The sequence below is a fragment of the Pelobates fuscus genome, chromosome 1 (genome assembly GCF_036172605.1).
Source record: "Pelobates fuscus isolate aPelFus1 chromosome 1, aPelFus1.pri, whole genome shotgun sequence".
In the NCBI taxonomy this organism is placed as follows: Eukaryota; Metazoa; Chordata; class Amphibia; order Anura; family Pelobatidae; genus Pelobates; species Pelobates fuscus.
In genome coordinates, this window is record NC_086317.1 from 148,854,208 (window position 1) to 148,998,386 (window position 144,179).

The 144,179-nt window shown below is 41.0% G+C and overlaps 3 protein-coding genes across 5 annotated transcripts in view; 1 reads left to right on the forward strand and 2 right to left on the reverse strand.

Annotated features, from left to right (window-relative positions):
* The first annotated feature begins 32,546 nt into the window (after nt 1-32,546).
* Nucleotides 32,547-36,311, forward strand: C1H1orf74 (chromosome 1 C1orf74 homolog). Its single transcript, XM_063444338.1, has 2 exons — nt 32,547-32,597; nt 35,386-36,311. The coding sequence occupies exon 2, from the start codon at nt 35,450-35,452 to the stop codon at nt 36,245-36,247; it is 798 nt and encodes a 265-aa protein (XP_063300408.1). The 5' UTR covers nt 32,547-32,597; nt 35,386-35,449; the 3' UTR covers nt 36,248-36,311.
* A 5,052-nt stretch (nt 36,312-41,363) lies between these two features.
* TRAF3IP3 (TRAF3 interacting protein 3) lies at nt 41,364-109,476 on the reverse strand. 3 transcript variants are annotated; one of them, XM_063450880.1, is made up of 15 exons: nt 109,353-109,476; nt 84,406-84,821; nt 83,558-83,696; nt 80,749-80,812; nt 79,967-79,991; nt 76,000-76,029; nt 74,190-74,285; nt 70,543-70,614; nt 69,077-69,217; nt 67,088-67,225; nt 64,524-64,668; nt 64,079-64,141; nt 61,211-61,356; nt 44,794-44,907; nt 41,364-41,586 (listed from the first exon to the last, which is right to left on the reverse strand). In XM_063450880.1, the coding sequence occupies exons 2-15, from the start codon at nt 84,748-84,750 to the stop codon at nt 41,491-41,493; spliced, it is 1,614 nt and encodes a 537-aa protein (XP_063306950.1). In that variant the 5' UTR covers nt 84,751-84,821; nt 109,353-109,476; the 3' UTR covers nt 41,364-41,490. The 3 variants fall into 3 exon arrangements, with proteins under 3 accessions (XP_063306950.1, XP_063306954.1, XP_063306961.1); XM_063450884.1 differs by lacking the exon at nt 109,353-109,476 and adding an exon at nt 90,725-90,778; XM_063450891.1 differs by lacking the exon at nt 109,353-109,476 and adding an exon at nt 87,018-87,086.
* Nucleotides 109,477-131,804: 22,328 nt separating this feature from the next.
* HSD11B1 (hydroxysteroid 11-beta dehydrogenase 1) overlaps nt 131,805-144,179 on the reverse strand; it is a 19,679-nt gene continuing 7,304 nt past the window's right edge. The window contains exons 3-6 of the mRNA XM_063450902.1: nt 142,765-142,876; nt 135,138-135,323; nt 134,428-134,571; nt 131,805-132,830 (exon numbers count right to left, since the gene is read on the reverse strand). Coding sequence (XP_063306972.1) covers nt 132,607-132,830; nt 134,428-134,571; nt 135,138-135,323; nt 142,765-142,876 — 666 coding nt within the window. The 3' untranslated portion in view covers nt 131,805-132,606. The remainder of the gene's footprint in view (nt 132,831-134,427; nt 134,572-135,137; nt 135,324-142,764; nt 142,877-144,179) is intronic.

Sequence of the window (144,179 nt, forward strand, 5' to 3'; positions counted from 1 at the left end):
CACCAAGTATATTGTGGCAAATCAGTATAACTACATAATTTAGAATTGCTCAGTCATCCCCTATAATTCCTGCTCAAAATATAATGGGATTATTAAATATGCTAAAAGTTGTGGTGAATTGATATATAAAGCTTATTATATGCTGCCCTGTTGAAGACAGAGGAGCAACGTCTGTTTTGCTGAAGATGTATGGTAAGGACACAAAGGCCACCGTGGTAAAAAGAAAGTACACCCTCTTTGATTTCCATGGTTTTACATATCCACGTATAATAAAAATCATCTGTTCCTTAGCAGGTCTTCAGGTATATACAACCTAAGATGAACAACAACACATGACATACTGCACCGTGTCCAGTGGCGTACATACCAGGGTCGCAGGGGTCGCGGCTGCGACCGGGCCCGGCCCACCAGGGGGCCCGGCCGCCCCTGCGACCCGGTATGTACGCTCTGGGCCAGCCTCTTCTCCTGGGGGGCCCAGGAGCCGGCCACCTCCGGGCCCCCCGAGGCTGGCCCTGCTTACACCCGGCGGCCGGCTGGTGCGCGAGGGAGCACTCTCCCCTGAGTGCTTCCTCTTCAGCTCCCTCGCGCACCGCACTGATACCGGAGCCGGAAGATGACGTCATCTTCCGGCGCCGGTATCAGTACGCGGCGTGCGAGGGAGCTGAAGAGGAAGCACTCAGGGGAGAGTGCTCCCTCGCGCGCCCGCAGGACCAGCCAGCCCGCCGGGTGACCGGCCCCCCCAGGAGCCCAGCAGCACCACTGGACCCCAGGGAATCCCCTCAGCACTCCAAAAGGTAAGGAGGCTGGGGGGATTAAATAAAAAAAAAAGTGTGTGTGTGTGTGAGTGTAAGTGTGTGTGTGAGTGTAAGTGTGTGTGTGAGTGTAAGTGTGTGTGTGAGAGTGTGTGTGTGTGAGAGTGTGTGTGTGTGAGAGTGTGTGTGTGTGAGTGTGAGTGAGTCTGTTTGATGTCTGTTAGTGAGTGTGTGTTTGTCAGTGAGAGTGTATGTTTTGTAAGTGAGTGTGTATGTATGTCTGTTAGTGAGTGTGTCTTTATCAGTAAATGTGTGTATGCATTTGTTCGTGAGAGTGTGTGTGTGTGTCTTCAGCACTTACCTTTCTCCAGCGCCGGACTCCCATGGCGCTGGGGATCCCTCTGCCTCTCAGCTCCGAATGCGCATGCACGGCAAGAGCCGCGCACGCATTCAAACCGCCCATAGGAAAGCATTACTCAATGCTTTCCTATGGACGTTCAGTGTCTTAAAATGGCGGAAGCGCCTCTAGCGGCTGTCAGTGAGACAGCCACTAGAGGCTGGATTAACCCTCAGTGAAACATAACAGTTTCTCTGAAACTGCTATGCTTTCAGCTGCAGGGTTAAAACTAGAGGGACCTGACACCCAGACCACTTCATTGAGCTGATGTGATCTGGGTGTCTGTAGTGGTCCTTTAAGTGTGTGTGCGCATCTGCATGCAGTGGCGTACATACCGCGGTCGCAACCCCTGCGACCAGGTGCCCGCCGCCATGTGTTGCTGCCCCGGCCCGCGCAGAGTAAGCGCGAGGGGGGGGGGGCCCACGGATCAATTTTCGCACCGGGGCCCCATGGGACATGTGTACGCCACTGACCGTGTCATGATTTATTTAACAAAAATGAAGTCATGTGTTGCACACCTTTTATGTCACTAGCCATTTTCTTCCCCATATCACTTATCTACTCCTTCCCAATGTCACTTGGTTACTAGTTGTCATTGTCCCTAGTCTGACTTTTTTTTTTCTTTTTCTTTTTTTCAATTATGCGAATTTACAAGTTTGCCAATATTTGCCAGCAGGAAATGCTTCAAAGGCTCTAGTGGAGTAGGGGACAGCATCAAGAACATTGTATTTTATTTACACAGACTGATCTCTAAACACATTTATTGTAGGTTCAAGATACATCACTGTGAGCAGGGCCGGTCTTAGGGGTGTGCGAGCTGTGCGGCCGCACAGCTCACACATGGCCGGGATTAAAAATAAATAAATTTGCGGCGGGGGCGGGGCTTAGCGTGTGGCGGGGCGGAGCTAAAATGCCGTCTAACTGCTGCACGGGAAGCAGGAAGGAGTCCCTGCTTCCCCCAACAACCAGAATCCAGGAGCTGCACTGCCTGTCTGCCTGCACAAGGAACAGAGGTAACTATGTGATTGTCTGCTTGTGTGTTTGTGTGTGTGTGACTGTCTGTGTGTGTGTGTGTGTGTGACTGTCTGCCTGTGTGTGTGTGTGTGTGTGTGTGTGTGTGTGACTGTCTGCCTGTGTGTGTGTGTGTGTGTGTGTGTGTGTGTGTGACTGTCTGCCTGTGTGTGTGTGTGTGTGTGTGTGTGTGTGACTGTCTGCCTGTGTGTGTGTGACTGCCTGTGTGTGTGTGTGACTGTCTGTGTGTATGTGTGTCTGTCTGCATGTGTGTGTGACTCTCTGCCTGTGTGTGTGTGACTGTGTGTGTGTGGCTGTCTGCCTGTGTTTGTGTGTGGCTGTCTGCCTGTGTGTGTGACTGCCTATGTGTGACTGACTGGGCAAACCAGATGGGCCGAATGGTTCTTATCTGCCGCCACATTCTATGTCTATGTTAATGTTAGGGTTCAAATTAGGGTTAGGATTAGGGACTTGTTCATATTTACTGATATTTCACATTAGGGGAATATCACTAAATAGTGATTTCTGACACTCTATTTTAACCCTTACCACAAGGGTTAGGGTAAGAATAGAGAGTGAGAGAGGTTAGAAGCACTTACCTAACCTTAATTTCAACCCTAACATTAACCCTAAATGTCCCATGTCCTAAGCTTAGTGAATGCACTAACTATAATGAAAGTGTAAAACTAGTTTTACTTACCTTCCAGGACCTGGCTGTGGAGGAGTAGCAAGAGTGCTAGCACGCATGTGGAGCACAGGATCCAGCTGATTCCCTTCCCCGGAAGTGACGAGGGTATAGAAATCTGACAGGGTATAGCAGAATGATAGAACACAGGCAGTCTCCCCACACCGGGAACAACGCCGATCGCCGCCGGGGGAACGACGGCGATCGGCTAAGTACAGATTATCGTTAGGACGGTTCAGGAACCGTCCTAAGTCCTGAAGAAGTTAATTTAGTAAGCAGATCAGCATTTTTTTTCTTAATCTCACCAATTAATCTTATGCAGTTAATGATTATTATTTTTCCTAATCTCTCTGATGCTGCTCAGAGATAAGGCTGACCTGCTGAGGAAAACGTGCCACAGAGCAGTGACGTGATGTCTGATGTCACCATGCTCCTTAGCAGTACCCAAACCCACACAAGAGCTTAACCTCCAATCGGAGGAGAACAAGCTCTGCATTCGGTCTGCAGACAAGCAGATACAGTCATGGGAAAAATAAAGCACACCCCCTCCCCCCTCCCTCTACCCTGACCCTCTCCCCCCTGACCGTGGGCCCCCCCTGACATATACATACAGACACACACACCCCCTGACAGACACATACACACACACCCCGACAGACACATACACACACACCCCGACAGACACATACATACACACACACAGACACATACATACAGAGACACAGACACACACACAGTGACACACACACACACATACATACACACATACAGAGACACAGACACATACAGAGACACAGACACACACATACACAGACACATACATATAGATACACACACATACATACACAAAATGTTTTCTACCTTTTGTGACTTTCCCTGGGGTCCAGTGGTGGCTCAGCCTGATGGGAGTCAGAGTTCCCACTCTGACTCCCTCCTCCTTCCTGCTTCCTCCCGCGCGGGCTCTCTGTATGCTGGGAGGAGTGACCTGACAGCATGGGCCACCCGATGGACACCTTAACATGTGGCCCCGGCGGTTTGCCGCGCGGTCGCAGCTGCGACCCCTGCGACCGCGGTATGTATGCCACTGAGATATGCCTAGTTTTTCACACATGGCTTCTCCATTTTGCTTTATTTTTGTTAAATAAATCATGGCACCGTGTAATATGTTATGTGTTCATCTAAAGGATGTATTTACCTAATTTTAAGACTTGCCAATGAACAGGTGATTGTTATTATGTCCAGATCTGTAAAACCATAGAATTGAAATAGGGTTCACTCTCTTTTTCCCAAGACTGTAAATGTTTGCTGCGGACCAGTTAATGTGTACTCGGGCGGGTGGGCATCAATTTGCTTAACCTCCAGTCAGAGGAGGAAGAGCTCTACAGATAAAGACTTGCTGTGGACAGGGCTGTTATCAGACATTTTGGAGTCCTCTTCACAGCTCAAGGCCTGGGCTTCCGCCCACAAGGCCACTCCTGAGTCCTTGCACGAAAATAAGTAAAGTCGATGCACTGTGTGTTTATAGTGTGTGTGTGTATGTGTACAGTGGACGCAGAGTGTGTGTGTGTGTGTGCGTATGTCTATAGTGGATGCAGAGTGTGTAATTATTGCAGTGTCTGTGTTTGTGATGTTAATGCTGGAGCATTGCATTGGCAACTAGCAAGAGGCGAGGGTCTGCTGCTGGAGGTGGAAGTTGAGACTCTGGGGTCCCTTCTTCATTGCACAAGCCATCAGGGGTCCGCAACTGTATATATATATATATATATATATATACACACACACACACACACTGCTCAAAAAAATAAAGGGAACACTTAAACAACACAATGTAACTCCAAGTCAATCACACTTCTGTGAATCACACTTCTGTCCACTTAGGAAGCAACACTGAGTGACAATCAATTTCACATGCTGATAAGAACAAAGATAGAGGAGTGCAAGTAAAAATGAAAATAATATACTCATTCACATTCGGGCATCTTATTGATTTCACCTACATAAAAGAGTGAAAACATAGCATAATACTGTTTTACAAAGTGATATACAGTGCAGAGGTATAGTTTACACTCACACTTTGCAGAGCCACGTATAGTAGGCTCTGACTATTCAGGTTCTTAAGAAATCCCTTTCTTTTTGCTCCTCTGCTCTTCCGGATCACTCCACTGGTACCGGGAACAACAGTAGATAAAAATAATTTCCAGAAGAGTAAAAATATTTTAAAGAATTTAATGTTTTACAAATAAAACAGGGATAAAAAAACGATTAGCAGCACTGACGCGTTTCGACTCTTTAAAGTCTTTCTCAAAGTGCATAAAGTATAAGTCCCACTTCTCCGTATACAGGGGCGGACTGAGAACCCTCAGGGCCCCCGGGCAAAATAAATCAAGGGCCCCCTTACAGGCCCCACCCATACTCCGCAGCAAGCGCCACCCATGTCCCGCCTCCATGCACCTCCTCCAGCCACACCCTACACAATCTTTAGACACAAGGAACAAAAGTGCAATAATCCCTTCAAGGCCCCAGTAGAGACTACAATTGAGGGCTAATGGGCCATGGAGGGGGGTCTTTCTAGCAGAGGCTATCTCAGTGTCCTTTAGAGAGTGTGTTAGAAAGAATCCCCTCCAGGCCCTATTAGAGACTACAATGGAGTCTAACAGGCTTGGAAGGGGGTCTTTCTAACAGAGGCCATCTCAGTGTCCCTGCTGGAAACAGTCGCCTCCAGGCCCCAGTAGAGACTACAATTGAGGGCTAATGGGCCATGGAGGGGGGGAGCATTCTAGCAGAGGCTATCTCAGTGTCCTTTAGAGAGTGTGTTAGAAAGAATTTCCTCCAGGTCCCATTAGAGACTACAATGGAGTCTAATGGGGCCTGGCGGGGGGTCTCTCCAACACTCTGGTTCCTATTCACAATATAGCAACACAACATAGCTGATACCTAGGCCAAGTTGGCTCCTCTTACCTTAATTACTGTTGCTGGCTGGCAGTCTGTGGGCTTGCTGGAAGGCTGTGGGCTTACTGGCTGCGGCTGGCAGGCTGTGGGCTTGCTGGCAGGCTGTGGGCTTGCTGGCTACTGCCGGCAGGCTGTGGGCTTGCTGGCTGCAGCTGGCAGGCTGTGGGCTTGCTGGAAGGCTGTGGGCTTACTGGCTGCGGCTGGCAGGCTGTGGGCTTGCTGGCAGGCTGTGGGCTTACTGGCTACTGCCGGCAGGCTGTGGGCTTGCTGGCTGCGGCTGGCAGGCTGTGGGCTTGCTGGCTGCGGCTGGCAGGCTGTGGCTTGCTGGCTGGCAGGCTGTGGCTTGCTGGCTGCGGTTGGCAGGCTGTTGGGTTGCTGGCTTTAAGCCTAACTGGTGGCCTGTAGGCTGGCTGGCTGTCTACTGGCCAGCCTGTGGGCTGGCTGGCCTGTGGGTTGGCTGGCTTGCTGGCTACTGGGGCACTCGTAGATTATTTAAAGAAATAATCCATGCACAATAACCACTACTACTCTGTGTAGTCGTTATGGTGCCAGGAGGGCCGGGCCCCCCTCCCAGGGTAAGTAGTCAAACCGTTTAAGAACAGTTTGACAACTTACCTGGGGTCTGCTGGGATATGAGGCTGTAGTAGGGTATAGGAGCAGTGGTGCAATGTGTAAGGGGTGCAGTCTGTGTGAAAGGTTCAGTGTGTGTGAGGGGGTGTAGTGTGTGACTGTGTAGGGTGTGTGGGGCAATGTGTGTACGAGGGGGCTGTGTATGTGTGTGGCAATGTTAGTATGGGGGGCTGTGTGTGTATGGGTGGGCAGTGTATGTGTGTGTGAGTGAGGCAATGTGTGTAAATGTGTATGGTGTGTGTGGGGGCAGTGTGTGTGTATGGGGGCAGTGTGTGAATGTGTATGGTGTGGGGGCAGTGTGTTTATGGGGCTAAAGTTCACTCTCACCACTGCGACCACCAGGAATACCTGGTGGTCACAGTGTTGAGAGTGAACTCTAGCCCGTAGCTCCAGGGCTAGAGTTTACTCTTGCAAGAGCGTAACGTTGCCGTGGTAACCGCGGCAACGATCTGTGCTCGCGCAAGAAGGACCCAGAGGAGCTGCAGGCTGAGCTCCCGGGTCCTCTCTTCCTCCCTCCCCTGCCGGCTGCCCGCACGGTGCCTGCGGACAGGGGAGGGGGCAATTGCCCTCCTCTTACTCCCCCCTCCCCCTCTTCTTACCCCCCTCCCCCTCTTCTTACCCCCTTCTTACTCCCACTCTCTTCTTACCCCCATTCTTACTCTCCCCTCTTCTTACTCCCCCCTCCCCCTCTCCTTACTCCCCCTTCTTACTCTCCTCATCTTCTTACTCCCCCTCCCCCTCTTCTTACTCCCACCTCTTCTTACTCCTCCCTCTTCTTACTCCTCCCTCTTCTTACTCCCCCCTCTTCTTACCCCCTCCCCGCTCTTCTTACCCCCCTCCCCCCTCTTCTTACTCCCCCTTCCTCTTTTTACTCCCCCCTCCCCTCTTCTTACCCCCTTTACTCCCCTCCTCTCTTCTTAACCCCTTAAGGACACATGACATGTGTGACATGTCATTATTCCCTTTTATTCCAGAGGTTTGGTCCTTAAGGGGTTAATCTCCCCTCTTCTTACCCCCTCCCCCCTCTTCTTACTCTCCCCTCCCCCTCTTCTTACTCCCCCCTTCCTCTTTAACTCCCCCTCCCCCTCTTCTTACCCCCTCTCTCTCTTCTTACCCCCCCTCCCTCTTCTTACCCCCCCTCCCTCTTCTTACCCCCCTCCCTCTTCTTACCCCCTCTCTTCTTACCCCCTCCTCCCTCTTCTTACCCCCCTCCCTCTCTCTTTTTACCCCCCTACTCCCCTCTCTCTTTTTACCCCCTCCCTCTCTCTTTTTACCCCCCTCTCTCTTTTTACCCCCCCTCCCTCTCTCTTTTAACCCCCCCTCTCTCTTTTAACCTCCCCTCTCTCTTTTAACCTCCCCTCCCTCTCTCTTTTAACCCCTCCTCTCTCTTTTAACCCCCCCTCCCTCTTGTAACCCCCCGCCCTCTCTCTTTTAACCCCCCTCCCTCTTTTAAACCCCCCTCCCTCTCTCTTTTAACCCATCTCTTTTAACAACCCCCCCTCCCTTTTAACCCCCCTCTCTCTTTTTACCCCCCTCCCTCTCTCTTTTAACCCCCCCTCCCTCTCTCTTTTAACCCCCCCTCCCTCTCTCTTTTAACCCCCCTCCCTCTCTCTTTTTACCCCCCCCCTCTCTCTTTTTACCCCCCTCCCTCTCTCTTTTAACCCCCCCTCCCTCTCTATTTTAACCCCCCCTCCCTCTCTCTTTTAACCCCCCCTCCCTCTCTCTTTTAACCCCCCCCTCTCTCTTTTAACTCCACCCCTCTCTCTTTTAACTCCCCCCCTCCCACTCCCCTCCCCTCCCTCCCCTCCCACTCCCCTCCCCTCCCTCCCTCTCTCTTTTTACCCCCTCCCCGTAGCGTGGCCGAGAGGCTCTGCGTCCGCGATGCCGACCGGATTGATAGGAAGGTGCACACACACTGAGTGTGCACCTTCCTGTCAGTCCGGCCGGGTACAGGAAACAGAAACTCCTGTTCCGCGCGGAACAGGAGTTTCTGTTTCCTGTACCCGGCCGGACTGAAAGGAAGGTGCACACTCAGTGTGTGTGCACCTTCCTATAACTCCGGCCGGCACCGCGGACGCAGAGCAGCTCGGCCACGCTACGGGGAGGGGCGGTGAGAAGCTGCAGCCGCCTGAGCGCTCTTAAAAGAGAGCGCTCAGGCGGCTGCAGCATTTAAAGGAGCGGCCGGGCCCCCTGATGGCGGGCCCCCCTCCCGGCCGGGCCCTCGGACCATGTCCGAAGTGCCCGACCGGTCAGTCCGCCCCTGTCCGTATATATACCAGACAAATCTTCAAATTTGGCGCTCAATTCTTCTTACTTTCCGGTCTTTTCGGGCTTTCACTTCCTGTTTCTGGTTTCCGCTTGACGGCATTTTTCTCCGCCCATTTTTGCGTCCGTTTGCGTATGACGTCGGGCTTACTCTTCCGATACCGGAAATAGTATGTCAGCTATTCCCGAAGCAGAAATCGCCATATTAAAAAGTCTTTATTTACATATACCCTGTGGGACTATCCTGGCAAATTTCAATATATGATTAATACCATTTATATTAATCAACTATACATTTTAACATGTAAATTGTATAAAACATTTCTAAAATAAACATTTAAATCTCTAAGCTATATCTTTAGCCTTTAGTCTAAAATATGTCCTGAAAAAAACCTTGACAGAAATAGGAGAGAAAAAGGGAGAGAGAGTGTAAAAAAAGGGGGGTAGAGGGGACCATTAATAAAATTTTATAAAATCTTATAAAAAACTTTATATATATTTTAGTGGAACCAGTTTATAAAAGTTTAGTAAGACTAGATAAAATACAGATAAAAAATGCATCAATTCTCAAATTAGCACATTCATCTCGAAATCCATATTCAGACCTCTGGGGGATAGTGTATCCAGATTAAAGATCCACCCCATTTCACATTTACTTAAGGCTAAATTCAGATCGCCTCCTCTCCAGTGTTTGGTTACATTCTGTATCCCATAAAACTTGATCCCACTGGGATCCTGGTTATGGTACTCCAAAAAATGCAGAGAGACATTATGTGCTTTGAACCCTCTCTTTATGTTATACATGTGTTCGCGTACCCTCGTGGCCATACATCTAGATGTTTTTCCCACATATTGCAGGCCACAGGGGCATTCCAACACATATATAACATTTTTGGTTTTACATGTAATGAATTTCTCTATTTTATATTCTTTAAAATTGGCATTTGAATGAAAGGAAACAATCTTTTTCTCTCTCGTTTTTGATGTTCGGCACCCCATGCAGTTCCCACAGTAATTAAAACCTTTAAGTTTACTTTTTTGGCTACTTAAAAAATTCTTATCTGTTTTTTCAATAAAACTTGATGTTAAAATTTGCTTAAGATTTTGGGCTCCTCTATAGATAATTTTAGGTTTCTCTCCTACATAAGGTGCAATGTCTTCATCTTGTTTCAATAAATGCCAATTATTATTGAGAATACGTTTTAACTGGGAGTGATTCTTATTAAAATTAAAAATTAACGGGATGACACCTTTATCATCCTCTTCCTTCTTTTGTTTGTATTTCAATAGGTCTTCTCTATTTAGTTCACCAATTTCCTGAATTGTATCATTGAGGGCTCCTTCCTCGTAGCCCTTTTGTACAAATTGTTCCTTAAGTGAGGTAGCTTGGAAATTATATTTGTCTATTTCTGAACAGTTCCTTCTCAACCTTAAGAACTGACCCCTTGGTATATTGTCCAACCAGGGACGGAAATGGCAGCTTTCTTTTTCAATGAAACTATTTACATCGACCTGTTTGAAGAATGTGCATGTCTCAATTTTATCTTTTTTTATATAAATATTTAAATCTAAAAAGTCAATTGATTTATTGTTAATCATATGGGTAAGTTTAATATTCCACTGGTTAGTATTAAGATAATTTAAAAAATCTAAAACTGATGATTGGTCCCCTTTCCAAATAAAAAAGATATCATCAATATATCTTCTATAGAGGACCAGGTTCGCAACCCAGTCATGTTGGGAAAAGACAAACGTCTTCTCCCAGTATGCCATAAATAAATTAGCATAACTGGGAGCGAACCTGGTCCCCATAGCTGTTCCCCTACACTGTAGATAAAATTCACCTTCAAACCAGAAAAAGTTATTGTTTAAAATCAGTTGAATGGATTCAAGGATAAAATCTATTTGTTCTCTATGATATTTTTCCGAGGTCTGCAGGAAATACTTCACTGCCTCACAGCCCTTAGCATGCTCAATGCATGTATAAAGACTTGCTACATCACATGTGACCTTGTAAAAGGCTCATAGAATCTTTACGAAAGGAGGGGCATGTTTTTACAATTGGTTGTAAAAACGTATCTACATATTTAGACAGAGGTGATAAGAGGGACCCTATCCCTGATACTATGGGTCTACCAGGTGGATTTTGTATATCTTTGTGCAATTTGGGTAGGACATATATAACGGGTATTCTTGGGAATTCCGTATGTAAGAATTTATATTCTCTAGAAGTCAGGATCCCTTCTACAAGGCCTCTATCCAACATGTGTATATACTTTTTTTTTAATCTCAATAGACGGGTCACCTTTTAATTTTTTATAGGTTTCCTGATCATCCAATTGTCGTTTTATTTCCGCTAAATATGTTTCTTTGTTTAAAACTACAACTCCTCCCCCCTTATCCGCAGGTTTTATGACTATGTTGCTATCTTTTTTTAAGTCTATCATAGCTTTCTTTTCTTTTATAGTCAAATTATTTTGGTATTTATTATTTTTAATTTGTATCTCTTTTATCTCTTTCATACATGCTTTTTCGAATACCTTCATTTCCTTAGATTTGAGGTGAATTGGATAGAATTTAGAGGGAGGCTTTAACTCGGTATGCTGAAACTCATTGGTTTCATTATCCTGATGTGTTATCACATTTGTGTCTTTCTCTTTAAAAAAAAATTTTAAACATAGTTTTCTTGTAAATCTATTCAAATCTGTGTATGTTTCGAATTTATTAATTGAACAGCTCGGGACAAATTTGAAACCCTTTCTTAACACTTTAATATGATTTTCATCTAGACATTTATCTGATAAATTAAAAATCTTTATTTGCGCCTCATTTTCCCCTCTGGTCTCCTCATTTCTCTTACTTCCGACTCTTCTCCTATTTCTCCCTCCTCGTATTCTCTGTATCTTCTTTTTTGTGGGAAATAGTTGATCTGGCGTCTGTCTCTTTGGCCTCTCCCTAAAAAAAGATCTGAATTTGCTTCCTCATTTCTCTCTAATGGTTCATATCTGTTATATGTTGTAATGGGTCTCCTTTGTGGTAATGGGGTTCTATAATGGTCTCTTTCTTTCTCATTTCTTTTATATCCTCTATTATCACTTTTTTGGGGAGTCCTTTTACTTTTCCTTTTTACTTCCACCCACTCATTGGTCGTAGTTCTGTCTGGATATTGTTTTTGCTCGTTTCTGGGTATCTCTTCCCTATTCCTTGTTTGGATTGTTCTGTTTTCATACTTTCTCTCAAACTTCTTATTAACTCTGGGTTTTTTTCTGACATTATTTGTGGCATAATCATTTAAATCTCTTTGAAATTTCCGTTTTTTATTTGAGATTAATGATATTTCCAATTTTTCTAATTTTAAACTAATTTGATTGGTTAGTGATATAAAGTCTTCGGTCCCTATAAATGGTTCCCGTTTTTTTTGGATAATTTTTATTTTAGTATCTATTTCTTCCAGATTAATGTTTCTTTGGTCAATAATAATTTGCATCATAGTCTTTGAAAAGGACTCTAAGGCTCCCTCCCAAATACCCATAAATCTCATATCACCTTGATCAAATGTTGGGTATTTGGTGAACCTTAGTTCCCGAGGTGAAATCTCCTCTGTCAGATATTTTCCTATAGTGTATACCTCCCATTTAATTTTTACCTCTCTAATGAGTAATTTTTCAAGTAGGTTACACATTTCATCAAGATTATCACTTAGACTGAATTCATCTTGTGATATATCAATCTGGCTTTCAAATTTTTCATTCACCATATGGTGCCAATTTGCTCTATTTTCAAATATAGCCATAATGTCTGACCACCACCACCTTTAAGTGGTTAACAAACAAATACAAGAAAAGATTATTTGCACAGTAAAGTGCAAATTACACAAGGTGTCAAAGTGGTGTCAGAAATATAAGTGCAACTCCCCAGTGTTTTAAAACCACTTAAAAAACACTAATACAAATACAGATAAGAACAAAGATAGAGGCGTGCAAGTAAAAATGAAAATAATATACTTATTCACATTCGGGCATCTTATTGATTTCACCTACATAAAAGAGTGAAAACATAGCATAATACTGTTTTACAAAGCGATATACAGTGCAGAGGTATAGTTTACACTCACACTTTGCAGAGCCACGTATAGTAGGCTCTGACTATTCAGGTTCTTAAGAAATCCCTTTCTTTTTGCTCCTCTGCTCTTCCGGATCACTCCACTGGTACCAGGAACAACAGTAGATAAAAATAATTTCCAGAAGAGTAAAAATATTTTAAAGAATTTAATGTTTTACAAATAAAACAGGGATAAAAAAACGATTCGCAGCACTGACGCGTTTCGACTCTTTAAAGTCTTTCTCAAAGTGCATAAAGTATAAGTCCCACTTCTCCGTATATATACCAGACAAATCTTCAAATTTGGCGCTCAATTCTTCTTACTTTCCGGTCTTTTCGGGCTTTCACTTCCTGTTTCCGGTTTCCGCTTGACGGCATTTTTCTCCGCCCATTTTTGCGTCCGTTTGCGTATGACGTCGGGCTTACTCTTCCGATACCGGAAATAGTATGTCAGCTATTCCCGAAGCAGAAATCGCCATATTAAAAAGTCTTTATTTACATATACCCTGTGGGACTATCCTGGCAAATTTCAATATATGATTAATACCATTTATATTAATCAACTATACATTTTAACATATAAATCGTATAAAACATTTCTAAAATAAACATTTAAATCTCTAAGCTATATCTTTAGCCTTTAGTCTAAAATATGTCCTGAAAAAAACCTTGACAGAAATTGTCACGTCTAAACATTTGTTATGAAGGAACACAACTGCAGATTTCTTATAGTTTGAATATTTATTATAAAAAGTAAAAGGTATTGACTTTAATTCCAATTTACAGGTACTGTAGCTTTAAGTAATAAACGATAACTGAAGTCCACAATTATATGCACTGTAGCTTTAAGTAGTTAACGATGACTGAATCAGAAAGAGTCCTTTAGTAGTATTAATTAATTAGGTGATAAGAAGTTACAATAGCTGTTCCATAGACTTTAACTGAAGCAAGACAGATGCAGCTAACTGAGACAAAGTATGAGTTGAAGTTAGCTGTAACGGGTTTGTTTTAACGAAGGACTTTGAAGACAGGAAATAACAGCTTTGAGATGCAACGCTTATCACAGAGGTTTTACTTAGCTTCCGGCACATAGAACACTGGTTCCCGAGATCTCCTCAGAGGCGGTTTATCCTGAATGGTGAGAGTTCAGCTTTAGTCGTGGATGAGGAAAGGTGAAGGGAACTTGAAGTCTTCCAGTCCGGTCCAGTAACAGAGGGCTTTCACAACGATGTTGCAGCCGGTTCGTGAGTACGGAACGTAGTTCAATAATCCAGCGTCGATCAGCTGGTGCGGTCGGATTAAATAGGGAGACCGTGTCATAAAGAGGTGTGGCTAAGCTCCGTGGAACCAGGAAGTAAGAGGATATCATAATTAAGGCATGACAGTATCCCCTCCTTAATGAGCAACCTCTGGGTGCTATTGACTTGGCTTAGAAGGGTAACGTTTGTGAAATTTGGAAATTAATTTGTCAGCATGAACGACAGAGGAGTTTTCCCATGTATCTTCATCAATTCCATATCCTTTCCATCTGATGAGGTATTGTAAGGAGCCACGATGGATCCTTGAATCCAGTATACTTTGAATTTCGTATTCTTCTTCACCCTGGACCAATATGGGATCAGGAGAAGTAGTGACATTTCTTTGGAAAGGGTCAGGATGATGAGGCTTCAACAAGGACACATGAAAAACAGGATGTAGCTTTAAAGTTGGTGGAAGTTTCAATTTAACAACATTACGGTTGATAACCGATATTATTGGAAAAGGACCAAGAAAAAGAGAACTTAACTTCTTTGATGGACGATTTGTAGAGATGTTCTTTGAGGAAAGCCAGACAAGATCACCGATTTTATAAGAAGGTGAAGGTTGTCTTTTTGTATCAAAAAACTTCTTTTGATTGGAGGAGGCCAATTCTAGATTCTCATGCAATTTCTTGAATAAAGAGGACATGTGAGAGATTTGATTCGAATCGGAGAGATTAGATGAAGAAACAGTCTGAGCAGGAAATGAGGAAGGATGAAATCCATAATTGGATAGAAATGGAGTCATTTTACTGCTGGTATGAAAAGAGTTATTATATGCGAATTCTGCCATAGGTAACCAAGTTATCAAATCGTCTTGTAAGTGAGAGCAATAACATCGTAGATATTGTTCTAAGCATTGGTTGACTCTTTCAGTTTGTCCATCTGTTTGAGGATGATATGCAGATGATAGTTTACGTTGGATATGAAGAGTGGCACATAATGCATTCCAAAATTTGGAGGTAAACTGAGTTCCTCGGTCTGAAATTATTTCGTCTGGCAGTCCGTGAAGTTTGACTATGTTATCAAGAAATATTTTCGAAAGTTCAGAGGATGTGGGTAACTTCTTTAAAGGAATGAAATGAGACATTTTCGTGAAGCGGTCTACCACCACTAAAATGGTGGTATGATGATGAGAAGGAGGTAATTCTACCAGAAAATCCATAGAAATGGATTGCCAAGGTCGTTCAGGAATTGGTAAATTCAATAATTGACCAAATGGTTGATGATGGACATGTTTTGATCTTTGGCATACAGAACAAGATTTGACATAAGATTCAATAGTTTGGTCTTGACGAGGCCACCAATAGTATCTTTTAGACAATTCAAGGGTCTTTTTTATACCTGGATGACCTGCCAGAGGAGAATCATGAATAAATTCGAGTACTTTAATTCTGAAAGAGGGAGGTACGTAAATCCGGTCTTTGAAGTAGTAGAGACCGTTTTTCTTGGATAATTTAATTGATTTAGGAAGTTCGAGAGCATCTTCACTGAGATCTTTAATGTCATCAATAAGAGAAGATAAGATTCCAATGACTTTAGGCGAAGGAGGTTCAATTTTAGTGTCTTTATGGATCCTGGAAAGGGCATCAGCCTTTTTGTTTCTAGACCCAGGTCTAAAGACGATTTGGAAGTTGAACCGGGAAAAAAAGAGATTCCATCTTACTTGTCGAGCAGACAGTGTTTTATTGGAGTGAAGATATTCGAGATTTTTATGGTCAGTATAAATGATTAAAGAGTTCTGAGCGCCTTCAAGAAGGTGTCTCCAGGTTTCTAAAGCCACTTTGATACTTAATAATTCTTTTTCTCCTGTAGGATAATTCTTTTCGGCAGGAGATAATGATCGTGAGAAGAAGGCGACAGGATGAAGAGGTTCTTGAGGAGTTTTGTGTTGAGAAAGGACAGCTCCAATTGCAATTTCCGAAGCATCCGTTTCAAGGACATAAAGATATGAAGGATTTGGAAGTTGAAGAATAGGAGCTGTTGTAAACTTCCTCTTTAATTCAGTGAAGGCAGTTTGAGCCTTCTCGTTCCAATTGAAGGGATGTTTTTTACTGATAAGTTGATTGAGTGGGTGAGCTATCTCAGAGTAGTTTTTAATAAATTTTCTGTAGAAGTTGGCGAACCCTAGAAATCGCTGTAATTCTTTCACTGTAGAGGGAACAGGCCAGTTGATGATACAATCGACTTTTGAATTATCCATACCTATTGAATGAGGGGAGATAACATAACCTAAGAAGGTTATTTCTTTGACGTGAAAAATACATTTTTCGGGTTTAGCGAATAATTTGTGGGTTCTGAGTCTGGATAACACCCATCTGACATGTTTTCTATGTTCCTCAGGAGTGTTGGAGTATATGAGAATATCATCTAAATAAATGATGACACAGACGTCCAATAGGTCTCTAAAGATATCATTTATGAAATGTTGAAAAGTTGCAGGGGCGTTGCAGAGGCCAAAAGGCATCACCAGATATTCGAAGAGGCCATATCTTGTTCGGAAAGCAGTTTTCCATTCATCATTAGCCTTTATCCTGATGAGATTATATGCCCCGCGAAGGTCAAGCTTAGTGTAGATGGTAGCAGTTTTCAATCGTTCAACCAGTTCATTGATGAGGGGAAGAGGATAACGATTTTTAACTGTTATTTTGTTTAAGGCTCTGTAATCAATGATAGGACGTATAGTCTGGTCTTTGTTTCTTACGAAAAACATACTTGAGGCAGCAGGTGAACTAGAGGGTCTAATGAACCCTTTCCGTAGGTTTTCATCTAGATATTCTTTGAGAATTTGTAATTCAGCCTCAGAGAGAGGGTAGATGTGCCCAAAAGGTACTGGGGCACCAGGTATGAGGTCTATAGGACAATCGTAGGAACGATGAGGCGGGAGCGTTTCAGCTTCTTTTTTACTGAAGACATCTGAAAAGTCTGAATAACAAGAAGGTATGGTTGGTTCTTTGGAGATTTGAAGAATAGGAATTTGCTGTAAACATGTTTCTTTACAATAATGTGAGTTAAAGGTGATAGAGAAAGGAGACCATGAAATTTGAGGGTTGTGGTTCCTTAACCAATTGATCCCTATTATAACGGGATAGAGAGGTGATGGAATAACATCAAATACTAGAAATTCAGTATGAATATGATTGGTGGTTACCTTTAGAGGGATGGTTTCATGAAGAATCGGTCCCGAGGAGATAAAGGAGCCGTCAATCACTTTAATAGGAACAGAAATGGCTTTTTGAACACAAGGAATTTTATTCTTTGTTACAAAGGTTGAATCGATGAATACTCCATGTGCACCAGAATCGATGAGAGCTTCAGTCACAATTCTCACCTTATCCCACTGTATTACAAGGGATATAGGTGTGAACGGAGTGGTCGGTGTTGAGGGGAGTGCACTGAAGATCGCAGAGGTATAGGCTTGTCTACCGGCCCTTGTCCGTTTTAATAAGGGACAATCAGAAACCAGATGATCTTGAGAGGCACAATACATGCATAGGTTTAATTGACGTCTTCGGTTCTTCTCTGCAGGAGTGAGAGGACTTCTTATTACCCCTATTTCCATAGGTTCACTTGGTAAGGAAGTCTTTTCTGGAGCTTTTGAGGGAGTAAAAGGTTTTCGGTCTTTAGAATGAAAAAGGGCTTTTTCTGCCTTTCTTTCTCTTAATCTTCTGTCAATGCTGATTGATAAGTGAATTAGAGCGTTCAACGTAGTAGGGAGTTCTGTTCTAGACAGTTCATCTTTTACAGCTTCAGATAACCCAATACGAAATTGGTTGCGCAATGTGATGTCGTTCCATTGCGTTTCTACAGCCCATCTTTTAAATTCAGCAATGTAATCTTCAACGGGTCTATTTCTTTGTTGTAGAGTTCTGATTGTTAAGTCAGCTGTAGCTTGTTTGTTAGGATCTTCATAGAGAAGAGACATGGCTTCAAAAAATTCATCCAGTGAGTCTAAGATGGGGTCATCATTTTCCAGAAAGGAATGGGCCCATGACATAGGTTCACCTCTTAGAAAGGAAATAACCGAACAAACTTTAGTTCTTTCTGTAGGATAAGATCGAGGTTTCAAAGCAATTAATAATTTGCAGGGGTTGAGGAACTCCCTGTATTTTGAACGATCTCCAGAGAACTTTTCAGGGTTACATACAGCAGGATCACTAGCCGAGTGCAGAATAGTATGAGGAGTATGAGTTTGTAGATCTCTGACATAAGTGAGAATTCTTTCGTTAGTAACTTGCAGGTCTTGCACACCTTGGGCTAGTGTATCAACTCTTTGATTCAGCGTAGTTATAGTAGAATCGAAATCTGCTGGATCCATTACAAGGGCTGGATTATTCTGTCACGTCTAAACATTTGTTATGAAGGAACACAACTGCAGATTTCTTATAGTTTGAATATTTATTATAAAAAGTAAAAGGTATTGACTTTAATTCCAATTTACAGGTACTGTAGCTTTAAGTAATAAACGATAACTGAAGTCCACAATTATATGCACTGTAGCTTTAAGTAGTTAACGATGACTGAATCAGAAAGAGTCCTTTAGTAGTATTAATTAATTAGGTGATAAGAAGTTACAATAGCTGTTCCATAGACTTTAACTGAAGCAAGACAGATGCAGCTAACTGAGACAAAGTATGAGTTGAAGTTAGCTGTAATGGGTTTGTTTTAACGAAGGACTTTGAAGACAGGAAATAACAGCTTTGAGATGCAACGCTTATCACAGAGGTTTTACTTAGCTTCCGGCACATAGAACACTGGTTCCCGAGATCTCCTCAGAGGCGGTTTATCCTGAATGGTGAGAGTTCAGCTTTAGTCGTGGATGAGGAAAGGTGAAGGGAACTTGAAGTCTTCCAGTCCGGTCCGGTAACAGAGGGCTTTCACAACGATGTTGCAGCCGGTTCGTGAGTACGGAACGTAGTTCAATAATCCAGCGTCGATCAGCTGGTGCGGTCGGATTAAATAGGGAGACCGTGTCATAAAGAGGTGTGGCTAAGCTCCGTGGAACCAGGAAGTAAGAGGATATCATAATTAAGGCATGACAGAAATAGGAGAGAAAAGGGGAGAGAGAGTGTAAAAAAAAGGGGGGTAGAGGGGACCATTAATAAAATTTTATAAAATCTTATAAAAAACTTTATATATATTTTAGTGGAACCAGTTTATAAAAGTTTAGTAAGACTAGATAAAATACAGATAAAAAATGCATCAATTCTCAAATTAGCACATTCATCTCGAAATCCATATTCAGACCTCTGGGGGATAGTGTATCCAGATTAAAGATCCACCCCATTTCCCATTTACTTAAGGCTAAATTCAGATCGCCTCCTCTCCAGTGTTTGGTTACATTCTGTATCCCATAAAACTTGATCCCACTGGGATCCTGGTTATGGTACTCCAAAAAATGCAGAGAGACATTATGTGCTTTGAACCCTCTCTTTATGTTATACATGTGTTCGCGTACCCTCGTGGCCATACATCTAGATGTTAAATTAAATGGGAGGTATACACTATAGGAAAATATCTGACAGAGGAGATTTCACCTCGGGGACTAAGGTTCACCAAATACCCAACATTTGATCAAGGTGATATGAGATTTATGGGTATTTGGGAGGGAGCCTTAGAGTCCTTTTCAAAGACTATGATGCAAATTATTATTGACCAAAGAAACATTAATCTGGAAGAAATAGATACTAAAATAAAAATTATCCAAAAAAAACTGGAACCATTTATAGGGACCGAAGACTTTATATCACTAACCAATCAAATTAGTTTAAAATTAGAAAAATTGGAAATATCATTAATCTCAAATAAAAAACGGAAATTTCAAAGAGATTTAAATGATTATGCCACAAATAATGTCAGAAAAAAACCCAGAGTTAATAAGAAGTTTGAGAGAAAGTATGAAAACAGAACAATCCAAACAAGGAATAGGGAAGAGATACCCAGAAACGAGCAAAAACAATATCCAGACAGAACTACGACCAATGAGTGGGTGGAAGTAAAAAGGAAAAGTAAAAGGACTCCCCAAAAAAGTGATAATAGAGGATATAAAAGAAATGAGAAAGAAAGAGACCATTATAGAACCCCATTACCACAAAGGAGACCCATTACAACATATAACAGATATGAACCATTAGAGAGAAATGAGGAAGCAAATTCAGATCTTTTTTTAGGGAGAGGCCAAAGAGACAGACGCCAGATCAACTATTTCCCACAAAAAAGAAGATACAGAGAATACGAGGAGGGAGAAATAGGAGAAGAGTCGGAAGTAAGAGAAATGAGGAGACCAGAGGGGAAAATGAGGCGCAAATAAAGATTTTTAATTTATCAGATAAATGTCTAGATGAAAATCATATTAAAGTGTTAAGAAAGGGTTTCAAATTTGTCCCGAGCTGTTCAATTAATAAATTCGAAACATACACAGATTTGAATAGATTTACAAGAAAACTATGTTTAAAATTTTTTTTTAAAGAGAAAGACACAAATGTGATAACACATCAGGATAATGAAACCAATGAGTTTCAGCATACCGAGTTAAAGCCTCCCTCTAAATTCTATCCAATTCACCTCAAATCTAAGGAAATGAAGGTATTCGAAAAAGCATGTATGAAAGAGATAAAAGAGATACAAATTAAAAATAATAAATACCAAAATAATTTGACTATAAAAGAAAAGAAAGCTATGATAGACTTAAAAAAAGATAGCAACATAGTCATAAAACCTGCGGATAAGGGGGGAGGAGTTGTAGTTTTAAACAAAGAAACATATTTAGCGGAAATAAAACGACAATTGGATGATCAGGAAACCTATAAAAAATTAAAAGGTGACCCGTCTATTGAGATTAAAAAAAAAGTATATACACATGTTGGATAGAGGCCTTGTAGAAGGGATCCTGACTTCTAGAGAATATAAATTCTTACATACGGAATTCCCAAGAATACCCGTTATATATGTCCTACCCAAATTGCACAAAGATATACAAAATCCACCTGGTAGACCCATAGTATCAGGGATAGGGTCCCTCTTATCACCTCTGTCTAAATATGTAGATACGTTTTTACAACCAATTGTAAAAACATGCCCCTCCTTTCGTAAAGATTCTATGAGCCTTTTACAAGTTTTAAGAAATGTTGAATGGAAGGATGATTTTTTATTGGTCACATGTGATGTAGCAAGTCTTTATACATGCATTGAGCATGCTAAGGGCTGTGAGGCAGTGAAGTATTTCCTGCAGACCTCGGAAAAATCTCATAGAGAACAAATAGATTTTATCCTTGAATCCATTCAACTGATTTTAAACAATAACTTTTTCTGGTTTGAAGGTGAATTTTATCTACAGTGTAGGGGAACAGCTATGGGGACCAGGTTCGCTCCCAGTTATGCTAATTTATTTATGGCATACTGGGAGAAGACGTTTGTCTTTTCCCAACATGACTGGGTTGCGAACCTGGTCCTCTATAGAAGATATATTGATGATATCTTTTTTATTTGGAAAGGGGACCAATCATCAGTTTTAGATTTTTTAAATTATCTTAATACTAACCAGTGGAATATTAAACTTACCCATATGATTAACAATAAATCAATTGACTTTTTAGATTTAAATATTTATATAAAAAAAGATAAAATTGAGACATGCACATTCTTCAAACAGGTCGATGTAAATAGTTTCATTGAAAAAGAAAGCTGCCATTTCCGTCCCTGGTTGGACAATATACCAAGGGGTCAGTTCTTAAGGTTGAGAAGGAACTGTTCAGAAATAGACAAATATAATTTCCAAGCTACCTCACTTAAGGAACAATTTGTACAAAAGGGCTACGAGGAAGGAGCCCTCAATGATACAATTCAGGAAATTGGTGAACTAAATAGAGAAGACCTATTGAAATACAAACAAAAGAAGGAAGAGGATGATAAAGGTGTCATCCCGTTAATTTTTAATTTTAATAAGAATCACTCCCAGTTAAAACGTATTCTCAATAATAATTGGCATTTATTGAAACAAGATGAAGACATTGCACCTTATGTAGGAGAGAAACCTAAAATTATCTATAGAGGAGCCCAAAATCTTAAGCAAATTTTAACATCAAGTTTTATTGAAAAAACAGATAAGAATTTTTTAAGTAGCCAAAAAAGTAAACTTAAAGGTTTTAATTACTGTGGGAACTGCATGGGGTGCCGAACATCAAAAACGAGAGAGAAAAAGATTGTTTCCTTTCATTCAAATGCCAATTTTAAAGAATATAAAATAGAGAAATTCATTACATGTAAAACCAAAAATGTTATATATGTGTTGGAATGCCCCTGTGGCCTGCAATATGTGGGAAAAACATCTAGATGTATGGCCACGAGGGTACGCGAACACATGTATAACATAAAGAGAGGGTTCAAAGCACATAATGTCTCTCTGCATTTTTTGGAGTACCATAACCAGGATCCCAGTGGGATCAAGTTTTATGGGATACAGAATGTAACCAAACACTGGAGAGGAGGCGATCTGAATTTAGCCTTAAGTAAATGTGAAATGGGGTGGATCTTTAATCTGGATACACTATCCCCCAGAGGTCTGAATGTGGATTTCGAGATGAATGTGCTAATTTGAGAATTGATGCATTTTTTATCTGTATTTTATCTAGTCTTACTAAACTTTTATAAACTGGTTCCACTAAAATATATATAAAGTTTTTTATAAGATTTTATAAAATTTTATTAATGGTCCCCTCTACCCCCCTTTTTTTACACTCTCTCTCCCTTTTTCTCTCCTATTTCTGTCAAGGTTTTTTTCAGGACATATTTTAGACTAAAGGCTAAAGATATAGCTTAGAGATTTAAATGTTTATTTTAGAAATGTTTTATACGATTTACATGTTAAAATGTATAGTTGATTAATATAAATGGTATTAATCATATATTGAAATTTGCCAAGATAGTCCCACAGGGTATATGTAAATAAAGACTTTTTAATATGGCGATTTCTGCTTCGGGAATAGCTGACATACTATTTCCGGTATCGGAAGAGTAAGCCCGACGTCATACGCAAACGGACGCAAAAATGGGCGGAGAAAAATGCCGTCAAGCGGAAACCGGAAACAGGAAGTGAAAGACCGGAAAAGACCGGAAAGTAAGAAGAATTGAGCGCCAAATTTGAAGATTTGTCTGGTATATGTACGGAGAAGTGGGACTTTACTTTATGCACGTTGAGAAAGACTTTAAAGAGTCGAAACGCGTCAGTGCTGCTAATCGTTTTTTTATCCCTGTTTTATTTGTAAAACATTAAATTCTTTAGAATATTTTTACTCTTCTGGAAATTATTTTTATCTACTGTTGTTCCCGGTACCAGTGGAGTGATCCGGAAGAGCAGAGGAGCAAAAAGAAATGGATTTCTTAAGAACCTGAATAGTCAGAGCCTACTATACGTGGCTCTGCAAAGTGTGAGTGTAAACTATACCTCTGCACTGTATATCGCTTTGTAAAACAGTATTATGCTATGTTTTCACTCTTTTATGTAGGTGAAATCAATAAGATGCCCGAATGTGAATAAGTATATTATTTTCATTTTTACTTGCACTCCTCTATCTTTGTTCTTATCTGTATTTGTATTAGTGTTTTTTAAGTGGTTTTAAAACACTGGGGGGCACTTATATTTCTGACACCACTTTGACACCTTGTGTAATTTGCACTTTACTGTGCAAATAATCTTTTCTTGAATTTCACATGCTGTTGTGCAAATGGGATAGACAACAGGTGGAAATTATAGGCAATTAGCAAGACACCCCCAATAAAGGAGTGGTTCTGCAGGTGGTGACCACAGACCACTTCTCAGTTCCTATGCTTCCTGGCTGATGTTTTGGTCACTTTTGAATGCTGGCGGTGCTTTCACTCTAGTGGTAGCATGGAGAGCCAGAGGTAGTGTCCAGAGCATGGAGGCGCTACCAGGAGACAGGCCAGTACATCAAGAGACGTGGAGGAGGCCATAGGAGGGCAACAACCCAGCAGCAGGACCGCTACCTCCGCCTTCGTGCAAGGAGGAATAGGAGGAGCACTGCCAGAGCCCTGCAAAATGACCTCCAGCTGGCCACAAATGTGCATGTGTCTGCTCAAACGGTCAGAAACAGACTCCATGAGGGTGGTATGAGGGCCCGACGTCCACAGGTGGGGGTTGTGCTTACAGCCCAACAACGTGCAGGACGTTTGGCATTTGCCAGAGAACACCAAGATTGACAAATTCGCCACTGGCGACCTGTGCTCTTCACAGATGAAAGCAGGTTCACACTGAGCACAGGTGACAGACGTGACAGCGTCTGGAGACGACGTGGAGAACATTCTGCTGCCTGCAACATCCTCCAGCATGACCGGTTTGGCAGTGGGTCAGTAATGGTGTGGGGTGGCATTTCTTTGGGGGGCTGCACAGCCCTCCATGTGCTCGCCAGAGGTAGCCTGACTGCCATTAGGTACCGAGATGAGATCCTCAGACCCCTTGTGAGACCATATGCTGGTGTGGTTGGCCCTGGGTTCCTCCTAATGCAAGACAATGCTAGACCTCATGTGGCTGGTGTGTGTCAGCAGTTCCTGCAAGACGAATGCTATGGAATGGCCCGTAGTTCCCCAGACCTGAATCTAATTGTGCACATCTGGGACATCATGTCTCGCTCCATCCACCAACGTCATGTTGCATCACAGACTGTCCAGGAGTTGGCAGATGCTTTAATCCAGGTCTGGGAGGAGTTCCCTCAGGAGACCATCCGCCACCTCATCAGGAGCATGCACAGGCATTGTAGGGAGGTCATACAGGCACGTGGAGGCCACACACACTACTGAGCCTCATTTTGACTTGTTTTAAGGACATTACATCAAAGTTGGATCAGCCTGTAGTGTGTTTTTCCACTTTAATTTTGAGTGTGACTCCAAATCCAGTCCTCCATGGGTTGAAAAATGTGATTTCCATTTTTTGTGTGATTTTGTTGTCAGCACATTCAACTATGTAAAGAACAAAGTATTTCAGAAGAATATTTAATTAATTCAGATCTAGGATCGGTTATTTTTGTGTTCCCTTTATTTTTTTGAGCAGTATGTATATATATATATATATATATATATATATATATGTACAGCAGACTAGTAAACATGTACAGGGGATGCAAAATGCTGCCTGGGGCCGTGGCCCTGTTGGAACCCATGCATGGGCTGGCCCTGAATCCAGCGCATCCTCTACTGGACCACCAAGAAAAGCAAGCAGAAAAGGGGGAAGGCATAGAAACACACAACCACACTCAGACTGCCCTACACGCACACACAAAATTCAGCCACCACACACAACATTTATCCAGCACAGACACACTCAGCCTCTCCTATACTACTCTCACCCTCCTCCACACACAACAAACAGCTACTCTCACCAAGGCCAGCCTCTGGAAAACAAATTGGCATTTTTTTACAGCAGCACGGGCGAGTGTAAAGTGAGGTGAAGTGCTGTCATCATCAATGAAAACCACAGCCCTAAAGATGAGCATGTTGGTTCAATGCTCTTCCAGGGCAACATGAGAAGAGCATGAGGAAAAGGCCCTGTGTTTGTTATGCACAACGCAAGCTTTTTAACCCCTTAAGGATGGCAGGCGTTCTATGGTGTCCTTTTTTGGGCGGTCCTAAACGCCGAAGTGCGGCATAGAACGTCCTCGCCGTCCAGGGGACTTACTGGGTCCCGCTGATTACCTCCAGGACCATGTGATCACGGGGTCCTTGTGTAACGGCTTACCTTCGTTGTCTGTAGCGCAGATATATGCTCACCCTTGCAATTAAACACAGGCCAAGGTGGTCAGGTAAGAACTCACCTGGCCTGTGAGTCTGTGCATGGGGGCTGTGCAGGTTAATGCTCCAAGTCGCAGTACAGATAGGACATAAACAGGAGAATAGTCGTGGGTAAGCCAGAGGTCAGTGGGTGCCAGAATTTAGGATAAACGAAAATAACAAGCCAAGGCCAGAAATCAACAGAAGAACACTGGAACACAAAACAGCAATACGGGAACCAGAGTCAATGAACTGACACTGCCCTCAGGAAGAGGCAGTGTCTTATACCTGGCTGATTGGGCCACCAGCTTCAGGTGTGCTGAGAATATTGGAGCAGCCACAGATAATGTCCAGCCCCCAGTGCTGGATAGGCTTGTGCATGGGGAAAATTTTCGGTTCGGTTCGGCATTCTGAAATTCGGGACTTTCGCAATTCGGGACTTCGGCAATTCGCACTTCAACACTTCGGAATTGCGGAACTTCGGCATTTCGGAATTTCGGGACTTCGGCACTTTACTAGTATTAGTGCATTTTGCTCCTACTCGCTATACCGCGAGTAGGGGCATGTCTATTAAACAGTGAGCAGAAAAATAATAAAATAGGGTCCCCCCTCCCTAAAGTAAAATGATGGGGGGGGGGGGACCTATTGTCCTCCCCCCCGGCAACCCACCCCTGAGCGGTGGGTGGGGGCCCTAAATTCTAATAAGGGGGGACCTAATGTCCTCCCCCCTGGCCCCCACCCTTGAGCGTGGGTGAGGGCCCTAAATTGGAATAAGGGGGGTGACCTAATGTCCTCCCCCTTGGCCCCCACCCCTTAGCGGCAGATGGGGGCCCTAAAAAAAATGTCGTCCCCCCAGGTGACTAGGGGTCCTCAAACCCCTAGTCACCCCCTTCCCCTCCCCAAAAAAATATTTACCTACCTACCCCCCTCACCCTAAAAATAATGAGGGGGTAATCAAAAATAAAACTTACCATTCAATGTTTTCTTTCTTCTAACATCTTTTTTTCAGCCCCAAAAAAGGCCAAATAAAAAACCATAATAACCGACGCACCTAAAAAAAAACAAAAAAAGAGCGCAATAAAAGATAATCCATCTTCACCCGGCGAGGGCTCTGCGCACATTGAGCTCTGCAGGGCGGGGGAAGGCTTATAAATTTGACTCAGAACACTCTGATTGGTTACTTAATCCACCAATCAGAGTGTTATGAGTCAAATTACACAGCGTGGGAAAATTCCAAAGAACTTTTCCACGCTGTGTGAAATGACACAGAGCACTCTGATTGGTGGATTTCAAGCCAACCAATCAGAGTGCTGTGACAGGTAAATGTAGAGACTTAAACCCACCAATGGCTTAAACCCACCAATCAGAGTGCTCTGAGCCTGATTGCAGGGCGGGGCAAGGCTTTGTAAGCCTTCCCCCGCCCTGCAGAGCTCAGTCTGCGCAGAGCCCTCGCCGTCTGAAGATGTATAATTTTTTTTATGCACTCGTTTTTTTTTTGTTTGTTTTTTAAATTGCGTCGGTTATTATGGATTTTGTATTTGGCCTTTTTTGGGGCTGAAAAAAGAAGATTTTAGAAGAAAAGGGTGAGGGGGGAAGGTAGGGATGGGGTATGGTCCAGTCTTTTTTAGTAGCTACTTAGTCACAAACACTGGCCAAAATCAGTGTTCAAGTCAGTTTTTTGCATTTTTTACACACATACAAATTAGAATGCTAACTTTGGCCAGTGTTTGTGACTAAGTGGCTACTAAAAAGACAGGACATACCCCATTTGTAATACCTTGGGTTGTAATTATATATAATAAGTGTGGGTGCACATAATATGAAAGAGGTGAATTACGCCTGAACTGACATTTAGCGAAAATTCAAGGTTTTGTTTACGTTTCGTTTTGATCACAACTTGTACAACTGGCTCAGTCCTTAAGGGGTTAATACCATGCTTGCGCTGTGTTTGCTTGTGACTTGTCTCTGGTGTCTGCAAAAGTGGGATACCAGAGGACAAAAGGGCCAAGAAAGAGCCTTGTGCATGCCCACCACTGAGTCCCCCCACAAAGATAAGTAAAGTTGATGCAGTGTGTGTTTATAATGGATGCAGTGTGTGTGTTTTTTATAGTGGATGCAAGGTGTGTATGTGTATAGTGGATGCAGTGTGTCTAATGATTGCAGTGTCTGTGGTTGTCTAGTGAATAAAGTGTGTATTGTATGCAGTGTGTGCATACAATGCTGCTTGTGTGATTGCATGTGTTTGTGGCAGCAAATACAGAATACACACACACAGAACTGTGGTTTAACCCCTTAACCCCTTAACGACGAGTGACGGACGAGGTCCGTCACTCAGGGGATTGCCTTAACGACGAGTGACGGACCTCGTCCGTTACCCGTTAAAATTAACCCCAGATCGCCGCAATCGCGGCGATCGTGTGGTTAATGGTGCTCCGGTCTGCCTCTGCATTAGAGGCAGACCTGGAGCACCGGATCCGGCTGCCCAAGTACATGTGCCCGCTCTGACAGCATGCTAGAGCGGGCACATGTGCTCTCTATACTCACCTCCGCCTCCCTGCACTTCCGGGTTCCGTGTGAAGTGCAGGGAGACGGATCAGTGTTGATCCTGCCCCCTGGTGTTAAAAAAATAAAGTTTAATTAAAATCCCACCCCCCTTTACCCATTTTAATATAAAATTAACCCCTTCCCTGCCAATTGATCACGGACTACAGTGATCAATTGGCAGGGATTACATTTTACTATGATCTGATTTTTTTTTTTAACCCCTGAGGGTTAATTATTATTTTTTTTAACCCTCAGGGGTTAAATTTATTTTATTAATTAATTTAAATATTTTAAAGTTATAAATTTAGCTAGCTGGGGAGGGTGGAAGTTAGTGGGGAATTGGGGGATTTAGTATTAGGCTAACTAGGGGTTAACGTTAAAAAAAGTTTAAAAATAAGCTTTAAAAAGTTAAAAAATTAAGTTAAAAAAAAGTTTTAATAACGTTTAAGTAAAAAATGTAAAAAAAATAAACCCTTTACCCAGTCCAAATAAAAATTAACCCCTTCCCTGCCAGTCGATCACTGCCTACAGTGATCAAAATACAGATCACAGTATTATACTGTGATCTAATTTTTTTAACCCCTGACAATTAACTTTTATTTATTTTTTAACCCTCAGGGGTTAAATTTATTTAATTAACTAATTTAAATATTGTATAATTAAATATTTTGCTAGCTGGGGTGGGTGGGAGTTATGGGAAAATGGGGAATTTACTGTTAGTGCTGCTTACTGCTAGTTATGGGTTAACGTAAAAAAAAAGCTTAGAAAAATGTTAAATCTGTAAAAAAAAGTTTTACGAAAGTTTAGGAAACTTTAAAAAAATTAATAAGCAAAACAAAAGTTAAAAAAATAGTTTTAAAAAGTAAAAAAAGTTTTAAAAAGTAAAAAAATACATTTAATAACGCTCATTACCACTAAACCTGGTACAAGCTAGCGGAAAAATGATCCCACGCTAAGGTTCAAAATATGCCTTTTAAAATACCCTGGGATGTCTTCTTTAAGAAATGGTATGGCTTTATGGGGTATTTGGTTTATATAGCCTGGTAAAATACTCTAAAATGGGACATGGGCACAGCGTAAAAATTGAAAGTTTGAAAAAAAATGGAATGGCTGTGTCCCAAATGTGCCCCTCCGATGTCCACATATACCTGGCAAAGGTACATACGGGGGTATTTTTGTACTCAGCAGACATAGCTGAGCAACATATGAAGTATTATACAGTGGTAGTACACATAAGGTTTGCAAAATATACTGTGCAAACTCACTTTGTGTGTCAAAAAGGCAGAAAAAATGCTTATTACCACTACACCTGGTACAAGCTAGCGGAAAAATGATCCCACGCTAAGGTTCAAAATATGCCTTTTGAAATACCCTGGGATGTCTTCTTTAAGAAATGGTATGGCTTTATGGGGTATTTGGATTATATAGCCTGGTAAAATACTCTAAAATGGGACATGGGCACAGCGTAAAAATTGAAAGTTGGAAAAAAAAATGGAATGGCTGTGTCCCAAATGTGCCCCTCCGATGTCCACATATACCTGGCAAAGGTACATACGGGGGTATTTTTGTACTCAGCAGACATAGCTGAGCAACATATGAAGTATTATACAGTGGTAGTACACATATGGTTTGCAAAATATACTGTGCAAACTCACTTTGTGTGTCAAAAAGGCAGAAAAAAACGCTTATTACCACTACACCTGGTACACGCTAGCGGAAAAATGATCCCACGCTAAGGTTCAAAATATGCCTTTTGAAATACCCTGGGGTGTCTACTTTAAGAAATGGTAGGCCTTTGTGGGGTAGTTTAAATTTAAAACCTGCGAAGATGCTTGGAAATTGCACTTAGGCCCGGCGTCAAAATTCAAAGTTCGGTAAAAACTGATATGGCTTGGTCTCCTATATGGCACTGTAGCTTCACGAAATAGTGCCATAGACATACAATGGGGGTGTCCTTTTACTCAGAAGACTTAGCTGAGCATAATTTGGGGGGTTTGAACTTAGTGGCACATATGAAATATACAAAATGCCCAGCAAAAATGCAATCCGTATGTAAAAAATGCACAAAATTATTTTTTACCACATACTTTGGCATGTAATGGTAAAAAAATGGGGGCATGTTAAGGCACAATATGCACCTTATGAGATACCCTGGGGTGTCTACTTTTACAAATGGTAGGCCTTTGTGGGGTTTTTTGAACAGTCAAACTGTTATAATACCCCAAATGGAAGCATAGGCTCATTAAACCCGTCTCTCAAAATTCTACTGTGAATACTGAAAAGGACAGGTCTCCTATATGGCACTGTAGCTTCACGAAATAGTGCCAAAGACATACAATGGGGGTACCGTTGTACTCAGCAGAAGTAACTGAACACACAATAAAACTTTGTACAGGAATAGCAAACACCAACTTTACAAAATACACATGAGAAGTTCTTTGTTATAAGTTTGTGTGCGATAACCCCCGAAAAACACAATTTTACTCCAATATTTAGCAGAGGTTGGCGGTAAAATGGCTACGTAGAAAGTGTCAAAACAACCTTAGGTAAATAGCCTGTGGTGTCTACTTTATATAAATATATATTTTTGTGTGGCAATTTTGTTTTCTTTTATGGCTATAAAGCTTACAAGACAAACATACCAAATTCTATAATCACTTCACGGAAAAGTTTATTTTACTCCTTGTGCTTTGTGACTGGTAACTACCAAAAAAAACTGAAAATCCCAGACACATTATATATTCTGTAAATCAGAACAACTAAATGAATTTATTTTTAATTACTTTCCTTAACCTGCACTAATTAGGCACACATTATTATTGCAAAAACTGTAAAAAAAATCAAAATTTTTCATTTTTTTTGCATTTTTCTGTATTTGTTTTATAATAAATAAGCATGTATATATATATATATATGTTACATCAAATGAAAGCCCTTTCTGTCCTTTAAAAAACGGTATATAATATGCGTCGGTGCAATAAATTAGTCAAATGCAAATTGCAGTTGAACGCAAACAGCAAAAAATGCAAAAAATGCCGTTGTCACAAAGTGAAAGACAAGCTTCCGAAGCTCTGTCCTTAAAGGGACACTCCAGGCACCCAGACCACTTCTGCTCATTGGAGTGGTCTGGGTGCCAACTCCCACTACCCTTAACCCTGCAACTGTAATTATTGCAGTTTTTCATAAACTGCAATATTTAAATTGCAGGGTTAACTCCACCTCTAGTGGCTGTCTATTAGACAGCCACTAGAGGTCACTTCCTGGGTTCTAGCACAGGTTTCCTGTGCTAGAGCGTCGCTGGACGTCCTCACGCTGTGTGAGGACCTCCAGCGTCGCTCAAAACCCCATAGGAAAGCATTGAAATGATTTTTCAATGCTTTCCTATGGGGAGACGTAATGCGCATGCGCGGAATTTCCGCGCATGCGCATTAGGTCTCCTCGGCCGGTGAGCGAGATTAGTCTCGCCCACCGGCCGACGTAATCACTAGGAGGAGCGTCGCGGAGGCGGAGACAGCGGCGAGGGACATCGCCGCTGTCCCAGGTAAGTCACTGAAGGGGTTTTCACCCCTTCAGTAACCGGGGATTGGTGGGTGGGAGGGAGAGGGACCCTCCAGTGCCAGAAAAACGGATCGTTTTTCTGGCACTGGAGTTTCCCTTTAAGGGGTTAAGGGCACAAGGCAAAAATTGTCCATCATGATTCCCTTTTATTTCTGAAGCTGTGTCCTTAAGGGGCTAATAAAGTGACATGTGAACATTGCACTGTTATAACTGGTATACTTTCCCCAATAAAACACTTTTATACTCAATCTCCTACCTATTCCATATGGTAACATGACAGTATTGGACTCACCCAGCAAATAATGAAAACTGTAAATGCAAATAAGAGCAAACAGTAGAAGATGTGTATATACTATTGCTTTTTTTTTTTTTGGTCCTTTTAAAAGCTGTCTTCTTTCATTAAAAAGCACCCCATCTTTTTATCACACACAGTATATCAGATACATATTGTATATTTTAGGCCAGCATTGACTGTGGGAAGTTATAGAGATAACTGATACAATAACTGTATGGGATAGGCTTCTGTGCTGGCCACTCCCGAAACTGTCCTTTTAACAGGGAGTGACTAGGCAGGTCATGTGATCAGGAACCAGGAAGTAGATGAAAGCGTGTTGATTCTTAATGTCTGAGTAAGTTGAATAAGCCTTATGCTGAATGTACATTCATATGTCTTTATTGCACACTCGATTTCACAGCCTGTCTGAAATGTGTCATAATGTACTTGTATGCTGCTCACATCTGTTTCATCTTTATAAAGGTTTCTGCAATGATAAACTCACAGCACATCTTGCATATTAATTTCATTCTATATTTAGGGTTGGCTTATTATTATTATTATTTTATTATTTATATAGCGCCATCACATTCTGTAGTGCTGTACATTGGCTTATATACATAGATCAGCTGCTGCAGAACTTCGTGTCCCATGACAGCTTGCAGATGCTATCAAAGCTCCATCAAAGTATTATTCTACAGCAGGTGGCTGTAGGTATGACCAACCATATTACAGATAGGCGTAAACTAACCAATCTCAATATCTTGTAATATTTTTTTTTTTTTATTGTACTATCAGAATTTTGGAACGGCAGACTTTCAGGAAGGATTCTCACTTTCAACTCCATATTACTGGTAGATACCCAGCATGAAATATCATACCACAGTTGGAAAAATCGTACTACTCTATGAGAGCAGGGGTCCTCAAACTCCGGCCCCCCAGATGTTGCTGAACTACAACTCCCATGATTCTTTGAATTACATAGATAGCCAGAGAATCATGGGAGTTGTAGTTCAGCAACAACTGGGGGGCCGGAGTTTGAGGACCCCTGTATTAGAGGAACATACCAGCACCATAACAATTAAATAAATGGCAGAGGATTGAGCAGTGAGGCTGCAGGGCATGTTCTATACACCAAAACTGCTTCATTAAGCTAAAGTTGTTCAGGTGACTATAGTGTCCCTTTAATTGAAATTAGGTTATGGTGGAAGAAGCACTCTTTCCCGTAGGGGTTAAACCCCTATGTTGGCTCTCTAGTGCTGTTCTTCCCTGTGACCGTCCACATAGGTGTTCTCTCATTCTTATCCAGGAAGCACTTCCTGCTGCGGGGCAGGGGTGTCACTGATTGACTTGGGATGTCAGCTGACCAATCAGGATCTCCCCTGGATACCAACTAGAGAATGCACATGAGGATGGTTACAGTAAAAAACTAAATGTTCACTGTAACCAGACCACTTAATTGAGATGAAAAGGTCTGGGTGTCTATAGTGATCCTTTTAAGGGATACGCCACTGCCCAAATAAAAAATAAAATGCTGTTTAGTAGATATACCTCCCCACCCCCCCCCCCCCCAAAAAAAAAATAATAATAAAAAAAAAAACATGCATTCAATTATACTTTTTTTTTTTAAATTAGGGCTATATCTAAAAACAGCTTGGAAAAGCTGAAGATTTCTTGTCTGCTACCTTTGCAAACCCTCCCCTTCTAACCACTCCCATACTTTCTGTGGCTGTCCAATCACAGTCTTCCCCATACAGCTCAATGAGAAGTCTTTACAAGACAGGTGCTCTGGGCAATTGCTGCCTCAATTGAGCTAAACAACCAGACAAAAATAGGACGGTTGACCTTATTGACAGCCAGGGGTGTAACAAGGTTGATTTAGAAAATAGTAAATTTCTATTTAAATCTGCACTTTTTGTAAAATTTAAAAAAAAAACACTCTTCACACATAGAAAGATTTTCAGCAAGTTGAACTGCTCTAGGGGTCTTGAGTGTCCACACACTGAAGTTCCAACAGGAGCTTGCAACTCACGCCTTCATTTGCATTAGCAATGCCAAATTTGGACTATACTGAATGGAAACAGACTGTAGTGTTTATGTTTTTTTTTGAGTGGCCCTTGAAGGGTGAATTAAAAAAATAAAATAAAATCTGCCATTGAAAGTTATAAAAACATTCTGTCCTGTCATATAAAATATGGTCAAGTACTTTTACCCACATGCTTGTTAATCCCAAGAGAATATGCATTTAATCCTCTATTATTGCAAATTTTATGGTGTACATAGTATCCACTGTCAATGACTGTAGCTTATACATGCAGCCTGCTACATACAGCCTGGCTCACAAAACTGTGAACTGTAATATGTACAAACTGATAGCAGCCGTGGTTGCTATTAGTTGATGCAGTTCAACTGATATTATGTCAACTACTTAATCTCATAAACCATTCATGGAGAGGAAGGGATCAACTGACACTTGTGGTGCAAGAGCGGTAGCATCAGGTTCCTTAAAAAGTTTTGTTCTAACCACCACAACCACTTCTGCTTTTAGAAGTGATCATGGTGATAGGAGTCTGTATAAACGTTGCACATACTATAGATATTTGCACTTGTGTGACTCGGCACACATGATCCTGGTAGCCCAGAACTCCGTGCCGGACTGCTAAATGTAAATTCTGTGCCAAAACTACATCAGTCGTCAGAGCACACTGGCAGTGAACATAATTATCTTCTCCTTTGCAGTCAGATCAGAGCCTCTCCTTTTTCAGTAAAGCCCAGAGCACAAGCGCTCTGAGCCCAATTAAAGGTCCAATCAAAGGCTTCTCTTGGAGAGAATAAGGCCTAAAGGACTGCAAAAAAGGCTTGGAGTAACCCTTTATTGGCATCGTACATACATATGCATAAATATATACAGGTATATTTCAATGTATTAAAACGTGGAGGGTCAGTTTTGGACAACTTTTTCATATTAACTTTGCAGAACTGCTTCACTTTTTACTACAGCACATTGTTTTTTTTGTTTTTTTTAGAGAAGAGGTGGTGGGTTTAATTTATCAGTAACCCTTTTGTAAGATTTAAGATGATTGACATGTCATAACTAGCTGCCTCTAACAACTGATAGCTAACAAGTGGTTGTTTTGTTTCAGGTTAAACATCAAAAGATGCATTTGACTTGGCACTGAAGTACATCCAGCCTTTTACATCGGAGTCATGAATCTGTCAATTCAGGCAGAACTCCATTTAGCTTCCAAACGTCACCTTAAAGAGCGTAAAAAGAGGTCATGGTCAACTACATCCTCTTTGAGCCTGGCTGCTGAACTCCTGTCTGTCGACTGTGGGCTGAAGCCATGTTTTCTGTATGATTATAGTGGTGTGCGTGTTCACCAAATTCAGAGCTACCTCCAAGAACTACAGCGTATTGGCTTTATAAAGGGGCACATGCATACCCTCAACATTGCTGATAATATTCTCATTATTAATGTACCCAAAACCATGTTATATTTGGATTCATTACTCCACAGTGAAGATTTACATGTAATGGATGTTTCTGCCTCCCTTGATCAACCAGCAATGCTCAGCTGCAATCATGTCTCAGTTATTCGTACTCAAGTCACCCAGCTCTTGGACCATCTAACACCTTACCAAAACGAACAACCAGCTACTGTATCTTTGAGTGACATTGAGTCTCCGCAGTGGAACCTCTGCACTATATTTGGATTTATTTTACATTTCCCTGCAGTTTATTGGTTTGACACATCAAGTGGCTTTGAAAATTGCTTGTCCATGATGCCGCTGAGACATTTTACTGTCCAAGCCAGTTGCTCTACCATAGGCCTCACCAAAGCCCAGATCTATTCGTTCAGTATTCCTGATTCTGTGTATGATTGTCTGCAGAAGCACTTACAGGAATGGATTGATACGCTGAAACAGAAATTTCTTGGACAAAGTGATTTCACAGACCTTAAAATTGCTGTCAATACTGTGACTCTTAAAGCTGTTACACTTTGAAGACATTTCTGAACTATATTATTGTATTATTTTATGTAAAATGTAATTACATCCTCCCATAAAAAAATCTGTGACTTTGTTAAATATGAGGTGTCTCTCTTCTAATTGTTCTTGTGTTCACCTGTAATCTTTTGATCCAGCATTCTTTGGGGCAGCCATTTTATTTCTCTGCTGGATTTAAAACCATTACACTATGGCTGGTTTATTGGCTGAGAGTGTCAGCTGAGCGCTCTCCTACACTTAGCTCCTCCCTGCAGGGCCGCCATCAGGGGGATACAGGCAGTACCCTTGTAAGGGGCCCGGACCAGCTCAGGGCCCTGTAGCACTTAGCGGTTGGGCAGATAAATATATCGCTGTCCAGCTGTGTTAGTATTCAGATCAGATGGGAGCCGGTGTTCTATCAAATTTCCCTACCCGTGAAAATCCCCTACCCTCGTCACTTCCGGTGAGGGAATCAGCTGGATCCCGTGCTGGCACTCCTGCTACTCATCCACAGCGAGGTCCTGGAAGGTAAGTAAAACTAGTTTTACTCTTTCATTATAGTTAGTGCATTCACTAAGCTTAGGACATGGGACATTTAGGGTTAATGTTAGGGTTAGGATTAGGGACTTGTTTATATTTAGTGATATTTCACAGTAGGGAAAAATCTATAAATAGTTATTTTTCACACTTTATTTTAACCCTTACCCCAAGGGTTATGGTAAGAATAGAGTGTGAGAGAGGTTAAAATAACTTACCTAACCCTAATTTGAACCCTCACTTAACCCTAAATGTCCTGTGTGCCTAAGCTTAGTGAATGCACTTACTATAATGAAAGTGTAAAACTAGCTTTACTTACCTTCCAGGACCTTGCTGTGGAGGAGTAGTAGGAGTGCTAGCACCCATGGGATCCAGCTGATTCCCATCACCGGAAGTGAAGAGGGTAGGGGATTTTCACAAGGTAGGGGAATTTGATAAAACACCTGCACAGCTACCTCATGGGTGTCCGCCACTTCCTCTCAGCATTACTATGTAGCTCCTGTAACACTAGCAGCTGAGGGCTCAGACACTAGACATTGTGTGGGGAAATGGCATATCATCATATTGCCACCCTCTGGCTCCCACACTGCGCCTCCACACATTGGATTGCAAGGTATGGTAGGACTGCATAATACAAGGTTGGAGTAGAGGATAGGGGAAAGAGCTATATTTGCTGCTTACTTTTGAAGGAAGAGTTTTGAGATCTATGTGTGTGCATGTATGACTGTGTGTGTGTCTCACATTGTTCATGTGTGTCTGATAGTGGGAATCTATGCATGTTTGTCTGTGCATCTCAGGGCACCTAGATTCCTGCACCAAAGGATGTGGCCGGCACCCCGTGGACCACAGGTAAATTGTCAAATTGTTTTCAATTGGTTTGAAAACTTACCCTGGGAAGGAGCCAGGGCACTCCTTGCACCTTAACCACACAAGCGCAATGCAGTGGTTATAGTGCTTGGAGGTTTTGTGTTTGTGTTTTTTAAGATGAAAGCTGATATATGTCTTGCAATGAAATGGGTTCTCAATAATATTTTTTGCTAAGGAATTTGGTGGAAAGTCTCCAGTTAGAGAATTTTGAAATCCAGATGCAGACATGACTAAATTCCTGTAGACAGTGTAAAACTTCTAGACTAGTGTTTCCTAAACCAGTCCTCATGACCCACAAACAATCCAGATTTTGTCAGTATCTCTATTGGAATAAAAAAATGGAAATACATAAATCCTGGATTGTTGGAGGGCCATGAGGATGGAGGGAAGAGGGTGATTTAAAGCTGCTTATACATCAAACAGGGAAATACTATTCGGCAAAACTATTTATAGAAAGTGAATTAAAATTCAAACTGTTTACTACCCTGTTGTAGTATATCTCTTACTTCAAACAGAATACACCTCATTTTAGGGGTGGGTGGAGGGGTGTATACAAAAAGTGCTCAAGTGAATACAAAATAGCATCTCTATACACTGGTGTGGAATACCGTCTTATCCACACCCAAAATTTGCAGTCTGTTGTGTGGTGCAGGAACACAAACATGTATTTCTGACCCTATAGGGTTAAAACCACCATCTAGCCACCCTGGTCCCCTCATGCCTCCCTAAAAATAGTAAAATCTTACCTGTATTCAAGATTGAAGCTGCAAGGTTTGTCCCTGTTTCCTTTAGACCTGCTTGCTGACATCAGCAGAAGTGGTAGCCTAAGCCAATCACAATGCTTCCCCATAGGATTGGCTAAGACTGACAAAAGGGCAGATCAGGGGCAGAGCCAGCACAATTCAAACACAGCCCTGGCCAATCAGCATCTCCTCATCGAGATGAATTAAATCAATGAAGCTCTATGAGGAAAGTTCAGTGTCTGCATGCAGAGGGTGGAGACACTGAATGTTTGGATGCATTTTAGGCAGCCATTGCCCAGGAAGGATCTCTAACAGCTATCTGAGGAGTAGCCAGTGAAGTTATCAGTAAGCTGTAATGTAAACACTGCATTTTCTCTGAAAAGACAGTGTTTACAGCAAAAAGCCTAAAGGTAATGATTCTACTCACCAGAACAAATGCAATAAGCTGTAGTTGTTCTGGTGACTTTTGATGTGGGGAGTAACTTACCCCACATGATCTTGCAAAAATCTTAAACTTGTGTGTGACAAACTCCCCTATCCTTGTGAGTTTGCCACAAGCTCATGAAGGAGCCTGCTTGCCAGCCTCCTGCCCACCGACTATGGGCCAGGTCAGCAACTGTAAAGATCCATATTTTATTCCCCCTGGTTCGGCACTTTGCATTAGTGCGCATAGAACCGAACACTAGCTCCCTGGTGGACGTTCGCATGGACCAAAACCGCGTATAGACTTTAGGGGGACTTAGCTGCGAAAGCCCTGGAACTATTTTCAGCATGAAGACTTTGCGGTTCCTGGTGGGCCCCAGCGGCACTTAGCCACTATTCTATGGAATTATTTTTGACTAGGGGACCATGCACGCGGTTGGTCAAATTATGACTTCCAGGAAAATCCTGAACCGATCTGGGTGATTTTTGGATATCGTCACCCAGATCGGGGCTATGTGGGGTTTTATGTATTTTTAAGGTACTTTTGGGGTGTTTGGGAAATGTGTGTGTTTTGTGCTTGGAGATAATTGTTTAATACAGTGCTTGACTCAATTATCTCCCAGGCACAGGGGACGGATTATCTTGCTTTGTATGTCCTGGACCTGAGAGCCAATGTAATCGTGTATATGTTTTTACTGTAGTCTACTCTGTGGTTTCAGTGCCCCTTGCATGGGGACCTGCATATAAGGCCAGTTGTGCCTGCCATTAAATGTATTCCAGCTTGTACTTCCAGAACTATGTGTTGTCTGGTTACTGGCAGGGGAAAGGGCTATTCTTTAATCACTGTTCCAGTGTGGAGGATTCAACAGGGAAAGTCCTTGTAGAGTGTCATCCAGTGCCTGGGGGTGTCTAGAGCGGTTCCAGGACTAGAACTCCCAGGACTGAGTGTCGTCCAGTGCCTGGGGATAGCCAGAGCAAATTCCCGGAGAGAGCGGTTCCAGGGCCCCAGTCAAGCTGCGGCGACTGGGCAGAAGTGCTGTGGTTTGTCACCTGTTCCAGCTCGGAAGTGGTCCTTGCAGGAGGTACCCAGCCAGGGATGCAGGGAGCTCCTGTAAAAAGGTGGAATAGGTATAATGCTCACCTTTAGAAAAAAAAAAAAAAGTTACCTGCGCTCTCTCCTTAATCCCTATGTATATTTAAACAAATGGAGGTCATTTAGTTACTCCAATGGCCACTGGAAGGAATGCCCGCCTGCCAACGTCAAGGCAGACCCCCCCCCCCCCCCCCCTAGACGGGTCCTACTCTGACCCTTCACCTAGCTTCTTTGAGCTTCTGGCAAAGATATCTCAAATGAGACAGAGGGGTATTTTTTATATACACCCTTATATACTTATTAACCCTTAGTAGGGTGATTGGAGTGAGCGCAGGACTTTTCTCTTTTGTATTTATAATGCTCACCTTTGTCAGAGCCTTAAAGTCCTGATAGTGTTGTGCCAATTTAGTAGGGATGGCACTACCCCTATGACGATTCGGAAGGCTCCAATGGACTTTTACAATTTATGAAATGTATTGTACAATTAAGTTAAAACATATAGTAAGAACATTATAGTAAGATTATTCCACTGTTGAACTTCTTCTTTAGACTGAAGAAGCTCTACAAGAGTGAAACGTGTTTTAGCTATCAGGACTTTATATTTTTATTTTGATATTGATATATTAATGTTCTTACTATATGTTTTAACTTAATTGTACAATACATTTCATCAATTTTAAAAGTCAATTGGAGCCTTCCAAATCTTCATAGGGGTAGTGCCATGTATAATGGTCATTATAAATATAATCCTTCAAATGTGAATGTTCCTACTTACCTACATTTATTTTAGTTGATTTTAAATAAAATCTGCACTATACTGTACTTGTTTTATCTACTATATGTACCACAAGTTTAAGATTTTTTTCAAGATCACATGGGGTAAGTTACGCCCCACATCAATATGCGGCTGGAGCCCGTCTGCTTCAAATTGAAGCATACATATCTCTTAATCTACATCTATCACAAGATTCCAAGCATGAATCCCTCTACCAGACATTTCCTGTTTGTCTGGTTGTGTCCAGTATGTCCTTACCATACCTTCCAGGCAAGTACTAGCAGATTCCAGTGAAACAATGATTAATTGAGTGTTTGTTGTTAATGAACACTTTTAATTGCTTCTGACTTTTGGTTGTGTCTCCTATATTCAAGCGGAATATGTTAAGCCTTGGGCTAGAATGCAAAAGTACATAATATATATCTAAGTTTAAACCTCTATCACTGGCTGTTAGTAGGTAACCTAGTTAGCATCTAATTGACCTATTATGAATGTAATAGTGTCTCTCTTGCGGCTGGAGCCCGTCTGCTTCAAATTGAAGCATACATTTTCCAACCATTTGTGAAGCATTGTAAAAATAACTAGACGTATTCTTAATTAGTGACCACGATTATGTAAAAGATCATTAAATCATAACTCATTGTTCTGTGTATAAATATATCTCATTGTGAAGAATACAAATAATTAACACTGAAGCATAAAATATATATTTTTTGTGTTTTTGTTATTTTGTATCAAACTTAGATATATTATAAAAGAAACAACTACAAACACTCAAACAGCCGATTCAGTCAGTATGAAATCTTGAGGTAGTAACAAGATCTTAGTCTATCAAATATTCCATGTTGGCAGAGATAATAATCATGGTGAGGACTGCCACAAAAAGTACCAGAACCGAGGCCCAGCAAGACGTACCACTCTGGAAAGAAGGAAAAAACAAAACAAAACAAAACAAAAAAAAGATTAGTATCCAATGGGAACATATTACCTTTGGATTAAGAAATGTTGTGAAATGACATTTCATCTTCCATGTATCTCAGAAATAGTCACAACTTTTATATAATCATTTTTTTCATAAATCATTGTAGTGGTTATTGACTTAATATCGCTACATTTAATTTATATTAACTGATAATTTGAGCTTGCTTAACCCCTTAAGACCGGAGGGCGTACTATTACGCCCTATTTTAAGCGGCTCTAAACGCCGCCAGGCGTAATAGTACGCCCTCCGTTTTTTTTTTTTACTTACCCGGTCGCCGGCGATCGCGGTTGGGGGGACTCCCAGGGAGCCCCCCGTGGCACGTCCGTCCTCTTGGAGCCCCCCCGGCCATGTGAGAGTGAGGTCCTTGCAAGGACCTCACAATCACATGGCCGGGATAGCTGGCTCAGGCATTGCCAGCAGGGGGACTAACTGTAATGACAGTTAGTCCCCCTGCTGGCTGAAATCAAATAAAACTAAAGTAAAATAAGTGTAAAAAAAAAAAGATTATATATATATATATATATATATATATATATATATACACACACACACACATACATACACTGTCTAGGTGTATTTTACTATTAATATCAAATTACACGTAGACTGACACTGATTAAATATATATATAATTATTGTTATATATTTATATATAATATAAAAAAAATGTAAATACGTTAAAAAATAAAATTGAAAAAATAATTAAAAATAAATAATTAAAAAATATATAGATGTGTGTTATTTCGTTCTAACGGTATTTTAAAATTTATATATATATATATATATATATTGATATCAAAATACATGTAGAACGAAATAATATATATATCTATATACATAAATATTTGCACGTTTGTGAAAAAAAAAAGTCCTCCTGAGTGCACTCTTTTTCACTGGTTTACATTGAAGGCTGAGGCAGCACCGAGGCAAGCACAAGACCGGCAAATTGAGTGCGGGACAGCCGAAGTTTATATACATAAATATATACGTATATATCACACTATATATATATATATATATATATATATATATATATATATGCACATATATACACACACACACACCTATATATATATAAATAAAAATATTTTAAAAAAAATTATATATATATATATATATATACACACATATATATACACATACGTATATATATATATATATATATATACATATATTAATTCTACACATATATTTATGTAATATTTTTACATAATTAGATATCTTAATTAATTACAATTAGCGGGACCTGCCTGACAACCCATGCCGAAAGTAAAGGGAATTTAATTTGCTAGCACTATATTTAACCCTATAACTTTCCAAGACACCATAAAACCTGTACATGTGGTGTACTGTTCTACTCAGGAGACTTCGCTGAACACAAATATTAGTGTTTTAAAACAGTAAAATTTATTACAATGATGATATCGCCAGTAAAAGTGAAGTTTTTTGCATTTTTCACGCACAAACAGCACTTACACGGACGATATTATTGCTGCGATACTTTTTACTGTTTTGAAACACAAATATTTGTGTTCAGCAAAGTCTCCTGAGTACAACAGTACCCCTCATGTACAGGTTTTATGGTGTTTTCAAAAGTTACAGCGTCAAATATAAGGCTTGTGTTTCATTTTTTTCACATTAAAATTCGCCAGATTGATTACGTTGCCTTTGAGACCCTATGCTAGCCCAAGAATGAAAATTACCCCTATGATGGCATACCATTTGCAATAGTAGACAACCCAAGGTATTGCAAACGGGGTATGTCCAGTCTTTTTTAGTAGCCACTTAGTCACAAACACTGGCCAAAATTGGCGTTTTTTGCATTTTTCACACACAAACAAATACTAACGCTAACTTTGGCCAGTGTTTGTGACCAAATGGCTACTAAAAAAGACTGGACATACCCCATTTGCAATACCTTGGGTTGTCTACTATTGAAATGGCATGCCATTATGGGTGTACATTTTATTCCTGGGCTACTATACAGTCCCAATTTCAAATGTAACGTGCTATATTTGACCCTGTAACTTCCCAAAACACCATAAAACCTGTACATAGTGGGTACTGTTTTACACGTGAGACTTTACAAATATGTGTATTTTATTGCAGTAAAAGCAAACAGTATTATGACATGGACAGTTAAAATGTCATGTAGAACTAAAAAAATATCAACATTTCTTATTTTCTCCCATTTTTTTCATATTAAATTATGTTTCATAGCTAAATATTTGATATTAAATGAAAGCCCTGTTTCCCCTGAATAACATGATATATAATAAGGGGGGGTGCATTTAATATGAAAGAGGTGAATTACGGTTGGACAGACATATAGCGCAAATGCCAGGTTTTGTTTTGTTCACAACGTGTACATTTGGCTCAGTCCTTAAGGGGTTAATGAAACACTATAGCGGCAGGAATACAAACATGTATTCCTAATGCTATACTAAGCCTCTTTGCCTGAGTTCATCTGTGTAGATGATCTCAGCCAATACAATGTTTCCCCCCAGGAAAACACTAGGAGTCTAGTGAGCATGCGCGGCAAATCCACATGATGCACCAATTAAATGGTCTCTATGAGACCATCTGATTGAATAGCCAAAAGAGCCTCATGTGGCTGTTAGGGAGTCCGCCACTAGAATCATGTTAGCCCTGCAATGTAAACAGCAATGTTTTCAGATTTAGAGTTAATATTACAGGGACATGGCAGCCATACCACTTCAATGAGATAAAGTGATCTGGGTGCCTATAGAGTCTCTTTAAGTGGCAATCTTGCACCACATACAACCTATAACATTACAATGGATACAGCTCCCTTTGTACATTAACTCCCCTGTTAAATTGAATCTATTTAGCCAAAGCTTCATCTCGGGTTGGAGAGAGGTGGTGAGGAGGGAAGCCTTTACCATTTAAGAGGGTCTGAACCTGGGACACTTTACTCACATGGTCTGTACTGTAAGTTGTATCAATAATAAAGCCTCATTTGCTGAGGCATGGGTAAACCACCAGTAGCTCCCCATCATTGTCTCCCATGATCCTTTTACCATCATGTTTCCACCCACATGCTAATTTACATAATGTCACTATTAGATTTATTTTTGGTGGATAATTTCCAATCTTTCGTCATTTCTTTCACAAATCTCGTACCTTTGGTTTCTGCTTGGGAATTCCCTTTAGATTCTCCCGGCAGAGCTGCAGCGTGTCTTTACATGACTTGTACTCCAGAGCCAGTGACTCCATCTCTATTTTCAGTTTCGCAAGCTGGCAGATTTGAAAAGACATTGTTAATAAGGGCTTGGTGTTACTGACTACGCACAATTTGAAAATACTTTATTATACTTTTGAATTGGTTTGTTTCTATCTGCTACATTTAGTAGTAATAAACAGTAATGTTTGTAACTTTTTTTTTTTTAACATTTTATAAATTCTTTATTTTTTGTGCAGGTAAGTACAAAATCTTTGTCAGCACGCCACAACAGCGTACGTATATGTATAACTTTACAGATTAGATAGTGGCATGAGTTTCTTGCACATTTTTATCGAATATAATAAGGGTTAACGTTATGATTCTATAGGTTAGATATTAAACTTATTCAAACGAGTTTTTACCGTGACAGTGAAAAATAAAAATAAAAAAATAAATTACAAAAAATGAACTGTTGCTGGCTTTCGTCTATAGGTTAAATAGTAAACACATTCCATCTAGCTTAACATTACAGTGAAAAATAGGCTGTTACATGTTTTTGTTGCAGGAATACACTATTATTCATATTATTCCCAGCATTGGTTAGTGTTTTCAGTTACACAAGTTTTACATGTTTAAGGAATATAGTAGAGTATCGCGTTATGAATCTATGGGTTAAGCCAGGTGATTGTTGCAGACTACGTGTATAGCAAATGTGTGTTACAGGCTAGTAGCATGATATGCAGGTTAGATACAAGCTGTGGGATAGTGTCCGGCTCTGCTATCTTGTAATAAAGGTAAGGTTACAACACATGTCCTATAGTCTGGTGTAGTATGGTATCGTGTATGACTTTATGGTGTGTGTTGTGGGGAAGACAGTTGAAGTGAGCCATGGCGGTGTCACTATTTTTGCAAGCTAGGTTGTCTGATTGTGGAGAGTGGCAGGTTTAAGCATGCAATTATTGGATATGCACTGTAAAGCCTTGCAGGGCGACATATGTAGAGTCCTCATAGTGTAAATACCATCGCAGCCAGCACAAGGCTCAATGATGTGAAAAACAAAAAGAAAAAACAAACAAAACAAAAAAAAACAAAAAACAAACGTGGAATCAAACTTAGAGATTTGGTCACCAACAGCCACTGGTGGAGTCAGCATGAGCAATATATCTATCAACTCATCGTTGGTTTGTAACATTTTTGTTGCACTTGCAGAACCCCCTCTGAAAATAAAATTGCTCCATTAGTTTAATATACCCCTTACGGTATGTAAATTGTGTGCATATTTGTGCAAATGTATATGTCTGGGTGTATGTGACTGCATGTGCACAGTATATGTGTGTATAATGTGTCTTTGACTATGTGTGAGAATGCATATGAATATATGTAGTATGTCTTTTATTACTAGTGCAGTCTCACTCTCCAGGGTAGCTGGAGCAGGAATGAGCCAGCACAGGTCTGTTGGTAGTGGGCTAAAACTTTACCTTAATTAAGCAGTTTGGGTGATTAGACCATGCCCCTGCAGCCCTAGCCCCACCTCTCTTGATGGCTCACAAAGCCTACATGAAAAAATGGTTTTATTTTCAAGTGCAGTGTGTTTACTTTCGAAGTTATCTCCTGCTCTGTAAATTGAACTTTAATTGAGGAGGCATCTGCAGACTTTAGCAAGAGAATAGGGGATGGGTCTGCGCCACTGTGTACAACAGATAATGATATAGAATGTAAGCTCGATCGAGCAGGGTCCTCTTCAACCTATTGTTCCTGTAAATTTATTTGTAATTGTCCTATTTATAGTTAAATCCCCTCTCATAATATTGTAAAGCGCTACGGAATCTGTTGGCGCTATATAAATTGCAATAATAAATAATAAATATTAAGTCCAATGGGATCTATATCGTTGTGTCCAAAGTTCTACTTTATACGATATCCAGAAGATGTCAATGACATGGAGGATAATCCAATTTTATAAAAAATAGAGGAGTTCTTACTTACAGTCGACAGAGCTTAATCCAGCTCTGGTGTGAATGGCTTGCTAAAATAGATTTCAACCTAGGAGCTCCTCTGAAAACATAATCTGGTAATAAGTGCAAGTGTTTATTTATTTATAATTTTTTTAACGTGGTTACTTTAATTATAAAAAAAAAATTACAAAAATTAATTTTTTTTATAAATAAACACTGGCACTTATTACAACATGATGATACTCTTAAGCAAATCATACCAGAAAGACCAAACATTGTTTTCAGAGGAGCTCCTAGGTTGAAATCTATTTTAACCTCCAACTTTACTAAAGAAAGTACAAAGAAATCACAATCCTGTGTTTTACCCAACACCAAAGGGTTCTTTAAATGCAAACGCTGCAAAGTTTGTAAATGTACTGATCAGTCGGTTAAACCTAAAACCACACATTTCCAATCTAATAAAACCAATATAACATACAATATTAAAGATTTTATTACGTGTATTACAAAAAAAATTATTTACCTCCTAGAATGCCCATGTGGGCTCCAATACGTGGGTATGACCAAAAGAAGTCTCAAAACACGATTAGGGGAACATTGCCAAAATATTATTAATGGATACCAAAATCATACTGTGTCTAAACATTTTACTATCCATAATAATGATCCTGGTCTTTTAAAATGTATCGGCATAAAAATTTTTATTATTCCATAAAGAGGAGGCAATATCAAAAACATTTTAGGTAAATGTGAAATGGAATGGGTTTTTAATTTAAAAACAGTTATCCCTAATGGTTTAAATGCAGACTTTGATTTATTCAATTTTATTTAATTATATCATTTTATTTGTTTTATATCATTTTATTTATTATTACTAGGTTCTTATTATGTTTTTACTATGATACTATATGTTTACTTTAAATGCATTAGTAGTTTTATTGTTTTAAAATTTATTGAGGTGCTTATATATGCCACCAGTAATATGGCCACTTATTATGTTATTTCTTAATAGTACATTCCCCATTTTTATCTCCCAAGTCCCTCCCCTAGTGTTCCCTAACCACTCCTCTTCCCTTTCAGCCCAATACAGGGCTTTACACACATGTAGTTTATCTTGCAACTACATGCCCCACAATTCCGTGCGGCCGGAAGTGACGTTGCGCTTATGACGCGCGTCACGTGATCCGGCTGAAAACATGTTAATTCTTAACCAATAACGCTTGTTTTTGTAAAATAATTATGTTAAAAGCATCGGATAAGCTATATCTATCGAATTCTTACCATTAAATGCTGTTATGTATGTATGTGCAAAAATGATCTGTTTTACTATTGGTTGTACAATTTTGGCGCCAATTTTAAATCATCTCTATACCTATATAAACTCTAACCAGCCAGGTTGAAATGTTTGCTATCCATTGATAAAGCCTTATATTGGTGAAACGCGTTTGGATACTTTTACTGTTAATAAAAAGATTTTGGTCATTTTTACGTTGAAACCATCATCTTTTACTACTACCTTTTATATATATTTTATACCGTATACTTCTTTTATTATTTTTATTTCCTGGATATAATACTCCAAAGAATCCTAGGTGGGGATCATACCACCTACGCTGTTACATAGAGCAGTTAGTCTGCCCTATATACTGTGAGTATATTTTATTTTATTTTATCACCAAAGATTTTATTGAGAGCACTATCGCTGTTTTATCTTCTCTCTGAGCTACTGATATTCGCGTCAAGATCACTCATCCCATATCCTACAAGCAGGGATTATACCGCTGCACGCCTAACAAACTAGAGCTAGCTGAAGCTCTACCGAATGTGAGTGTATCTATTATATTTTATGTATTTTATCGCATGTGTGGAACATACTGCACCATTATTGTTTCCATTTTTATTTCCAACTTGGTTACCTGCCACTACATAGAAGAGGACACTTGCCGTATATCCTGCATTAATTTGTGATAAATGTCATATATAAAATAATACATTTATATATTACAGAATAAATACAGAAATATTAGGACAGCCTGGACATCTGCTGCAAAAAAAATGCATTAAACTAAAAAGAGACATCTGAGCTAAGATTAGACACTTCAAGATTAATTCTGTTTTTTTGGATGTTCAGCACATTTATAAGAATCGTTACGATCTCGCACAAATGTGTTTTTATTTTTGTTATGGCACTAACCACATAGATAAGTGCTGGCAAGCTGCTTCCATTCTAAATATTAAATACAATTTAATCTGTGGGTTTCACATAAACCCTCATTAATAATTTAAAGGATACAAGTAATCAATAATAGTAAAGTATATTTAGAGGAGTTTTGCATCATTTGTTTTGTCACAGGCAGAATGGCAAAAATACTTTTTAATACAAAATACAAATTAAGGAACAGTGCGCACACAAAAATACAGTTTTACAATCTTAGAAGGCTACTTGAAACCACCTATCTTGGCGAGCAAATATAGGGATTCAGTTCCACCACATGGCCACATTATGTTAAGCCCACCACTACGCCATGATACCGTGGGGAATTAACACAGGGGTGTTGTCACGATAATTCCCATATTTGTTTGCTGAGATAGGTAATTTTAAGTAGCCTTGTAAAATGTAAAATGTATTTTTTGTGTGTGCTGTTGCTTAATCTGTATTTTGTATACATTCTGGTCGCTACGGCAGCAGTGATTAGAATTGCATGTTCTGGGGTTGCCCCCAATTCCCTCTTTTTACTAAAAAGAGCTACTTTGTCCAATTTGCAAGTTGGTGTTTTCTCTGGGTCAACCATTAATTAGGGCCCTACTACCTTTTCTGGGTGTGACACCCAAGACTGAGGCTATAAAAGGGGTTGGTGGAGATCTTGAGATAAAAATCAGACTATTTGGAGAAAATATGTAAAAACAGTTGATAAATGAAATATATGAACAAGGTGCCATTTAAGAGCACATTTCAATAGTGACCAAGTACATTATTAGGAATAATCAAATCAACTGCCCTGTATTCCAGCAGGTGGAAACAAAGATCCATAGCTTTGTTTTCTCATGAATAAATACTATGTGCACTGTTTTTTATTTAATAAACATGAATGTGGTTAGAGGTAGGGGTGTCGACTACTGAAACTCTATGCAGTTCCCATAAGTACCTTAAAGCAGGTCAATGTATATGTGTAAATAACAAACAGCAAAGAAACTGCACTTTCTGTCAATGTGACCTGAATCTTGTTAACCATACCTGCCATTGATAAGGGAAGGAAGTGTAAAGTGTAAACACTTGGAAACAAGATCAATACATTATTATGCTAAATAGGAAGCACTATAGTGGCACCGTCACATGTAAAGTCTTTGCATTTTTTTGCAAAAGACACCCACACTGGCTCCTGGAGGGGGAGGAGGATGGGAAATATACTTAACTAAAGTTTTCTTGGAGCTGCTATCTTCTGATTCAGGGCCATGATAAGTGGGAGTACAAAATGAGGGACTTAGGAGGATCCCTGTTAGACCTTTGCTATTATTGGGAATGTTCAAGGAGATACCTTAGGCGTCTATAGGGCATTTGTAGAATGCCAGTTCCATTGTGTCAAAGGGAGTAACAGCTGATGGGAAATACCCGGAAATGGCTAATATTTAAGTCAGCGTAGTCATTACTTTGTCTTACAAAATCTTTTGAATGCACTGTAAATTTAAGATTCCACATTTTTCAAAATTATTCTATCTTTAGGTGGTTCACAGAAATTTGGCAGCAATTCTGGGTCAGGCTGGTGTGTGATATATGTTGTAATTTAACACTTGCAGGGTTATTCACAAAAGTGAGAATTGTTCAGAGTTCAAGGCCAAAATAGCCAAACTAGTTGTAAAGCTAACTTAGCAATTTTCCCAATAATTCTCACTTTAGTGAATAATACTGTTTGTTTGGAATTTTAACTCATTTGTGAATGATTTCCATATTGCATGTTGCTGACCTGCAATTTTAGGTTAGATTTCTAGATTTTCAAATTCAGATGGAGATTCATGATATAGTTGGCTATAGGAATTTTATACTTAAAGGATCACTATAGGGTCAGGAACACAAACCTGTATTCATGACCCTATAGTGAAAACCCACCAGGTGGCTTGTAAAATGACACAGAGCACTGTGATTGGATGGATTTCAAGCCATCCAATCACAGTGCTCTGTGTCATTTTACAGGCGTGGGAAAATTCCAAAGAACTTTCCCACGCTTGTAAAATGACACAGAGCACTGTGATTGGATGGCTTGAAATCCATCCAATCACAGTGCTCTGTGTCATTTTACAAGCGTGGGAAAATTACAAAGAACTTTCCCACGCTTGTAAAATGACAAAGAGCACTCTGATTGGCTTAAACCCACCAATCAGAGTGTTCTTAGCTTAACTGCAGGGCGGGGCAAGGCTTTATAAGCCTTCCCCCGCCCTGCGTAGCTCAGTCTGCGCGGAGCCCTCCATGGGTGAAGATGGATTATTTTTTTTGCGCTCGTTTTTTTTTTTTTTTATTGAATCGGTTATTATGGCTTTTTATTTGGCCTTTTTTGGGGCTGAAGAAAGAAGATTTTAGAAGAAAGAAAAAAAGTTGTTTTTATCTCATATTTTTTTTTTTTTACAGGTTTTTAGTTAAAGGTCCCCCCCTCATTATTTTTAGGGTGAGGGGGGTAGGTAGGGAGATATTTTTTTTTGGGGGGGGGAAGGGTTAACTAGGGTCCCCCCCTTTGTATTTAGGGCCCCCACCCACCGCTCAGGGGTGGGGGCCGGGGGGGGGACAGTAGGTCCCCCCCCTTATTGAGAATTTTAGGGTCCCCACCCGCCGCTCAGGGGTGGGGGCCGGGGGGGGGGGCAGTAGGTCCCCCCCCCATTGTTAATTTTAGGGCCCCCACCCACCGCTCTGGGGTGGGGGCCGGGGGGGACAGTAGGTCCCCCCTTATGTTTATTTTTAAGGCCCCCACCCACCGCTCAGGGGTGGGGGCCGGGGGGGGACAGTAGGTCCCCCCCCCCTTATTGTTAGTTTTAGAAAGCGAGCTGAGCTGTCAGTCAGACAGCTCTGCTCACGAACTCGCATATGTGCGGTAAAGCACTGAGGTTCTTCATAGGGCGGCTGTCAATGCCGCTCTATGAAGAACGCGATTGGTGCAGCGTGAAGCCGCGCATGCGCACCACATCGCGATGACGCTTCTCTGTGAGAAGCGTCCTATTGGGCCCCGCGATTTCGTCATTTTGACGAAAAAGGGGGCGCGGCCTGGCTGGGAGCTCGGCGCTGGAACGGAGGTAAGTTTTTAATATAAGAACACCTCGAAAATAATTTTTAATCCATGAAAGTTCATATAAAAGCAAGAAGGAAGGCTGGACTATAGAGTCCCTTTAAAATTCTCCTTATTTTCAGCGCTCCACGAGTCTGCTGGCGCTGGCCACGCCTTCTTGGTGACATCATGGGAAAGCATTGGATTGGCTAAAATCTTTAAGGGGGCGGGGCCAAACACTGTTTTGGCCAATCAGGACCTCCTCATAGAAATGCATTGAATCAATGCATCTCTATGAGGAAAATTCAGCGTCTCCATGCAGAGTGTGGGGATGCTGAACGGCAGGGTTGCTTACTGTGCCCTGAGCCAGGAAGCACCTCCAGTGGCCATCTGAGGAGTGACCACTCAGGGGTGTCCCTAGAGGCAATGTAAACACTGTCCCTAGAGGCAATCTAAATAGTGTTTACATGAAAATACCTGAAGGGAGCTATTATACTCACCAGAACAACTACATTAAGCTGTAGTTGTTCTGGTGACTATAGTGTCCCTTTAACAGTTTTGGCAATATGAAAGAAATAAGCAGTTTGTAAGGAAATGATGAACTAGGTTCCCCGCTTATATTCTCATATCTATACAAACATTACAGCATTTAAAGGGTTACGCTAACAAAAAGTGTTTAAAGAAAATACTGTTTTTTGTTAGAGTATCCCTTCCTATCATAGATCCTCCCTCTCCAGTCAAGTTTAAAAATATAAACTAAGCCTTATTCCATGCCGAGACCACGTTCTCCCTTCAGCCTGATCCTCCTCTGTTGACATCACTCCCTCTAGCTGCCAGGCAGTACAGGGTGGGGAGGGATTTTCTGCTATTAGATGGCTGTTGCCAGTATACTGTACCTGCTGACGTCTAATGTCCAGTATTCACAGAACTGACATTAGCCAGCACGGAACATTTGTTATGGGCTGGCTAAATAAGTCCCAATGGTGCTGCCAAGGATAGAACTACACCTTGGACAGCAGAGGGGTAAATCCTAGTGTGTGCAGCATATCATAGCGTAACCCTGCACTTACAGACTCTATGCACCATGACCACTTCAAAACACCAAACTGGTTATGGTACTTAAAGTGACTCTTTAAGGATGTGTTTCTAAAGGTACATTTTTACCAGACTTGTCTATTATTATTTAACATTATTTAACTCTCTCAAGTGCTGTGTTTTGCATAGAGAGTAAGAACTAAATATTAGATAATACAAAAGGCAGAATATAAAGGCTATTAGGCAGGCAGCAGACGATATGGCACTAACATTGAAACATTACTGAATGGGAATGGCATTTTAGGAACAATAATGGCTAATGCAATAATGACAAGGGTGTAGAATGAAGTTATGTTAGGATCTGCCAATACTGGGGAATAGTTAACCCCTTAACGCCGTTACGGCGTGCTATGCCGTCACGGGTTACATAGAAACATAGAAACATAGAATGTGACGGCAGATAAGAACCATTCGGCCCATCTAGTCTGCCCAGTTTTCTAAATACTTTCATTAGTCCCTGGCCTTATCTTATAGTTAGGATAGCCTTATGCCTATCCCACGCATGCTTAAACTCCTTTACTGTGTTAACCTCTACCACTTCAGCTGGAAGGCTATTCCATGCATCCACTACCCTCTCAGTAAAGTAATACTTCCTGATATTATTTTTAAACCTTTGTCCCTCTAATTTAAGACTATGTCCTCTTGTTGTGGTAGTTTTTCTTCTTTTAAATATAGTCTCCTCCTTTACTGTGTTGATTCCCTTTATGTATTTAAATGTTTCTATCATATCCCCCCTGTCTCGTCTTTCCTCCATGCTATACATGTTAAGATCCTTTAACCTTTCCTGGTAAGTTTTATCCTGCAATCCATGAACCAGTTTAGTAGCCCTTCTTTGAACTCTCTCTAAGGTATCAATATCCTTCTGAAGATAGGGTCTCCAGTACTGTGTACAGTACTCCAAGTGAGGTCTCACCAGTGTTCTGTACAATGGCATGAGCACTTCCCTCTTTCTACTGCTAATACCTCTCCCTATACAACCAAGCATTCTGCTAGCATTTCCTGCTGCTCTATTACATTGTCTGCCTACCTTTAAGTCATCAGAAATAATCACCCCTAAATCCCTTTCCTCAGATGTTGAGGTTAGGACTCTATCAAATATTCTGTACTCTGCCCTTGGGTTTTTACGTCCAAGATGCATTATCTTGCACTTATCCACATTAAATGTCAGTTGCCACAACTCTGACCATTTTTCTAGTTTACCTAAATCATTTTCCATTTGGCTTATCCCTCCTGGAACATCAACCCTGTTACATATCTTAGTATCATCCGCAAAAAGACACACCTTACCATGAAGACCTCCTGCAATATCACTAATAAAAATATTAAAGAGAATGGGTCCAAGTACAGATCCCTGAGGTACCCCACTGGTGACAAGCCCAAGCTTCGAATATACTCCATTGACTACAACCCTCTGTTGCCTGTCACTCAGCCACTGCCTTACCCATTCAACAATATTGGAATCCAAACTCAAAGATTGTAGTTTGTTGATAAGCCTTCTATGTGCAACAGTGTCAAAAGCCTTACTGAAATCGAGGTAAGCAATGTCTACTCACCACCCTGATCTATAATTTTAGTTACCCAATCAAAAAAATCAATAAGATTAGTTTGGCATGATCTCCCTGAAGTAAACCCATGTTGTCTCTGATCTTGAAATCCATGTGTTTTTAGATGTTCAACAATCCTATCCTTTAACATGGTTTCCATCACTTTCCCCACTACTGAAGTTAGGCTTACTGGCCTATAGTTGCCCGACTCCTCCCTATTACCTTTCTTGTGAATGGGCACAACATTCGCTAACTTCCAATCTTCTGGGACTACTCCTGTTATCAATGATTGGTTAAATAAATCTGTTAATGGTTTTGCTAGTACACCACTAAGCTCTTTTAATAGCTTTGGGTGTATTCCATCAGGTCCCATTGACTTATTTGTCTTTACTTTTGACAGTTGAAATAGAACCTCTTCCTCTGTAAACTCACGTGTAATAAATGACTCATTTATCCTTTTTCTTAACTGAGGTCCCTTTCCTTCATTTTCATCTGTAAATACCGAACAAAAATATTCATTGAGGCAGTCAGCTAGACCTTTATCCTCATCTACATACCTTCCTTCTTTTGTTTTTAATCTAACTAATCCTTGTTTTACTTTTCTTTTCTCATTTATGTATCTAAAAAAGGTTTTGTCCCCCTTTTTTACTGACTGTGCTATTTTCTCTTCTGTGTGTGATTTGGAAGCTCTTATAACTTGCTTAGCCTCTTTCTGCCTAATCTTATAGGTCATTCTGTCTTCCTCACTCTGGTTTTTTTTATAATTACTAAATGCTAACTTTTTGTTTTTTACTATTTTGGCTACATCTGTGGAGTACCACAGTGGTTTCTTGAATTTTTTGCTTTTACTGACAAGCCTAATGCAATTTTCTGTTGCCTTCAGTAGTGCAACTTTTAAATAATCCCATTTCTTTTGGACTCCATTTAAATTGCTCCAGTCTGATAATGACTCCTTTACACATATTCTAATTTTGGAAAAGTCTGTTTTTCTAAAGTCTAAAACTTTTGTTTTTGTGTGGTGTGACTCAGTCACTGTTCTTATATTAAACCACACTGACTGATGATCACTGGATCCTAAACTTTCACCTACAGTAATATCTGATACCAAATCCCCATTTGTTAACACTAAATCTAGTATGGCCTCTTTACGAGTTGGCTCCTCAATGACTTGTTTTAGAGACAATCCCAGTAGGGAGTTTAGAATATGTGTGCTCCTGCCACAAGTAGCTATTTTTGTTTTCCAATTTATATCAGGAAGATTAAAGTCACCCATGATGATAACTTCCCCCTTCATTGTCATTTTAGCTATTTCTTCAACTAGTAGATTATCTAACTCTTCAATTTGTCCTGGGGGCCTATAAATCACACCTACACGAGTTACTGTGTGATTACCAAATTCTAATGTAACCCAAACTGACTCTATGTTCGCCTCACTAACCTTTATTAGGCTAGATTTTATGCTATTCTTTACATACAGGGCCACCCCTCCCCCTTTCTTGCCTTCTCTGTCTTTTCTATATAAAGAGTACCCTGGTATTGCTATGTCCCAGTCATTTTTCTCATTATACCATGTCTCAGTAACAGCGACTAAATCTACACTATCAGTTGCCATTATTGCCACAAGTTCATGGATCTTATTCCCTAAACTGCGAGCATTTGTAGACATGACTCTAAGCTTATCATTTTTTAACACACTTGCTACAGGCACCTTCTGTCCTTGTTTTGGGGGACAATTGGATTGATGTTTTATCACCCGTTTGCCCCCCCCTCCTAGTTTAAATACATCCTAGCAAAACCTCTGAACTGCTCACTGAGAACATTTGTTCCCTTTTGAGAAAGATGCAAACCATCTTTTTTGTACAGTTTATTTCCATTCCAAACAGAGCTACCATGAGCAATAAAGCCAAATCCTTGCTCCCGACACCATTCACCAAGCCACAAGTTAAAGTCCCTAATACGCATCCGCCTGTCATTCTGAGTGTTATGCACAGGCAGAACTTCAGAGAATGACAATGTGGAAGCAACCTGCCGTATATCATTGGCAAAAACACTAAAAACTTCCTTAACCTCTGAAACCTCATTGCAAGCCAAGTCATTTGTCCCTAAATGGACAAGTACATCCAATTCCCCTTCCTGCTTTGCTTGCTTAACAATATTACCGATACGTCTCCTGTCTCTGTGAGCAGTAGCTCCGGGAAGACACCTCACAAGACCACCATTGTCCATCTCCACACCTCTTATGATGGAATCCCCCACCAACAACTGCTTTCTATTAGGCCTCACCATAGTCTTCAAGCCTCTCTGCACAACACCACTAGCCTCAGTGCCTCTCTGCACAACACCACTAGCCTCAATGCCTCTCTTCACAACACCACTAGCCTCAATGCCTCTCTTCACAACACCACTAGCCTCAGTGCCTCTCTGCACAACACCACTAGCCTCAGTGCCTCTCTTCACAAGACCACTAGCCTCAGTGCCTCTCTGCACAACACCACTAGCCTCAGTGCCTCTCTGCACAACACCACTAGCCTCAGTGCCTCTCTGCACAACACCACTAGCCTCAGTGCCTCTCTGCACAACACCACTAGCCTCAGTGCCTCTCTGCACAACACCACTAGCCTCAGTGCCTCTCTGCACAACACCACTAGCCTCAGTGCCTCTCTGCACAACACCACTAGCCTCAGTGCCTCTCTGCACAACACCACTAGCCTCAGTGCCTCTCTGCACAAAACCACTAACCTCAGTGCCTCTCTGCACAACACCACTAGCCTCAGTGCCTCTCTGCACAACACCACTAGCCTCAGTGCCTCTCTGCACAACACCACTAGCCTCAGTGCCTCTCTGCACAACACCACTAGCCTCAGTGCCTCTCTGCACAACACCACTAGCCTCAGTGCCTCTCTGCACAACACCACTAGCCTCAGTGCCTCTCTCCACGACACCACTACACTCTGAAAGTGCAGAAAATGAATTATGTAGAGCGACAGACTGTGCAATATGCCTTTTATCCACAACTCCAAGTCTACCAGATCCTACAGTAATCCATCTGCCATTCCTAGTATGTCTCTGCGGCAGTGGCTTTGCAGCAGTTCCAGGATGAGTTTGTTTACCAGATAATTTACAAATCTCAGACTTCAAAAATACAATCTCCTGCCGCAAAATAGAGAACTGTCTACAGATTAGACAACAACCAAACCTCCAAAAAGTGGAACGTGAAACAAATGCAAAGCAACTATTACACTGAACTAAGTCTGCCATTCCAATGAGGTGAATAATTTAAATCAAACAAACCTTAACTTTTTATTTATCCTCCTGAATACCTCGGATTATCTCCAGGTTATCTCCAGAATATCTCCAACCACACACACACTTAGAAGCAACACTCTCCAGAATATCTCCAACCACACACACACTTAGAAGCAACACTTAGATGAAGCAACCAAGCTCTATTAGCCAAGCTAATGACAACTACCCTTATATACTCCTAAAATCACCTCCCACTAGGAATGTTTAACACCTGGGTAGGCCTCTGCTTATTAGCAAACAATAGCTAATTTAAATAGCAATCAATAGCAAGTAGCTACCTAATCCAATCAAATGCCTTATAATTACCAACAGGAAATCAAACCTTGTGCAGTCAGTAACCTTTTCCTACAGATGAATCTTACCTGTAACAGTAAAAAAGAACTCTTAGCACAACTCTTAGACAGTTGAAGCTTCTGTAAAACTCTCCAGAATATCTCCAACCACACACACACTTAGAAGCAACACTTAGATGAAGCAACCAAGCTCTAAGGGTTAAGTGGGCTTTAAAGCCGTTATGACGGCATAGCACGCCGTAACGGCTTGCAGCCCCAGGAGGTAAGATGTACTTACCTCCGCCGAGATCCGCTTCGGGAGGACTGCCTCACAGCCCAGGCAGCCCTCCCACGGCAAATCAGGCCCCCGGGGGCCATGTGATCGCTCTCAAAGAGCGATCACATGGCCCCCTATAGCTGGCTGTGGATCTGCCAGCAGGGGGACTGTTTGAAATATCAAACAGTCCCCCTGCTGGTGGGAAGTATAAAAAAATAAATAAAATACAAGTGTAAAAATAAATTAAATATATTTTTACATATATATAATATGTATATATATTATATATATAATATATATATATACATATTATATATATGTAACGTCATACAAAGTGTATTTTAATATTAATATAAGTATATATATTAATATTAAAATACACTTAGAATGACGTTACATATATATAATATGTATATATATTATATATATAATAGATGTACATATATATATTATATATAAATACGTATAATTAAAATAATAAATTAATAAAATAATAAAATAAATAAATAAAATATTGAAACAAAATTTAATATAAATTATATATGCATATGTAATTTCATTCTAACTGTATTTTGTTATTAATATATATATATCGGTAACAAAATACACTTAGAATGACATTCTATATATATATCTATATATATAAAATACAAATAACCGCAAATATATATATATATATATATATAAATACATATAATTACATAAAAGATTACATTAGTATACACGTAGAATTTAAATACCTATAAATGCATATATATTAAAATTCTACATGTATATTTAAATAATCTTTTAACGTAATTATGTGATTTGATTAATTAAAATTTGATTGACATGCCTGGCAACACAGGGAGAAAGTGCAGCGAATTTTATTCGCAAGCACTATATTGGACCCTGTAACTCTCCAAGACACCATAAAACCTGTACATAGGGGGTACTGTTTTACTCGGGAGACTTCACTGAACTCAAATATTTGTGTTTCAAACTGGTAAATTGTATTACAACGATGATATTTTAAGTAAAAGTGACGTTTTTTGCATTTTTTACAAGCGAACGGCACTTTTATGGTCTATATTATTGTTGTAATATGTTTTACTGTTTTAAAACACTAATATTTGTGTTTAGTGAAGTCTCCAGAGAATAACAGTACCCCCCATGTACAGGTTTTATGGTGTTTTGGAAAGTTAGAGAGTCACATATAAGGCTTGCATTTCATTTTTTTCACATTGAAATTTGCCAGATTGGTTATGTTGCCTTTGAGAGCGTATGGTAGCCCAGGAATGAGAATTACCCCCATGATGGCATACCATTTGCAAAAGTAGACAACCCGGGGTATTGCAAGTGGGGTATGTCCAGTCTTTCTTAGTAGCCACTTAGTCACAAACACTGGCCAAATATTCGTTTTTTGCTTTTTTCACACAAAAACAAATATGAACGCTAACTTTGGCCAGTGTTTGTGACTAAGTGGCTACTAAAAAAGACTAAACATACCCCACTTTCAATACCTTGGCTTGTCTACTTTTTCAAATGGTATGCCATTATGGGGGTAATTCTCATTCCTGGGCTACCACACCGTCTCAAAGGTAACATTACCAATCTGGCAAATTTCAATTTGAAAATGTAATGTTCTATATTTGACCCTGTAACTTTCCAAAACAACATAAAACCTGTTAATGGGGGTTACTGTTGTACTCGTGAGACATCGCTGATTACAAATATGTGCATTTTTTTGCAGTAAAACCTAACAGTATTATGACATTCACAGTTAAAATGTCAGACGGAAATGCAAATTTAAAAAAAAAACGTATTTTCTCACATTTTTTTTACTTTTATTCATAATAAATTATGTTCCATATATGAATAGTTAATGATAGATTAAAGCCCTGTTTCTCCTGAACAAAATGATATATAATAAGTGTGGGTGCATATAATTTGAAAGAGGGGAACTACGGGTGAAAAGACATATAGCGCAAATTCCAGTTTTTGTTTTCGTTTTGTTTTGATCAGAACGTGCACTATTGACTCCGTCCTGAAGGGGTTAAGCATATTGCTGGCTGTGCATTAGGAAAATGTCAGGTCAGAAACTTCCGAAATGGCAACATTAGCCATCAGTGAGATTAAAGATACACTACAGTCAACCAGACTACTCTATCTCATTGAAGTGGTCTGGGTGCAGTGTCCCTGTCCCTCTTAGTCCTGCAATGTAAATCATTGCAGTTTTATAGAAACTACAGTTATTACATTGCAGGTCTAAGACTGACTCTAGAGGCACTTCCTGGTGGCTTACTGACTTTTGGTTGTCTTACTCAAACTGGATGTCCAGCATCAGTAAAAACCCCATAGGAATGCATTAAAGCAATGCTTTCTTCTGGGAAGTGCCTAGTGCTCTCACAGCGCATGCGCATTAGCCCCATGAGGCGGGGAGAGGGGGGAGTGAGTGGCAGGAGGGACCTATAGTGAAAGGAATACAACTTTGTATTCCTAACACTTTAAAATCCCTTTAATTTTCTCTCCTAATAATTATAAAAAGCCAGCAGATCCAGCCACATTGTAAGAGTGGCATACACATTTGTGACATACTGAAATGGAGAGATGAGGTGGATGGCCCGGATAATAGTGAGAAGCAATAGAGTGAAAGACAAGTTAGATCAAGCTTTATATAAAGGTAAATATTTTCTGTACCTCATTCTCTTTGGCTGTTAGTTTTTCTGTAACGAGAAGTAATTGTTCACTTGGTGGCTGTTCATTTGATGTGTGGCTCCGATGTACATTTTTTATGTCTTGGATAGGGCTGTGGGTGTTTCTCTCATTCATGGATAACATTTGATCTGCAAAATAAAAACACAATAATCACAGAGAGACAGTCATGATAATCATTTGATCCTACACACATGAATAAACAGAAGAAAGATAAACTTCCTGAATATAGCACCATATAATGTAATGAGTGGGAAGCAGCGTACAGCAAAATGTCTTGTCAATGATTTTTAATTTTGTATACCTAAATGCAATTGTCTGCAAAATGCAGAGCAGAACAAGTCATCTAAATAGAGGAATGTCAATATCAAACCAAATATCACTTAATATCTCAATACTCTCACATTTTTACGAGTAGACTAAAGGTCGACTTCAAAAAGCTTTTATAAGCTGCCCTTGCTTAAAAGTGAAGCCTTGCCTAATAGTCCATATCACTAGAAAAGCCTTGGATGACCTTACCCTTTGAGATACATTTCTGCTCAGCCAGATCTAACGCTGATTGTACATCAATGAAAGTAGGCTTGAAAACGGCAATTTTTGACTAAACCACATCTCTAATGAAAATTAAAGGTCTTCATGTTCTCTGTCATCACTCACAGCGTGATGATGCAAAATTCTGTTAATGCTTTTCACTGGGAAGCATTGAATTCAATTCTTGTCTTTGAGAAGCATCAGACTAGCAGAGTGAAGAGATTGCTGCATCTTTTATGGTGTTTCTTTTATATAATTTTAGGCCCCCAATTCTTCTCTACTAGAAGCACCGATTGGACTGAGATCATCAGCATTGATGATTTCAGAAGAAGTAGAGAGGCTGCACCAAGGAGACTGCCCTAGTAGTGGAATAAGGATGAAATAGCATTTTTTTTGTTTTGTTTTAATGATGGATAAGAAAACACGTCTAACATTAAAGATAATATACTTAAAAGTAATATGTTTATAATATACGTATCTTTTTATCCTTACAAGGTTTATCGAGCGTAATGGAAGGCACCTTTACTTTAAGAAATGCTGAATCAAACTCAGAGGGACTGGACAATAAAAATACCAAATCACTCCATTCTAATAATGATGTGCTGACAGTGAAGCCAGCATGTTGGCACTGTGTCTACGAATGGTGGGAAGAAGAGTGAATGTTACAAGTTCTCTTTGAAACCCCTAAATAAAGAAGCAGGGCTATACTTTTTGATAGCTCCAAGCTACTTGGCAAACATTGAACTTATCAGCCACTCCTAAAACCAGGTGCAGCATGATCTTACGAGTTGTGCCAAGTTACAGCTCAATATCGCAATCTGCGTTCAGTGAATTATCTGTCCCCCCAACCTCCACTTAGAATATTTTATTTGATGAACACAGTAAGATTTAAATGATCTAGGCATTCAAGAAAATACACATTCAAAATTAGCTATTTTTGTTTCTTCTGTACAATATTGTATGCTAACCCATTTCCTATATTTCCTTAAAGATACCATTGATTTACAGGAAGCTGCACCTAAGCGAAACCTTTTAAATAATTTTTGTTCGAAGCTTCAGACATTCTAGTTGTCTATCCTGTTTGATCAAAAAGTATCTTGCTGTAGATCTAGTTTGAACAAGTTTCCAAGTTTCCTGTTTTACTATCCTACACAAAGCATGCACAGACATGGCACCCTTAAAGAATATGCATTAAGGAATTTGCATTATTTTTTTTAACCATTTCTATGATCTCATGTTCTAAAAATAAATTAGCCCAACCCTAAACCCTCCAGTAAAAGCCTACACTACAAAATAATATATATATATATATATATATATATATATAACCGCATAGATATTGTGCAATGGTAACATTTCCTGAACAGGCAACATGAACATGCAGTTCAGTAGTTTGTCAGTAAAGGTAAGTATTCAGACATGTAATAACTTATCCTGACTATGGGTTCAGTCATGTCAGGAAACAAATAGATCCAACTAAGTATAAGACAGTTTCCTACCAGAGACGTACAAGGCTGATAAATAATAGAAGGTATATTACTAGTCACTATAGTAGGTCATAACCAAATACACCCTGAAATATAAATATACAAACACTAGCTGGTACCATAAACCAAGAAATAGCGACCACAATATACATCGGGAAATTAATTATGTAATCAAAACAAAATTGTTTCTTATGATCTAAATCAGTATCGGCAGAACTAACAGGTATCATGACTTATCTGTCTCTGGGAGCTCTATCTTTATTTTGGCTGTATCATGCTCGAGCGAAAATGAAACAATCCTACTAACGCAAGCTAAATAAAACAGTGACAATATTCAAAGTCATCTTCCATAATAAATGACCATCACATTAGGTAACAGAAAATGAACAGACCCTGTGCGAGGCTGGATTTATCAGTAGGCAGCAATCTACAGTCACCTGTCTCTTAGAAACTCCTACCCTGGCATTACCAATGTGCATTTGTTTTAATATATATACCTGTAGTTATATATCTCTGATTCTGAGGTGGTATTTATTTTTTATTTTTTTTATGAAAGAAGAAGATGTCATTCCTGGTCCTACTGTATCCCTCATCGACAAATTTTGAAGCTTAGAAATATTTTTTAAGTACTATTCGAAATCCTTCTTTTCCTTGCTTGAAGCTGGGACTGGAGGTGATTAATTCCAGGCTGTAATGGTTTGCTATATAATGTATTTACAAATATGCAAAACAACCTATTCAAAATCATATATAGAGATATTAAAGTTGCTGCATTTACAGATGTGGGTGAGCGTCATTTCATTGAGTGCGTTTATAAAATTTATAAAAAACTTACTTTGTAAATTGTGTATCTTTAGCTGAGTTTCCAATTTCTCTTCCTCTGCGTTCCTCAATCTGACTGAAAGACATATAGATTGTTAGTTGTCTGGGCTAGATGCCATTTCCTTTTCCCCTGCCATCCATCTGTAAAGGATAAATTCTTGTTTAATGTTCTCAATTAAAAAATGGTACACTATGGGGTTTAAAAAAAAAAAAAAACACTCTAACCCCCCAATCTCTTTTATACTAGATAAATATTTCGCTCCATTCATTATCTGTGGAGTTCTGTAGCAAAATGAGCAACGCTATGATGATAATATATACTATATGCTATATTGTCAGTATCAATATTTTTATAGTGAATATAATTACCAAAAAGAGACAGATTGAAGAATAATATTGTTCTACCACTTGGTGGCTAAGTAGGCCACCAAGTGCACGGCCTGTGAGCTATTGCACACCTTCCATGGAGTTAAGTTGTTGCTTTTGAAGATCATTGTCCTCATGTAGTATCTCATTCTGGGACTTCAGCTCGATTCTCTCTCTCTCCAGACTTTGCAGATGATCGTGAAGTTGCTGAAGATGTGTGTCTTGTGTTTCTACCCACTGTGGAAACACACCCAATAAATACATATTTATTTGGAACCAGCCATAGGCCTTCAGGTACCCTGTGTGCAACTTAACAATGATGCCCACCAGACCTTCATTATTTATTAAAATCATATAAAAGATACACCATAACTTCAAACTTGCAGTGGTTGTGGTTCTAAACGTTTTTGGTGATTTCCACATTTGTTTTTGTAGATATGTATCTTGAGTTCCCTTGGGCTATTTGGGAATCTTATAAACTTCTAGCATTACATATGTTTTGTTAATTTCATTGCTTCCGCTGAGAGCTGCAGTTTGTCATCCTCTGATGCAGCGCTAAAACAATTAAAGCGGCACTGTCATGCCGAACTTTCCTTTCTTTAATTGATTCCTCTTCTCTCCCTCTCTCAGGATCCGTTCTTCATTTCTTCCTATCTGCTCTAGTTTTCTTTAAAACATAGGACAAAGTAGGGACTACCAGTCTTATGAAGGTTTCCTACGCCTGACCATCTCTGACCAGCGGAGGAGCAAAGTGTGCTTCATTTCCGGCGGTCAGAGAAATTTTCCCACAATTCTTAGCTTTCCTTCCTTTTCCCGTGATGCATCCTGTCAGTATTCCCGAATGTCCTGTCACTTCGACAGAACGCCGGCAAAACCCTGAGCGGCGGGTGGGGGCCCTAAAGGATAATGAAGGGGGACGAACCTATTGGCCCCCCCCCCGGCCCCCATAAATAACAATGAGTGAGGGGAACCTATTGTGTCCCCCCCCCACCCCTGAGCGACGGGTGGGGGTCCTTAATTAAAATGCCCCCCTCCACACTTCAAAGGTGACTAGGGGTCCCCAAGCCCCTAGTCACCCCCCCATCCAAATAAAAAAGAATCCCATACCTACCCCCCTCATCCTAAAAATAGTGAGGGGGGAATAAAATAACTAACTACCTGTAAAAAAAATAAAACTTACCATTTGATGTCTTCTTTTTTCTAAAATCTTAATTTTTCAGCCCCAAAAAAGGCCAAATAAGACCATAATACCCATCGAACATGTTAACATTTTTTTTTTTAAATCAGACGAAAAAGAAAAGACTCAACGTTAAAAAATGTATCCATCTTCACGAGGGCACGGCGCAGACTGAGCTCCGCCGGGCGGGGAAAGGCTTATAAAGCCTTGCCCCGCCCTGCAATTAGGCTCAGAACACTCTGATTGGTTGACTTGGAATTCAACCAATCAGAGTGCTAGTCATTTTACAGAGCGTGGGAAAGTTCTTTGGAATTTTCCCACCCTGTGTAAAATGACACAGAGCACTCTGATTGGATGGATGTCAAGCCATCCAATCTGAGTGTTATGAGTCATTTTACACAGCGTGGGAAAGTTCTTTGGAATTTTCCCACGCTGTGTAAAATGACAGAGCCACAGGCTGCTCACTGTTTAGTAGACATGCCCCTACTCGCGGTAGGGGCATTCGGTAGATTTTAATCTCCCTTATGCTATTATGGGGGTCATATAAACCCCCATAGAGTGAGGGGGGCATGGGGTCTTAGGAAGTGCATTTTACAAGAAGGGAGCTGCGCGCCGGTAGCTCCCTCTTTGTAATAAACTGAACAAATGAACACTGATATTCAGTGTTTGTTTGTTCGTCTGACATTTCTATTCATTCATTCGTCTTTCTGACGAATGAATCGATGAAATTCCCGTTCGCATGCCCAAGTGTTTAATTGGGCATGTGCGGGAATCTCACAGCGCTATCTAGTGTGGGCAGATGACATGTCCCACAGGGACTTCCTCTACCCACACAAAGATGGCGACTGCCTGAACATAGGTCCGGACACAAAATAAAGTAGAAAAATAGGTACTATGGGGGCTTAGGGGCATTTGGAGGAGACTAGGGGGTCAGTTAGATGTAGTGGAGTCGGGAGGGGGGTTAAAAAAAAAACAGGACTCGGCCATGACAGTGCCGCTTTAAATCAGGGCAAGTCAGAAATGCCATGCTCGTGTAATATGTGCATAAAATCTAGAAAATTCCCTTATATTTTTTTTCCCCCTGTTAGAGAGTTTACAGCAGCATTATTAATACTGGGTTGAGGTTCATTCTTTTCAGCATTATTTTGACTGTTTTTATCCAAAGGCCAAATAAGTGGCAGGTATTGACTGGTTCTATAGGTATATAAGGGCAAAGGAAAAGATGTGTCGGTAGGAAGTTGTAGAATGCACTCAAGAATTCTAACAGAAGTCAATGAATACTAATAGTACCACTAATGTGGTGAGAGTAGAGAGCGCATTAGGCCCTCCCCTGCAATTGCAGTTAATCTAAAACTAAGGGGGGCATGGACATTGCACCCAGACTACTTCAACGAGCTGTCCCTTTAAGCAAAGCAGTAAATTATGGGTGAGACTGTAGTGTTCAGTTTGTATAGTCACAGGATATGGAGCGGTTAGTACCTGCAGTTTGCTCTGAACAACATTCAGTTCATTTCTCAGCTCTGAGTTTTCACTGATGATGTCACTCCAATCTTTTTTCAGTTTTTCATATTCTTCCTTCCATAATTCACACTCATCCCCCGATACGGCAAGGGACATCTGCAAAGATGTGAGCACAAATGTCATAAGCAATATCCTGTACTATCCTATAAGAATGATTATATGTAGGCCACAATATATATATATATACACACAATTAGAAGAATACCAAATCAAGAGCTAGCACTTTTCATCTAACTAAAGGGTTACATCTACTTAAAAACATGGGACCAGAAACTTGATTTTTTTTTATATATTTAGATGAATAAATCCATTTGTTGCATAAATGATTTGTGTGTTCCCTAGAAAGAATAAAAAATACATGATTTCCTGGAAAGCAGTCACTGATGGGATAATCATGCAAAGAACATGGCAATACTCTGATCCTCTTTCTCATGGTACCATTGATCATGGCATACCTCCATCTCACTTTGGTGTCTCAAGAAAGAATTCCAAAGCATATTTTGCTGATCCATCCACAACAAGGACCCATGTGTGCAGCACAGTCACTATGCCCTACTAAGCACATATGGCAATGTCATATAGCAGCAGGAATTCCACTACCATTCGTATGGTACTGTATTTTGCTGCACAGAACTGATGGCCTATATATATATATATTTATTTGTACAGCTAATGCTAATGCCAGTCATTGATTATGGAGTTGTAGTGTATGCACCTGTACCACAAACCCACCTTCATAAACTTACTACATTGTATAACTCATTCTGTCGCTTTGTACTACAATGTAATTACTTGACTCACCATTGTGACATGTTAAAAGAGCTATACTGGCTATCCAGATGCACCCTTCATAAGTGTCTGGATTCCAGCAGTAGCCAGTTTAGTTGTGTCCAAGAGCTTTTCTGCGAAGCTCCCATCCTACCCGAGTACAATGCTCTCCCCGGTTCGATCCTCATTTTCCTACAGAGCACTGCAATTATGGCATAACTTCCTACAGAGCACTGCAATTATGGCATAACTGCCCAGACCCCCAGCCTAAAATCCTTTAAGAGAACCTTCTCTACATATCTCCAAAACAGAATGCACCTGTAATCATGGTTGATTATATTCCTTATATGTTCTGTGTTAAATATATGTGTTGTGTATTAATATTATTTATATTATATTGTACCGTATTGTAGCAATGCAGTGTTAGTGGGCCCAGGACATACTTAAAACGAGAGGAATCTCAATGTATCCTTTCTGGTAAAATATTTAATAAATCAATAAATTCTGACTTCTTTTTTCATTTTTTTAACCACTCTATGTTTGGCCCCTGCGTGATCTTGGCATGGATTATGTTTTACCCTATCTATTGCATGTGGTGCTTTCTATTCCAATACTGTATCTGCAATATATATTTAAAGATGGAAAATGTAGCACCATATTTACTACTGTTTTTTCTATAGTCTTTGGTGCCATGCAACTGTTTTCTGTTTATTTTTTTTATTATTTTTGAGTGATTTGACAAAAGCCATGGATCTCCTGGAACCCATAGCCAAGATGCTGGGCAAACACATTCCTAAAACTTGCATATCATTGACATCCCAGATTAGACATTGTCTGATTTCCAGGCGGTGGTCCTGCGAAGGCAGTGATAGGCTGCATGTCCAGGGGGAAGGTTAGCCCAGTGTTTGCAGCCCATCGTTGCAGGAATTGGTGGCATTGGATGGATAATGCAAAAGTGTTACATTTATCATCTAAGTGTAAGGTAACAGAGGAATTTGGGTGCAAGGTGTACACAGTTTGTTTGACAAAATGTTTGCAGCAACCAAAGACTCATCACTTGCATCATAACAATGACAATAAGCTGTTGTGGTTATGGTGCTCAGAGTGTATCTTTAAGCCTGGTCACCTGATTGTAATCTTAAGGAAAAGTATGTTTTTAATGTTTAAAGCATTACAAACCTGAGTTTTGTGGAGCTGCCTTTCAGTCGTCAGTTTGTCTTCTGTTAATTTCTGAAGAGATTCGTTAGCTTTCTCCTCGTATCTGTATTTCTGTTCCTCCATCTCCAATAATATTTTTTTCACACTTGTTTTTGGAATGTTCTGTTAATTTATTCACAGGGTAGAAGCAGTTATATATGGCGTGACACATAATTTAAATGATCTAGTACAAAAATAGTGATCAGGCAACACGCAGCCACAATGGAATCACAACAATATACCAAGTTGTAAAATCTCTTAATTGTTAACTGGCCCATTTATTAACAAAACATTTAATAGAAAGTTTAGACAGACAAACAGATAGATAGTTACTTTATCAAGAGCTCATCACCCTGTTCTTATTTGGCAGTTTAAACAGTGACAACAACAGAGTTATTTTTTTTTTTTTTTTTTTTTTTTTTTTTTTTTTTTAAATTCTTTATTTTTGTGGTGCAGAAAGATATGACAGCGCTTATGTGGTACCCCAACGGCATTCCACATGAGTATCAACATCAGTAATAACAGTGGGGTACATGGAATACTTGCACCTTTTTATATAATAATGCAGGATTGAATTCGCTTAACATTGACTAGTTGCGAGGGAGTAAGTGCGCAAACTTTGTACTGAATAGATGCGCAGGTTCAGTATTTCCATGTCGCGCAAATTAAACTAAAGTAATAGGAACACGCTTACACAGTAAATGATAAATTGCTTGCATAAAGGGTGATTAGAGATAGCTTAGGTAATATGATTAACTAGAAGATTGTAAAGTAGCTTAAACAGTTTAAACAATGCTTAACGTTGTTTACAGTGGCCTTAGTGTTATACATATTGATGAGCGCATACAGTTTAAGCTTTGCCACTGTATTTTGTATGAAACATGCTTAAGTTGATCTAGCCAGTGGTTGTGTCAACAATGGTAATAAAGCATATTATATACATACTGACTAAGATATAGCATGGTAGATTTAAGTAAACTATGAGCGACAATCACAGTGTGGAACAACAGAGTTATTTTACTCACTCAAAACAGTTGTTTCATTGTGCATTTATAGTTTTGCAAATGTAAATGTACAGGTGGTTTCTTTATATTATATGTATATTATATAGAAATACTGACTCAGAACTGTAGTAATAACTATGACAGCAAAGAAATACCCTTTAATTCCTATGAAATTAATATAACACGCAGAAATGCCCCATATTAACTAGTAACTGGAAGCCACATATATCATCAATATATCCACACTAACATGCACATTAACTTTTTTTTTTTTTTTTTTAAGTAAATGGTTTCACAACTAGACATTAACAAACCTCAGACATGTTATAGTGCCTAAACATATTTTCAAATATTGGAGTATCAAATTGCCAAAAAAAACATTGCATATGCTATCATAGTAATGGGTTCATAATTGTGAAACAAACACCATAGAGTTTGGTTTACCTGAGAATAAAGAAACAGTTGATTTTCTAGGTTTAAAACTTTGCACTTCAGCCTGTCTTCATTCACTTGGACCTTTAAGGCAGAAGGAAAACCTAGATCATCTCTCAGCTAATGTTACAGAATTATTTAAAACTAAAATATACAGCCACAATACATACACAGGTAAATAAAAACAACGATCTGTATCTACCGGTATTTATGATCTGTTCAAAAACATAACCAAGATGGCATGCATCCTACAAGAGAAATAAGCAGTTAAAGCATACGTCTAAATTAAGATTATGTTACAAACATTGCTTGTAACACAACCTGCAATTTGCATAAGGTGGTTTTATACTTTTAAACACAGCCTATTGGTTGAGCTTGTCACCTTTTTTTCGGACAAACAGGAACGTCCTTCCAGAAAATGTACAGCTGTTAAATGTGCAGAGGCGTAAAAAAAACTATTTCAGCAATATCAACCCATCAGCCCCCACGTATTGTTTAAATTACGTTCATTAACAGACACCTACTTAACCACTTCTCTGCCAGTATGGTTACAAAACAACATCACATATCAGAGCACCCACCTGTTCTCCTAACGTCTAAATCGTCTTAAACAAGCCTGTGGGTTATGTTAATCAGTTTCCTGTTTGTTACTGCTGAACACTGTCTTTCTCCTGTTAGACATCTAACGCACTGTTTCAAACAGGAAGCGTCAGTGACCACATAGGCTTTATATTTATCTGTCAAGCTTACTGACCCCATATAGCTGTGCTGGAGTAGCTGTGTTACATATCTTTATTGGACAAACAAAACATAATTAAAGACACGTTTTACACAAGAGCTCGATTTAGGTATTCATTGGTGTTGTATGTATGTGCAAAATTGCCTTTTATGCCCACCCTTTTTAATTTCTGTATCCCCCCACCTTCCTTGAAAACCAATAAAAAAAAAAACTTTCAAATCGAAAAAAGACACATTTTAAAGAGTTTTTATATTACATGATCTGCTCAAAATTTCATGGTGCAGATTATGTTTTAGAATCTCATAATGCACAATAGTGATGCCATCCATACAATAATTCAGTAATGCACAGATCTCCTACTTGCAGTCTTAAGGGCATAACTCAGGGCAGACCTGGAACATACATATCTCCGTCTCCAGTGTAGCCATCTCTGTTTCATGCCTGATATTAGTGGGCGTTGCATACCTGATTACGACATACTGCCATATTTATGATGTCAGCTGAAATAACTATTATCTGGGACTTTAACCTCTACTAATCACAAGCAGCACTAGGACATATATGTGTCCAGACTATCCTCTCTGTAAAGCCCTTTCCTATAACCCTTACACTACCATAACACTTGATATTAAATATTAACGTCTATACTACACAGCCACTCAACATTAACACACACTACATGATATAATATTAACCCCTACACTACACAATCCCTTAACATCTACACCCACACTACACAATATAATACTAACCCCTATTAACTCCTACACTACACTAGCTCAATCACAAATATACAACACACTAACACTAAACATTAAACTTTGCAGTAAGCTAACATAAACCATGATCCAATATATATATATATTCTCTGGTCCTTGGCCATAAGTGTCGAAGGGCTGGAAGCAGGAACAATATGAATGAATCAATAACATCAAAATGTGGGGAACTGAAATCCAAATGCAGTACAAATTATTGAAAAAACTCATAAGTGGTAGTCATGTACTGGCTATTTGCACCTAAATTTTATAATTTATTTCACAATTCAGTATTAATGAAATGTATCACTAGGTTTCTCTTCAGATCTTGTTAATAAGTCCAAATGAAGAGAAAAGGTTTTGGTAAGACATTAAGACATGCACCAATGGCAGGACTTCCCTGTGCTGGTTTTGTCCTCCCCTAGGCCCATTCTCTCTGGCGTCAGCTGGGACAATAAGGGTTACTCTGACTACAAACTGTGTTTTATTGACATACTGTTTTTTACGCTTGGTGTAACCCTTTAAACATGAATGAATTCAGCATAATTGTTCCAGAGCAGTTCACTAATCTGGGTAATGGCAGAATTAAGCTAAAAAAAGAACAATTCTTTTTATAAACTGGAATTTTTGATACCTCTATATCTGTGTCTAAATTAAAATATCTGTTGTGTATAAAGCTTTATATATCTTGGTATAGATCCAGAAATACATAAATGTATAAATATCTGCATCTAATAGCCTGGGCTTGTATAGATCCAAATATCTTTGTTAATGTATACAGCTAGGGGCTTGTATAGGTATTATCATCTGTGTTATTGTGTAGAGCTGGGGTGCCCGTTCCTGCAGGCTTTTCAATATAAATGCTGCCTTTTCAGACAAAAGGCAGTGTTTACACTGTGCCTAATAACACCTTTAGGTGCTGTAACTCGGAAGGCTGCTAGAGGTGCAACACAATGTGCAACACCTACGTTAAAGGGATACTCCAGGCACCCAGACCACTTCTGCCCATTGGAGTGGTCTGGGTGCCAACTCCCACTACTCCTAACCCTGCAACTGTAATTATTGCAGTTTTTTATAAACTGCAATAATTACATTGCAGGGTTAACTCCTCCTCTAGTGGCTGTCTACTAGACAGCCACTAGAGGGAACTTCCTCATTTCTAGCAAAGATTATCTTTGCTAGAGCGTCGTGGACGTCCTCACGCTGTGTGAGGACCTCCAGCGTCGCTCATTTCCCCATAGGAAAGCATTGAAAATCTTTTTCAATGCTTTCCTATGGGGAGCACTAATGCGCATGCGCGGCATTGCCGCGCATGCACATTAGGTCTCCTCGGCCGGTGGGCGGGATCAGTCTCGCCCACCAGCCGACGGAATCAGAAGGAGGAGCGGCGCGGAGGAGGAGACAGCGACGAGGGACATCGTCGCTGCCTCAGGTAAGTGACTGAAGGATTGGTGGATGGGAGGGAGAGGGTACCTCCAGTGCCAGGAAAACAGTTTTTTTCCTGGCACTGGAATTTCCCTTTAAGTGTCTTTATGCTCTGCATGGACAACCTGAACGCTCCCCATAGAGATGCACTGATTCAATGCATCTCATGAGGAGATGCTGATTGGCACAGCAAGGTGTTTTGACGTGCATGCACATTAGTCTCCAAAGCATACCCAAGGGAAAGCATTTGATTGGCTGAAATCAGCAAGATAAATGATCTCAGCCATGGAGATGAAACTGGGCCAGCAGCAACGAGACCTTTTTACTCCAGAGAGAGGGGGACTGGACACCTAAACATTTATTCCAGAACTATAGTGTTAGGAATACATGTTTGTATTCCCAACACTATAGTGTTCCTTCAAGCTGCAATCACCTCAATACATTTATAAAAGCATAAGGTACTTCTCGTGCCACAAAAATATAATCATTATGGGGAGCTGACTCTCATAATTCATATAACTGGTCAAACTATCCAGTTGGAGTTACTGTGCAATTGAGCTCAATTTATATATAGTTATGTTGCATCCTACAACAAATGGTGTACAAAAGTGTGTACATACTGCACAGTCTTGGACAATACAATTCCCAATACACACAGAGCTGAGTATTAAGTTGTCCCTACAACAGCTTAGTACAATGTATTATGCATTATAAGTTTGAAGTAGCAGATTTGTGAGCACCTTCCAAGATTTATCAGATGCTTGAACAAGTACACTTAGAAGCTCTTGCAGGATACACAGTTTCTTTTTCAGTTTCCGCTCTCTCTGTAGAGCTTCCTGTGCAAATAGAAATGAAAAAAAGTAATTTCAAACTAAGTAACAATGCTATATGAAATTATCATAAAGAGACTTCAAGCTTTTATGCCAGGTATTGCAAGGTAAACTGGACAAATCACTGATGTACCTCCGTAAAGATTCTGACTATTAAAGGAACACTCTAATATGTATCCCTAAAGGGGACAGGGACACTGCACCCAGACCACTTAATTGAGATGAAGTGATCTGGGTGCCTAATGTGTCCCTTTAAGTCCTCCTTCAACTATACCTTGCCAAGGTAGCCATCTGTTTCATGCCCTGGTTTTGTCTAACTTTTTTTTCCATGTCTTTGGTTTTTATATCTATCAGTTTCCTACTCTCCACTCACCTTTCTTCGCATTTATTATGGTTTTGATTCTATTTATTTTCCCATAAGATATTGAACACCTTATTTAAAGGAACACTACAGTCACCAGAACAACTACAGCTTAATGTTCTGGTGTCTACAGTATGTCCCTGTAGGCTTTTTGTTGTAAACACTGCCTTTTCAAAGAAAAGACAGTGTTTATATTACTGCCTGGTAACACCAACAGTGACAGTCACTCAAAAGCCCACGAGGTACTTCCTGAGTCAGTGCTGCACAATGTGCAGTACTGACATGGAGCGACTACTTGCTCTGCATGGAGTTACTGAACTTTCCCCATAGAGATGCATTGATTCAATGCATCACTATGAGGAGATGCTGATTGGCCAGCACCTATGGGAAAGCATTGGATTGGATGAGGTTATCAATTCTGATGATGTCAGCCAAGGAGACGGCCAACGCCGGCGGACACGCGCACAACGCTGGAATAAAATAAAGGTAAGAGATCCCCCACAGGCTGTGAGTTAATTCTGTATTTTATCAAGGAATAATCAAAAAGGACTGCCTATAGATTACTTACTGAATCTGATTATTTAACATGTTTTCCCCATCAAGTGTACATCTGTTTTATATTTATAATTTGTATAAATTAAGCACAAATTGTAAACACCTGATCAGTATAAAAATATGAATTACCTAAATTAAAATATTAAGAATGTGGCTACAACCAATATATTTTCTAAAAAGGATATTACAGCTGTGCCTCCATTTCCAGAAATATATATGCCAGTGAACAGGAACAAAAGCAAATATTCTTGAAGAGGAAAATCATTTCAATATTTGAGGTGAAAAGTATGCTCAGCTTGAGACCTTTAAGAAACCTGTCTCACAACTATGAGGTTAATCTTAGAATGTAAGCTCGCTTGAGCAGGGTCCTCCTCTTCAACCTATCGTTCCTGTAAGTTTTCTGGTAATTGTCTTATTTATAGTTACATCCCCCCTCTCATAATATTGTAAAGCGCTACGGAATCTGTTGGCGCTATATAAATGGCAATAATAAAAATAATCTTGAAAGCCTAACATACACAAATGCTAGGTTTCTGGAAATTAAAATATAAGATGCCTATTCCTCGTTATGTAATCAATGTGATGGGAAGGAAATACTGTGTACACTGTGCTTGCAATATTAGAACATTTAGCTCTTTTACTGTGCTTCCGGATAAGATATTAGCCTGTCACCTTACTACTGTCCTACGTATTATACATGATATGATTATAGCTTTTCAAATGTGTGAAAATAACACCCATTACTATTCAGCCAGCCAATAACCATCAACTCACATTTTATATTTTATATATGGACTAACTCACCTCAAGGTATTCAGAAAGCTCCAGCAACTCCTGAAAAATAGGATTTTATAAGACAAAAAAACAAACAAAACAAAAAAATAGCCTCTTTGTTTTTTAGGAAATGTATTATAACATTATACAAACGTATGTGAAAACTTTTCTTAACTTTTCTTAAGAAGCGAAAAAGTGTTATTCATTAAATTCAAAGTTAATTTCAAGCTGAATTGGAAAGTCTCTAAGGCAAGTATGTTTTTTTTCAGTTTGGCTATTTTGGCCCAAGAGGTGCAATTCACTTTGAATTTCTGAGAAATCCCACTTGGGTGAATAACCCTGTATTTTTAGCTGCTTTGTGTCCCTCCCCCTACACAGTAAGACATGGACCAATGCTTTGCTGCTGATGCAAACAGTGAATGTTCTCACAGGCTTCTGCTTTGTAGTGATAAAAGACCTGTAGCTTGACAGGAAACCAACTTGTCCATAACAATTGTTTTAAAAGATTCCTTATGTCACAATGTAGATGCCATTATCAAGGGATACATAGAAAAAGAGGAAAACTTCATAAAAAGAATTGGTTGTTTTGTTATTCAAAGCTACTCACTAAGACACCTTTGTGCTAGTAACATAATGTACAGCCAACATTCCCCCATTGACCTCCCCCACCTTCTCACCACTACAACTAGCAACTACAGGGAAGGGAAAAAATACAGCTTAAAGTAGTTGTTCTGTTGTCCTCAGCCTGTCACTGGCTAGGAACACGACTAGTGGCAGTCACTCACACAATGTGCAGCACTGACATTCAGGGTCTCCACGCTCTGATTCAATGCATCTCTATAAGTAGCTGCTGATCGGTACAGCACATGCGCGCCAGCCTCCCATTTCTTTCCTAAAGCATTGGATTGGCTGGAATGATCACGTTTGATGATCTCAGCCAAGGAGGCGGAGCCAGCCACAAGGAGACCTGTGTGACGCTGGAAAGAGGTGTGTAAAATCACCTTTTACCTTGCTGACAATGGAGCTGGGGCCCTAAATAGTGTTATTAGAACTATAATGCCAGGAATACACGTTTCTATTCCTGACACTATAGTGTTCCTTAATAGAAAGATAAAAGTATACTGAATGCTATGTACAGGTAAGAGCTCTCCCTATCCTGAATCTGTGTTAACCTGCTCTACTCTAATAGTCCTTCTGTAAAATAGAAATAATTTTCTGGGACCCAAACCATACTAACTATGCACAATTTGCTACAAAGCAGTTTGTGTCTCTTGGGGCTTTTATCTTAGTAGCAAGGACGTTTTAAAAAACTGAGTGAGGGTCCAAAGGACCCTGTACTGGAAAAGAATTTAAAGTTAAAGGGACACTATAGTCACCTGAACAACTTTAGCTTAATGAAGCAGTTTTGGTGTATAGAACATGCTCCTGCAGCCTCACTGCTCAATCCTCTGCCATTTAGGAGTTAAATCCCTTTGTTTATGAACCCTAGTCACACCTCCCTGCATGTGACTTGCACAGCCTTCCATAAACACTTCCTGTAAAGAGAGACGTATTTAGGCTTTCTTTATTGCAAGTTCTGTTTAATTAAGATTTCCTTATCCCCTGCTATGTTAATAGCTTGCTAGACCCTGCAAGAGCCTCCTGTATGTGATTAAAGTTCAATTTAGAGATTGAGATACAATTATTTAAGGTAAATTACATCTGTTTGAAAGTGAAACCAGGTTTTTTTTTTCATGCAGGCTCTGTCAATCATAGCCAGGGGAGGTGTGGCTAGGGCTGCATAAACAGAAAAAGTGATTTAACTCATAAATGACAGTGAATTGAGCAGTGAAATTGCAGGGGAATGATCTATACACTAAAACTGCTTTATTTAGCTAAAGTAATTTAGGTGACTATAGTGTTCCTTTAACAGAGCCCATACCCAGCTGGGCCATCTCTTGTAACAGGCTTGGCTGGATTAAGATTCTTCACTTGACAGAGAAGCTCACATTTTATGATGTTTTAGTGTGCTTTGCTATGTGGAATCCAGAGCTTACTACAGTGCAGTGGAATTTATGGTGAGAGTTGGCCGCACTGTAATCAGCTTGGACTTAACCCAGTCACACTTTAGGGGAGAGTTCATCTGCAGACAATGGGGCTGAAAGCATGGATTAGAATTTAAAAGCTGGACTTTTACGGGGTTTTTTTATACATATTTTTTATAAGTCTGTTTCATAGAAAGAAGATGAAGATTTCAAAAGTTTCAGTTACAATATTAAATATTAAAAAAATATGTGTTTAATATTCTTTATGGGATGACAGCTAAATAAGTAAAGGAAAACTATAGTATTTGAAATACATGTTTGTATTAGTGACTCTGTAGTGTTCCTTTAATGTGTAGAGCAGGAACCTTTGGGACTCCTTCCCAGTGGCAGATTATGGAAACTGGGAAACTGAGCATTCTTTGGTTCTTTAAAAATAAATAATTTGCCGTTGGATCCAATTTGCCACATTAGGTGCATGCAGTGGGCTTTCAAATAAAATATAATTATATTGCCTATTTGTTATGAGATTTTTTTTTTCAGGCAAAGCGAACAGTTTTACATAGTATAAGATACGCTGTTCATTTCCTAAATCCCTCAATGAATCTAAATGGAGAGAATTATCATTATAGACTTGGGCTCCAGTTCATGTCTTGGAAAAACATATAAATAAAAATTGCAATTTAATATAAATGTCACATTGAGTGCTGTGATAGAGCATATCTAGTGATCAGTACTTCACTCACGGCTTCATCTCTATGTGAAGTGGCAGGAGTGGAATATGTAAGAATATGTTTTCATATACAAACATGCCCTATTGCAACACCTGGGTAAATGAAGGGGGGGGTTTAAATATCAAATAACATGAAAAGTATTATGGGAGTGGGGGTAAGCTGAAATATATTACATGGAAGATGAAATAGAGAGATATGATAAGGGGGATGGAATATGAAAGAGAGGTATGTATGTATGTATGTATGCGTGAGTTTGTGCCTGTATTATTTATGTGTGTGTGCATCTCTGCATTTAAATGAGTGTCTGTATATGTGAATCTATGTGAGTGCCTGTATATTAGTACACGTGTATGTCTGTATTTGTGTGTTTGTGCATGTGTTTGTTATAAATTGTTACAATTAGGTGTATTCACAAAGTGTTGAAATGCTGCGGAATGGTGTTAGTTATGCAAAACTTATCATTTCATGAAAACACACTGAACGTTTCCTATTTAGCTATCGAAAAAAGACAATTTTTTTTTTGTTATTTTTTTTTTTTTTTAAATCTCTGCTTGCCCTTTCAAATCAGTTGGATCTCTGTATAAGTATATCAAATCTTTATTTGTCAACAGCCAAATTGCAACCAACTTCCATACATTAAAGGGACACTGTAGACACCCAGACCACTTCATCTCATTGAAGTGGTCTGGGTGCTGTGTCCCTTTTGCACATAGTGCTGCAATGTTTATGAGGATTCATGGCCCCCACCCTGGCATAGCTATAGTTAATAAAAAAAATAAAATAAAATAAAAACACCGCAGATATATGCAGATATCTCCCCTACACACAATTCCCAGAAAACACTACAGATAGACCACACATACATGACACAAGCAGCCCCCTCCCACAATGTTACAAAGAGCTCATGCCACACATACAGTACTATGAGCAACCTACATATACACATTGAACATCAAAGACAGCCCATGCACATTATAACACACCAGACAGGCCATATAAACAAACAATACTACAAACACCTTTCTAATTTTCTGCATCTAAACGTAGTTCATTCTTTAGAGCTGATTGGCATTACACAGATTTAAGAGAACATATATACCTGATGTAAATCTCCCATTATATGACTTTCTGATTTTGCCATCAAGATACACTTGAAAAGTAATGAACTATTAATATATTCTTCCTGGCAAAACATATTCTAAAAAAAATAAAGATGTATATGAATCTAAATGCCATACTTACCCCATTTAAAACAGTCACTGAGCTACTGTAAAACATTAAAAATTAGCACACTGTTAATTCATCAGGGTAGAAATTCTATCTCACACAAATTAATTTTGGTAGCATTTAATTTGGCATTATAGAAACTTTGTAATTACGGATAAAAAAAATGGCTTATGTCCCTATGTCCCTATGTGTGTTAGGTGTGCATAGGCACCCCCCTAATCCTTGTCTCCTGTTTTGGTTGCTAAGGGAACTTTTCCATGGGTTTTGGTGAACAAATGGTAAAATATTTTTTGGCTGCGCACCCTAATGCAATGTTCTGCACACAAATATGCTTAGGTCAACCTTTTACATGCCCTTATTGCAGTACTAAATCCTACTTTTCTAAAAGAGTTAATTAAATCAGAATTTTGACAGCACACTGTAGATTGTAATTTCAATATATATATATTCTTATGATGCTGCTGCATGTAAAAAACTTTTTTAGAGGATGATCTTGTAAAGTGCTGGCAATGAATAGGCCAGCAGATAGCTGTTGTTCTATGTTCTGCACACAAGAGTAATATACCAGGAAATCTGCTTTTAAAACCATCAAAAAATTTGACAGGCAGGTTTTACCGCTTGAAAATAGTTGAATGGACGGATAGCACCAGGGGACTGCAAGCACTCTTAGTAAATTCAATTAGATTAAATAATTATAGTGCCAAAAGTTTACCTTTCATTTTTTTGCATTTACTTGAGAAGTCTATACTCCCTTATGACACTGATAACATCGACCTGTATTTTCTATCTGTACTTACTCTGTCTGTTGACTTGACTCTCTCTTAATACACAGTGTTGGTGGGTCCTGTACAGTCTGAACACCTGTGAATAACACAACAACATATGTTTCAGCTATATATTTATATTCACTTTTAGAAATTAGAAAATGTTAATTCAATTCATTTTGCCCAATCTTATTTTCAAACATCAGTACACGTGCCTATAAGCCGAAAGGGACTGCCTATAATTTCTATTTCAAAAAGCTGTTTATTGAGCAAGGTTATAGCAGTCAACAGTACAATTGAGTATGCAACAGATAAACTAGACAACTAGGGCTCAATGGCTAGTACATGGTATTATGCCACATATTGCAGCCAACACGTTTCCTATAGTTCAGGCTAAGTATCCTTATGACAAGTAACATTTTGCAGTAACAGCAGGGATAGTATACTGATCGTTTCAATGAAACAGGACAGCAATGTGTTTGTGAGACAGTTGCAACATTCAGTGGTTTGGTTGTAAGTGTAGCAAACACATTAGACACATAGGTCCAAATGACAAGCTAAAGTCAATATCGTAAGCAGCAGGAAGCGGCAAAGAAACTGTCTTCAATGCATGCTAAGTGTCAGTGTAGTGTATATTATTGTTCAGGAATAATAGAAGCAGTATCCTGGCTCGCTCCGTGCAGCAGGAGGTGAGTAAGGATGTTGCTTCTTATGTAGTATGACATTACTTAATGAGTAGCGTTCAATGTTAGAAGAGCCGCCAGTGCGGGTATGCGGCAATGGGTTTGCGGAGTCTGTTGGTTGCTGGGACACTAAACTGCTTACAGACACCTCTCCCTGCTATGTGAGGGGTAGGTGTAGGTACATGAGGAGGGGAAAGGTTGAAGATGCAGTTGCCGAAGCGGGGAGTTACACATTTAAAGAAAGGGACAGGAGATGGGGGGGAAGGGAAGGCTGTGGGATAAGGTCGGGTGTTACTCCCTATAATTTAACAGACGTATCCTGGATGTTTATATCTGTTATCTGCACTCATATGAATCACTTTCTTCAAGTGTTATGTTTTAAACAAACGGTGCAAGCACTAAAAGTGGTGCAATCATTATAGAAAGCAGTGGACCAGTAGACATATTTCATTGGTGACTTCTACCCTCTCACATGTTTGCACAACTTTTCTAAATGAAATAGGGAAACATGTTACTGCAGCTACAGTGTAGCTGCAGTGTACAGTGTAGGTAAGTGTGGTTTTCCCAGAAGAAAGGCTAACTACTAAATGTACTGCTATAAGGTATGCAAAGAATGGGCTTCACTTTTTACATGTTTTTTTTTTTCTAGTGCTTTTCCTTTTCATTTATATTTATTCCCTTATTGAAGTCAAACTATTCCTTATCTTTCCTGTCCTTTTTGATACGTCACTTTTTATTATAATATTTTTTTCTGGTTACAAACTTGTCTCTTTCAACATATAAAAAATAATAAAATTAAAAAAATCAGTGTAGACGTGTTTAATTTCTTTACAACATATGTTTGCACCAACACCAGTTTGGCAGGCTTTTTATATTCTTCATTTTTTTTTGGTCAATGTATAAAAAAAATATTTATACTGTGAATGTCCTTTTTTGCTATAATATAACTATTTTGTTCTTTAATTTTGAAAATGTGTGTGTTTTCTTTTTAATTAAACAGTTGGTTGCATTCAAATGAATAATAAACAAGGCACAAAAAGATACAAAAAGGAATAAAAGGCAGAAATGGCTGTAAAACGGCTTCAATGTACTTATACAAAGGGTCAAATTAAAATAAATGCAACATTTTTACATATGCTCCTTGTTTTGTGACATCCAGAGAATAAGGTGGAACACTTTTAGCATCATACTGTAATGGTTATGTTGCCAGCAGTGCTCCAACACACCCTTCCCCAGGACCCTAGCATTGCAGGGCTTAGCCCAGGAGTGCTAACAGAATTTTGGAATTTCTGGCTCTCCGGTGGAGGCAGTGAGCAGCACCTGGTGAATCATGGGCAATGTCAAACGTGAGGCCAGACATGGGTTGCTGGCATTGTGGATAGGTTTGGTATAGACACACTTCTTTTTAGTGAGGATATATAGATTGGGGCACAGTAACAGAGAACTTTGTAAGTAAGCACTAAGATTTTATATCAATTACTAAAAGACACAGAAAGCCAACCCTGCAAACGTATAATTACAGAATGTAAAGGCTTGCATAAAACCCAAAGGCCCAAACTGTAGTAATCCATCTCTGGGCAAACCTCCCCTCTGCTTGTAGCTTGTTATTGTCGCCCAAGGCTGGATGGATTTTGGAAGATTATGTGAGGATAAATGGAGGACTGGGCTTTAGATGGCAAAATATTTCCATCTTCATCAAGCTACTTGAAAACAGCTCAAAAGAAAATGAGAAGATGGTGGCCAAATATTTCTTGCCCTATAAGTTCTATGTTAAACTGCTGTGGGTTCTATGTTCTAGACCAGACCAGTCAATCTTTAGTACCCCAGATGTAGTAGACCACATCTCCCGTAATGATGTGGCAGCATGACTATAAGAGCATTATGGCAGATGTTGTCCACAACATCTCAACATCTGAAGTGCCAATGGTTTCCTACCCCTGTTCTAGACTATACAATAGTTCACATCAACAGTAAAACTATGTATCAGTGATCTCGCAAGATAGAGCAGTGACTATGCTGGGTTTAAACATACAGCACACCGATCGAAAGGAATTCCACAACAGAACAGTAATATCAGGATTATTTACTGGAGTGAGATTTTTTAATTCACTTTGAATAACCCTGTTTATGTATAGCTTCTTTGAAAGTGTTTTTCTCACCTCTCTCTCTTGTTGATACATTCTGTGTGTTTATCCCTCTGGATGAAGGTTCCCATTGAAAACTATAATTCATCATATCTGGTCGAAAACCTGCAGGGTTTCTAGGGGAGCTACTGGAGTGATTATGATGCCAGGAGATCTGTAGGGGTGAAATCACATATATTTATTTCATAATTCTTTGTCAAACATATTAACCCCATGGTAACATTGAAATCTATTACAGATTTAGCCATCAGCCTCATATTTAAACGAGCAATAAGCAAAAGCAAATTTTAGTGTATTTCGAAAAGAAGACAAAAGCTCAATCACACATCTTAGAGCAGTTGTTTTCTTTGAATCAATGCTGTGCATGAAGTGTGGTGGGATATTTGGGTAACCCCTATTGCTCATATACTTCTATCCTATGGACTAATATAGAGGTGATGGACCATCTTACAACTAAACTGTGGGCCGTAGAGATCTACTCTGTGGGCCGTAGAGATTCCCATTAAGGTCTCTGGAGTTGGGATCAGAATCTCGACTCCACCTAAAACTATGCTGTATGAATATACTGTCAATTGCTGAAACAGTTATAGATTTAACTAAAACATTAAGGAAGACAATGCTATGCATCTTACTAATGCTGGTATTCATAAGCATCTGATAGCAGAGCATCTGATAGCACCATTGCAGCATCTTGTTGGTAAATGTATTACATTATTGCACATACCTATCTCTATTACCTCCTTGCTTTGAACTGAGGACTATAGTGGTAAGCAGCCACATGCAAAGACTGTACTCACGTCTTTGAGGATGTACAATGACCCTGGACTTTGAGTGGTCCGAGGACTAGTTGTAATAAAAATTACCTTATTGTTTGGTGACACTTCTTCTTCCTTTTTGATCTGGTTTTCTACACTTAGTCTTACAGGAGAGCATTTACTGTATTTGTGGTATTTGGGAGGAGACTTTATACATTTATCTCCAGTATTCTCAGCGTAGAGTTGTCTCCTCCTGAACAATTCCTGTTGACGTGGGGATGTTTGCAACTTCTCTTGGTCACGTCCCCAGTCTGGACTGTTCTGGCGGCATGAGGTAGCATTATGACGGCTTCGCAAGGCTTCATGGTATTCCAACCTCCTTTCATGTTTGTCCTCAAAGCTTTCTTGGAAATGTTTTTGGTTTATGGGGGACATTGTAGCTTTAGCAAGCATAGCTGGTATCACAGAAGAAAATACGTCTATTCTTACACCATTTACATTTGGACTCACCCTTCAGTGTCCACCTAAGAAAGGAAACATATAAAGCGTGTTGATATGTGAGTGCCAGTTTCATAGCAGTATGTGCACTTTTCTAAAATCATGGTCTTCTGAATAATTGTAGATCACTGATATGTATTATATATTTATCCCACTGTAGTCAGCGCTAATGATATCCCACTACTCTAGATTGGCTTCTTAAATTAATGGCACTTTGTTCAATGATTGGGTGACTGTTAGTCTAAACTAAAGCATAGTTATTGACATTCACAGTGAAGCACAGTAGGCAGTAGTCTATAAGGCTAGTTGTACGCAAATGCCTTTTCAAAAAACTATAACTGCTATTGATATAAGCATCTGAATTTTAGAAAGAAGCACTTTATTGAAAAATCCCAAAGCAGTACTAGGTCAAGATTTAAATGTATGTGTATGTATTCAACATACTATAACATTCTGAAAATAATTCTGAAATCATTTTGAATTATTCTAATTCTTATAATGTAATATTGGTTAAATGGACACTACAGGCTCACTTAAGCTCATTGAAGTGGTCTGAGGACAGTGTCCCTCTTGCACTTAGTGCTGCAATGTAAAACAATAGAGTTTTAGAGAAACTGCAATGTCTACATTGCAGCACTAAGACAGCCTCTAGTGGCTGTTAAACAGACAACTACTAGAGGCGCTTCTGGAATGTTACCGGACTTTTGGTTCGCTAACTGACGCTGGATTTCCTCTCGCTCTGCATGAAGACATCCAGTGTCAGCTATTTCCCCATAGGAAAGCATTGCTTTCCTATGTGGAGGGCCTAATGCACATGCGGACGCGGCACTTGCACATCAGCACACCCCTCATCGAGCGACGTCAGAGGAGGCGGAGCCGCGACCCAGTGCCGAGGGACATCAGTGCTGGGATCGGGTAAGTAATAAGCGGTTTTCAGCCCTTTTTCATTGTGGCGATGGGAGGGCGGAGGGGCACGAGGGAGGAGGAGGCAGAGGGAGCTATATTGCCAGTAATACAGCTTTGTATTACTGGCACTGTAGTATGCCTTTAAGTGCTAACTTTTCCATTCTATTACTTTCCAGCTATGTTTTTGCTCTGTTTCAACACATTCAAGGCACATTGGGGGCATTATAAGTATATATTTCTGCAGTAATATACTGTATATAATTAAATGACACTATAGCTTTTGTAGAAAAAGAAAATCAAACTCATATAACTCTTAAGTGAATATTTTTTCTTCTTTCTTTGGGTAAAATAGTCTTGCCCTTTTTCTAAAATATAATGCAATCAGACTTCAAATGTATTGTTCACTGTAGATATTATTATATAATTTTAATTTTATAGTTAATTGCATAATAAAATTTCTAGCACTATATCATTTTACGCAGGTTCTCTCTAATAATAGATATCTATTTAAAACAGATTGCTGAGATCTCATTCTATAAAAACAAACAGTGTAATTTCTCATCATCACTGTTATACGTGGAAGAGAAAACAAGGCAGCTAAGAACACAGAGGATACTACCGTATTCAAATCGTTTACCACTGGATTTTCTGCCAGATACAATTCTTTATGAAAAATGCAGAAATCAATATATTGACATCAGTTGCATGCTCCATGCTTTCACGGTATAATGCGTGCATGGCAGTAGATCATGTTCATTTATAATTGCTTACGGAATTGCTATCGCAATGCTAATAATACAGTCACAAAATATAATTGTGCCACCTTTTTATTTGGGAATTTAGAAAAAAATGCAGTAATTTTTAAACTTCTTTGGGAAGTAGTATTAAGAATTGATAAGAGAATTGCAAATTCTAGACTAAGGTAATCAAAATGGAAAAATTCTCCAGCTAAGCTATTTTTCAAGCTTGATTATTATAGCTATTCCTTTGCAAGTTCTCCACGTTTTGCTCATTACTTAGTAAACAAATCCCTAAGAGATTGTGATGAACAATACTTTAAGAGCAGTAACGGAGTAGCACCTGCATTTTCATGTCTGATCTCTTTTTCAATCTACAACCAAAAACAAGGAAAACTGGTCAGACAGCTTCCGTTCACCATAGTATTGTAAATAAAGACATCCCGTACTCTAATGCAACAGCCTCTTCGAGAGATCTATGAACAAAATATGTAACAAAAAAGATGTACGTGATCTCACTTCTAAGGATCACGGTATCAGTTTTAATGAAGAAAACCAACACAAAAAAAAATTACTAACCAGTTATCTTGCTGCTTGTGAATCCTGGGGAACATAAAATATTTGTGTGGTTTTTTTTGGGAAGGTCTTGTGTTTTTTGTGTGTGAATGATGATAGGCTGTTGACAGGTAGGTGTGACAGATGCATGTCTCCTCTTGTCACAGGTTCAGGAAACTTAGCCAGACTGTTTATGTAACTCACACATTGGCCCATGCTTACTAAGGAATATCTTGCTGCAAGATCTCAGGCTAGACTGCAGTTCAGAACAGTCAGGTCTCATAGAGCTACCTAGTACGAATATGGCAAAAATCAAGCACCATAGGCATTTAATTTTACTCATGGTGCAAGGACCATATCAACACACATTCTTTTCTGTTTTTAAGTCCACCTCCCTGGCCTACCATTCACCTTTTTTCTGTGTTTAGGACAACCTCCCTGGCCTGTCAATCAAGCAGTTTGAATCATTTCTTCCTTACTTTTATGTCTGATATCAGTACACATATCATGCTAACCCCATAAGATCTAGATAAGCTGCCCATGACTGAGTGAGTCTCTCTTTCTCACATACACACAAATGATGATTCACTATAGTGAGAACTCAAAGTGAATTCATTTCAAATTTTAGGCTAAAATAGTCAAACTTTAAATTGACACTATAGACACCCAGATCACTTTATCCCATTAAAGTGGTCTGGGTGTAGTGTTCCTGTCCAAATCCAGCCTGTTATCCTGCCTGGATTTCCGATAACAGTAGGTGCTAGAAATGGATATTTAAAGGGACACTCTAGCTTTAGGAATACAAAGATGTATATACACACATAAGTAAGTGTGACTGAGTGTCACAAACGGCGTGCAAGGTAGCAGTGAGGAAGAACAAGAAGATTCAAGCAGCATCACACTAGACCCCAGGGAAAGGACCCACTGGACCCAAAGGAGAGGACCGACACCAGATCTCCCAAAGGTAAGGAGGTTGGGTGGGCCTCAAAAAATACATAAAATTAATTTGTGAGTGTTTGTGAGAGAATGCATATGTGTGAATTTGTCAAATCAGTGAGTGTGTGTGTCTGTCAGTAAGTGCATCTGTCAGTAAGTGTGTGTGTCTGTTAGTGTGTGTCAAAAAGGCAAATGTGTCTGTCTGTTATTGACTGTGTCTGTCAATGTGTGTTAAATCAATGAGACTGTGTGTATGTCTGTGAGTATGTGTGTATGTGTATCTGAGTATGTGTGTGTGTGTCTGTCAGTGAGTGTGTTTTTCTGTCAGTAAAAGTGTGTTGGTTAAATAGTGCGCGCGACAAGGACTGTGTGTCTGACATACACTCACTGACACACTCACTGAATGACAGCATATCTGTATCAGTGAGAGAGTCTGTCTGTTATTGAAATTGTGTGTGCCAATGTCTGTGTGACTGTCAGTAAGTGTATGTCAGTTGATGTGTACCAATGAGAGTGTAAGGGGTGGGGGGAGAGAAGGTGGGGGGGGGGGGGGAATTCTTTGATTCTTGCACCGGGGCCCTGTGATAGTTACGCCCCTGGATGCTCCTAATAAAAAACACTAGTAGGTTATTTACTAAAGTAAGAATTCAAGGTGAATTCAAAGTTAATTTAAAATTTAAGGCCAGAGTAGCTAAATAGAAGCTATTTTTACCTTACATTTTAAATTTACTTTAAATTCACTTTGAATTCTCATTTAAATTAATAACCCAGTAAATATCATTCATCCAATAAAAGATAGCTGTGGTGCTTTGACTGCCCCTTTAATTTAACCCCTTAAGGAACAAACTTCTGGAATAAAAGGGAATCATGACATGTCACGTGTCCTTAAGGGGTTAAATTGTGAAAGCCAGGCAAATCAAAGAAGTTAAAACCTTTTTCAAAATACACTTGTATTGAAGGATATTCAATCCCAAGAGCACCAACATAAATGCAGTAACCATAGTTAAAACTGTGCTTCAGTGTATATCTACACCATAATTTACTGAGAGAGCCAAATAATAACACGTGGGGGGGCAGGGCCCGGTGTCTGAGCGGACTAGATGTGTTTCTCTCGGGCTCCCGCTGAATCGAGCTAAAACCAAGCTATTTCTGACAAAAACCTCTGCTAAACGGCAGCCTGAGCCACAAACAGACTATTAAATAAGCCAGGAGCACGCTGTCTGGTCCGGACCATCTTGAACAGCCACTATATTCGGCTTAGAGGCCTACCTGGACGGGCATAGGCCGCGGCGAGAGGTGGCCGATCTCCCGAGGCGATGCCCTACGAGTGGAGCTTCACTCCTGGAGCCCTGTTCCCCCCCCCCCCCCCCTTTGTCTGGCAGGGGTTATCCCGGCCCCCACTGGGAACCCAGACTCACCAAACATCTAAGCGAAAGCGACGCCCTGACACCGCGCGGCAGCGACAAGATGGCCGCAGCAGCGGATGCTCTGCATGGCAGACCAAGCCTGGAGATCCGGCAGTGGAGGGAATCGTTTGACGCCAGGTTTGAGACGCTATGTCAGGAGTTCTGGCATCGCCTCAACAGGCGACCACAGCCACCTACCTCTCAAGCTGCCAAGCTGGAACAGAAGGAACCCAAGCATGGCAATCCAAACGCCCAAATGCCTCCTCACAGGGCCCCCTATTTGCCAGCACAGAGCCACCCGTGGAACAGCCACGACCAAGCAACAAAAGGCGTGAAGAAACAAACGCAGACGGCATTCTGCACTGCTCCGAGCCTCTGCCCGCTATGGGGGAGTAAAAAACCTGACCACCAGGAACACCCGAATCAGTAGACCCACAGAGCGGGCCAATCTGCAGGCCAGGGAGAGGAAGACACTTCCACCGACGCATGGAACCGGCATCATGCACCCGAGGTACTCTACGCACATACCGACAGAACTCCCGGCACGGAACCGCGATGAGGACGCAGAGCCCAAGTAAACTTTCCATGTACACCCTGCACTTGCCGATCAGAGGAATAGGCTGACCACGCTTCCCTCACTGCAGATGGGTCCACATGCTGAACAGCATCAGGGACTAAGGAACGCCATTTGCCATACGGGTCGAACTCACTTTCATTCACCATAGGTTATGTCAATTTCCCAAAAGTGTTGGGGGACCCAGTGGCCACAAAGCCTTGAAGCTTTATAGGACGACCAAGCAAACTTAGTTGGCAACCCTCATAAGTTTAAGACTCTATAATATTCTCGTTCACTAAGCATGATTGATTACTATACCTGCTTCTAGTTTAATCTACAGGCAATTTGCATGTTTTTATGACCTCTATGCTAATGTAATGCCTTACTATGACTAAGCTTGTTCTCTTACAAAAAAAAATGTGCAGCACATCTTGACCTTATTTGTTTAACATTGTCATTACAACTTTTGTCATAAATCATGAAGTCAATAAGAAAGCTTGTAATTTAACACTGCACGCAAAAAATAAAGAATACAATTTAAAAAAAATTATTACAAGTGAGAAGAGACTTCTGGAAGGACAGAAGATAAAAACACAGTTAAAAAACCCTTTTCTGCTATATTTATCCTCCTAATCTTCAAATTCCACATTACCTTTGGCAAAATAAAAATCCTTATACCATAGGCATCCACAAATCCCCTGTTATCTATACAAGCACTTTTTTGTTAATTTTATTTTAAAAGCTGTCAGAGCTATAACACATACTATGCTTAACATTTTCTAACTTTATTTGGCCAAACAGAGAACCTGGCAGAACAAAACAGTGTAACTCACCTTTAGAGAGCAGAGACGAGGAGGACATATAGTCATTGTTTGTCACTCATAAAGTCTTAATGCCATTTAAAGCAAGCATGTTTCCCTTCAATGTCTTATCAGTTCACAACAGGCTAAAACCAAACATGAGCTTGCACTTTTCAAAGCGCTACTACAACTGGTAATCTTCCCAGTGAACAATGGATGATATGGGAGAGCCCTGTCTTCCTGCATTTGCCCAAAAATTCTGCAACAGTAAAAGTCCACCCCTATGCTGAACTATGTCACAGGGGTACTATGCTTCTGATGTGGAATTATTAAAAATTACTATTGTACTTGTATTGAATTATTGTACTAACTCCATTTTAACCTTATACTGTGACTTCCTCCTCCATTTTGTCCCCCTAACCTGACTTCTTCAATCCTCCATTTTGTCCTCATGACTTAACTTGTTCATTTTAAAACTACATTACGTGACTGAACTTCTCAACCCAATTAGTACAGTAGACAAAGACTGTGTTTTCCTGCAAGGACAAATACCAGGAGGTGCTGGTTACTCCTTAAGACTTGCTGGCTACTCCTTAGAACTTGTAAGATAGTATAGTTTGAAGGCCACAGAACACAGTAGTAATGAAATGTTCTATTCATAAGAGACCTTGCACCTGGACATGAAGCCTGATATCATTGACCGTGTAAAATGACGCTTAGGACCCCCTTATCCCCACCCGTGTCCAGAATAATCCCACCTCTGATGGGTGGGCACGGGACTAACCTTTCTTATTTTTGAACCAATAGGTAAGACACTAACACCGACACTTAACAATTAATCCAATTGATGGTGTTTATTTGCTGATATTCTAATAATCAATGATGACGCAAAATGCCTCTTAAAAGGGCCTGCGCGCCCGCTTTTTCTTCACTTGCCAATAAACTTTCTCGAAGTTATTTTAACCTGAACCTTGTGTGTCAGACTTAATTACTTCAGCGTATATACGCAATTTAATTTTATTGATTTGGACAGGAACAGATAGACATTTGAACATTTTGGTTTACTTTCAAAAAGTACCATAACAACTTGGCGCCCAACGTGGGGCATCGGGCTATGTCCGGCCGGTGAGCCGTCCTAAGGAAGACAAGGGTGGACGGAGGAATCCGGGGGGAAGGAAAGGAGATTGATCACCTCCAGGTACACGGTAGAGACTTCTGCAGAGCCACCGGTATGTTCCGGCCCCTTTGATTGACCCGTCCACGTGTCTGTGACTGCTTCCCGGGAGGACATCAAAGACAGGTAATATCTTGCCCGGTGCCTCGTTACTCACTTGTTTACCTGCATTTTAGTCTATCTGTTGCCTGGGTGTGTTTGAATTGTTTGCCTGTTTCCCCATTTTGAGATAAAGGGGGGGTGGTCCTGCAGGGGATTTGCCTGGGGTTCTGTCTTGCTTGTTTTCCCCTTTTTGGGATAAAGGGGGGTGGACCTGAGGGGACTTGCCTGGGTCTTCGGTTTGTCTGTTTATCTGTTTGTATTTTACCTCTTTTGGGATAAAGGGGGGTGGACCTGAGGGGATTTGCCTAGGTCTTCTGTTGCCTGTTTTACCCCTTTTAGGAACCACGGTGCTGTGGTTGTAGGGAAAAAGGGGGGTTGACCTGTGGATGTGTTCCTGGGGGTCATCTTTTCCTGTTTAACTCTTTTAGGAGCCTCGTGGCTGGGGCTGTAGGGAAAAAGAGGTGTGTTGGATCTGTGGAGATTGTGTAGACTCATAGTTTCCTGGGGATCCTTCTTGTGTCACTTTGATAGCCTAGCTAGCTTCTCTGTGCACGTTACTCTGCTTGCAGAGTGGTGGTACCCTCCAGCTTTGAGCGCTGAGCTGGAGCCATTCCAATTTTTATTTTGTGGTGTGTGAATTCGGGCAGGCATTGCTGTCTTCATCACCACGGAGTAGTGGGACTTATAAAGTGGGTCTTTATAGGGGCACTACAAGAGTGAGGGTAGCGCAGACACTATTAGTGGGCTGCTGTGACGAGGGAGGCATATGGATTTCGGACCGGTGTTAGTTGTTATCCTTGGCCGTTGGTAGTAAGATACTACGGGATTGAGGGAGGTGACTTTGGAGTAAGCACATGAGTAAAGGAAAGGAATTACTGTTGATTTCATTTGAATTGTGATGCATGCACTGTATTTCAATTGTATTGTTGTCTTGTTTGTTTAATAGGAGTCTCATGAACTCCTGTGTCTGTCTCTAAGGATTTTCCTTGCCTTTCATCTTTTCTGTACTTCCTATATTATTATACTATCCACTCCCATTCCTCTTAAAGGAGAAGTGATTGGTCACACACTTCTCACCTCGCTCCAATCCGCGTCTACCACCCCGGGTAGGCGGATTCAGTGACTAGTCTACGTTTTGGGAAGACGCACCTGAGAAAGTCCCACGGTTCTCGGGTGGCAGTCGAGCATTGTAGACGTTCTTGTTCCGTTTTCCTTCTCTCTCTCTATATCTAGGACGCTGGTATAGGGGTAGGGGGATTATGGGGCAGGATTTAAGCAAGCCCAGTAAGGGCTGGTTAGCATGTGATTTGGTAGAAAACAGAGAGGGTGAGGAGATGGTTAAAGGTGTTGTAAAGATTGCAAAAGTATGTAAAATTACTGTACCAACGGGTGGAAGATTGCAACCAGAAAGTTGGCGTAAGTTACTGACAGAAATGAAAGGCAAGCTTACAGATAATGGTTTATTAAAGACTGCTGAAGCATGGTACAGAGTAGCGAAGGCTATCCAGCTAGAAGGTTGGGTTGAGGAAGAAATAAATCACAAAGGTGTGAAATTGTTTGTGTATCATCAGAATTGTGTTGCTGGGGTCTACCCTCAGCCAGCGCCCCAAAGTGGCGCCCAGGGGACGTTTATCCCCAAGGTTCAGTCAGCAGTGGGTGATAGCCAGCTGACTATGTTCCCCACTCCCAATCCTCCTAACACCCATCCCGCCACCTCCCCTGTTTGCCCGGTCCTGAATTCTGATGGATCTTTCTTTTCCCCCTCCCCGTCCCTAACATTCCCATCATCCTCATCCATCCCTACGCTACCTGCTGTACCTCTCCCTAACATTTCATCTGCCATTCCTCCCCTACGCTCCCCCTCCGTTCATGATCCCCTCCCCTCCTCATCCGCCCAACTAACCACCTCTTCCACCCTCGCCCCGACTCCTCCCCCTCCACCCACCCCTACCAATCCCTCTCCGTCCCCTCCCATCTCCACCCCAGTCCAATACCCCACCTCCTTCCCCTCCCCAGCCTGGCCCTACCCCTTCCCATATCCCATGACTCTGCCCTATCCCGGATATCCACTACCCCTTCCCCAAGCCACTCCCCAGGTCCCGGTCATGCCCAGTCCGACACAGTCTGCTCCGGATGTGCCCACATCCAACATGGCCGCCATTTCTTCCCTTAACCCTAATACAATACCCTTTCCGGCCACTAATATGGCGGCCCCCAGTACAGCCCTGATGCCGGTAATTCCCGGTGACTACCTATCCCCCGGTTATGACTCGCTAGCCACCCCCGCATCTGGGACCCCCGCTCATCCTCCGGTCCTGTCACCTTACCCAGGCCCTGCACGAAAGAAAGCTCAGATCATAGAATTAGATGAGAGAGATGAGGATAGTTCATCCCAGGACTCGTCGGAGGCTGCAGGAGCCGCTTCAGGAGCCTCAACTCATCGTTCCATCGATGATCCCTTTGGACACAAGGGCCGGGGTGAACGGACCCCTCCCAAATATGTTGCCTTTAACCCCACCCAAGCTAGCGCATTAATGAGATCGCTCCCCGACCCAGAAAAACAGCCTATGCCTTTTTACCGAGGGATAGTTCAAATTCAAAAGACCTATTCCGCCGCATGGCGTGATTTGCTGAGCATTTGTGCTATTAAAGCAGGGGATGCATACTGGCCGAGCATGGCCCGTCACCTCAGTACAGATCTGCTTTCCAGTGATGTTGATTACCCCTCCGGGGTAACCTTTTGCACCCAATTAAGAGAATGGGCCAAAGACAAACGTGCGGATCAGGCTGCTGGCCTCACTGATGTTATTCAAGACAAAGGAGAATCAGTAGAAAGGTTCCATGCAAGACTGTATCAAATGTTTACAGATTTAGGATTTGATCTTACAGACAAAATTCATTCACAAATGCTGTCAGGTGCGTTTGTCCAAGGCGTTAAGGACTCTATACGCAAGGGAATTATTGCTGCACGCCCTGAATATAAGGTTGTTCCCCTGGATACTCTGCTTTTAGTTGCTAGGGGCCTAGAATCTACCCAGACCCCCAGGAGGCCAAGCTCTGCTCCTCTTATGGTATCACGCAGTACCCCTGTTCCCAGGGGCACCAGACCAGAGGATAGCTTCTGCTTTAATTGCAAAGCTAAAGGTCATTTTAAAAGTGATTGCCCGGAACCCAAAAGAGAGCCAAGAAAGCCATCCAGGCCCGCCCCGGCCACTAAGGCCGAAAAAGGGGTTCCAATAGTTGAGGAACCCGATGAATAGGAAATTGGCAAGCCTGTGTCTGTGACCCCTGTCATGGCAGTGTCTACAGGGGATAAAGGGGGGCCACTTGCCACAGTGACTTTGCCCATTGAAGGCCACCCCACCACATTTCTTGTTGACACAGGTGCAGCCCGTAGTGTTCTGCGAGAACAAGACCTGCCAGACCCATCTTTTCTGTCGAATATTGATGTCTCTTGTGTTGGAGTGGATGGCCAGCCGAGACATAGCCCTTTAACAACTCCACTACGAGTTGGTTCTAGCCTGCTCGCTCGCTTTGTAGTATCCTCCACATGTCCAATTAACCTGTTAGGTGCTGATGTTCTCTCACGCCTGCAAGCATCCATCACCTTTACCCCGGATGGGCAGGTAGAAATGTTTACACCTCTATCTGTATCAGACACCTCAGCCCTGTGCTCCTTGCCTCTGATGCTGCATTTAGAAAAGCCCCGTGAGGAAGCAGCAGAATTAAGGTCTAATTTCCCAGAGGAATTAAAAACACAGGTGCCCGCCAAGTTATGGTCCTCAGGCCCAGAGGACATAGGTCACCTAAATGTTCCCCCTGTGGTGGTGAAGCTCATTCCAGGAGCTAAGTTACCAAGAAAACCACAATATCCATTAAAACCGGCACAGTCTGCTGCCATTTCTATCCACATCAAGGCACTCTTAGAGAAGGGTGCCCTGGTAAAATGTAAATCTGAATGCAACACCCCGTTATTTCCTGTGAAAAAGAAAACTCCAAAGGGTGAGCCAGAGAAGTACAGGGTGGTTCAGGATCTCCGTGCTGTCAATGAAGCTACCGTCCTGGACACCCCTCTTGTACCAAATCCCCATACTCTGCTCTCTGGAGTCCCACCATCTGCAAAATTCTTCACAGTCATTGACCTGGCCAATGCCTTTTTCAGTGTCCCACTGGACCCGTCCTGTCAATACCTGTTTGCTTTCACTCATGAGATGCAACAGTATACCTGGACTGTCATGCCCCAAGGGGCACAAAATTCTCCAAGTCAATTTGCAAAGGCCATGGGCACCATCCTTGACCCATGGCAAGCTGAGCACCCAGAAGTTGTCTTGCTCCAGTATGTGGATGATTTACTGCTCTGTGGAGATGATATACCCACTACTGAAAGGTGTTCAATTAGTCTTCTTTCCTATTTGGCAGAACAAGGATGCAAAGCTTCACTCACCAAGTTGCAATTCTGCCAATCTTCAGTGATTTTTCTTGGACATTGCCTATCTCAAGGTACCAGACATCTTACTCGGGACCGGGTAAGAGCTGTTCTGGACATTCCACCTCCGAGGACTTCAAAGTCTCTTCATGCCTTCCTAGGCCTCATTTCCTACTGCAGAGCATGGATCCCAGAAGCCTCTCTGCTTATGCAACCTCTCTATGATGCTCTTAAGTCTGACCCGTTCTGTCTGACCAATGAAGCTCTGGACAATTTCGGTGCTTTAAAACGTGCCATTGCTTCTGCTCCTGCCTTGGGCCTACCTGACTACTCCAAACCCTTCAAATTATTTGTCTTTGAAAGACAAGGCCACGCAACAGGAGTTCTCACCCAAACGAATGACTTAAAAGGCCGCCAGAGGCCTATTGGATATTTCTCATGTCAACTAGACATTGTGGCCAGAGGGACTCCTTCCTGTCTCAGGGCTGTTTTTGCCGCAAGAGAGCTCATTGAAAGAACCTCGGACCTGGTCCTTGGCCACCCTCTGGTTGTTTTAGCCCCTCATGACATTTCTGCTATTATCAACCAAGTCCAGCTCAAGCACGTGTCTCCAGCCAGACACCTGCGCCTACAGTGTCATCTTCTTTTGCCTGACAACATTTCCATCCAAAGATGTCAAGTGCTTAATCCGTCCACTCTTCTTCCACTCCCTGAGGGGGGTATCTATTATGGATTTATCACAGATGAAACCTACATCTACCTGCTCTGTGGATGTATCAAGAAAGTCATGCATCCACATTTGTCATTTTATGAAGATGAGACACCTCTTTGTGAAGGCCCGGATTACGCCTTCTGTACCATGTGGTACAAGCCAAACATTACTCCCGAACCTTGCTATGAAGATGAGCTTTACCACTGGACCGATGTAAAGCTCACTGCACAAGACTTCTATTGTGACTCTGAAGGTAATAGCATGGTCTTGGTCCAGCTACCTCAACAACTTAACTACCTCTACCGCCATTGGGATACCGCTATCCCACATATTCCTGTTACCAAGTTGAAGACAAGGTCATGGAATGATCTTGGGCCCATGGCAAAACTATGGGCCACCATGAATGAAGAACAGCTACAGGAAAATGGTATTGCCAAATACCCAACAACTGACCTTCTAGAAGCATGGCCACGCCATTTCCTGGAAAAGGAATTTCAAGACCTGGTCATAAAGAATGATTATGACCCAGAAACACCTCATGACTGTTTTGAACAGATGAAAATGGAAACAGTGCACTTACCAACTGTGCATGAGAATCCATTACCAGATCCGGATTTTACCCTGTTTGTGGATGGATCAAGATATGCCGATGAAGGAGGAACATATCACACAGGATATGCCGTAACCACAACAGACGAAGTCATCAAATCATCATCCTTACCGCCAGCAATGTCTGCGCAAGAAGCTGAATTACAGGCTCTGACTTCAGCATGCAAAATTTCCAAAGGAAAACGTGCCAACATCTATACAGATTCAAGATATGCTCTGGGTGTGGCACATGACTTCGGCCTAATTTGGAAGACACGAGGATTTCTTACCACCGCCGGTACACCAGTCAAACACAGCACTGCAATCAAGGAGCTAATGGATGCCCTCCTACTTCCCGAAGAAGTGGCCGTTTTGAAAGTCAAGGCCCATGGGAAATTGGATACAGATGAAGCAAAGGGCAACCATTTGGCTGATCAGGCTGCTAAGTTAGCGGCCAGGGATCTGCAGGAAGTGGATGAAGAAGTGTCCGGACAAGAAGAAGAAGAAGTCCCTATTTTTGCTCTGCAAACTCTTCCTACTGATTTGCGAATTTTACAAGAACAGCAAGCTGCAGTCACTCCTGAAGAAATCCAGAAATGGAAAAAGAAAGGAGCTGTCCAAAAGGACGGAATATATTACAACAACTTTAAATTTTGTCTTCCCAGAAATTTGTATCCAGCAGTTGTCCAATGGGCACATGGGCCTGCACACCTGTCAAAAGAATTGATGGCCGCCCTTATACAGAAGTATTATGAAGCACCTGGAATCACAACATTGATCAATAGCTTCTGCAAGGCCTGTGTCATTTGTGCAAAATGCAATCCAGGAAGACCAGTTAAAGTACCTGCGAAACACCTGGCAAAGCCCATGTACCCCTTCCAGCGGATTCAAATTGACCACATCCAAATGCCCAAGAGTGGGCCCCATGAATATGCACTAGTAATAGTGGACATGTTCTCAGGCTGGCCAGAAGCCTACCCAGTGGCCAATATCACTGCAAAAACAACCGCAAGACGCCTACTTACAGATATTGTATGTAGATTCGGACTCCCAGAAGTCATTGAGAGTGATCAAGGTCCAGCCTTTACAGCAACTGTGACTAAAGAAATTTGGACTGCCCTAGGGGTGACTCTAGCCTTCCATACCCCTTACCACCCACAAAGTAGTGGTAAAGTGGAGCGCATGAATGGCACTCTAAAAACCAGAATGTTAAAAATGTCACAAGAAACAAAGATGCCCTGGCCAGAAAGCCTACCAATAGCTTTATTTAGTGTTAGGCACACACCTAGAGGGAAGCATTCACTGTCCCCATATGAGGTTCTATTTGGGACAGCACCCAGGCTAGGTTGTTATTATCCGCAGCAGTTGCAACTCCAATCAGATGTTTTAGTAGACTATGTAACTGAACTTGCAAGTGTCCTAAACAAAATACATGCCCAAGTTTTCTCTTCAATTCCAGATCCCGAATTGGATACAGGTTCTCATAACCTACTTCCCGGAGATTGGGTCCTGGTCAAGAAGTTTGTGCGGAAAAATACCCTAGAACCAAGATTTGACGGTCCATTCCAAGTTCTCCTGATTACCGCAACCTCCGTCAAATTGGCCGGTAGGCCAAATTGGATCCACGCTTCCCACTGCAAGAAATCTCCCGCTCCAGAGGAAGCGAATATCGCACAAACATGTATCTCTGGTACATCTTCTCCCTAATTAGCCTTATGAAGGCCCAGCAAGTAGCCATTACCAAAGACACTAGTGGGTACACTTTCTGGTATAATTCATCGTGCACCCAGGTGGCTACTTATACCTTTGACTACTGTGATATTGTAGAATGCCCATTTCCCACACCACAAATCCAGAGCATCTATAGAGATATCCCTCATTCGAAAGACCCATATGTTTGTGTAGTTGACAAGCAATGGGGGCACAATTGTGACCATTGGGGGGCGGCGGGATGGAATGCCGGGCCTGCCTGGGGTTACAAACCAAAAAGTGCCGTATCTAAAGTAGATGATCATGGTAGATCCCTCCTCCAGAGGATGACTTTGAGAAAGCCTGGGGGGAGTACACCAATGAAATTAATTCTTAACATTGAGCATCCAAGCCCAACAGATGCAGACCAGTATGTGATGGGAATGTATTGGAAAAAAGGTTCCTATAAAAAGTTAGGGCATTTCTACCTCAAAGATATGTGCAACTCTTCTGAGTGGCAAGGGGCCACCCATATGGTCCCTAACCCATTAAAACCTCATATCCAGACCTTTCAAGACATGATGGCCATTGCTAACCCCACTTTTGAAGATACCATGGCCGCTGAAACAGGTTTTAATGATGTAAATTTATGGTTAGAATGGATGAAATATAATGCTAATAAGCATAATAGAACTGCATGTTATGTGTGTGGCGGTGCCCGGCCTCACCTGGGTACCGTGCCTTTAATCCTACCAGTAGATATAGAAGAATGTGTTTTAAGCCTTTTTGCCTATCACTATAATTTTAACAGGTCCATATGTATTGCATGGACAAAGGAGTATCCTCTCCTAACCCAGGATGTCAAACCCCCAGATGGTATTACCGTGTATAAAGGTAATTACACTTGTTATGCTAATTACGATGGAATAGGTAAATTCTTGGGTAACTTTTCCAAGGGGTATTGTGCTACCTACAGAAATGTCTCTATGGACTTGTTGCAGTTTCACACCAGGTCATTAGGGGATATTTACTGGTTGTGTGGGGATTTACAGCTAAGATCCAGAATGGACAAACAGTGGTGGGGGGAGTGTACTTTGGCTAAAGCTATTATGCCTATACATATCATCTCTGACACACACCTCGTCACCCATGGGTCCAAACACACTAAGGTTAAGCGTGACGCCCCAGTGAAAGGAAGTTTTGATCCTCATGTGTATATTGATGCCATTGGAGTGCCTAGGGGGGTGCCCAATGAGTTTAAAGCAAGGGATGAAGTTGCCGCAGGATTTGAATCAATTTTTACCATAGTTACCGCAAACAAGAATTTAAATTGGATAAATTACATTTATTATAATCAACAGCGTTTTGTTAATTACACCAGAGACGCCCTCCAGGGGTTGGCCGAACAGTTGCAGGCCACATCCCAAATGGCTTTCCAGAATAGAATGGCCCTAGATATGATCTTAGCCGAAAAAGGAGGGGTTTGTAAAATTTTGCCCGACACCATGACATGTTGTACATATATCCCAGAAAACACAGGCCCTAATGGTAAAGTTACATTAGCCATAGAAAAATTAAATGACCTGTCTGAAGAGTTAAAAAGGAATTCTGGGATAAAAGATCCCTGGGAAAGATGGTTTGGTTGGATGACAGGATGGCAAAAGGCTTTAATGCAGATTGGTATGGCTATACTAATTTTTCTTTTTATCTTTGCTCTTCTCTTTTGTTGTATCCTCCCATGTCTGAGAAAATCCCTCACGAAGACTGTTGACCAAGAATCCCAAGACATCAATTCACCCTGTCTGCCGCTGCAAACATTCCCTTTCGTTGATAAAGTGCAGGAATTCTAGGAAGGGACTAGCTTAGGGACAGCATCTGTCAGTGAATGGTAAAGACCCCGTGCGGAGAAGTGGTGGGTTAGCTGCCATGGGATACCCATGGGTGTGAAGTGTTCGAGAGCCATACTGATGGATGAGTTAGCCTATTAGGGTCAGCTCTAGGGACAGACTTGCACTTTGCATTAACACCTAGCTAGCGGCCACGGGGTTTCTGTGCCTTTGGGTTAACACGTCTTCTGATACTAACATAATAAAGTTTTATCTCTTAGAATCTAACATTTCATAGGGGGGACTGATGTGGAATTATTAAAAATTACTATTGTACTTGTATTGAATTATTGTACTAACTCCATTTTAACCTTATACTGTGACTTCCTCCTCCATTTTGTCCCCCTAACCTGACTTCTTCAATCCTCCATTTTGTCCTCATGACTTAACTTGTTCATTTTAAAACTACATTACGTGACTGAACTTCTCAACCCAATTAGTACAGTAGACAAAGACTGTGTTTTCCTGCAAGGACAAATACCAGGAGGTGCTGGTTACTCCTTAAGACTTGCTGGCTACTCCTTAGAACTTGTAAGATAGTATAGTTTGAAGGCCACAGAACACAGTAGTAATGAAATGTTCTATTCATAAGAGACCTTGCACCTGGACATGAAGCCTGATATCATTGACCGTGTAAAATGACGCTTAGGACCCCCTTATCCCCACCCGTGTCCAGAATAATCCCACCTCTGATGGGTGGGCACGGGACTAACCTTTCTTATTTTTGAACCAATAGGTAAGACACTAACACCGACACTTAACAATTAATCCAATTGATGGTGTTTATTTGCTGATATTCTAATAATCAATGATGACGCAAAATGCCTCTGAAAAGGGCCTGCGCGCCCGCTTTTTCTTCACTTGCCAATAAACTTTCTCGAAGTTATTTTAACCTGAACCTTGTGTGTCAGACTTAATTACTTCAGCGTATATACGCAATTTAATTTTATTGATTTGGACAGGAACAGATAGACATTTGAACATTTTGGTTTACTTTCAAAAAGTACCATAACACTTCCTTTGCATGTACAAATACCGTACTTGCATATATACATAGGCTATAAGCCTCTGACATACCCCCAACATTTTAAATGGACAAACCGGGACATTGTAATTTTAGGGGTATAACTGGGGGGTGCAGCTAGGGGTTGGGCTGTTCTGAAAAAATATAGGCGGCATAATAAAATTGTAAGCAACTAAATGTTGTTTAAAGTACAATGTATCTTATTTACACAGACTGTTTTCTAAACAAATTTATCATAATTTGAAAGATATGTTAGTGTTTACACACTCAAACACACAATATTGAGCTCGTAGAAAAAAGGGACATTAGCATAGAAAAGAGGGACACAGGGATTTGAGATCAAATACGGACAATCCCTCCTAAATAGGGCCAAATGGGATTTATACCTTTATCTGACCATTTCCTACCTATGTTTATATGCAATTGCACAGCTGCCATTAGCTGAATGTCTGTTCATAAATAAAACTATCTGTGTATGTGTGTCTGTGTGTGCATGAACAGGGCTCTTAACCGTCCCAATTTCATCTGACACAAGTTGTGTCACTGGTGACATCACTAGAAGGACTACCCACCCGTTCTGATTGCATACATGTCAATATTTGGCGATATGCATGTGTGTGTCCAAGTATGTGTATAAGCTTTTCTGTATTTACTAACAGAATCGTTGAAGGCAATCATCAAGCCAACATTGTGACGTTCTTCAGTATAACATCTAGTTTATTGGAATCATTTAAAAAGCCAAAGCACAAAATGATTATGAAGGCAGCATAAAAAGTATGGCCACTAGCAGCTTTAAACATTAGCAGCTCGCTCTTTATCAAAAGCTCTTTTGGAATACACTGAAACAAATAGATTCAGCTTTGGAGGAAATCTATATATACTGGAACCCCATCTCCTTGGATGTTAATTTCTGTGTGTGTGTGTATTTGTGCAGTACAGAATTGCCATGTAGTGCCTCCAAAGCGGGCCATCTTATTAAGTAAATACCACATGACCTTTCAAAAAAAAGGTCCGTCTTTTAATATTTTCGTAATTTTCAAATCAATTATCTCCCTTTTGCTCCCTAACTGACTTTCTACATCAAGAGAGTCTTGGCTATTCTTACCACACACAATTACACCAATAAACCGGATACCAGGACTTTAATGGGTTCTGCGATGTCATATTTTACAGCCTCACTTTACAATTTTTTTCCTCCTGTTTATTGGGACTCTTATACTAAGTGCTTGGTGACTTTTCCGGATCTCTCTCCAGCTAATTTAATCTTGGCTACCCTCTCATCATGTTGGATTTCCCCTTCTCACCTCACTGCAAGAGGTTTTATAAATTACCGGTACTACTCAGAGCTTGGATTTGTAATACCGGTAGCTCTTGCCATGAAGGTGGCCATTCAGAAGCTGATTTATTACAATCCCTTTGGCAAAGTCCTAATTTTTAATCTTTGTTCAATAAATTAGATTGTGGTTTAGTAAAACAATTCTATGCCTTAAATTTGGTCTTACACCCATGTAGGCCATATTTGGTATTTCAACATTATCAACAACTTTTAAAAAATGCAATTCTTCGTAATGGATATAAGCTGTTCCACCTTCCTTTTCCTCAGTATATCATACCTCCCAGCATTGAGAAGCATGGAATTGGGACAGGTGGCCCCTTACATACATGTTTATGCGGACAAAATTGCTGAAAAACTTGCTGCATGGTACTACTGCCTGCCACACAGCATGAGTGCATTTAATGATGTGCTCACGCTGTGCTGCCCAATGACAAGAAACTAAATTGGGATGGTGAAACAAGACCCCAAAATAGGGACTGTTCTGCCAAAAGCAGGACAGTTGAGCAGTCTGGTATATGGCCATATATGTGCTGCCATCTCTCTTGCCTATGAGATTCAAGAAAGTCCAGTGATAGTTGGGACTACAGTCAATTCCACTACAGTTCTTCTCTTACTGGATGGCAGCAGCTAATTTGCTAGTTGAGAGCTTTTGTTGGGTGCAGCATGGTGTTAAACGAATACCTTCATCACGCATTATTGTTTTCTTATGATGCTTTCTCTCATAAGTATATACCTAATTTACTAATGTTAATAGCTAAACATGAATGCTCCTATGGATCTAATCAGGAAAATGTTATAGTAAGTATGAATATATTTTTCGTAATCTACAAGAACCTTTCCTCGCAAGTTTTGTGCATGACAGGTTCGCTTTAAGAGTGATGGCCTTGTTTCAGACATTACAGCAATTTTTAATTTTCTTTGATCCCAAATTTTTCACTACAAAAAAGGATTTACATTAACCTGTTACTTGAAAGCAACCCAGCGCCAAGACAGCCTTTTCTGCGCAGCCCAGAACACCTACGTTAAGGTCATGACCATGGCTCGATTACCATTTTGTCCAACCAAATGCTTCTCATTGAGAAGCATTGTGTACTTAATGGGAAATTATAGTGCCAGGAAAACAAACTCTCTTTCTTGGCACTATAGCTTCCACCTCCATCAAGCCCCTCCTATGGTGCAGAAGGGGTTAAAAAAAAACTTCTGTCACTTACCTGGATCCAGCTCCAATGTCCTTTAGCGATGGCTTGGGTCCGGCTTCTCTCAGTGGCCGTGATCGCATTAGGACCTCCCCATAGGAAAACATTATTCAATGCTTTCCTATGGGGATTCGGGTGACGCTGGAAGCATAGCATGAGGACCTCCAGCATCAGTCAGGCAACCAAAAGTTGCCTAACAGCCTGGAAGTCCCTCTAGCGGCTGTCTGGTGGACAGCCACCAGAGGTGGAGTTAACCTTAGCATGTAATTATTTCGGTTTCTTAAAAACTGCAATAATTACATGCTCAGGGTTAAGGGATCTGGGACAGTGCACCCAGACCACTTCAATGAGCTGGGTGACCTGGGTGCCTATAGTGCCCCTTTAATGCACATCCTTTGCAATCATCACAATGTGTCAATCAAAAGTTTCTATTAGTCAAAAACCAAGTCAGACTCGGTTTTTCCTTTAACCCCACAATGAAAGCATTGTTTTTGGAGATTAAGCATCTTTTCTTCAAAACGGCAATCGTTTACATTGTGGAGGAAAAACGCCAGGGCCACCGCACCCAGAACATTTCACTGAGATGAAGTTGTCTGGGTGGTTATAGTGGTCCTTTAACCCCTTAAGGACACATGACATGTGTGACATGTCATGATTCCCTTTTATTCCAGAAGTTTGGTCCTTAAGGGGTTAAAGGGACTCTCCAGTGCCAGGAAAACAAACCTGTTTTCTGTGCTTTAAATTTCATATGGGGAAAATCTGACGCTGGAGGTCCGTGAAGACGTCCAGTGTCAGATAACGGACCAAAAGTCCGTTACAAATCCGGAAGCGCCCCCTCTGGCAGACAGCCACTGGGGGCAGACTTAGAGCTGCAATGTAAACATTGCAGTTCTCTGGAACTGCAATGTTTTACATTGCAGCACTAAGTGCAATAGGGGCACTCCACCCAGACCACCTCAATTAGCTGAAGTGGTCTGCGTACCTGGAGTGTCCCTTTAACTCTTCTTTATGCAAATATTTTTTGTATGTAAAGTATGCAATAGCCTTGAAGAATGTACTTTTATGAGTACTATTTCAACAGGAAGAAAAGGGAATATAACCTAAGTTGGCAATGAGTAAATGTTTTTGGCAAAGGCTGAAAGGTAAGAAAATCTCAGCTTTCAAACCCTCACACGGGGAGGGTGGAGACACTGAAAGAGGTAGACAAAAACTATAGGGTTAGGAATACTTTGTATTACGTACCCTATAGTGTTCCTTTAATAAATTTATTTATTGTACATTGCTGGCAATACCTTGTCTAAAAAACAATATATTAAAACTTACAAATGCATATATTTGACATGCAGGGTAAAAGATAGAGCTACAAGTCATAAAGGTGTCTACAGGGGGGTAAACATCAGAGTTGGATTTCAAAGGGCATTTAGAGTGCTTGAGAGAGTTACAGTATAGCCGTGTTTAGAATTATTGGGTTTAGTATTAGAGTGGGGTTAGATTTAGTATTGAGTTGCTTAGTGTAACTTTAGGGCTGAATTTAGGGGAAAATGGGTGTTTAGGGTTAAGGCATGTGGAGTTTGAAGGATTATTTGCAAATTACTCACCCTACAATGAGTGCAAGCAAAGCATAAGGACTGTGTGCTCCTCCTGCAAGACACTTCCTGAGTGAGAGGCTGTTAGTGGGCACATGGGAAATGATCTCTTCCACTTCCTGTCCAACCTCAAACACAGACACACAGACATTTTTTTTATACCCTCTATAACTGTTCCTGCAGCTCTTCTATGAAAGGAACACTATAGGGTCAGAAACACAAACATGTATTCCTGAACCTATAGTGTTACAACTATCATTTAGGTGGCTTTTCCTCACCTGGTGCCTACTCTACCTCACTGGGTAAGAGCTGATTCTGGGCCCCCTGTGAGAGGGCTCCTCTCAGCACCCCCACCTTCGACAGGTGCAGAGGTCAGCAGGGCGCCCGGGCCCCATGGAGTGAGCCTTTAGAATGACAACGCATCAAAGCTGTAGTTTCTACCTTTTGGCACTAAACCATAAACTGCAGTGAATTAAAACTGAACTTCAACATTTAAGAACAGCCAAGCTGTGATGATTGGGAAGTTTGTTTGTTTGTTTTAAAACATAACTTTGTGTCTAAATTTAGCATTTCAGTTTTCAATTTGTGCTGGAAACATAACTTTATTTGTTCTGGTGAGTATAATCATCCCCTTCGAGCTTATGGTAGTAAACACTGTCTTTCCAGACAAATTGCAGTGTTTACATTACAGCCTAGGGATACCTCCACTAGCAACTCCTCAGATGGCTGCTAGCGGTGCTCCCTGGGGCCGTGCAGCACTGCCATTCAGTGTCCCCACCCTCTGCATGCAGACACTGAATACATCATAGAGATGCATTGATTCCTTTAAAGAAACACTATACCATTAGGAATACAAATATGTATTCCTAACGCTATAGTGCCCTGCTCACTGATTAGATGACCGGGTCAGCGCTATCAGGGTTAAAAGGTGAATTTTACTTTTCTCCCTGGCAGCTCCAGTCTCCTCAATGAAGCTCTGCCTCTTTGGATGAGATTATCAATGTTAATGATCTCAGCAAATCCAATGCTTTCTCACTGGGAAGCTAATGCGCATAGGTAGCAAATTGCCATGATGCACCAATCAGATGTTCTCTCTGAGGCCCTCTGATTAAAATAGCAGAGTTTTACTCAACAATTTCATGGAAGTGCCTCTATTGGTATGGCAGCCACAAGAGGCAGGTTAACTGACCAATTGATGCAATGCTTTTCTAAGGGGAAGATTGGATTCACTCTCTGCAAATGCTCATCAGGTCACCAATGCTCCTCTAAGTGGAACATTACATTGGAACGGACCATCGTGGAGGACACCATGCCTCCTCCGTGATGTTGCAGGATAAGGAGAGATAAGCTGCGTCAAAAGCGTTAGATAAAGCTAAATTTTTTATTATTTTTATTTTTAAAAGGGGTTTGGCTCTATAACTAGAGAAAGGGAAAATAAAGGTATGTATCCCTAACACTTTAACATTTTAATGATCCTGTTCTAGAACTGATAGTCTCAGTCATTTAATGGCAATACAGCTGCAATAAGTTCACAATCCACTTTGCCGCAATGACTTTAAGGACCAGACTGTTGTAACCGCATACAATGTCACTTTTCATTAAGGAATTACAGAGCCACTAATAATAAATATATATTCTTTTTTGTTTGTTTTATTTTTGCTTCCTTAAAATCTGCAAAAGCTATTTTTACAAAGCTCCTTTCCTTTTAAGATGTTTGTAATTTGTCCTTGAGAATTTAAGTGTTTAGATCTTCTTACTATAAGCAGTGATCCTAGGAGTGAGTGCAATATAAAGGTCAGTATAGAGGAGTAGCAGAACTTTACCACCTAGCATAGCAGAATTCGATTGGCCCATAGCATACCTCCCAACACTTCAAATAAACAAAGTGGGACAGTTTCATTTTAGGGGTGTGTAGCATGGGCTGATTGGGTTGTTCTGCGTAATGTAGGCAACTTTACAATAACAATTAATGCAACTGTAGTGTAAAAAGCTTACACAGACTAATTTCTAAACAAATTTATTGTACTTTAAAGACACGTTACTGGAAGTATTTTGACTGTGAAGCTCTGTTGTCGACTCAGACACACCAACAATATGGAGCTTATAGAAAAGAGTGACATAAGGATAGAAAAGAGGGATTTGAGCCCAAAATAGGGACTGTCCCACCTAAATAGGGACACTTATGAGGTATGCCATGTAGCACCGTCTTTATCAGTTCTAACACATCTGTATCATATAATAAATGAAGTTTCCATTAATGAGAGGAGCAAGACAGACAGCTTTCCTTGAATTGGGGAGATATTCTGTGAATTACTTCAAAGCGTTCCTTATGTATTTAACCCCTTAAGGACACAACTTCTGGAATAAAAGGGAATCATGACGGAATATTTCCGTCATGTGTACTTAAGGGGGTATGTATGTATGTATGTGTATGTTTATACATATAATGAGTCATAAAATAAACTCAAACTTGCTCAGCCTTTACAGACATATATATATAGCATATTGCTGTGCCTTGCGCTCTATATATATAAAGCTAGGCACAGCAATATGGTATCATTCATATATTATTTTTTATCATGTTACATTTATCTGCACAGTTTGGTGCTTCTCATTCTCCCGCCTCAACACATGGCATAAAGGCAATTTATCTCCATGTTAGATTAGCATTCAATAGTTTTTTTGCTCCACTCATTCATTGCACAAAAAAACTAAAATACAGAACTCATACTAGTTATTAATACTATAGAAAACCCATGCACAACTACACATCGCTGATTGAGGAAAGGTAGTTAAATATATAGGGCAGAAAGGTTAATATTGACTGAGGTATAACGAGGATCTGCTTGAGAGCAGAAATGTTTCCACCTTGCGTCAAACCCCATGTAATCCACGGTTACACAATCTATACTACAATGATCTTCAAATGTATTATTTGTTACCTGTGCAGTTGGCTCACAAACCAAGTGAATCCAAGGCCTATGTAGAAGGATCGTCTGTCTTTGAATGGGGTCAAGAGGAGATGTCATTCAAGATGTTTTAACTCTATTATCCCTTGTCAGTATGTAGTGTGTGTTTTTTTTTCACCCTCCGAAACAGGAAATTAAGAAAGCCACAACATCAGTCATTTTTCCGCCTCTTCTCTCTTGCTATGGTGACACAGGCAACTTCTGGTTGACTTAACTCTTTGGCTGCCAACACACATTAAAATGCAAAATAAACATTAAATCTAGAGCTACAGTGATATTTAATAGTAGTAGCTACAGTCATGATTAATAAAGTCTCCTACATAATGAACTCTCTGTATACTTTTTGCAGACATATAATCAAGTTTGCAATTAATACATGAAAGAAAATGTATTTAAACTTCTTAATTTTAATTCACAAACTACTTTTTTGCTAGGGTGAGAAAATCAAGGGGAATAACCTTGCATTTCTTTTATCATAGGAATTTCTTATGGTTTTTACCATATCCTTGATCAGTAATATGGCATTGGTAGATTGCTTACATGTTTGCTGCCTCCCAGTGGTGGTTAGTTAAGTAGCATGAGAAATTGTTGGTTGTCTATAAAATGTGCCCAGCTTTTTAATACAACATTGCAGACATTGTGCCAGACCAGTACATTCATTATATCAAAAGTTATGCCACCATACCTTTAACTGCAGCATTTTTACCAGAAGTGGAAAAGTTGCGGTGCTAATTAGTCTAATACTATCCTTACCTTTTTGTGTAATTTTACCCCACTCCCTCTAGCATGTAAGCTCATTGAGCAGGGCCCTCAACCCCTCTGTTCCTGTTTGTCCAACTTGTCTTGTTACAACTACATGTCCGTTCGTCCACCCACTGCAAAGCTCTGCAGAATTTGTTCGCCCTATATAAATAATAACATAATAATAATAACTCCACAAATGCAACTAAAACTAACCAATGTAAGCATTAAATAAGAACGCTTTGCACAAAAAGTGTCCCTTTAATTTTTGGAAAGTTATTGTAGAGGTTGTCAGGCAAAATATTGACATCTATAGTAGCTAGTCTTGTTTTTATGCCTTATGGCAAAATTTTCTCAACAATATAATTTAGATACATATGTTAGACACTTGCTATTTTTGCACCTAAATGCGTACCCTTACTTATATGGAACTACACCTAAAATGAGGACTCAATTGAGGAATCTTAGGACGTAAGATTCTTCAAATAAAGAATACACAATACACATCATGTAACTGTCCGCTTATTACTTTAAATCTTTGTTTAGCACTGACTGCTTTCTGCCTTCCTCTTGTTTTCCTGGGGAATGTTTGAGCAGCAGACCCCCTCCTTCCTTTAGTTTTGGAGGCAAAAAGCTCTGTGACGCAGCATTCAGGTGCAAAGCAAGCCAGCAGCACCTAGTGGGAAGGTAATTGTCACTGAGGTTTCCTAAAGTTTAAGTGCACCCCTTGGCAAGCAGAGCGAGGTATGCTGTAAAAGTGCATTGTTTATAAAAGTATATATGGTTTTAGGCATAAATTATGTCCATGCTGTTAGACAAAAGATATGCTGTGTAGTCCACATCTCTGTATATAGTTTGTATTCCTCAGATGTTTAATGTAATATCAATGTATGCAGATAACTGAACTCCACATTTGTAATCCTGTTTGTAACCCCCTTTCTGATGATCTCTGTAAAGAAATGTATTATATGTCATTTTACAGTTTTCTCGGTGCTTATGGTTCACGGTGCTCAAGGTGTTAAAGAGATTAATGTTGGTGGTATTCAACCCTCCTGCACACCCTTGATACAAAATAATAAAAGTACTGCACCGTCAGAAGCTCTCCTCTCGTTATTTACTTGATGCCAAAGGGACCACAACACATCAATTATGGAAACAGCAAAGACCCTCTATGGACATGTCTCCAAAACTAGAAATAATTGGAGAGGCAAATTAGATTTATAGTTACATATGCTGAAAATAGACATGCATCCATCAAGTTCAGCTTTCCTCACATTATTTGCTGTTGATCCAAAAGAAGGCAAAACACAAATACCCAGTTTGAAGCACTTCCGATTTTGCAACAAACTAGGAAAAAAATTCCTTCTTGACCCCAGAATGGCAGATAGATTTATCCTTGGGTCTAGAATCTATTGACCTACAGTTGAAAAATTATATAATTGAATGTTGTTTTTGCAAGTATGCATCTGTTTAAACATCTGCATAGACTCTAATAAAACCACTTCTTCAGTCAGAGAATTCCTCATCCTTATTGTTCTTACAGTAAAAAAAAACAAAACTTTACTTTGCCGTAGACTAAATCTTCTTTCTTCCAGTCTAAACGCATGACCTTGTGACCTATGTATAGTCCTATTTGTGAATAGATTTCCACACAATGGTTTGTATTGGATATATTTGTATAATGTTATCATATCTCACTGAGGAGACTTTTTTCTAAACTAAAGAGGTTTAAATTTGACTAAAGAGGTTGTATTACTCAACCTCCTCCTCTTGCTGATAGAAAGCTCAAACCCCACCTGCCCTTCCCTTATTGACCTCTAGGGGTGTAACCAGGAACCATAGGGCCTTAGTACAAGAATAAAAGAATGGTCTCCCTCACCACCCTCTTTGCCCCCCCCCTCCCCCCCTCCCCTTAAGTAATATACCTGATCGAGATGTTTGTGGTGGTGGTTGAGTGTGATTGTGTGATGGTTGGTTGAGTGTGATTCTGTCTGGGGCTTGGCTGAGTGTGATTGTGTTGGTTCGCTGAGTGTTATTGTATATGTGGTTTGGCTGTGTGTAGAGTGATTGGCCCTGCTTAGGCAGACAAACTGTGTGCCAGTGCCTAATGATGATAATTTCATTGGCAGTTGCGGAGGGACCATATTTTGAAAGAGCTTTAAATTCAAATCTATGCATTTGCTAGCATTTTTCGCTAGCACAATCTACAGACGGAATTTAAACTCTTTAATATACACTTATTTGACATACACTTTAATATAATACAAATGTATTAGTAATACATGCATTTGTACACTGCCACGCCACAACATTAAAACTTCACTGACAGGTGAAGTGAATAATATTGATTATATTGTTACAATGGCATCTCTCAAGGGGTGGGATATATTAGGCAGCAAGTGAACAGTCAGTTCATGCATTTCATGAGTTGGAAGTAGTGATTGGGCAAGCAAAAATATCTGAGGTACCCGTATATACTTGAGTATAAGCCGACCCGAATATAAGCCGAGGCCCCTAATTTTACCCCAAAAAACTGGGAAAACTTATTGACTCGAGTATAAGACTAGGGTGGGAAATGCAGCAGCTACTGGTAAATTTCTAAATAAAATTAGATCCTAAAAAAATTATATTAATTGAATATTTATTTACATTGTGTGTATATAATGAATGCAGTGTGTGTGTATGAGTGCAGTGTGTGTGTATGAGTGCAGTGTGTGTATATGAGTGCAGTGTGTGTATATGAGTGCAGTGTGTGTATAATGAATGCAGTGTGTGTGTATGAGTGCAGTGTGTGTATGAGTGCAGTGTGTGTGTATATGAGTGCAGTGTGTGTGTATGCATGAAGTGTGTGTGTGTGTGTGTGTATGAATGCAGTGTGTGTCTATGAGTGCAGTGTGTGTGTATGAGTGCAGTGTGTGTATGAGTGCAGTGTGTGTGTATATGAGTGCAGTGTGTGTGTGTGTGTTGCATAGCCTTGGTGGGGGGTGGGCATTTTTATTATTTTTTTTTTATTATTTTAATATTTTTTTGTATTATTATTTTTGAAGTATTATTATTTTATTATTATTTATATTTTTTTTCGTCCCCCCTCCCTGCTTGATACATGGCAGGGAGGGGGGCTCTCACTCCCTGGTGGTCCAGTGGCATTGGCAGTTCAGTGGAGGGGGGCTGGCAGGAAGCTCTTACTTACCTCTCCTGCAGCTGTCAGCTCCCTTCTCCTCCGCGCCGGTCCGGTCAGCTCCCAGTGTAAGTCTCTCTGCCAGCCCCTACAGCCCCCTGTCTGTATTATCGCAATGTAAGTTGTCATAATACAGACATTGACTCGAGTATAAGTCGAGTTGTGGTTTTTCAGCACAAAAAATGTGCTGAAAAACTCGACTTATACTCGAGTATATACGGTACTTTAACAAGGACCAGATAGTGATGGCTAGACGATTGGCATCTCCAAAACAGCAAGTCACAGGATGCAGCTATAAGAAAACAAATACCCTATGCTAATCTCTCTCTTTCATCCCTCACGCAAATCCATACCCCATAACAACAGCATTCAGTGAAGCAGGACATCGGTGAGCGGGGTAATAGGATGGGCCACTGATGCGAATCATTATTGCCTAAGTCAGGTGTTTTTTTTGTTTTTTTTTTGTCAATCTTTCTTTTATTAAAGGCATGTAATATGGGGTACAGAAGATAAATTGGAGGAAACGTTTAAGTGATTTACAGTATAGGGTTGGCACATCAATACGCAAAGTTAGATTACATTTCCAGACTTTCGATGCCTCATTTTTTAAGGTATTGTAGTTAAACTTTAGTTTGAAAATACAAGCTAAGGACCAAAAGATCCAGATTGGTAACTTGCTAAATCATGTTAGTCAGGCATCTGGTGACACATGGGTGAGTAGTAAGCTCACAGTTTTAAAAAAAAAACAAAAAACACAAGATTCACAATAGATGCAAGCATAAGACAGGTAACGGTACTGACCTCGTTGGTACTTGTTAGTATGGCTTCCGGATTTATATTATTAAGGCCTATACCTAGCATGTTCGTGTCGTTTAGTTATAGTTTTGTCTACCGAAAGGTCATAGAAGTTGAGCTATATTTGTAAATAGGATAACCACGCTTCAACTTTAGCGTAAAAGTAAAACATTAACAAGGTGCTTAGACTATGCACATTTGAACACAAATAGTGAGGGATAAACATGCTAGCTGGGGATACAGACTACCACTGTAAGGCCTACCCAAATGCTGAGCCTGGAGAGACATGCTGATCTGAAGTGTCATGGCTATGTACATACATGGGGAAAGTAGTGCCTTAGGTCATCAGGGTAAAACTATGCGCAAGCAGACCAAAACAATTAGTGCTCAATAGAGCTAGACTAGTGCAGTTATAACCTTATAGCAGATTGCATGCTAGCTGGATCAGTGCAGTATGCTCTCATGTGGTAATTGGGTGCCTGTACGTTAGGTTCAACTCGGCTGATCCAGCAGTTTGGTGTCTATAAGGTCGAGAATCTATGGACACATTGAATGCACTTGTAACGTAGCTGTAGTGCATTGTCTCAAACTGCCCTACTCTTAATACATGTGTGTGTGATGCGATACTTAGAAACAGACATAGATTTACTGTGTGTTTAAATGTCAGGCTTATCACCACCGTAGGGTACACATGTCCCGTTTTGGGGGGGAGTTGAGTCTAGTTTAGCAAGTTCTTAATCCCATGTTCCATGGGGTGCGGGTGTGTGCTCGCCGTCGCCTCCCGTGCTGACCCCAGGGCGCAGAGGTAGTTTCATCCTCATCCGATTCCCGTGGTTGGTAGCTGTGTAGCAGTCGCTTGGTCTTCCTGAAGGCCATTCAGGCGTGAGGAGAGTGGTAGCTGCAAGCTCCGGTCGGAGTGGAGCCCCAAGGCCCCTGCGGCTCTGTTGATGATGGCGGTGCTGCTTGTGCCGTGGCGGATCCCGCTCCAGCCCCAAGCCTTTTGGAAGGTCCGCATCTGTGTGCCACAGACTCGGGTATGCAGTGCAGCCGGGTCTTCCCCTTTATGGGCGCTACGGAGGGCCCCGATGGTGAAACGCCGCCAGCGGCGTGTGGTCCTACGGCGTCGTGGGCGATGCTGTGGGGGTATACCCCATTTGGCCTTCGGCCCAAGTGGGCAGGTAGCCTGGATGGCGTGTGCTCCAGGTCGGAGTCTGCCCGAGCGGGGCCCGCTCGGCCCTTTCTTCTTGGCCTCCCTCGACTCCCGCACATACCCTGGCACCTGCAGTGCCATGCGCTGCTCCAGCCTCTCCCAAAAGCGCTGGAAAGCCTCATCTATGCATCAGAGGGAACGCTCTATCGGGTCTTCGCTGGGGTCTGCCTGTGTAAGCGCCATTTGTGGTGTGGCCTGTCTGCAAAGCCCGTCTCGCATCAGGCCCGGATCTTCACGCAAAGTGAAAGAGTAGGTGAGAGCTCGTTGCTGAATTGCTTGGTCCCTGGTGCAGGCTAGGGTGGACAGGGATAACCCCCACCGGTCCTGGGGGGGGGAACAGGGCTCTGTTCAGTCTTAGGAGGGCACTAGGTTGCGCAGAGCGGGGGATCGGCCGCCTCACTCCCGATATCCTCGGTGGACGCGCCGTGCACCCATGGGCTGCAGACCCGGGGTACCTCGGTTGGCTCCTGAGGTGAGTGTGATCAAGCTGCAATCGTTTGTGCGGTTCCTGGCTGGCTGGAGTGCAATTATTTCGGCTAGAAAAGAAGATTGTGCTCGGAGCTCTCACGAGGCACGTCCAGCCGCCATGAAGCTCAGGCCCCGCCCCCAGGTGTTTTTTAAAAGCTATAAAATTTGGATATCTTTGGAGTGTTTAGTGATTGAGTGAGGTGCTGGATCTTGTTTTATGTTTTATGTTTTATTCATGGGCCCCAGCACCCTTTTAAGTATGCACGTACAGGTGAGTGCAGCCCTCTTGGTTTTATATATATATTTGTGAGTCTGGGCCAACTCCCTGTTTATGCACCTCTCCCTGTCACAGGTGCCTCATGACTGCTGACCCAAAACACATTTGCCCCAATCGACAAGACACCTGGAGTGGATATTGGAGGGCCACTCCCACAGCTTTATTCAAATCGCTCAATGTGCCAGCACTACTTTCACCTGTCAGTTGTTGGGGTGATTGCCCAACAGACAGAAAATCCATGTTTTCCAGAGTCCTAGACAGCCCGCCTTTCGCCATCAGCCCATCAGCCCCAGCAGGCTGCAACTTCCCAAGCTGACTCGGCACTTCCATCACGTGCACTGGCCAAGAAAAACTGCAAGCAGTGACAAAAAGAAGAACATAAACAACACAAAAACAAACAAAAGCAAACAACAACCACCAAAATCAAGCTAGAGTGGGATGCTTCTTACCTTAGGCTCCTTCTTACAAGTGGTTAGTACCCTCCCATCTGAGCCCCTTTTATCTTGTCCCCTTTTTTGCAACATTATATCCCCATTTAACGCTCCCCTACTATGGGCAGCAGTCATGCCTCCCCTTCCTTGTCAGCCCAGGGAATCCTTTTGAGGGCCCTATTTAATCTTGTACTGCAGAGAGCCCCAGATGGACGTTTTTCCCCAAGTAAGTGGGTTAATCTCATAATAACAGACATTAGGCTGATAGAGTAGGACCTGCCAAGAATGGGGTACATTAACGTTGTGGCAGGCTTATGCAATGTATGATCATATAATGTAACTAAACCCCCATTATTTTTGCCAGGTATTATTATTATTACCGTTTATATAGCGCCCACAGATTCCATAGCGCTTTACAATATCATGAGAGGGGGGATTTAACTATAAATAGGACAATTACAAGAAAACTTACAGGAACGATAGGTTGAAGAAGACCCTGCTCAAAAGTTTATAGGAGGTGGGGTATTAAACACATTAGGACAGGAAATAGCAATCAAATAAGGTGGGAGTGAAGCAGAGCTGGAGGAGAGAGTAGAGTGCTGCCCTTTAGGAGAGAGCACGAGACAGGTATGTGAGGTAGAGGTTACTCTGGAAGGCCATAAGCTTTCCTAAAGAGATGGGTTTTAAGGCACTTCTTAAATGAAGTCCTTCAAGCGTGAGTTGGCCGTATGGGTGCGAGAAGCTTACAGGTGAAGGTCACAGGCAGAGCGGAGAGACCGAGAAGGGGCATACCTATGGATCTGTGAGGAGATATAAGAAGGGCTAGAATTGTTCAGTGCTTTATAGGTATGGGTTAGCACTTTGAATTGACTCCTGTAGGATACAGGAAGCCAAAGTAAGTACTGACAGAGGGGTGAGATGTGAGAAGACCGACTAGAGAGAAATATCAGTCTGGTGTTTATTGAATGAGTGTGCTGGATTTTGTTTATTGCAAATTTCCTTGTCATGCTCTCAGTATTTCTCCAAAATTATTTAGTGAATTAACAAGTAACTAATTAAAAGTATTTATAAAATTGGGCAGACAAGATGGGCCGAATGGTTCTTATCTGCCGTCACATTCTATGTTTCTAAATGTTTCTTTACAGGAGTTTATTCTGTGTTATTATATTTACTAATTATAACTTAGGGAATAAGTTGTCTTCTCCCTAACAGGACCAAGAAAGATGAATCATGTCATGTTTCCAATGATCAATTATTCTAAATAGATTGAGAGATTTTGAATAAAAGAGTATTTTTAACATTTGAAGAGAATGTAATTTTACATACCATTGTGAACAAAGGCGGTAAATACTTTGCTGCTTCAAATTATCCTAATATATCTAAATCGTATACAGGAGTGTTTATCTTTAAAACAAAACACTAGAAAGAGTAACTATGTTACTATTTCATCTATCATTATTATACAAAGTATAACAAATGTAAAGATTTTTCCACAGATTTTACCTGTTAACATTTTTAGCACAACAGCACCTGATGTCATTGAGATGTTACTGTAGTGGTACTTACCCTTTCCAGGGGCCGGCCGGGGTCCTCTGTCTGTTCGAGCCGCGCGTGGTCCTGCTGCTGCACGAGCCGTGCGCGGCTCATCCGAAGGCAGGAACAGGAAGGCAGGCAGTGACCGCGAGAAGCGGTCACGTGTTCCGCCTGACCCGCGGCGTGCTCTTAAAGGGACAGTGGGAGCCTAAATTGGAAAAGGCCTCCCATTGGTCCCTGTCATGCCTCACTCCACATACACTTGCCTTTTGGGGGCGTGGAGATGACAGGGACCAATCAAAATAGTTGTTTAGCTATTTATACTCACCTTTTTCCCTTGGTTCCTTGCCCTATCGTGGTTTCTGTTTCAGTTCCCTTTAGCGCTTGTTGTCTTCAGTTGTGTTCCTTCGTACTTGACCTTGGCTTTGTTTTCTGACTACGTTATCTCTTTATCCTTATCTGTTCTGTTTACCGGCTTGCTGTTTACTTTGTACCAGACCCCGGCTATTCCTAGTTTACGCTGTCACTTTGTGCCCTTGACCTCGGATCGCTCCTGACTCTGTACTTCTCCTATATACATCGAGTCCGGCCACTCTAAGGCCCGGTAGACGTATCTCCCCTCTGTGTTGTCTTCTGTTTAGCTGAATCCTGCATGTTGGGGTATATTTTCGTTACAGTTACAAAGAATCCATTACCGCAAAAAGAGGCGTTCTTGAGAATCCACTTCGATTGCTGTATCAACATAACATTTACTATAATGGGATCCATGTCACTTAAGACAATGTCTTGGAAATGCTATCAATTAAATTATTCCATAAAAGAATATCGGAGAGCATCCAATCTATACACATCATAAACGTTTTAAAAATGTTTCATGGAAAAAACAAATAAAAAAGCAAAGATAAAGACAAATACCAACACCATCACCACAGTGATAACAGAAAATGCTGATTTAATATCTGCAACCAATTCTAGCCAAAAAATTGGAAAGCTGGACTTTACAACCTATACTATACAACTAATACCCGGGTATTCTACAAACACAACCTCCAGCAATGTATCTAAGGAATGTAAACTTCTACAGGCCTTTACAGACTTTGGATTACAAATACAATTACTACTTTTAACTTTGGATTACAATTCGTATCCGGATCCATCCAAGAATATCTTACTCTGGAACTTGGTGTTCTTTTCAATTCTTTCCCAGACAAAAGCTTTGCTCATTTTAATCAACCACCTTTACAGGCAAAGATCACACTACGGATGTTTTACTGTTACAACAATGATCAAAGATGCTGGGAGCATAAAAAAGAGACTGTTGGAGAACTTTGGTTTACTAATTTAAGGAAGAAATGCTCTACAATGCCCACAGTTTAATGGAGAGGGTGTTATGGGCAAATTCAAGTATTGTATTTCTCAAACTGTGTACTTTGTCTTTAAGAGATATTGCAAACTGACAAGGTGTTAGAAATGGAACATATTGTTTTTCATACATGTTTCTTTTTTTTTTTTTTAAGTTTTATTGCAAATTCAAAGCATTACATGGAATAAGTATACAACAAAATTGAGACAAGTCATGATATGCATGGAGACATAAATCAGATAACAAAAGGTATCTCGTAACATTGGACCATTCAATGGTTAGTATTTAAACCTTGTATATATGGTATTTAGTCTATTTTCTACCCTGTAGAAAAGTCAGTAGATGATGAGGTGATACATGTGTCGCATGTGCTAACTGAGTGTTTAACTGAATTCAGTCGGCAATATACAAACAAGTCCAGCTTAGTGTGGTATGGTTAAGTGGTGCCTCTATTAGTTACTATTACACTTCATATAATGCAATGTGGTGGGGGGGGGGGGGCTCCCATTTTGGGTAGTATGAAACTTGAAGCATGTTGCAGGATGTGTGTGTCACGTCCTTCATAGTACGATCACAGCTGTATACCCAGCGAGGTAGATTTAGGACCGTGTGATCTGCATGTATGAGCACCATCTGGCCCACGTGGAGGTATACGTGAGGTAATTCTTTAAGCAATAAACTTTTACCTACTTTCAGTCCATAATATGTTTACGCCATTTTGTCCCAGACGAAATACAATAACAATAATGCATAAACATGCTTCAAGGTTATGCTATGACTCTTTCAGTACATATTATACTGTGGTAACCCTAAATAGATAAAGATGTTCAGACTTTAAGATGCCATCTTGTCCTAAGTCAGGGGATTTCACTGTGCACCCTTACGTTTTAGTTATGGCCTTGTATTTTTGTAAAGTTAAGGGAGGTCCCTAGAATGAACAAAAACAAAAGAAGTTTTACTTTTTCATATATCAGCTATGGTAACCCTAAAATGAAGACAGCTAAGGTATAAATAGGGGTACTTTTAAGGGGCCGAGGAGAGATTCGGAGACAGAGACACTATCGCTCCATATAATGACTGAGAGATGTTGACATGTTCAAGAGGGTATGTTATTCTAATTAAAACCATATTGCAAGCATATAGTTTAATCTTATAAACTCTGCTATAAATTATGGTAATGGATTTTATATGTCTAAATTTATATTTATATTTAATAAAATATCTAAAAGACAAAACTTTATTTCTTCCAAGACAATCCTTATTTTATATTTTATTCTTAATTATTTATGTATTTTAAATGGCGGATCTCTTACTAACTATATAAAATTATGGTTAAGATATCTGTATGGTTAGCCCTGCTAAGTTCTATGTTTTAAGACGTTATATTGGTAAATAAGGGAAACAGCTGCGGTTACAACAGAACCTGCAGCTTGTGTTTTTACCACTAGAGGGAGAGCTATACAATTTAAAGGGACAGTCCAAGCACTGAAACCAATACATGTAGTAGGTTCAGTGCCAATACCCAGTCCCTGCGGTCTGATAGTGCTATGTCAAAGATATGGCACTGTTTACGTTATTAAAAGCTTCTCCCTTTGCTTTGTTAAATTCTTGAATCTGTTCAGGTTTAGGATCATCACACATAGAGTAGAAAATATATATTTATATTCTTTAACACAAGAACGCCAACTTTGGTTTTCAAAATACACTTAGTAATGCATTTATTATACAGCAATTACAACAAACATGAACATGAACCTATTACACTTTGGTCTTTGTGCTCCTGTTCTTTTCTAGGGGTGATGCAAAAACGTCATCACTTGAAAATAAAATTATTTACTACTTTTTTTGTTGTCTGTTTCGATTATTGATATTCTTTTCTATTGACTACTAAGAAAAATGTAAATAAAAAATGTAATAATAAAAGGAACACTCCTTTCACCTTCACCACTTCAGCCCAATCCCAGAGTAAGTAGCTAAAGCTCAAGAACAGTTTGACTACCTGAGGTTGGCTGGCCATCCACTGTCATGTTCTCTGTAGCTAGAACCTCTGCCACAAAGCTATACCCATTGGGGCAGGGCCGCACTGGCTGAGAGTGCTAATCTGACGCTCACTTAGCTCAGTGGAGCTAAAGGAAGCTCCTAGCTGCAGAGGAGGTGGCACCAAGTTTTATTGCAAATTCAAAGCATTACATGGAATAAGTATACAACAAAATTGAGACGTCATGATATGCATGGAGACATAAATCAGATAACAAAAGTTATCTCGTAACATTGGACCATTCAATGGTTAGTATTTAAACCTTGTATATATGGTATTTAGTCTATTTTCTACCCTGTAGAAAAGTCAGTAGATGAGGTGATACATGTGTCGCATGTGCTAACTGAGTGTTTAACTGAATTCAGTCGGCAATATACAAACAAGTCCAGCTTAGTGTGGTATGGTTAAGTGGTGCCTCTATTAGTTACTATTACACTTCATATAATGCAATGTGGTGGGGGGGGGGCTCCCATTTTGGGTAGTATGAAACTTGAAGCATGTTGCAGGATGTGTGTGTCACGTCCTTCATAGTACGATCACAGCTGTATACCCAGCGAGGTAGATTTAGGACCGTGTGATCTGCATGTATGAGCACCATCTGGCCCACGTGGAGGTATATGTGAGGTAATTCTTTAAGCAATAAACTTTTACCTACTTTCAGTCCATAATATGTTTACGCCATTTTGTCCCAGACGAAATACAATAACAATAATGCATAAACATGCTTCAAGGTTATGCTATGACTCTTTCAGTACATATTATACTGTGGTAACCCTAAATAGATAAAGATGTTCAGACTTTAAGATGCCATCTTGTCCTAAGTCAGGGGATTTCACTGTGCACCCTTACGTTTTAGTTATGGCCTTGTATTTTTGTAAAGTTAAGGGAGGTCCCTAGAATGAACAAAAACAAAGAAGTTTTACTTTTTCATATATCAACTATGGTAACCCTAAAATGAAGACACCTAAGGTATAAATAGGTGTACTTTTAAGGGGCCGAGGAGAGATTTGGAGACAGAGACACTATCGCTCCATATAATGACGGAGAGATGTTGCCATGTTCAAGAGGGTATGTTATTCTAATTAAAACCATATTGCAAGCATATAGTTTAATCCTATAAACTCTGCTATAAATTATGGTAATGATTTTACATGTCTAAATTTATATTTATATTTAATAAAATATCTAAAAGACAAAACTTTATTTCTTCCAAGACAATCCTTATTTTATATTTTATTCTTAATTATTTATGTATTTTAAATGGCGGATCTCTTACTAACTATATCAAATTATGGTTAAAATATCTGTATGGTTAGCCCTGCTAAGTTCTATGTTTTAAGACGTTATATTGGTAAATAAGGGAAACAGCTGCGGTTACAACAGAACCTGCAGCTTGTGTTTTTACCACTAGAGGGAGGGCTATACAATTTAAAGGGACAGTCCAAGCACTGAAACCAATACATGTAGTAGGTTCAGTGCCAATACCCAGTCCCTGCGGTCTGATAGTGCTATGTCAAAGATATGGCACTGTTTACGTTATTAAAAGCTTCTCCCTTTGCTTTGTTAAATTCTTGAATCTGTTCAGGTTTAGGATCATCACACATAGAGTAGAAAATTTATATTTATATTCTTTAACACAAGAACGCCAACTTTGGTTTTCAAAATACACTTAGTAATGCATTTATTATACATCAATTACAACAAACATGAACATGAACCTATTAAACTTTGGTCTTTGTGCTCCTGTTCTTTTCTAGGGGTGAAGCAAAAACGTCATCACTTGAAAATAAAATTATTTACTACTTTTTTTGTTGTCTGTTTCGATTATTGATATTCTTTTCTATTGACTACTAAGAAAAATGTAAATAAAAAATGTAATAATAAAAGGAACACTCCTTTCACCTTCACCACTTCAGCCCAATCCCAGAGTAAGTAGCTAAAGCTCAAGAACAGTTTGACTACCTGAGGTTGGCTGGCCATCCACTGTCATGTTCTCTGTAGCTAGAACCTCTGCCACAGAGCTATACCCATTGGGGCAGGGCCGCACTGGCTGAGAGTGCTAATCTGACGCTCACTTAGCTCAGTGGAGCTAACGGAAGCTCCTAGCTGCAGAGGAGGTGGCACCAAATGCCAGGTAAGATGTGATATATATATCATACTCTGTCGAGATGCCAGCAGTGCAGATTCTACTGTTCCTTGATTTAATGGTAAATTAAGCAAAAAACTTGAACCACACTTATTTGGTGTTACAAATGATCTCTGTACATTAAAAAAAAAAACTATTTTCACCGTCCTGTGGTCTCCCTGTCTTCCTAGAAGGCATAGCCTACCTGGTAGCAGAATTGTCCTAGTATAGACCCTGACCTGAGACCGATAACTAAAGGTAGCTGGGAGGGTGAGTTGTCAAGGGGTATGTTGGCTTATGTGGGGTATTGTGAAGTAAGGGAGAGCAGGAGACTAAGACTTGCCAGGAGATTGCATTAGCTCCAGACCTAGTCATACTAGCACCAGACCTGATGGTGGAAGAGAGGAGATACCCTTTGTTATCATAATAAGCCGCGGCAGGTTCAATATACATCTCATCTGTATAAGTATGTGTGGTTTTGTACAGTAAAGCATTCTTGTTTTCATGCTTCATCGTGTTTGGGTGACTAGCTATATTCACTAAGCTCTATTCGGCGGTACAACGGAGGAAAGCTAGCGCAGGTACTTGAGCTGAGTACCTGGGCTTCACAATGTTTAGTATCTAAGTAAGCTGCAGATTCCATGAAAAGTGATGATTTGTTGAATAGCATATTCATACATAGCAGAAGTCAGACCGGATGCAAAAAAATATAATAAAATAACAAAAACAGACAGAGTCAGCACCTTAAAAAATAAAGGGGTGGGGCAGTAAACCAGGGGGAACAATTTTTTAATCTGTAGTTGGTTTCTAGTCATTCTGGGTCACAGCCCATGCTATGGATTAAAAGGTCATGTTTTCATCAATCAAGGGTAGCTGCAGAAAGAAGACTGGAACTTGATGCATGCAATATATTACATCATCCGCATAAGCTGTGAATTCTGGGAGAATTATAGAAATATATATGTGGCCAGAGACCAAGTTATAAGGGTTGAGGCATACTATTACAGGCAAGTCAGCTGTGGTGTGCTGAAACCAACGAACAGATAAGGCTGTGATACTGGAGAAACTGACGGAAGCCAAGCACAGAGAGATGGACACAGGTTTCTTCAGGAAGGAAGAGATTCTTTATTCGGTTCACCGATCGGGACTCAGAGGGACTAATGTCACCAAAATACAACAAGTTCTGAGCCCCGGACAATAGTGCAGGCTCCTTATATAGGCACATAACTCCTCCCATAATAAGCTCCACCCGCACATTCTCTTAACCAATCAAAACGAACAAGAACTAACTTCCTGCTTGACCGCATGGCTTGTCCAGCACAATGGAGGAGGGGAATACTATATCCGGTATTCTCGCACATGCTCCGTACACTACTGATCGTATCTTTGCCACGTGCAACCAACCGACCGATACGCCAGTATATGCACGTACACATGCCACGTGGTAATCTCGGCCTACTAAATTTATTTTTACCGAGATTCCACCACAGCTGAATAAAGAGGGCAAATGTCAGTGTTACCTGTTTTTGGAACAAAAGTAATTGCCATAGCCAAGTTTTAGTGGCCTCACTAATACCATGACTGACACAGTACCTGTAAGGTAGAGCTTCTCAGGTTGGACATTTAAATATGATTAATTCTCTTTTTTACCCCATATTAACAGGGTAGAGAACTAGAGATTTAATGAAATAAAGGTTTACATTAGAAGGGTGGGAGGGTGTCCTCTGATGTCTTCACTGTTCATACCGGGCTCGGGACCATTAACCAAGAGCTCCTAGTGGAATAAATCTGCCCACACCTTTTCCCCTAGTACTAAAGACTAAGAAAAGTACCGCAAAACACAGTAGCATGCCCTTCGGTTAGTCACCACAAACTGTATTTTTTTTGCTTAGGGTCTCCCTCAGTTTAAAGAGTAATCTAGAAGTGGACGCCATGCTCACTGTTCCTAGAGGGCATAGCCGATCCTGGGCGAGTGCACGGGGTGCACAGTGCCCAGGTCCATCTGTGGGTAGAGGTGCATCATGGTGCTAGGCCCTGCCCCTCTCGCTAAGCCATGCCCTTCCTTTTAAGCTTCGCCTCCTGACTGAAGGCCCTCAGATCTCCAGGAAGGCTGGCTGGGCTGGAAGGTGAGCACACACAGGGAGGGGTGGGGGTTACATAATGGCACAGGAGGGGAGGGGGCTAAGAGGTCACAGGAAGGGGAGAGGGACTAAAAGAAGAGCGCAAAAGGGGAAGGGGCTAAAGAGGGTACAGGAGGGAAGGGGGGCTAAAGAGTGCAGAGTGTCAGGATCGGGACAGGGATCCAACACGCAGAGTACAAAGAGTAGATAGGTACGTATACCGGACCTTAGAATGGCCGGACTAACGTAAGAACTACGTATAGAATGGTCAGAGACAAGCCGAGGTCGAGGAAACGAGAAGACAGGTAAGCGAAAGACAAGCCGGGTCAAAGGATAACAGAGAAGCAGAGTAGTAACAACAAAGCCGGGTCAGAACCAAAAGAGAATCAGGATACAAGAGCACTGTGTGACTAGACTGGCTAGAACCACGACAGGGCAATGAGCAAATGCGGAAAGCTCCATTAAATACCCTGGCTCTAGAGAGTAATCACGCCTCCGACGAGTACTGATTCGTGTTCCGGACTTGAGTGACAGGTCGGACTGGATTAGCGTCATGACGTCGGCTATTGAGCGCCGCGTCATAAAAGGAAGTAGCTCCCTCGCGGCCGGCGTGTAAACGACCGAGGGAACCGCGAGGAACGGGATAAATAGACCTTCTGGAAGGAGAAACGTCTAAGTCTCTACCTCTCTCAGAGGTAGAGACTACAGGTACCCTGACACAGAGGAATGGAGGTGAAATAATAATAATAAAAAAAAAATAATAAGACACATGACACAGCAAGATATATAGATTGTATTGCACGGCAGAAGCAGGAGATGTAGGGATGCATCATCCATTGCTCAAGCCTTCTTTCTTCTCTTAATGGCATAATGTTGGTTGTTGGTCCAATGTGCTCACACTAGTCCTATTTCTACTGCACTTGTTAGTTGTTTCGGGTGTTGCTATTTTACCATTGAAGCTGGTTTGGGGGAAACAAAGCTGACACATACAAATACAAACATAGTTACAAACCCCGACACACATTCACATACACAGATACACGCAATGACACACATGCAGATTCATCCACAGACTCACAGATAAAAACACTGACACCCATGCAGATGTACAGACACATGTACAGTTGCCCACATACACTTATAAACATACTGACACCCATGCATATACAAACACTGACATACAGATACAGTCACAGAAAATCACACAAAGACACAGATACAAACAATGACACAAAAACAAGCACTGACACACATGTAGATGCACAGACACACTGATACACAAAGTGACACATGCAGCTACACAGATACAAATACAGACACACATAGTTGCAGACACACTTGCAGATACACAGATACAAACAAACAATGACATACAGACATACTTGCAGATACAGTGGCGGATCCAGGGGGGTGGGGGCAACGGGGCAATTGCCCCCCCTCTCCCCGAGATACTCCCCTGCCGGCTAATGCAGGGCTGGCATTGTCCATGTGCCAGCACTGCAATGTGCCTGCGGACCGGGGAGGGAGATCACAGAGGGAGTGAGAGAGGACCCGTGAGCTCTTACCTGTAGCTCCTCCGGGTCCTACTCTCGCGAGCACGGAGCGTTGCCACGGCAACGCTCCAATTCTCGCGAGAGTGAACTCTAGCCCTGTAGCACGGGCTAGAGTTCACTCTAACCACTGGGACCACCAGGGATTCCCCACCGGACCACCAGGGATCGTGAAATGTCCCTCCCTCCTCCCAGTAAAGGTAAGAAGGGAGGGGTACATAAATTATATTTATTTTATTTAAAAAAAAAATCTTAAAAAGCCTCCCTACCCTCCTTCCCCACCATACAAACACTGCCCCCCATACACACACTGCCCCACAAACACTTCCCCCATACACACACTACACCACAAACCCTGCCCCCCATACACAGTACACGCTGCCCCACAAACACTGCCCCCCATGTACAGTACACACACTGCCCCACAAACACTGCCCCCATACACAGTACACACACTGCCCCACAAACACTGCCCCCAGCCACACACTGCCCCCATACACAGTACACACACTGCCCCACAAACACTGCCCCCATACACACACTGCCCCCATACACACACTGCCCCCCCATACACACACTACCCCACAAACACTGCCCCCATTCACACACTGCACATCCATACATACACTGGCCCCTATACACACAGTGCCCCACAAACACTGCCCCCATACACACACTACACACACTGCCCCCCATACACACACTGCCCCAAACACACACACACTGCAACTCTCACACACACTGCCACCCTCACATACACACTGCACCGCTCACTGACACACACTGCAGCTCTCTCACACACACACTGCCCCCTAACACACACACTGCAACCCTGACATACACTGTCGCTTTCACACACTTCACCGCTCACACACACACACACACACACACACAGTGCACCTTTCACACACACTTCACCCCTAACACACATCACTGCTTCTATGCCCTATATCCCAGCAGACCCCAGGGAAGTTGACTACTTACTCTGGGATGGGATCCTGGCACTACTGGCACCATAACTACTACACTGAGCTGTAGTGGTTATTGTGCCTGGATTATTTCTTTAAATAATCTACAAGTGCCCCTCCCGAGATCAGGCTCTGGATCCGCCACTGCACTGACACACATACAGATTAAAAACAATGACTTACATACAGACATACAGACACCCAAAACACACATAAGTTACAATTTTAGCCAATCTCCAGTTTCCTACCTTTTGGTGCAGTAGGGTGTCTTCTGCATGCTGGGTCTGTTGGGAGTTGGGGGCTTGCTTCTTTTCCGATTTGCCCCCCCATCCCTGTGGCACCCACATTGGTTGTGTATGAGTGAGCTGGGAGGAAGCGCCTGACAGCTCTCTCTCTTCCTCCCAGCTCTCCCTGCAGATAAGGGGCTCGGTCATGCTGTTAAAGCGCCACAGCACATGACTGTGTCCCTCATGGCACCAGTCAATCGGGTGACCCTAAGGGCATGGGCCACACAATGGACCTACACCATGTGGTTCCTGGCTCATGCGGGGTGGATGCACCGCCGCCATTGTGATTTTTTCTCCACATACCCCTGGGAGCACTGGATTGTAACCCTGGGGGTAAGGGTACCACGGATTGTGAAGCCCTGGTTTAGATCAAAACTCTTGTTATTGGGTGAAACATTGCTGAAGGATACAGTACAGAGGGGAGTTATTAATAGTCAATTTTCAAGCTGTTGTGTCCCTCAGGGGTCTGTTCTGGGATTACGTCTATTCAACATATTTATAAATGGACATTAAACGGGTATTGAAAATTGTGTGTCAGTGTGTGTAGATTACACAAAGGTAATGCAATGTGAGCAGTTTATATTACCATGCAGCAGAGGGATTTAAATAGATTGGGGTATTGGGCACTTAAATGGCAAATGAAATTCAATGTATAAAAATGCAAAGTTATGCAGTTTGGGGTGAAGAATGAGCAAGCAATTCACACCCTAAATGGGAGACGGATGTGGAAATTGTTATTGATTACAAACTAGGCAACAATGTGCGATGCCAATCGGCAGTGGCTAAGGCCAGTAGTGTATTGTCATGCATAAAAAGGGCATTAATTCTCAAGATGAAAACATAATTTTGCCTCTAAATATAAATCAATCTGAAGTCCACATCTTTAATTTGCAGTGAGCATTTGCACCAGTTTTAAAGAAGTATATTATGGCACTAGAAAAACTGCAGAGGTAGGCTACAAAATTAATAAGAGGGATGGAAACTTTTAGTTATGAAGAACATTTCAATATGTTTATTTTAGAGAAATGGCACCTCAGAGTGGATATGATAGTAGTATACATATATATTAGAGGCCAATATAAACCATTGTCTGAAAATCTATTCATAACCAGGATTATACATAGGACATATGGTAACCCACTAAGATTTGAAGAAAGGAAACTTAGTCTAAGGCAAAGAAAAGGATTATTTACAGTAGAAACAATAAGGATGTGGAATTTTCTGCCTGAAGAGGTGGTTTTATCAGAGTATGTACAGATGTTTAAACAGCAACTGGATGAATACTTTCAAAAACATAATATTCAGGTATATAATTTGTAATATGTGCGGTAACAGCTTCTTGATCCAAGGAGAGATATGACTGCAATGTTTTGGTCGAGAAAATTTTCTCCTAGTTTATTGCAAAATTGGAAAGCACTTTTTTTGCCAAACAAATGTGAGAAAGGCTGAACTTGATGGACGCAAATCTTTTTTTAGCGTATATAACTATGCAACATAAAACATTATATATAGTTAGTTATATATCAAGATTCTAGGGTATATACAGATAAATATCAATTTATCAATGTGAATTTCATGTAGTAAGGTCCCTTGATTACCTCAAGTCTTATCAATAGATATAATTAATTTGTCATTAAAATAAAAAGAATACAACATGAAATGGTTTTCTGATGATTATTATTGTGATTGGTAACATGTAAACATTGCAAAGATCCTCACAACTGCTTTAATCTCACAAAGGGACATGTACTTGTGACACACAAAAGGTTTACACTTTCATAAATTCCCACTCACTAGTGGGTGAAGGCTACCAATATACTTTAGTAAACATGCAGGTAAGAGGTTATTGTTGTCGCAGTAGAGTTAATATATGACAGACTGCTAGATTTTATCACCTATACAAAGTCCACTCCCATGTTCGTTATCACACGATTTCACTTATGATCTACCTGAGACCTTGGAGAGAAAGCAGTAATACATGTATCCCAAGGACTAAAATGAATCCCAGGATGTGTAATTTTGCTAATCTGTTGGCTCCTACATAATATTAGATTGATGGCCCTTTCTTAAAGAGACACTCTAGTCAACATAACCACTACAGCACATAGAAGTAGTTATGGTGCCACGTCTCTCGGGTGCTGTCTGATGGCAATCTGTCAAACTTTTCACAAATAGTTTGAAATTTACTTTGCTATGTCAGGCATCCATGGGGTGCATCTGACTGGATAGGCCTGAGAGAGTAGAAGTTGTTAGTGTCACCTGACAGCTGTCAGCCAATGAATATTGTCCAAGCCTGATATAAGCTGGTATGATAACGCGGTAGAATGAACTTCTACTTTATCAAACCAGACTATAATGACTGTGAGGACTGACATAGGAAGATAAGTGTAAAATCATTTATACAGATTGCCAGATTACAAGTGTCCAGGGACTCCTGCCACCATAACCACTACAGGGTATTATGGTACCTTGGGTGTCCTTTTAATTTATAATATTACCTCAGTGATTTATTCTTTAATTGTAATTTTATATATACTAAAATAAATCATGAAAAACACTGTCATTAGATTAATCCCAGAGCAAGCGGGTCTCAATTCAACTGACTGGTAGCACTGAGAATCCAAAGTGATATGGGGACCGGATTTATCCAAACCCCATGTTTAGCCAAATCCAGAGTTAAAGACTCAATGTTCTTATCTGTATTATTTGCTGTGGATCACAATTATCCCTTAATCGTCTCAATAACACATTACTACACGCAGGATTTAACAGATGTTTTGCTTGTTTAATGAGCTGCTGAGATAATAACATTATCAGAGTCATTCACCAGCGTGACAAATCAAAGTTAATTCAAAGTGAATTTCAAATTTAAGGCTAGAGTAGCTGAAATGAAAGCATAGCTGACATAGAGAATTTTCACCTTAAATTTGAAATCTACTTTGAATTCATCAAGAATAAGAGACTCCTGACTGGATTGGATTCTTACCCATACAGAACGTCAGCTTTATGGGTGAGAATAATCCGATTTTAACCACAATTTATAAGAATGCTGGTTTCTTGGACAGATTGAAACTTTTATAATTAAATTACAGAACACCCCCCTGGCTGTCATTCAGACAACCAGGGAAGGTTGCTTCCTCCTTCCATTAGTTCCCCTGACCTAGTGGAAGTAACAGGCACGTTATACTTTAGCATGCCTGTCTTCTCCCTCCAAAGCCTCCACAAAAGAGCTCCTTTAATATATACCACCAATTAATACAACCAGGAAAAACGCATGCATATATCTATTAAAGAGTAATTTTTATTTGAGAAAAAAAATAAAAATCAATCTGGAGTGGTCCTTTCAAAGGCCAATATCCTTTTCTATTTCATTTTTCTAAACATTAGACATTTTTGCATATTTTTAATGCATTACAATTATAATACATTACCAAATCAAAGTCAAGACAAGTCTGTTTGTCTGTCTACTAAAAATCAGACATAAGCGTATCACCCTCCAGTTGTTTGAAGTACATCTAGATAACCAACACCACCAAATAATAGCTATGAAATTTAAAAGCACCATTTATCGTTTTAATATGCAGTAGTCTCAATTACAACAAACAAGGCTGTTTTGTTACCATGTACAATGTGAATGTAGCTTATTTATATTTATATGGTAAGAAATTAAAAGTTAATCTTAAAGGTCCTTTATTCTCATGCCAGACCTCTCTTTGCTTGTGTGAAAAAGGTGCCAAAGTGCATGTTAAAGCTTTGACGACTTTCAGATATTGCTCCCTCGGTGCTTTAATATACATTTTGTTTTTAAATTTGGGATTCAGTACTTATTAAGACACTTTGCTCCTTAAAGTTAACCTGTCACTTGTGTATGGGTCTTACCATAATAACATAATCATTGGATAGTAGTGCTTGCATGCAGGAATCTTTCAAAATCTATGGAACATCCCATGTGGCCATAGGCATCTACTGTATATCATGACAGAAGATGCCTTCTAGCGCAGTTGGTGACAGCTCGTGGAAAAAAATCAAAGCACATGAAAATTAACAAATGTCCTGGTTTTGCCACGCTGTTGTCTTATGTAAATGATTTGATTGAAGTGACGGTGATTATTATTTTAAGCTACAACTAGGTAGGAGGAACAATCATTGTTTCTGCTTGAGTTTAGTCACATCGTAATTCATAAGAACAAGGTTCTCTAGAAATTCTGGAGCCCAGTCCCGTAACAGCAACGGGATCTTTGTGGCTTGATATTGGTAATATACCTCCCTTTTCCGTAGGGCACCCCCTTTGATAATCTCTAGTGCACATTCTTCTTTTGGAGCTGCTGGTTGCTGGATGACACCAGACACAGTATTTACTGCTGAATCTGCAAGATTGAAGAATTTATATTAGTTGATTTTGATAAAACAATCAGATTAGATGACCCAATCTTAAAAGAATGTTGTCCTTTTAGTATTGTCCATGAATCCAGAATATATACTATCACACCTCACCCCTCTGTCAGTCCTTACATTGGTTTCCTGTATCCTATAGGAGTCAATTCAAAGTGCTAACCCATACCTATAAAGCATTGACCAATTCTAGCCCCTCTTATATCTCTTCACAGACCCATAGCTATGCCCTTTCTCGGTCTCTCCGCTCTGTCCATGACCTTCTTCTGTCTGTTGCTCGCACCCGTATGGCCAACTCACACTTGCAGGACTTCTTTCGGGCGGCTCCCTTCCTATGAAATAGTCTGCCTACCTCCATTAGATTCTCCCCTAGTCTTCAATCATTTAAGAGGTGCCTTAAAACCCATCTCTTTAGGAAAGCTTATGGCCTCCCAGAGTAACCTCTACCTCACATACCTGTCTCGTGCTCTCTCCTAAAGGGCAGCACTTTACTCTCTCCTCCAACTCTGCTTCACTCCCACCTTATTTGATTGCTATTTCCTGTCCTATTGTGTTTTATACCCCACCTCTTAAAGACTGTAAGCTCGTTTGGGCAGGGTCCTCTTGTCCTCTTCAACCTATATTTCCTGTAAGTTTTCTTGTAATTGTCCTATTTATAGTTAAATCCTCCCTCTTATAGTATTGTAAAGCACTACGGAATCTGTTGGCGCTATATAAATGGCAATATTAATAATAATAATGTGTAATTTCACAAAAGACAAAAAAAACAAAACATAACGACTGACACGATTATTAAAAATAGTAAGTCACCCCCCCTCCCTCTTTTCAATTTCTGTACCCTGTACCCCTCACCCCGATGTTTTTACAGAAACAATAAAAAAAAAAAAAAGTAAGTCAACCAATCAGTGTGTTTTGACAGACAAATCTCACTTCTTTTGAGACTTGCGTGAAAATGTTCAAACGCAGGTCTCGAAAGAAGTGAGACTTGCCTGTCAGAGTGCTTTGATTGGTTGGCTTGCAATTTTTTTTTTTTTATTTTGTCAGTGGCTATAGATTATTATTTGGCATATATATTTTGACAGCTGAAGAAAAGAAGATGCAAGAAAAAAAGAAGACAACTAAGGCTTTTCCTTATTGTGGGGGTGGCTAGGGGCTTGAGGGCTCCTAGTCACCAAAGGGGGGACTTGGCCACAAATGGGTGAGAGGTAAGGGGCTGGGCAAAGACATGTTCACTCCTTTCTATAGTTTTCAGTAGCCCATGCCCCCTGCTAATGGGTGGGGGCTATAGAGAATTGTCTTTTAGAAGAGCAAGAACCTTTTTTTCAAGGTTATATAATTATATGTTATGTTATATACCCTTATTCTACTAAGATGACAGTTTTGAGATTTGGGATACAGAAAATGTGACATATTCGGAAAAAAGCGTAGACATCCTTTATTTATGCAACTGTATGAGTGTGGTTACTGTCTATAAACTAGAGGATTTAAACTGTCTATAATACTTGCCTATAAACTAAACTAAGAGTAAATATTTGACTCTAGATTAAGAAAAACTAATTTTCACACACTTACCTGTGTCTATATAGCTGATGACGCACAATGTGACGGAAACGTTTGTTTTCTGTTGCTTGAATTCCATGCGCAAAGAGCTGAAAAAGCCATCTAAGGCAAATTTGGTAGTGGAATAGGGCACAGTAAACGGTAAGCCTACTTTACCTGTATAAGAAAAATGTTAATAAAACTGTTTATCAGAGCTTCCATCCTTCAGTTACTGCAGAATTACAGAAAAAAGGGAAAAAAAAGGAAATTTATTCACAGAAATCTGACCTGTGAACATCCACTGATGGTAATTTCCAAGAATTGAGCAAGTTCAATGATATGTGCACTGAAAACTTTAGAAAATCGATTTTGGCTCCGGAAATCATGGTTGCCAACATTTGAAAATAAATTCCACACAAATACGCACACAGACACACAATTATACACTCACACTAACACACACAGATGCATACAGGCTTTGGGCTCAAAATAGAGGCTGTCCCTGCTAAATAGAGACACTTGGGACATATGCACACACTACGGAGGACAAGTAACCGGATACTTTACTTCTCCAAATTACTCCACAGCATTGTGTCAGCATCAGCTGCAAGATTGATGTTGTTTGTGTGTCTACAATAGAAACACACGTTTAAAACATTGAGCACCAGAGTACTCCTGAGTGTGTGCTAAGTGCTATGAGCAGCAGTATATAAAACTAGGATATTTGCCATCAAAATATTTACCTGCAAATGAAGACACAACTACCACATTCCCATTGCTTTTTTTCAACATGGGGAGAGCTTCTACAGTCATGGTTGCGTAACTCAGAACATTGATCTCCAGGAGATTTCGTACATGGTCCACATCTCCATCAAAGTAATTAAAGTAAGTATAACCAATGTGGTTTAGAATCAGCATGTCCAGTCCACCTACATTAGCAAATGGAACACATTGCAAAACAGACAGGATTAAATGGCATTCACTGACATTTTCCATTTCTCAGTACTTATAAAAAATGAAGGATCTTTTCATACGGAGATTTGAGAAGGCTGATAGTTGTGAAGAAATGACTATATTATTAGATATTTTGTTGCATAGTTCTTGCCTTTTTGTGTACTTTTCATTCGGCAGATGGGACTGCCGAACAGAGACCACCCCGGGCTCACTTAACTTCAAAGCCGGCATCACTTTCACCCTCTATGTGTGCGGTCAGCGTTCGTACTGTCGAACGCCACGTGGCAGAGAAAACCGCGGCCATCTTGTTTTCGCCAAACAAAGGCAGCGGGACTTGGTCGTCGAGTGTCTGGAACTAAAATCGGACACTCGACTTCCCAATCACCGGTCCCCATCATGCGAACGCTGGAACTAGTGATACCGATTAGCTAGGAGAGCGCTAATCGGTACAAATACGCACACGAATGAGGGGAACAATCGCTGCTAGGAGCCAGGGGAATTCATTCGGTACTTTTATGCATTTCTTCCCTTTTTCTGAAGTGACCGGCAAAACCACACGAACCTCTGGAACTATTTTGGGCAGTCCGCCCCCAGTGGACCGGTCACAAAGGACTTCCATACTTTTTGCGAACCCCTGAACCGATCCGGGTGAAATTTGGATATGTTGGTCACCCGGATCGGGGCTATCAGGGGATATAGCATTTGTGGGGATACCCCAGGTATAAAGGGGTGTTCCAGAAATTGGGGAAAATAGTGAATTTTCAGCCTGGAGATAATTAGGTTGTTACTATATCAGACCTGATTATCTCCAGGACTAGGGGAGGGAACTGCCTGTTTGTATTGGGTGTGTTTTATATTTTTACTGTTCGGGATTGGATAAATGTTACTCCTCCCTGTGGGATGTCCCCTTGCATGGGGACCTGCATAAAAAGTCATGTGTGTGAATAAACGTTAGTTCTACTTGTATCCTGAACCTGGACTCTGACTGTTATTTGGAATTCGTATGCTGTAACAAGGGAATTATCTTATGCAGCTGTTTTATTCCGTATGGATTTCGGTTCCTGTAACTATCACAGCAAGCTCGCACTACCTTAGACTCTGACCTTTCGGGAGGAAACTACCGAACGCGGTTTGTCTAAACTTGGTTTCCTTACAACTGGTGGCAAGCGGAGGGATTCGAATCCCGAATGGACGTTACAAACCAAGCAAGGGAATGAATGGCTCAGCAGTACCAGCTACTTAAAAGAACCACACTAAAAGATTTACTGGAAGCTCGAGGCAGAGTGGCAAGTAACAAGACAAAAGCCACGTTAATTGCGGAATTAATACAGAGCGATAATACCAGTAATACGGAGATGGATCAAGAGGAAGAAACCGTGATGCAAAAGGACATCCGATGGATGGTCAGTCTATTGGGACCCAACCCAACTACAGAGGCGCTTTTGCAGGTCATGGCACAAGCCAGACAAGCGCAAAAAGAACGAGAGGACCGGGATAGGCCGGCACAAGGAGATTTACTACACTCCCCGGGAAGTACTGGGGAGATACCAAAGAAGGTAAATTACGCAGCCTTTAAATCGTTTAATGACAATGAGATGGAAATTGACAGTTACTTGCAAGACTTTGAACGTCAATGTGCGCTGGAGGGATTAGACTCCACAAAATGGGCTGCAGTCATTAGCAGTAAATTGTCCGGTAGAGCAGCCGAGGCGCTGCGAGCAGTACCTGAGGGGGACATACATAATTATGAAAAAGTAAAAGACATTTTGTTGGCCAGATATGCTGTAACTCCGGAGGCATACCGAAAAAAATTTAGAGAGCTGAGGAAGACTGGGAGAGATTCCCATACGGAATGGGCTTTTCGGCTACAACGGGCGGCCCGCAATTGGATGAAGGGCTGCCAAGCAACCACTCTGGAGGATGCTTTGCAACTTATGTTACTGGAGCAATTTTTTAATCACTCTGCAGAGGACATAAAAGACTGGGTCAAAGATAGAAAACCAAAAACTGTGGAGGAAGCCGCCAGGCTAGCGGATGAGTATCAAGATAATAGGAGGAAGGAGCAAGGGGTGAGCAGACCACCTTTTAAGCCTAACTACCAGGCTCCAACAACCCCTACCCCTCCTAGACCCTCCATGAATAACCCTTCACCGAACCCAGCAAACACACCACGTCCTCCTGCAGTGTGCCATTATTGCAAGCAACCAGGGCATTACAAGAATCAGTGCCCTCGCTTAAACCGGGGAAGCTGGGAAAGGCAACCCCCACAACAACCCAGGGCAGCTGCTCATTGTGTGCAACAGGAAGGCACAACCGGTGTTCCTAACCAGGAAGAACAGTGGAGTGTATTACACGAGGTCAACCCAGTTCAAGCTGGGGGTGACAACCGGGACCACCACCGCCAATGGATTACCGTAGATGGCGTGGGGGCCCGGGCTCTGAGAGACTCTGGGGCTACTTTGACTGTGGTGCAACCTCACACGATCAGAGCGCAAGCTCGCACCGGACGCACAGTCGCTGTGAGGGTGGCTGGGGGCGCTATTCACAAACTGCCCACCGCTAATATCCTTGTTGATTGGGGTTCCGGGTCCAAACAGCTGGAGGTGGGGATTATGCAAGAACTACCCGCCGAGGTTTTGTTGGGGAATGATGTAGGATGCTTGACCTCTCAACTGGCCCGAGACCCCCCTGCCGAGGCATACCCAGTTACCACCCGAGCTCAAGCCAGACTGGAAGCTCCGCTGCACTCTGAGGAAAACCAGGTAAGAGTCGAAATACCCCCCTTACCCGATCCTACCTTTCCTTTCTGGGATACCCCCCAGGGGTTTGAACAAGAGCAGCGTACCGACCCCACATTAGAGGGTTATAGGAAGGCAGCGGCCGTTACCCCAGGGAACAACCCGCACGAAAAATTTGAGTGGTATAAGGGGTTACTGTATAGAGTGACCGAGGGGGTGGGACAGGGGGCCACCCAGGTCATCAAAAGACAATTAATTGTACCCCGTAAATTCCGGGCTGAGTTGTTAAAACTCAGTCATGACATTCCCCTAGCAGGACATTTAGGGGTTAAAAAGACAAGAGACCGGTTAACCCAAACCTTCTTCTGGCCCAGGGTCACCCAGGACCTCAAGTATTACTGCAGGACGTGCGACGTCTGCCAAAGGGTGGGAAAAAGGGGAGACCTTCGGAAGGCCAAACTTCACCCATTGCCTATTATAGAACAGCCCTTTCACCGAGTAGCGGTAGATTTAATAGGACCCCTCAGCCGACCCAGCCAGTCGGGCAAAAAGTTCATACTAACCGTGGTCGACTACGCCACTCGGTACCCGGAGGCAGTCGCCCTCACCAATATAGAGGCCGAGACCGTGGCCGAAGCCCTTATTCAGATTTTCACCCGAGTAGGTTTCCCACAAGAGATCCTATCCGATCGGGGAACTCAGTTCACGGCTACCCTGACACAACAATTGTGGCAGAGCTGTGGAGTGAAACCCCTGTTCAGCGCCCCGTACCATCCCCAGACTAACGGGCTCTGTGAACGTTTCAATGGCACTCTAAAACAGATGCTAAAAACATTTACGGAGTCCCACAAGAACTGGGAAAAATTCCTCCCCCACCTTCTGTTTGCCTACCGTGAGGTGCCCCAGGCCTCCACTGGGTTTTCCCCCTTCGAACTCCTGTATGGGAGAAAAGTTCGGGGCCCACTGGAGCTCGTACGGGAGCACTGGGAGGGCAATACAGACGAGGGGGGAGTCCCTATCGTCCAGTATGTTCTGGAGTTCCGGGACCGTCTGCGGGCGCTCACCGCATCGGTTCGGGAGAACCTGCAGACGGCCCAGGAGGACCAGAGGAAATGGTACGATAGGGGAGCCCAAGATAGAGTACTAGAATTAGGGCAGAAGGTGTTAGCTTTGAAGCCAGTTAAAAAGGATAAGCTACAAGCCGCATGGCAGGGACCATTTAAGGTGGTAGAACGGGTTAGCGAGACCACCTACATCGTGAGCAAATGCTCAGATGAAAGGCTGACCAAAGCCTTCCATGTGAATATGCTCAAACCATACTTTGAGAGAACAGAGGATGTGGGCGCCGTGTGTGCGCCCGCCACAGAAGATAGTGAGGGACTACCCCTCCCCGATTTACTAGACACCGCTCCCTGTACTATTGACCAAGTAAGCTTGGGTCAAAATTTAAACCCCCTGGAGAAAGGTGAGGCCACGCAACTGCTGCAGAAATACCAAGAGATGTTTTCAGCCACCCCAGGCTATACCTCCGCTGCGGTACACCGCGTGGAAACCCAGGGAGAGACGCCACTGCGGCAACAACCATATCGGATCCCGGAAGCAGTGCGTGAGAGTATGCTCACCGAGCTAAGGGATATGTTACAGTTAGGGGTAATAGAACCCTCGCAAAGTCCTTGGGCCTCCCCGGTAGTACTAGTACCGAAGCGCGACGGTACCACGCGCTTCTGTGTAGACTATCGGAGGCTTAACGATCGTACCATAACAGACGCCTACCCCATGCCCAGAATAGATGAGCTCTTAGACCGTATGGCGGGGGGGAACTACTTGACTACCCTGGACCTGTGCAAAGGTTATTGGCAGATCCCCTTGGAGCCTGCGGCCATCCCCAAGTCGGCATTCGTCACCCCTTTCGGGCTATACCAATTCAAGGTTATGCCCTTTGGGATGAAGAATGCCCCGGCTACCTTTCAGAGGATGGCCGATAGGCTCCTGGAGGGGTTTCAGGACTTCGCATGCGCGTATCTAGACGATATTGCCGTCTACAGCCGCACATGGGGAGATCATCTGGGCCATGTGTCCAGGGTACTCCAACGAATCCACCTCGCAGGGCTCACGTTAAAACCCGACAAATGTCACGTAGGTCTGGCCGAGGTACAGTATCTCGGCCACAGGGTGGGCTCCGGTAGACAGCGTCCCGAGCCAGCGAAGGTAGAGGACATAGCGAACTGGCCCCAACCTAGGACCAAAACCCAGGTACTAGCTTTCTTAGGGACGGCCGGTTATTATAGAAAGTTTGTCCCAGAGTACAGCGCCCTGGCCAAACCCCTCACCGACCTTACCAAAAAGGCCCTCCCCAAACAGGTTTCCTGGACCCCAGAGTGCACGGACGCTTTCCAGAAGCTTAAAGCGGCATTGAGTGAGGCTCCTGTGTTGGCAGCACCCGACTACACTAAACAATTTCTTGTACACACAGATGCCTCCATGTTCGGACTGGGCGCCGTGCTAAGCCAAGTGGGCACAGACGGCATGGAACACCCGGTGGCATACCTCAGCCGTAAACTGTTACCCCGAGAAGTCAGCTATGCCACCGTAGAAAAAGAATGCTTGGCCCTCGTGTGGGCCCTCAAGAAGCTACAGCCCTATTTGTATGGGCGGGCATTTACCCTTATGACGGACCACAACCCCCTGGTATGGCTTAACCGGGTAGCTGGAGACAATCCCAGGCTATTACGGTGGAGCCTAGCCCTTCAACCTTATAATTTTACTATGCAGTACCGGCCCGGAAAACAAAATGGTAATGCGGATGGCCTGTCACGCCAGACCGAACTGGACTCCTAAACCGCTACTCTTCTCGGACATCCCCAAGCCAACCCGACAGGGTCTAGGCGGGTATGCCGACCTATGGACTTATAGGGGAGCAGTGTGAAGAAATGACTATATTATTAGATATTTTGTTGCATAGTTCTTGCCTTTTTGTGTACTTTTCATTCGGCAGATGGGACTGCCGAACAGAGACCACCCCGGGCTCACTTAACTTCAAAGCCGGCATCACTTTCACCCTCTATGTGTGCGGTCAGCGTTCGTACTGTCGAACGCCACGTGGCAGAGAAAACCGCGGCCATCTTGTTTTCGCCAAACAAAGGCAGCGGGACTTGGTCGTCGAGTGTCTGGAACTAAAATCGGACACTCGACTTCCCAATCACCGGTCCCCATCATGCGAACGCTGGAACTAGTGATACCGATTAGCTAGGAGAGCGCTAATCGGTACAAATACGCACACGAATGAGGGGAACAATCGCTGCTAGGAGCCAGGGGAATTCATTCGGTACTTTTATGCATTTCTTCCCTTTTTCTGAAGTGACCGGCAAAACCACACGAACCTCTGGAACTATTTTGGGCAGTCCGCCCCCAGTGGACCGGTCACAAAGGACTTCCATACTTTTTGCGAACCCCTGAACCGATCCGGGTGAAATTTGGATATGTTGGTCACCCGGATCGGGGCTATCAGGGGATATAGCATTTGTGGGGATACCCCAGGTATAAAGGGGTGTTCCAGAAATTGGGGAAAATAGTGAATTTTCAGCCTGGAGATAATTAGGTTGTTACTATATCAGACCTGATTATCTCCAGGACTAGGGGAGGGAACTGCCTGTTTGTATTGGGTGTGTTTTATATTTTTACTGTTCGGGATTGGATAAATGTTACTCCTCCCTGTGGGATGTCCCCTTGCATGGGGACCTGCATAAAAAGTCATGTGTGTGAATAAACGTTAGTTCTACTTGTATCCTGAACCTGGACTCTGACTGTTATTTGGAATTCGTATGCTGTAACAAGGGAATTATCTTATGCAGCTGTTTTATTCCGTATGGATTTCGGTTCCTGTAACTATCACAGCAAGCTCGCACTACCTTAGACTCTGACCTTTCGGGAGGAAACTACCGAACGCGGTTTGTCTAAACTTGGTTTCCTTACAATAGTGTTTCTGGCCACTGATGGTTATTTAAGGGGTATTCCATGTCCTCACACACGAATGAGTGAATGCATAGGCAACAGTTAGTTATTTTTTAAAATATTTTTTTCTTCAGAAGCTTGCACATTCTGTACCTCCCTTCCAACGAATGCCTTAATTTTGCTCCGAAAAAGCTGCATGCAATGTCATCACTTATGGTTGTATTATTCTGAGAGGCAAGACAGCAAATGTTTCTGGGAGCTAAGAAAAGAATTGCAAAACCGCTGCTATGTGAATAACACCCTGCTGTCCAGAAATGTATGGGGTAAACCGAGCGTCGCCATAGAAAGTTAAGGGAGCATCATGATTGACCGTGTCACTTCCTGAATCTGGGCCCATGCTCACTTTACAAGTAATATTGCCTAAAGATTTATAACAAGCTCAGGAACTCGACAAATTTGTATCTTTTTACAAAAAATATTTTTTTCAGTGTATTGTTTTGAAACATATATTGCAGCATTATGTTTATAATAGATTAAACATAAGGGACATCTTCAGTCTGTACACATATTGGTCAAAGATTTTAGCCTGGGAGAAAAAAAATGCTCTTTATGATTAAGGCTAGTAATCGGCATATGATGCTGAGGCCAATAGACTATTAAGCAAAGGAGTTTTGGCATGGTGTAAGGGGTAGGTAACGATACATTGGTTATGTGCTTGGGGACATACTGAATAAGCGTTTTCCTTCTTGCACAACCTGCTTCGCAAAGGTCATGTTGTCCATGCTTCCAGGGATGTAGTGAGCAGACGCTGCTCCTAATTTTACACACTTTTCAACCACCTAAATTGAAATGGATAGAATTACTTGATACATAATTATCATATTTATACTAAAGTAACATCAAATTATGTCAATTTGTATAAAGCAAGGTTTTTCCAACATAATGAGGGTGAGAGAGACAGCAAACTAGATGTCACCATATAACTCAGCATGTCAAATAACCAAATCTGTACAATTTTTTCTTATTGTTATTATTACTGCAATTTATAAAGTGCCAACATATTCCGCAGTGCTGGCATGCACTTTGTATTGCTAAGCGTTATGCTCACCATCTACACATTTGCCACTTAGATTAGCTTCAATTTCATGACGTTACCCAAACCATATGTAGTTAAAGCACATAAAAAAAAAAAAATGCAGTATGTTACAAATACCATAATTGGTCAGTTACCAAAACTGGGGTGGGTGGTGAGTATAGAGCACTGAACAATGCTCCTACGACACCCTTTTATTTTGTATATGAACACTTTGATATTTTGTGCTATTTTTGCACTGGAAAATCACATCTAGTTATGGTACTACCTTTAACACACAAGTTGTATTCAAAGTGGCACTGTCACTTATGTGTTTCTCAAAGCAATTAAAACTACTAATTAGGGACTACTTTTTTCTTTAAGCAGTCTGATTTTGGCATTTTTTCAGCATATGTAACTAACATCTGTTGGGAATAGCCATTTTCTAGGGCAGGGGTAGGCAATCTTCGTCACTCCCGATGTTGAGGACTTAATCAGGTGATGCTCTTACAATCGTAATGTTGGCAAAGCATCAGGGGAGATGTAGTCCACAACATCTGTAATGCCGAAAGTTGCCTACCTCTGTTCTAGGGTGTAATAAATTCTGCTTCTTCTGTGTATTTCGGTGATTTCTCCAGTTGATTGATATATACGTCTGTTGTATATATAGTCTTGGGTCAAAGGCTCGCGACATTAATATACGTCTATATTAATGAAAAGTACTAATACGCAATCTGGCTTACGGTTTCTTACGGTTTATTCTTAGTTACTGATACATAATAAAACAACAAAAGATGTTACATGATCATGGATGTTCGACAGCAGATGGTAATTGCTGGACTTCTAAAAGGCGAGTTATATTGTTGTACCGGAAGAAGAGCCAAGAGAGAGAGAGACCTCATGTTCCTTTGTTCAGTTACTATACAGATGTGCCCATTCTGACATCAGAGCATAACTCTAGCCATATGAGGACAAGACCCCCAATCCACATTCCAGAGTTCTCATACAAGAAAACATTGTGACTTACCATACCATATGTTACTTATGTTAATACACACATCCATAAATAA

Excerpts from the sequence above, each read along its gene's own strand:
- C1H1orf74 (XM_063444338.1), top strand. The coding sequence starts at position 35,450 with ATGAATCTGTCAATTCAGGCAGAACTCCATTTAGCTTCCAAACGTCAC.
- TRAF3IP3 (XM_063450880.1), bottom strand. The coding sequence starts at position 84,750 with ATGCTTGCTAAAGCTACAATGTCCCCCATAAACCAAAAACATTTCCAA. Across the intron at positions 83,697-84,405 it reads AAGTGTCACCAAACAATAAG|ATCTCCTGGCATCATAATCA; the intron begins GTAATTTTTATT and ends TCACCCCTACAG. Across the intron at positions 80,813-83,557 it reads TGTATCAACAAGAGAGAGAG|GTGTTCAGACTGTACAGGAC; the intron begins GTGAGAAAAACA and ends TGTTATTCACAG.